The sequence below is a fragment of the Bombina bombina genome, chromosome 10, assembly GCF_027579735.1.
Source record: "Bombina bombina isolate aBomBom1 chromosome 10, aBomBom1.pri, whole genome shotgun sequence".
Classification (NCBI taxonomy): domain Eukaryota; kingdom Metazoa; phylum Chordata; class Amphibia; order Anura; family Bombinatoridae; genus Bombina; species Bombina bombina.
The window spans coordinates 45,052,732-45,196,910 of record NC_069508.1 but is presented as its reverse complement, the minus strand read 5'-3'; the positions used below and the strand labels follow the sequence as shown (position 1 = coordinate 45,196,910).

General features: G+C 42.0%; 2 protein-coding genes across 2 annotated transcripts in view; both read left to right on the top strand.

The window, feature by feature from the left end:
- LOC128641392 (DBIRD complex subunit ZNF326) overlaps positions 1–7,031 on the top strand; it is a 68,956-nt gene extending 61,925 nt beyond the window's left edge. Inside the window, exon 10 of the mRNA XM_053694018.1 lies at positions 6,518–7,031. Within this exon, the coding sequence (XP_053549993.1) occupies positions 6,518–6,640 (123 nt within the window). The 3' untranslated portion in view covers positions 6,641–7,031. The remainder of the gene's footprint in view (positions 1–6,517) is intronic.
- Positions 7,032–43,226: 36,195 nt separating this feature from the next.
- Positions 43,227–134,930, top strand: LOC128640700 (DBIRD complex subunit ZNF326-like). The gene is given in 12 exon segments (XM_053693128.1): positions 43,227–43,478; positions 44,059–44,149; positions 50,007–50,418; positions 65,405–65,555; positions 72,940–73,036; positions 97,785–97,932; positions 98,197–98,287; positions 98,629–98,759; positions 110,776–110,808; positions 110,810–110,873; positions 110,986–111,002; positions 134,808–134,930. Coding segments are annotated over 12 exon segments (1,410 nt in total). The 5' UTR covers positions 43,227–43,426.
- The last annotated feature ends 9,249 nt before the right edge of the window (positions 134,931–144,179 follow it).

Below are 144,179 nucleotides of genomic sequence, written 5' to 3'. Positions count from 1 at the left end.
GACTGTAAAGGGGTTAAAGTTAAAAACGGCTCCGGTTCCGTTATTTTAAGGGTTAAAGCTTCCAAATTTGGTGTGCAATACTTTTAAGGCTTTAAGACACTGTGGTGAAATTTTGGTGAATTTTGAACAATTCCTTCATATTTTTTCGCAATTGCAGTAATAAAGTGTGTTCAGTTTAAAATTTAAAGTGACAGTAACGGTTTTATTTTAAAACGTTTTTTGTACTTTGTTATCAAGTTTAAGCCTGTTTAACATGTCTGAACTACCAGATAGACTGTGTTCTGAATGTGGGGAAGCCAGAGTTCCTTCTCATTTAAATAAATGTGATTTATGTGACAATGATGCCCAAGATGATTCCTCAAGTGAGGGGAGTAAGCATGGTACTGCATCATTCCCTCCTTCGTCTACACGAGTCTTGCCCACTCAGGAGGCCCCTAGTACATCTAGCGCGCCAATACTCCTTACTATGCAACAATTAACGGCTGTAATGGATAATTCTGTCAAAAACATTTTAGCCAAAATGCACACTTATCAGCGTAAGCGCGACTGCTCTGTTTTAGATACTGAAGAGCATGACGACGCTGATAATAATGGTTCTGAAGGGCCCCTAAACCAGTCTGATGGGGCCAGGGAGGTTTTGTCTGAGGGAGAAATTACTGATTCAGGGAACATTTCTCAACAAGCTGAACCTGATGTGATTACGTTTAAATTTAAGTTGGAACATCTCTGCATTCTGCTTAAGGAGGTATTATCCACTCTGGATGATTGTGACAAGTTGGTCATCCCAGAGAAACTATGTAAAATGGACAAGTTCCTAGAGGTCCCGGGGCTCCCAGAAGCTTTTCCTATACCCAAGCGGGTGGCGGACATTGTAAATAAAGAATGGGAAAGGCCCGGTATTCCTTTCGTCCCTCCCCCCATATTTAAAAAATTGTTTCCTATGGTCGACCCCAGAAAGGACTTATGGCAGACAGTCCCCAAGGTCGAGGGAGCGGTTTCCACTTTAAACAAACGCACCACTATACCCATAGAAGATAGTTGTGCTTTCAAAGATCCTATGGATAAAAAATTAGAAGGTTTACTTAAAAAGATGTTTGTTCAGCAGGGTTACCTTCTACAACCAATTTCATGCATTGTCCCTGTCGCTACAGCCGCGTGTTTCTGGTTCGATGAGCTGGTAAAGGCGGTCGATAGTGATTCTCCTCCTTATGAGGAGATTATGGGCAGAATCAATGCTCTCAAATTGGCTAATTCTTTCACCCTAGACGCCACTTTGCAATTGGCTAGGTTAGCGGCTAAGAATTCTGGGTTTGCTATTGTGGCGCGCAGAGCGCTTTGGTTGAAATCTTGGTCAGCTGATGCGTCTTCCAAGAACAAGCTACTTAACATTCCTTTGAAGGGGAAAACGCTGTTTGGCCCTGACTTGAAAGAGATTATCTCTGATATCACTGGGGGTAAGGGCCACGCCCTTCCTCAGGATCGGCCTTTCAAGGCCAAAAATAAACCTAATTTTCGTCCCTTTCGTAGAAACGGACCAGCCCAAAGTGCTACGTCCTCTAAGCAAGAGGGTAATACTTCTCAAGCCAAGCCAGCTTGGAGACCAATGCAAGGCTGGAACAAGGGAAAGCAGGCCAAGAAACCTGCCACTGCTACCAAGACAGCATGAAATGTTGGCCCCCGATCCGGGACCGGATCTGGTGGGGGGCAGACTCTCTCTCTTCGCTCGGGCTTGGGCAAGAGATGTTCTGGATCCTTGGGCGCTAGAAATAGTCTCCCAAGGTTATCTTCTGGATTTCAAGGGGCTTCCCCCAAGGGGGAGGTTCCACAGGTCTCAGTTGTCTTCAGACCACATAAAAAGACAGGCATTCTTACGTTGTGTAGAAGACCTGTTAAAAATGGGAGTGATTCATCCTGTTCCATTAGGAGAACAAGGGATGGGGTTCTACTCCAATCTGTTCATAGTTCCCAAAAAAGAGGGAACGTTCAGACCAATCTTAGATCTCAAGATCTTAAACAAGTTTCTCAAGGTTCCATCGTTCAAAATGGAAACCATTCGAACAATTCTTCCTTCCATCCAGGAAGGTCAATTCATGACCACGGTGGATTTAAAGGATGCGTATCTACATATTCCTATCCACAAGGAACATCATCGGTTCCTAAGGTTCGCATTCCTGGACAAGCATTACCAGTTCGTGGCGCTTCCTTTCGGATTAGCCACTGCTCCAAGGATTTTCACAAAGGTACTAGGGTCCCTTCTAGCTGTGCTAAGACCAAGGGGCATTGCTGTAGTACCTTACTTGGACGACATTCTGATTCAAGCGTCGTCCCTTCCTCAAGCAAAGGCTCACACGGACATTGTCCTGGCCTTTCTCAGATCTCACGGATGGAAAGTGAACGTGGAAAAGAGTTCTCTATCTCCGTCAACAAGGGTTCCCTTCTTGGGGACAATAATAGACTCCTTAGAAATGAGGATTTTTCTGACAGAGGCCAGAAAAACAAAACTTCTAGACTCTTGTCGGATACTTCATTCCGTTCCTCTTCCTTCCATAGCGCAGTGCATGGAAGTGATCGGTTTGATGGTAGCGGCAATGGACATAGTTCCTTTTGCGCGCATTCATCTAAGACCATTACAACTGTGCATGCTCAGTCAGTGGAATGGGGACTATACAAACTTGTCTCCGAGGATACAAGTAAATCAGAGGACCAGAGACTCACTCCGTTGGTGGCTGTCCCTGGACAACCTGTCACAAGGGATGACCTTCCGCAGACCAGAGTGGGTCATTGTCACGACCGACGCCAGTCTGATGGGCTGGGGCGCGGTCTGGGGATCCCTGAAAGCTCAGGGTCTTTGGTCTCGGGAAGAATCTCTTCTACCGATAAATATTCTGGAACTGAGAGCGATATTCAATGCTCTCAAGGCTTGGCCTCAGCTAGCGAGGGCCAAGTTCATACGGTTTCAATCAGACAACATGACAACTGTTGCGTACATCAACCATCAGGGGGGAACAAGGAGTTCCCTGGCGATGGAAGAAGTGACCAAAATCATTCTATGGGCGGAGTCTCACTCCTGCCACCTGTCTGCTATCCACATCCCAGGAGTGGAAAATTGGGAAGCGGATTTTCTGAGTCGTCAGACATTGCATCCGGGGGAGTGGGAACTCCATCCGGAAATCTTTGCCCTAGTCACTCAACTGTGGGGCATTCCAGACATGGATCTGATGGCCTCTCGTCAGAACTTCAAAGTTCCTTGCTACGGGTCCAGATCCAGGGATCCCAAGGCGGCTCTAGTGGATGCACTAGTAGCACCTTGGACCTTCAAACTAGCTTATGTATTCCCGCCGTTTCCTCTCATCCCCAGGCAGGTAGCCAGGATCAATCAGGAAAGGGCGTCGGTGATCTTGATAGATCCTGCGTGGCCACGCAGGACTTGGTATGCAGATCTGGTGAATATGTCATCGGCTCCACCATGGAAGCTACCTTTGAGACGAGACCTTCTTGTTCAAGGTCCGTTCGAACATCCGAATCTGGTCTCACTCCAGCTGACTGCTTGGAGATTGAACGCTTGATCTTATTGAAGCGAATGTTCTCAGATTCTGTTATTGATACTCTTGTTCAGGCCAGAAAGCCTGTAACTAGAAAGATTTACCACAAAATTTGGAAAAAATATATCTGTTGGTGTGAATCTAAAGGATTCCCTTGGGACAAGGTTAAGATTCCTAAGATTCTATCCTTCCTTCAAGAAGGATTGGAAAAAGGATTATCTACAAGTTCCCTGAAGGGACAGATTTCTGCCTTGTCTGTGTTACTTCACAAAAAGCTGGCAGCTGTGCCAGATGTTCAAGCCTTTGTTCAGGCTCTGGTTAGAATCAAGCCTGTTTACAAACCTTTGACTCCTCCTTGGAGTCTCAACTTAGTTCTTTCAGTTCTTCAGGGGGTTCCGTTTGAACCCTTACATTCCGTTGATATTAAGTTATTATCTTGGAAAGTTTTGTTTTTGGTTGCAATTTCTTCTGCTAGAAGAGTTTCAGAATTATCTGCTCTACAGTGTTCTCCTCCTTATCTGGTGTTCCATGCAGATAAGGTGGTTTTACGTACTAAACCTGGTTTTCTTCCAAAAGTTGTTTCTAACAAAAACATTAACCAGGAGATTATCGTACCTTCTCTGTCCGAAACCAGTTTCGAAGAAGGAACGTTTGTTGCACAATTTGGATGTTGTTCGCGCTCTAAAATTCTATTTAGATGCTACAAAGGATTTTAGACAAACATCTTCCTTGTTTGTTGTTTATTCCGGTAAAAGGAGAGGTCAAAAAGCAACTTCTACCTCTCTCTCTTTTTGGATTAAAAGCATCATCAGATTGGCTTACGAGACTGCCGGACGGCAGCCTCCCGAAAGAATCACAGCTCATTCCACTAGGGCTGTGGCTTCCACATGGGCCTTCAAGAACGAGGCTTCTGTTGATCAGATATGTAGGGCAGCGACTTGGTCTTCACTGCACACTTTTACCAAATTTTACAGGTTTGATACTTTTGCTTCTTCTGAGGCTATTTTTGGGAGAAAGGTTTTGCAAGCCGTGGTGCCTTCCATCTAGGTGACCTGATTTGCTCCCTCCCATCATCCGTGTCCTAAAGCTTTGGTATTGGTTCCCACAAGTAAGGATGACGCCGTGGACCGGACACACCTATGTTGGAGAAAACAGAATTTATGTTTACCTGATAAATTACTTTCTCCAACGGTGTCCGGTCCACGGCCCGCCCTGGTTTTTTAATCAGGTCTGATAATTTATTTTCTTTAACTACAGTCACCACGGTATCATATGGTTTCTCCTATGCAAATATTCCTCCTTAACGTCGGTCGAATGACTGGGGTAGGCGGAGCCTAGGAGGGATCATGTGACCAGCTTTGCTGGGCTCTTTGCCATTTCCTGTTGGGGAAGAGAATATCCCACAAGTAAGGATGACGCCGTGGACCGGACACACCGTTGGAGAAAGTAATTTATCAGGTAAACATAAATTCTGTTTTCTTGGTGTCTTTCTCATCATTTTTCTTGGCATTCTTTTAGAATACCGAGAATTTTACAGTTTCTTCAGGACGGTTTAGATAAGGGTTTGTCCGCAAGTTCCTTGAAAGGACAAATCTCTGCTCTTTCTGTTCTTTTTCACAGAAAGATTGCTATTCTTCCTGATATTCATTGTTTTGTACAAGCTTTGGTTCGTATAAAACCTGTCATTAAGTCAATTTCTCCTCCTTTGAGTTTGAATTTGGTTCTGGGGGCTCTTCAAGCTCCTCCTTTGAACCCATGCATTCATTGGACATTAAATTACTTTCTTGGAAAGTTTTGTTCCTTTTGGCGATCTCTTCTGCCAGAAGAGTCTCTGAATTATCTGCTCTTTCTTGTGAATCTCCTTTTCTGATTTTTCATCAGGATAAGGCGGTGTTGCGAACTTCTTTTCAATTTTTACCTAAGGTTGTGAATTCCAACAACATTAGTAGAGAAATTGTGGTTCCTTCATTATGTCCTAATCCTAAGAATTCTAAGGAGAAATCATTGCATTCTTTGGATGTTGTTAGAGCTTTGTAATATTGTGTTGAAGCTACTAAGTCTTTCCGAAAGACTTCTAGTCTATTTGTCATCTTTTCCGGTTCTAGAAAAGGTCAGAAAGCTTCTGCCATTTCTTTGGCATCGTGGTTGAAATCTTTAATTCATCATGCTTATGTCGGGTAAAACTCCGCCTCAAAGGATTACAGCTCATTCTACTAGGTCAGTTTCTACTTCCTGGGCGTTTAGGAATGAAGCTTCGGTTGATCAGATTTGCAAAGCAGCAACTTGGTCCTCTTTGCATTCTTTTACTAAATTCTACCATTTTGATGTGTTTTATTCTTCTGAAGCAGTTTTTGGTAGAAAAGTACTTCAGGCAGTGGTTTCAGTTTGAATCTTCTGCTTATGTTTATTAAACTTTATTTTGGGTGTGGATTATTTTCAGCAGGAATTGGCTCTTTATTTTATCCCTCCCTCTCTAGTGACTCTTGTGTGGAAAGATCCACATCTTGGGTAATCATTATCCCATACGTCACTAGCTCATGGACTCTTGCTAATTACATGAAAGAAAACATAATTTATGTAAGAACTTACCTGATAAATTCATTTCTTTCATATTAGCAAGAGTCCATGAGGCCCACCCTTTTTGTGGTGGTTATGATTTTTTTGTATAAAGCACAATTATTCCAATTCCTTATTTTATATGCTTTCGCACTTTTTTCTTATCACCCCACTTCTTGGCTATTCATTAAACTGATTTGTGGGTGTGGTGAGGGGTGTATTTATAGGCATTTTAAGGTTTGGGAAACTTTGCCCCTCCTGGTAGGAATGTATATCCCATACGTCACTAGCTCATGGACTCTTGCTAATATGAAAGAAAAAATAAAACTTGCAGCCAGATACACTTTGTTTAAGTCTTATAGAGGATCTTTACACCACTATATTGAAAAGTACATTAACCCTTTGTTTCACTCCCTTAGGGTGAAAATCCCTTTGAAAGTCGGGAAACTGATGTAACTGCTGATATGGACACTGGCGCAGAGGGGGATGTGCGTGTAGACACTGAAGATGCAGAAGCAGCAGCTGAACCATTTGACTCCTAAATATTTCATATGGTCATCAGTGACCATTTAAAGATTAAAATGTTATCAAACAATGTTAATCCCACTTTAAAATTTTAGATATTTTATTACATTGTTTCGTAGTTTGCATTCATAATGCATATATTCAATGTCTGTCTGCTGTACATAAAATGTATTTTTTTTTAATAGCTTGTTTCGTTGTTTGATATTTGAACATTTTTAGTTCCATTGCTCCAGTGAAGTTTTCTAGTATACACCTGAAAATACAGAACCCCCTCCTTGCCTGAATTGAAGCTTCTGTGTTTGTACATTTTAATTTCTAGCATGCTTTGTGACCAGATCTGTTTCCACTTCTTGTCGTTAAGATAATGTTGGTCTACCGATTAAAAATAAAGATTTTTTTTGTAAATGTCCTATTTGTTACTGGAGATATGTACTGTGGGTTGTAGTTGTGATTCAACCTAAAGATCACTAAAAAGCAGACAAAGGTGGGAAGAGATGCTTTACTTATCCCTAAATTCCTGTCACCTACTGCAATGTGCAACTTTACAGGTAGTTCAGTAGCGTCCAGATAAATACAGCTAATTATATTTCTGACACGGTGAGTCCATGAATCATCTAATGGGAATATCACTCCTGCCCAGCAGGAGGCGGCAAAGAGCACCACCTCCCTTCACTCCCTACCTAGTCATTCTATTTGCCTACGTTAGTGATAGGAAGTGGTAAAGTGAGGTTATGATTCTTCAAGAGTTTATTTTTAAAGTGGTACGAGATTGTGCTGCTTTGTCCTAGGGTGTAGCCGTAGTCCATCAGTCTCTTCAGTAGGGCAGTGGTGGCTTTAGAGCAATGGGAACTTGTGGGACATAATTCTCACTGCGCCTCCCATGTATTTCATGATGCCCTATAGTCTGAGGTAAAAATTACTCAGCATTTTATTTCTCCACAGGTCGATGTGAGGGAGAGGACCTCTCAAGCCTGTGAGCTGCCTTGCTGTCAGTCAGAAGTTCAAGGTAGGTGCTAACTAATGTTTCTGGGGGCAAAAACACTCAGAAGAAAGTGAGCACTACGTTGTTAGCCCTTGTTATGCGTGTCATTGCTAAGATTAAATAGGGGCTCTTTATTGTGTATGGGACACGTAAACTTTCCTAGATGGAGATGACTATTGGCAGCCATTTTTATGCAGGCACTGGGGCTGGACAGAAGGCAATGTTTTAAGGCTCTGATGGTATCTCAGCGGTTTTAACTTAGAAATATACTGACCGGGAGATGGTTCCGTTTTGGCGTCGCCCACGATGGGCGGATCTTAGTGTTGCGCGTCACTTTCTCTGCACCTGTATTGTGTCACACAATAGCCGCCTGCGCAATCTGCCTATAGGAACAGTGTTAGCGCATAGACAGGCTTTACTAGGACCGGAGGAACACTTGTTTCCTTCTCCTGCTGCGTTCCGGATTGTCGGCTGAATAAAATAAAGGCAAAATAGCCCTGGTTCAGCGTGGCAAATAGGCACCTCAGCAAAGTTGCTGAGGTGTCTAAGTCTTAAAAATTGCGTATGTATAATTGGTCACTCAGTAAAATAGTTGAATGGTTTAAATTTTAAAGAGACAAACTAATGTTTTTCTTAAAATGTTTTTATTAAAGATTAGTGTGTCTCTTTAAAATTTAAACCATGTAACTATTTTACTGAGTGACAAATTATACATACGCAATTTTTAAGACTTATCTAGACACCTCAGCAACTTTGCTGAGGTCTATTTGCCACGCTGAACCAGGGCTATTCTGCCTTTATTTTATTCAGCTGATCCGGAACGTAGCAGGAGAAGGAAACAAGTGTTCCTCCGGGCCTAGCAAAGCCGCCTGTCTATTTGCTAACACTGTTCCTATAGGCAGATTGCGCAGGCGGCTATTGTGTGAAGCAATACAGGTGCAGAGAAAGTGGCGTGCAACACTAAGATCCGCCCATCGTGGGCGACGCCAAAACGGAACCATCACCCGGTCAGTATATTTCTAAGTTAAAAACGCTGAGAGATACCATCAGAGCCTTAAAATAACATTGCCTCCTGTCCAGCCCCAGTGCCTGTATAAAAATGGCTACCAATAGTCGTCTCCATCTAGGAACGTTTACGTGTCCCATACACAAAGAGCCCCTATTTAATCTTAGCCCTTGTTATGCGTGTCATTGCTAACAATGTAGTGCTCTTTCTTCGGAGTGATTTTGCCCCAGAAACATTAGTTGGCACTTACCTTGAACTTCTGACTGACAGCAAGGCAGCTCACAGGCTTGAGGTCCTCTCCATCACATAGACCTGTGGAGAAATAAAATGCTGAGTAATTTTTACCTCAGACTATAGGGCAGCATGAAATACATGGGAGGCGCATTGAGAATTATGTCCCACAAGTTCCCATTAAGCCACCACTGCTCTACTGAAGACTGATATGGACTACGGCTACACCCTAGGACAAAGCAGCACAGTCTTGTACCACTTTAAAAATATGATTCTTCAAGAGTTTATTAACACCTCACTTTACCTCTTCCTATCACTAACACAGTTAAAGAGAATGACGTGGGAGGGAAGGGAGGAGCTATATATACAGCTCTGCTGTGGTGCTCTTTGCCGCCTCCTGCTGACCAGGAGGCGATATCCCATAAGTAAGGATGAAATCTGTGGACTCATTGTATCCTGTAAAATACATTTCCCTATAATTAAGCGTCCTCCATGCTGTTCAATGGTTCTAAATAATAGTAACGTTTTTTTCTTAAAATGTTTTTTATTAAAGATTACAATTTATTATTTAGAACCATTGAACAGCATGGACCAAGAGCCCTTGCAAGAGGCCACTTGCTCCTTGTATTTTGATGCCAATGTGGAACCACCAATCCCTTTCTGTTCCTCATGTATTACGAGGACGCTAAATTATAGGGAAATTTATTTTACAAGATACAAGTCCATGGATTTCATCCTTATGGGATATCGCCTCCTGGTCAGCAGGAGGCAAAGAGCACCACAGCAAAGCTGTGTATATATAGCTCCTCCCTTCCCTCCCACCCCAGTCATTTTCTTTAACTGTGTTAGTGATAGGAAGAGGTAAAGTGAGGTGTTAAGATTCTTCAATCAAGAGTTTATTTTTAAATGGTACCAGTGAGTACTATTTCTCTTGTTAAGTGTGTTCAGTCCACGGGTCATCCATTACTTATGGGATATATTCTCCTTCCCAACAGGAAGTTGCAAGAGGATCATCCAAGCAGAGCTGCTATATAGCTCCTCCCCTCACGTCATATCCAGTCATTCTCTTGCAACCCTCAACAAAGAAGGTCGCGAGAGGAGTTGGAGTTTTTACTTAATTATTCTTCAATCAAAAGTTTATTTTAAAATGACACGCGTGTGCAGTTTTTTGTCTCTCAGGCAGTATTTGGAGAAGAATCTGCCTGCGTTTTTCTATGATCATAGCAGACGTAACTAAGATCCGCTGGCTGTTCTCGACATTCTGAGGAGTAGGGTAACTTCAGAAAGAGGGGAATAGCATGCGGGGTCCTCCGCAAATGAGGTATGTGCAGTACATTATTTTCTGGGAATGGAATTGACTAAGAAAATACTGCTGTTACCCATATGATGTAAGTACAGCCTTAAATGCAGTAGTAGCGACTGGTATCAGGCTGATAAATGTATGCGCAGTTGAGTTATTTTCTAGGGACTAGAATTTGACTGAGAAAATACTGTTAATACTGAAATAATGTTTAAGCCTTATCTGCAGTGGAAGCGACTGGTAGCAGGCTTAGTGATAACTTTGCATGACATTCAAAATGTTGTTTTTAAAATGTTTACTGGCATGTTATTCGTTTTGTGAGGTACTTTGGTGATAAATCTTTTTGGGCATGATTTTTTTTCCCACATGGCTAACGTATTTTCTGCATAGAAACCGTTATATCAGGTCTCCCACTGTTGTAATATGAGTGGGAGGGACCATGTTTTAGCGCCTTGTTGCGCAGTTAAAATTCTAGCACAGTCTTCCTGTTTCTTCCTCCTTGATCCAGGACGTCTCTAGAGAGCTAAGGGGTCTTCAAAATTCGTTTTTGAGGGAGGTAATCAGTCACAGCAGATCTGTGACAGTGTGTTTGACTGTGATAAAAGCGTTAAATCTTAATTTGATATCCGTTTTTGGGTATTGAGGGGTTAATCATCCTTTTGCTAATGGGTGCAATCCTCTGCTAATTAATACATTTCTCGTTAAGAATTGTTGACTAACTGAATTAGTTTTCTTTGTTATTTAACTGTGTTTTTAAAAGCGCTGCAGCGTTTTTTATATTGCTTGTAAACTTATTGAAAGGGATTTCCAAGCTTGCTAGCTTCATTGCTAGTCTGTTTAAACATGTCTGATACAGAGGAATCTGCTTGTTCATTATGTTCAAAAGCTGACGTGGAGCCCAATAGAAATATGTGTACCAATTGTATTGATATTACTTTGAATAAAAGTCAATCTGTACCGATAAAGAAATTATCACCAGACAACGAGGGGAAGTTATGCCGTCTAACTCTCCTCACGTGTCAGTACCTGCGTCTCCCGCTCGGGAGGTGCGTAAGATTGAGGCGCCAAGTACATCAAGGCCCTTACAAATCGCTTTACATGATATGGCTAATGTTATGAAAGAAGTATTATACAATATGCCCGAATTAAGAGGCAAGCGCGATAGCTCTGGGTTAAGGACAGAGCGCGCTGATGACACGAGAGCCATGTCTGATACTGCGTCACAATTTGCAGAACATGAGGACGGTGAGCTTCATTCTGTCGGTGACGGTTCTGATCCGGGGAGACCGGATTCAGAAATTTTAAATTTAAGCTTGAGAACCTCCGCGTGTTACTAGGGGAGGTGTTAGCGGCTCTGAATGATTGCGACAGTGGCAATCCCAGAGAAATTATGTAGGTTGGATAGATACTATGCGGTACCGCTGTGTACTGACTTTTTTCCTATACCAAAAAGGCTTACAGAAATTATTAGTAAGGAGTGGGATAGACCCGGTGTGCCCTTTTCCTCTCCTCTGATATTTAGAAAAATGTTCCCTATAGACGCCACCACACGAGACTTATGGCAGACGGTCCCTAAGGTGGAGGGAGCAGTTTCTACTTTAGCCAAGCGTACCACTATCCCGGTGGAGGATAGCTGTGCTTTCTCAGATCCAATGGATAAAAAATTAGAGGGTTACCTTAAGAAAATGTTTGTTAAACAAGGTTTTATATTGCAGCCTCTTGCATGCATTGCGCATGTCACGGCTGCAGCGGCATTCTGGTTTGAGTCTCTGGAAGAGGCGATTCGCACAGCACCATTGGATGAGACTTTGAGCAAAGTTAGAACGCTTAAACTGGCTAATGCGTTTGTTTCGGATGCCGTAGTGCATTTAACCAAACTTACGGCTAAAAATTCCGGATCCGCCATACAGGCACGCAGGGCGCTATGGCTTAAATCCTGGTCAGCAGATGTAACTTCTAAGTCTAAACTACTTAACATTCCTTTCAAAGGGCAGACCTTATTCGGGCCCGGCTTGAAGGAAATTATTGCTGACATTACGGGAGGTAAGGGCCACACCCTTCCTCAGGACAGGGCCAAATCAAAGGCCAAACAGTCTAATTTTCGTGCCTTTCGTAACTTCAAGGCAGGAGCAGCATCAACTTCCTCCGCTCCAAAACAGGAAGGAACTACTGCTTGTTACAGACAGGGTTGTAAAGGCAACCAGTCATGGAACAAGGGCAAGCAGGCCAGAAAGCCTACTTCCGCCCCTAAGACAGCATGAAGACAGGGCCCCCTCTCCGGAGACGGATCTAGTGGGGGGCAGACTTTCTCTCTTCGCCCAGGCTTGGGCAAGAGATGTACAGGATCCCTGGACGTTGGAGATTATATCTCAGGGATACCTTCTGGATTTCAAAACTTCTCCACAAGGGAGGTTTCATCTGTCAAGGTTATCAACAAACCTAGTAAAGAAAGAGGCATTTCTACAATGTGTACAAGACCTCTTAGTGATGGGAGTGATCCACCCAGTTCCGCGAACGGAACGAGGACAAGGGTTTTACTCAAATCTATTTGTGGTTCCCAAAAAAGAGGGAACCTTCAGACCAATCTTAGACTTAAAAATCTTAATCAAATTCCTAAGGGTTCCATCGTTCAAGATGAAAACCATTCGGACCATCCTGCCCATGATCCAAGAGGGTCAATATATGACCACAGTGGACTTAAAGGATGCCTACCTTCACATACCGATTCACAAAGATCATTATCGGTACCTAAGATTTGCCTTTCTAGGCAGGCATTACCAGTTTGTAGCTCTTCCCTTCGGGTTAGCTACGGCCCCGAGAATTTTTACAAAGGTTCTGGGCTCACTTCTGGCGGTACTAAGACCACGAGGCATAGCGGTGGCTCCGTACCTAGACGACATTCTGATTCAAGCGTCAAGTTTTCAAAATGCAAAGTCTCATACAGAAATAGTTCTAGCATTTCTGAGATCGCATGGGTGGAAAGTGAACGTGGAAAAGAGTTCTCTGTTACCGCTCACAAGGGTTCCTTTTCTAGGGACTCTTATAGATTCTGTAGAGATGAAGATTTACCTGACGGAGTCCAGGTTAGCAAAGATTCTCAATGCTTGCCGTGCCCTTCACTCCATTCCAAGCCCATCAGTAGCTCAGTGTATGGAAGTAATCGGCTTGATGGTTGCGGCAATGGACATAGTGCCATTTGCGCGCCTGCATCTCAGACCGCTGCAACTATGCATGCTAAGTCAGTGGAACGGGGATTACTCAGATCCGTCCCCTTTGCTTAATCTGGACCAGGAGACCAGAGATTCTCTTCTCTGGTGGTTGTCACGGGTTCATCTGTCCGAAGGAATGACCTTTCGCAGACCAGATTGGACGATTGTAACAGATGCCAGCCTTCTAGGCTGGGGAGCAGTCTGGAACTCCCTGAAGGCTCAGGGATCGTGGACTCAGGAGGAGAAACTCCTACCAATCAACATTCTAGAATTAAGAGCAATATTCAATGCTCTTCTAGCTTGGCCTCAGTTAGCAACACTGAGGTTCATCAGGTTTCAGTCGGACAACATCACGACTGTGGCTTACATCAATCATCAAGGGGGAACCAGGAGTTCCCTAGCGATGTTGGAAGTTTCGAAGATAATTCGCTGGGCAGTCTCTCACTCTTGCCACCTGTCAGCGATCTACATCCCAGGTGTGGAGAACTGGGAAGCGGATTTTCTATGTCGCCAGACTTTTCATCCGGGGGAGTGGGAACTACACCCGGAGGTATTTGCTCAACTGATTCGTCGTTGGGGCAAACCGGATCTGGATCTTATGGCATCTCGCCAGAACGCCAAGCTTCCTCGTTATGGATCCAGGTCCAGGGACCCAGGAGCGGTGCTGGTAGATGCACTTGCAGCCCCTTGGGTTTTCAACATAGCTTATGTGTTTCCACCTTTTCCGTTGCTACCTCGACTGATTGCCAGGATCAAACAGGAGAGAGCATCGGTGGTATGCAGACCTAGTGGACATGTCGTCCTGTCCACCATGGTCTCTACCTCTGAGGCAGGACCTTCTAATTCAGGGTCCTTTCAACCATCCAAACCTAATTTCTCTGAGGCTGACTGCTTGGAGATTGAACGCTTGATTCTATCAAAGCGTGGGTTTTCGGATTCGGTTATTGATACATTAATACAGGCTCGGAAACCTGTTACCAGAAAAATTTACCATAAGATATGGCGTAAATATTTATATTGGTGTGAATCCAAGAGTTACTCATGGAGTAAGGTTAGGATTCCTAGGATATTGTCTTTTCTACAAGAGGGTTTAGAAAAGGGCTTATCCGCTAGTTCACTAAAGGGACAGATTTCTGCTCTGTCTATTCTTTTACACAAGCGTCTGGCAGGGAATCCAGACGTCCAGGCTTTTTGTCAGGCTTTGGCTAGGATTAAGCCTGTGTTTAAGGCTGTTGCTCCTCCGTGGAGCTTAAACTTGGTTCTTAAAGTTCTTCAGGGTGTTCCGTTTGAACCCCTTCATTACATTGATATTAAGCTTTTATCTTGGAAAGTTCTGTTTTTGATGGCTATTTCCTCTGCTCGAAGAGTCTGAGTTATCTGCCTTACATTGTGATCTCCTTATCTGATCTTTCATTCAGACAAGGTAGTCCTGCGTACTAAACCTGGGTTTTTGCCTAAGGTTGTTTCTAACAGGAATATCAATCAAGAGATTGTTGTTCCATCATTGTGTCCTAATCCTTCTTCAAAGAAGGAACGTCTTTTGCATAATCTAGACGTGGTCCGTGCCCTGAAGTTCTACTTACAGGCAACTAAAGATTTTCGACAAACTTCTTCCCTGTTTGTCGTTTACTCTGGACAGAGGAGAGGTCAAAAGGCTTCGGCTACCTCTCTCTTTTTGGCTACGTAGCATAATACGTTTAGCCTATGAGACTGCTGGACAGCAGCCTCCTGAAAGAATTACAGCTCATTCCACTAGAGCTGTGGCTTCCACTTGGGCTTTTAAAAATGAGGCCTCTGTTGAACAGATTTGCAAGGCTGCAACTTGGTCTTCACTTCATACTTTTTCCAAATTTTACAAATTTGACACTTTTGCTTCTTTGGGGGCTGTTTTTGGGAGAAAGGTTCTACAGGCAGTGGTTCCTTCTGTTTAATGTTCCTGCCTTGTCCCTCCCTTCATCCGTGTACTTTAGCTTTTGGTATTGGTATCCCATAAGTAATGGATGACCCGTGGACTGAACACACTTAACAACAGAAAACATAATTTATGCTTACCTGATAAATTTATTTCTCTTGTAGTGTGTTCAGTCCATGGCCCGTCCTGTCTTTTTGAGGCAGGTTCTAAATTTTAAATTATAACTCCAGTCACCACTGCACCCTATAGTTTCTCCTTTCTCGTCTTGTTTCGGTCGAATTACTGGATATGACATGTGAGGGGAGGAGCTATATAGCAGCTCTGCTTGGGTGATCCTCTTGCAACTTCCTGTTGGGAAGGAGAATATATCCCATAAGTAATGGATGACCCGTGGACTGAACACACTACAAGAGAAATAAATTTATCAGGTAAGCATAAATTATGTTTTTTCTCAGTGAGAGCTGCAGGCTTTTCAGCAATGAGGACTGGGGAGATCTTACATTTGCGACTCCCATACTATTTGCTGCCCTGATGTTGATGGTCTTAGCAAATATTATCTAAGACCCTGTTTGTTCCCACAGATCTGCTGGAGGTGACGAAAAGAACATCTTCATTGTGTGGGACAACTTCATGCTGCATGTGTCTCCCCTCTTTATTAGGTGAAGTGCTATCAGTGCCCTAATAAGTGATTATTAGTGGTTATCCGGATCCTGACTATAGGCAGCAGGTCTCTAGGCTCCGGTGTGGCCTAAGTCAGTTTGGTGTCTCTAACTCTCGCAAGCGGTCTTAGGAGTGCCGTTAACGGAGTGTTAAGTGACTTGTCCGATTCCTAGGAGGAGGTAGGTGCCGCAGCAGAGCTGTGGCGAGGTGCAAGTGATTGTCACTAAAGCGTTATGCATTGTTAGACTGTACAGATAAAGGAAAATTATACTAAGTCTTATTGTGCTTCCCTGTTATTGCATGGTTTATTGCGGGGCAGTAAAAACTATACGGCTTTGATTTTTAAAGACACAGTACACTCGTTTTTCAGCAAAATTTTCTCTAAAGTGTTTGCTTTAATTTTTAATTACATTAAAAAGACCAATATTGCTGGTTTGTTTCATGGCTGAACTTCAGGAAATTACATGTTCTGTGTTTACATGCCAATGTGGAACCCCCTATTCCTTTTTGTCCCTCATGTACTGAGGGCTTTACAGTTTAAAGAACAAATTTTCTTTAATGCAAGTATAAGGATGTTTCTCAGACTGATGAGACACGGGGTATGCCACAACTTTCTCCCCAAGTGTCACAACCTTTAACGCCTGCTCAGGCGACACCATTTTCAACTGCGTCCGCTTCATTCACCCTGCAAGATATGGCTGCAGTTATGTCATCCACTCTTTCAGAAATTTTATCTAAGTTGCCAGCCTTACAAGGCAAACGCAGTAGGACAGAGACCCATGTGATCCCTGCAACTTCTGATGCTTTGGCAATCTCCGATGTACCTTCCCAGGGCTCTGAATTGGGGGGTAGGGAGGCCCTGTCTGAGGGGGAACTGTCTGACTCAGGAAGTGCATTGCCCCCAACAGATTTGGACGTCATGTCCTTCAGGTTTAAGCTTGAACACCTCCGCCTTTTGCTACGAGAGGTTTTGGTGATTCTGGACAACTGACTCTATTGTGGTCCCACCAGAGAAATTGCGTAAGATGGACAGATACTTAGAGGTTCCTTCTTCCGATGTTTTTCCGGTTCCTACGAGAATTTCGGAAATTATTGCAAGGGAATGGGAAAGACCGGTATCCTGTTCTCCCCTTCCCTTATTTTTAAGAAAATGTACCCTATAGCTTACACCGTTCGGGATTCTTGGCAGACGGTCCCTAAGGTGGAGGGAGCTATCTCGACCCTGGCTAAGCATACGACTATCCCTATAAAGGACAGTTGTGCTTTCAAAGACCCCATGGATAAGAAGTTGGAGGGTCTTCTCAAAAAACTGTTCATCAAGGGTTCTTATTGCAACCGGTGGCTTGCATTGTAACAGTCACGGCTGCTTTTTGGTTTGACACTCTAGAATAGTCTCTTAGGACTGAGACTATTTTAGAGGAAATACAGGATAGAATTAAGGCCCTTAAAGGGACATTAAACCCAAAAAAATTTCTTTCATGATTCAGATAGAGAATACCATTTCTCCAACATAGGTGTGTCCGGTCCACGGCGTCATCCTTACTTGTGGGATATTCTCTTCCCCAACAGGAAATGGCAAAGAGCCCAGCAAAGCTGGTCACATGATCCCTCCTAGGCTCCGCCTACCCCAGTCATTCTCTTTGCCGTTGTACAGGCAACATCTCCACGGAGATGGCTTAGAGTTTTTTAGTGTTTAACTGTAGTTTTTCATTATTCAATCAAGAGTTTGTTATTTTCAAATAGTGCTGGTACGTACTATTTACTCAGAAACAGAAAAGAGATGAAGAATTCTGTTTGTATGAGGAAAATGATTTTAGCAACCGTAACTAAAATCCATGGCTGTTCCACACAGGACTGTTGAGAGCATTAACTTCAGTTGGGGGAACAGTTTGCAGTCCTTGCTGCTTGAGGTATGACACATTCTAACAAGACGATGTAATGCTGGAAGCTGTCATTTTCCCTATGGGATCCGGTAAGCCATGTTTATTACGATTGTAAATAAGGGCTTCACAAGGGCTTATTTAGACTGTAGACTTTTTTTGGGCTAAATCGATTGATATTAACACTTATTTAGCCTTGAGGAATCATTTATTCTGGGTATTTTGATATAATAATATCGGCAGGCACTGTTTTAGACACCTTATTCTTTAGGGGCTTTCCCAAAGCATAGGCAGAGTCTCATTTTCGCGCCGGTGTTGCGCACTTGTTTTTGAGAGGCATGGCATGCAGTCGCATGTGAGAGGAGCTCTGATACTTATAAAAGACTTCTGAAGGCATCATTTGGTATCGTATTCCCCTTGGGTTTGGTTGGGTCTCAGCAAAGCAGATACCAGGGACTGTAAAGGGGTTAAAGCTTAAAACGGCTCCGGTTCCGTTATTTTAAGGGTTAAAGCTTCCAAAATTGGTGTGCAATATTTTCAAGGCTTTAAGACACTGTGGTGAAAGTTTGGTGAATTTTGAACAATTCCTTCATGTTTTTTCGCAATTGCAGTAATAAAGTGTGTTCAGTTTAAAATTTAAAGTGACAGTAACGGTTTTATTTCAAAACGTTTTTTGTACTTTCTTATCAAGTTTATGCCTGTTTAACATGTCTGAACTACCAGATAGACTGTGTTCTGAATGTGGGGAAGCCAGAATTCCTATTCATTTAAATAAATGTGATTTATGTGATAATGACAATGATGCCCAAGATGATTCCTCAAGTGAGGGGAGTAAGCATGGTACTGCATCATTCCCTCCTTCGTCTACACGAGTCTTGCCCACTCAGGAGGCCCCTAGTACATCTAGCGCGCCAATACTCCTTACTATGCAACAATTAACGGCTGTAATGGATAATTCTGTCAAAAACATTTTAGCCAAAATGAACCCTTGTCAGCGTAAGCGTGGATGCTCTGTTTTAGTTACTGAAGAGCATGACGACGCTGATATTAATATCTCTGAAGGGCCCCTAACCCAATCTGAGGGGGCCAGGGAGGTTTTGTCTGAGGGAGAAATTACTGATTTAGGGAATATTTCTCAGCAGGCTGAATCTGATGTGATTACTTTTAAATTTAAATTGGAACATCTCCGCATTTTGCTTAAGGAGGTATTATCCACTCTGGATGATTGTGAAAATTTGGTCATCCCAGAGAAACTATGTAAAATGGACAAGTTCCTAGAGGTGCCGGGGCTCCCAGAAGCTTTTCCTATACCCAAGCGGGTGGCGGACATTGTTAATAAAGAATGGGAAAGGCCCGGTATTCCTTTCGTCCCTCCCCCCATATTTAAAAAATTGTTTCCTATGGTCGACCCCAGAAAGGACTTATGGCAGTCAGTCCCCAAGGTCGAGGGAGCGGTTTCTACTTTAAACAAATGCACCACTATTCCCATAGAGGATAGTTGTGCTTTCAAGATCCTATGGATAAAAAATTAGAAGGTTTGCTTAAAAAGATGTTTGTTCAGCAGGGTTACCTTCTACAACCCATTTCATGCATTGTCCCTGTCACTACAGCCGCATATTTCTGGTTTGATGAACTGATTAAGGTGCTCGATAGTGACTCTCCTCCTTATGAGGAGATTATGGACAGAGTCAATGCTCTCAAATTGGCTAATTCTTTCACTCTAGACGCCTCTTTGCAATTGGCTAAGTTAGCGGCTAAGAATTCTGGGTTTGCTATTGTGGCGCGCAGAGCGCTTTGGTTGAAATCTTGGTCGGCTGATGCGTCTTCCAAGAACAAGCTACTAAACATTCCTTTCAAGGGGAAAACGCTGTTTGGTCCTGACTTGAAAGAGATTATCTCTGATATCACTGGGGGTAAGGGCCATGCCCTTCCTCAGGATCGGCCTTTCAAGGCAAAAAATAGACCTAATTTTCGTCCCTTTCGTAAAAACGGACCAGCCCAAGGTGCTACGTCCTCTAAGCAAGAAGGTAATACTTCTCAGGCCAAGCCAGCTTGGAGACCAATGCAAGGCTGGAACAAGGGAAAGCAGGCAAAGAAACCTGCCACTGCTACCAAGACAGCATGAAATATCGGCCCCCGATCCGGGACCGGATCTGGTGGGGGGCAGACTCTCTCTCTTCGCTCAGGCTTGGGCAAGAGATGTTCTGGATCCCTGGGCGCTAGAAATAGTCTCCCAGGGTTATCTTCTGGAATTCAAGGGACTTCCCCCAAGGGGAAGGTTCCACAGGTCTCAGTTGTCTTCAGACCACATAAAAAGACAGGCGTTCTTACATTGCGTAGAAGACCTGTTAAAAATGGGAGTGATTCATCCTGTTCCATTGAGAGAACAAGGGATGGGGTTCTACTCCAATCTGTTCATAGTTCCCAAAAAAGAGGGAACATTCAGACCAATCCTAGATCTCAAGATCTTAAACAAATTTCTCAAGGTCCCATCTTTCAAGATGGAAACCATTCGAACTATCCTTCCTTCCATCCAGGAAGGTCAATTCATGACCACGGTGGATTTAAAGGATGCGTATCTACATATTCCTATCCACAAGGAACATCATCGGTTCCTAAGGTTTGCATTCCTGGACAAACATTACCAGTTCGTGGCGCTTCCTTTCGGATTAGCCACTGCTCCAAGGATTTTCACAAAGGTACTAGGGTCCCTTCTAGCTGTGCTAAGACCAAGGGGCATTGCAGTAGTACCTTACCTGGACGACATTCTGATTCAAGCGTCGTCCCTCCCTCGAGCAAAGGCTCACACGGACATCGTCCTGGCCTTTCTCAGATCGCACGGCTGGAAAGTGAACGTGGAAAAGAGTTCTCTATCCCCGTCAACAAGGGTTCCCTTCTTGGGAACAATTATAGACTCCTCAGAAATGAGGATTTTTCTAACAGAGGCCAGAAAGACAAAGCTTCTGGACTCTTGTCGAATACTTCATTCCGTCCCTCTTCCTTCCGTAGCTCAGTGCATGGAAGTGATCGGGTTGATGGTAGCGGCAATGGACATAGTTCCTTTTGCGCGCATTCATCTAAGACCATTACAACTGTGCATGCTCAGTCAGTGGAATGGGGACTATACAGACTTGTCTCCAAAGATACAAGTAAATCAGAGGACCAGAGACTCACTCCGTTGGTGGCTGTCCCTGGACAACCTGTCACGAGGGATGACATTCCACAGACCAGAGTGGGTCATTGTCACGACCGACGCCAGTCTGATGGGCTGGGGCGCGGTCTGGGGATCCCTGAAAGCTCAGGGTCTTTGGTCTCGGGAAGAATCTCTTCTACCGATAAATATTCTGGAACTGAGAGCGATATTCAATGCTCTCAAGGCTTGGCCTCAGCTAGCGAGGACCAAGTTCATACGGTTTCAATCAGACAACATGACGACTGTTGCGTACATCAACCATCAGGGGGGAACAAGGAGTTCCCTAGCGATGGAAGAAGTGACCAAGATCATTCTATGGGCGGAGTTTCACTCCTGCCACCTGTCTGCTATCCACATCCCGGGAGTGGAAAATTGGGAAGCGGATTTTCTGAGTCGTCAGACATTGCATCCGGGGGAGTGGGAACTCCATCCGGAAATCTTTGCCCAAGTCACTCAACTTTGGGGCATTCCAGACATGGATCTGATGGCCTCTCGTCAGAACTTCAAAGTTCCTTGCTACGGGTCCAGATCCAGGGATCCCAAGGCGGCTCTAGTGGATGCACTAGTAGCACCTTGGACCTTCAAACTAGCTTATGTGTTCCCGCCGTTTCCTCTCATCCCCAGGCTGGTAGCCAGGATCAATCAGGAGAGGGCGTCGGTGATCTTGATAGCTCCTGCGTGGCCACGCAGGACTTGGTATGCAGATCTGGTGAATATGTCATCGGCTCCACCTTGGAAGCTACCTTTGAGACGAGACCTTCTTGTTCAGGGTCCGTTCGAACATCCGAATCTGGTTTCACTCCAGCTGACTGCTTGGAGATTGAACGCTTGATTTTATCGAAGCGAGGTTTCTCAGATTCTGTTATCGATACTCTTGTTCAGGCCAGAAAGCCTGTAACTAGAAAGATTTACCACAAAATTTGGAAAAAATATATCTGTTGGTGTGAATCTAAAGGATTCCCTTGGGACAAGGTTAAGATTCCTAGGATTCTATCCTTCCTTCAAGAAGGATTGGAAAAAGGATTATCGGCAAGTTCCCTGAAGGGACAGATTTCTGCCTTGTCGGTGTTACTTCACAAAAAACTGGCAGCTGTGCCAGATGTTCAAGCCTTTGTTCAGGCTCTGGTTAGAATCAAGCCTGTTTACAAACCTTTGACTCCTCCTTGGAGTCTCAATTTAGTTCTTTCAGTTCTTCAGGGGGTTCCGTTTGAACCCTTACATTCCGTTGATATTAAGTTATTATCTTGGAAAGTTTTGTTTTTAGTTGCAATTTCTTCTGCTAGAAGAGTTTCAGAATTATCTGCTCTGCAGTGTTCTCCTCCTTATCTGGTGTTCCATGCAGATAAGGTGGTTTTACGTACTAAACCTGGTTTTCTTCCAAAAGTTGTTTCTAACAAAAACATTAACCAGGAGATTATCGTACCTTCTCTGTGTCCGAAACCAGTTTCAAAGAAGGAACGTTTGTTGCACAATTTGGATGTTGTTCGCGCTCTAAAATTCTATTTAGATGCTACAAAGGATTTTAGACAAACATCTTCCCTGTTTGTTGTTTATTCAGGTAAAAGGAGAGGTCAAAAAGCAACTTCTACCTCTCTCTCTTTTTGGATTAAAAGCATCATCTGATTGGCTTACGAGACTGCCGGACGGCAGCCTCCCGAAAGAATCACGGCTCATTCCACTAGGGCTGTGGCTTCCACATGGGCCTTCAAGAACGAGGCTTCTGTTGATCAGATATGTAGGGCAGCGACTTGGTCTTCACTGCACACTTTTACCAAATTTTACAAGTTTGATACTTTTGCTTCTTCTGAGGCTATTTTTGGGAGAAAGGTTTTGCAAGCCGTGGTGCCTTCCATTTAGGTGACCTGATTTGCTCCCTCCCTTCATCCGTGTCCTAAAGCTTTGGTATTGGTTCCCACAAGTAAGGATGACGCCGTGGACCGGACACACCTATGTTGGAGAAAACAGAATTTATGTTTACCTGATAAATTACTTTCTCCAACGGTGTGTCCGGTCCACGGCCCGCCCTGGTTTTTTAATCAGGTCTGATAATTTATTTTCTTTAACTACAGTCACCACGGTACCATATGGTTTCTCCTATGCTATTATTCCTCCTTAACGTCGGTCGAATGACTGGGGTAGGCGGAGCCTAGGAGGGATCATGTGACCAGCTTTGCTGGGCTCTTTGCCATTTCCTGTTGGGGAAGAGAATATCCCACAAGTAAGGATGACGCCGTGGACCGGACACACCGTTGGAGAAAGTAATTTATCAGGTAAACATAAATTCTGTTTTTAAACATTCTAATTTACTTCTATTATCTAATTTACTTAATTCTCTTTATCCTTTCCTGAAAAGCATATCTAGTCTAGATAGGCTCAGTAACTTCTGATTGGTGGCTGCACATATTTGCCTCATGTGATTGGCTTACCCATATGCATTGCTATTTCATTAACAAAGGATATCTAAAGAATGAAGTACATTAATTAGAAGTAAATTGGAATGTTAAAATTGTATTCTGTCTGAATCATGAAAGAAAAAATGTAGGTTTATTGTCCCTTTAAACTGGCTAATTCTTTTATTACGGATGCTTCCTTTCAGATCACCAAATTGGCGGCTAAGAGTTTGGGATTCTCCATCTTAGCACGAAGAGCCTTATGGTTAAAATCTTGGTCTGCGGATGTATCCTCTAAATCCAAGCTTTTGGCTATTCCTTTCAAGGGAAAGACCCTTTTTGGGCCTGACTTGAAAGAAATCATTTGACATTACGGGAGGTAAAGGCCACCTCCTCCCTCAAGATAAATCATCTAAGCAAAGGGGACGACAGAGTAATTTTCTTTCTTTTCGAAATTTCAAGGGAGTCCTCTTCCACTTAACAGGAAGGGAATTCACAAGCCAAGCCCACCTGGAGACCCAACCAGGCTTGGAACAAGGGTAAACAACCCAATAAACCTGCTGCTGCTACCAAGACAGCATGAAGGGGCGGCCCTCGATCCGGGACCAGATCTAGTAGGGGGCAAACTTTCTTTGTCCAGGCTTGGATAAGACGTTCAGGATTCCTGGACACTAGAAATCATGTCTCATGGGTATCAGTTGGAGCTTAAAAATTCCTTCCCCAGAGGAAGATTTCTTCTTTCACAATCGTCTGTAGACCAGATAAAGAGGCGTTCTTATGTTGTCAAAGACCTCTCCTCCATGGGAGTAATTTGTCCCATTCCAATACAGCGGCAGGGGTTTTATTCAAATCTTTTTGTAGTTACCAAAAAAGAGGGAAGAACGTTACGACCCATTTTATATCTCAAAAGTCTAAACCAGTTTCTCAGAGTTCCATCCTTCAAGATGGAGACTATTCGGACAATTCTTCCATTGATCCAGGAGGGTCAATATATGACTACCATGGACTTAAAGGATGCATATCTTCATATTCCTATCCACAGAGATCATCACAAATTCCTGAGGTTTGCCTTTCTGGACAAACATTTTCAGTTTGTGGCCCTTCCTTTCGGTCTGGCTACGGCACCCAGAATTTTCACTAAGGTTCTAGGGTCTCTGCTTGCAGTTCTCAGGCCGCGGGGAATTGCAGTGGCGCCTTATCTGGACGATATTCTGATCCAGGTGTCATATCAGCTGACAGTCTCATGCCGACACTGTTCTGTCTATTCTAAGGACTCACGGGTGGAAGGTGAAGCTAGAAAAGAGTTCACTAATTCCACAGACAAGGGTTCCTTTCCTGGGAACTCTAATAGACTCTCTTTCCATGAAAATCTTTGACGGAAGTCAGAAAGTTAAATATTCTGAATACATGCCGATCTCTTCAGTCCAATCCTCGGCCGTCAGGGGCTCAGTGCATGGAGACAACTGGATTGATGGTGGCTGCAATGGTCATTACGTTTGCTCGTTTTCATCTCAGACCTCTACAACTGAGCATGCTCGGACAATGGAATGGAGCTTATGCAAATTTGTCTCCTCAAATAGATCTGGATCAGGAGAGAAGGGACTCTCTTCTTTGGTGGTTGTCGCCGGATCATCTGTCCCAAGGGACGTGCTTCCGCAGACCCTCATGGGTGATAGTGACAACGGACGCCAGCCTAATAGGATGTGGTGCAGTCTGGCATTCCCTGAAGGCTCAGGGTGTGTGGACTCGTAGTCTCTACTTCCCATCAATATTCTGGAGTTGAGAGCAATATTCAATGCGCTTCAAGCTTGGCCTCAGTTAGCTTCGGACAAATTAATCAGATTCCAGTAGGACAACAGCACGACTGTGGCTTACATCAATCATCAGGGAGGAACAAGGAGTTACTTAGCGATGACAGAAGTATCCAAGATAATTCAGTGGGCAGAAGCTCACTTTTGTTGTCTGTCAGCAATCTACATCCCAGGAGTGGACAACTGGGAAGCAGATTTTTTGAGCAGACAGACGTTTCATCTGGGGTATTGGGAACTCCATCCGGAGGTCTTTGCCAACCTGATTCTCAGATGGGGCAGGCCGGAGCTGGATCTTATGGCGTCTCGTGACAGTGACAGTTTTCTGCTCTATTTTGCTACACAAACGTCTGGCAGATGTTCCGGATGTTCAATCTTTTTGTCAGTCTCTGACTAGAATCAGGCCTGTGTTTAGACCTATTGCTCCTCCTTGGAGCTTGAATTTAGTTCTCAGTGTTCTTCAAGAAGTTACGTTTGAATGTATGCATTCCATAGATATTAAGTTATCTTGGAAAGTTTTATTTTTGGTTGCTATTTCTTCTGCTCGCAGAGTTTCTGAGCTTTCGGCATTACAATTTGATTCTCCTTATCTTATTTTTCATTCTGATAAGGTGGTGTTTTTTTTTACCAAACCTTGTTTTCTTCCTAAGGTTGTTTCTAACAAATATTAATCAGGAAATTATTGTTCCTTCATTGTGTCCTAATCCTCCTAAGGAGTGTCTGTTACATAATTTGGACGTAGTCCGTGCCCTGAAGTTTTACTTGCAGGCGACTAAGGAATTTCGTCAATCACCTTCATTATTTGTTTTTCTGGGAAACGTAGGGGTTAGAAAGCTACGGCTACCTCTTTCTTTTTGGCTGAAGAGTATCATCCGTTTTGCATATGAGACTGCTGGACAGCAGCCTCCTGAACGAATTACGGCTCATTCTATTAGGGCTGTGGCTTCCTCATGGGCATTTAAAAATGAAGCTTCTGTTGAACAGATTTGCAAGGCTGCAACTTGGTCGTCTCCTCAAACTTTTTACAAATTTGATACTTTTGCCTAGTCCAAGGCTGTTTTTGGGAGAAAAGTTCTTCAAGCAGTGGTGCCTTCAGTTTAAGTTCCTGTCTTGTCTCTCTCTTTCATCAGTGTTCTATAGCTTTGGTATTGTATCCCATAACTAAGGATGAAATCTGTGGACTCGTCGTATCTTGTAAAAGAAAAGGAAATTTATGCTTACCTGATTTATTTATTTTAGGATACGACGAGTCCACGGCCCACCCTGTCATTTCCTAAGACAGGACTTTATTTTTTTTAAACTTCAGTCACCTCTGCACCATGGCTTTTCCTTTCTCTTCCTAACTTCGGTCGAATGACTGGAGTGGGAGGGAAGGGAGGAGCTATATATACAGCTCTGCTGTGGTGCTCTTTGCCTCCTCCTGCTGACCAGGAGGTGATATCCTATAAGTAAGGATGAAATCCATGGACTTGTCGTATCGTAAAATAAATTTATCAGGTAAGCATTAATTTTCTTTTTTAAGACACGAGTCCACTGATCTTCATTTGTTAAATAGCTCCTCCCTTCCCTCCCACCCCAGTCATTCTCTTTGCCTACGTTAGTGATAGGAAGAGGTAAAGTGAGGAGTTAGAAAAGATTCTTCAATCGAGAGTTTATTATTTTTAACCCCTTAATGACCACAATGTACCCTGTATGTCACTGGTCGTTAAGTGTTTTTTCAGGACATAATAGCACAAGTCTAGCAAGAACACGCTATTAATGCCCTCCCTCCAGAAGGCTTTGTGGAATAGAGCAGTCTCAACGCTGGTGGCAAGACTGCGCTATAAAACAATTAAGTCCCAAAAAAAGGCCAGCGACATACAGGGTACGTCGCTGGTCCTTAAGGGGTTAAAGTAGTGCAAGATTGTGCTGCTTTGTTCTAGGGTGTAGCCGTAGTCCATATCAGTCTCTTCAGTAGAGCTTTTGGTGACTTTATAGCAATGTGAACTGGTGGGAAATAATTCTCACTGCGCCTCCCATACACTTATGCTGCCCTTATCCTTTTCCTGATCGCTTAAGTAAGTCTAACTCAGGCCTTCTCATTTTCCACAGGGCCATAGGAGGGAGAGGACCTCTTAAACCTGTTGTGCTGTCCTGCTGTTGGACAGCATTAAAGGGACAGTCTAGTCAAAATTAAACTTTCATTATTCAGATAGGACGGGTCATTTTAATCACATTTCCAATTTACTTTAATCAAATTTGCTTTTTTCTTTTAAAAGATAAGATGAGTCCATGGATTTCATCTTTACTTTTGGGATATTGCCTCCTGCTCAGCAGGAGGAGGCAAAGAGCACCACAGCAGATATATATATATATATATATATATATATATCCTCCCTTCCCTCCCACCCCAGTCATTCTTTGCCTCTGTTAGTGATAGGAAGAGGTAAAGGGAGGTGTTAGTTTAGATTCTTCAATCAAGAGTTTATTTTTTAAAATGTTACCAGTATTTTACTATAGGGTGTAGCCGTATTCCTTGTCAGCCTCTAGAGTAGAGCTACAGGTGGCTTCAAAGCAATGGGAGCTGGTGAGATTAACTCTCACTGCGCCTCCCATACTAGTGCTGCCCTTCTGATGATGGTCTTAGCAGATATTAACTAAGGCCCTTTCTGTGTTCACAGAGCTGCAGGAGGGAGAAGACCTCTTGATACTGTGAGACTTGTCATGCTGTCGCTCAGCATAGAGGTAAGTGCTGTCTTATTTTCTGGGGATTTTGGCATATCTCAGAATTGGCTGTACACTTTTAATCTGTTGGGGACTATGGGCTCTTTGGAAAGGGCTTCCCTATTTAACAGTGTGTGGGTTCTCATGGGACTGTTAACCTTCACGATGATATGATTTATCAGATAGTACTGGTCTTTACTAAAGTAGACCTAGAAACACTGGTAATGGTTCTCTATGTACTTTTACTGGATAGGGCTTCCCTGCAGGTCACTGAAGTGTACTTGGGGCAGATGCTGGGAGTATGTTGCCAGAGTTTTGTTAATGGACTCCGGTTTATGGCTTGTGTTTGTGCATTTTTCTCCGATGGTTTCGGATCACTTTAGGTGCGACACCCACGATGAGCGGGGTTTTTGCTTTGGTGCGCTTTGTCAGTAGCCGCGCAGCGTTCTCTTCCGGAAGTCACCGGCTGTTCATGGAGACATCGCGAGTGACGCCTCGACCGCATGGTTTGCAAATTAAAGCAAGCGGTCTTAGGTGCTGTTGGCTAAGTTCCGGATTGTGCCTAGGAGTGGTCGGTGGACCGTGGGGGCAGGTAGGCGCCTCAGCAGAGCTGTTGAGGCGAGGTGCTGTTGGTTAAATTGTTTTGAGAAGTTCTTTTAACGGATTTCTGTGCATCAGAAAAATTGTTAGTCATTTTACTCTTTAAAGAGACAGTGTCTTATCAGTGTCAACATTGTACTGATAAGCCTTTAGCTAAATTGATATTTTTTTGTACATTTTGGCCATAAATTGGGAATTAATATAATTTAAGAGTCAAGACCAAAAATGTTTTCCTGCTTCTGTTAGTATGAATTCAGATGATATCCAGACTGTAACATGCTCTGTGTTTGGATGCCACTGTGGAACCTCCGGTTCCTTTTTGTCCCTCATGTTGTGTGAGGGCTTTACATTATAGAGACCAATTTTTTTTTGATAAACGTTTGCCTAAGGCGGATGCTTCTCATGAGTCTACAGATGAGATGCAAAGTATGCCGCAGCTTTCTCCCCAAGCGTCACAGCCCTTAACGCCCCCTCAAGCGGTGCCATGTATTTCACCATTTTCTGCAGCAATTACATTAAGACATTGCTGCAGTGAGGTTCTCTACACTTTCTGATGCGTTATCCAGTTTTCCCATATCGCACGGCAAGCGTACAAGAAAAGACAACTATGTAGTCAATGCTGCCTCTGATACTATGATGGCGATTGCGGAAGTACCCTCCCGGGGTTCTGAGTTGGAGAGTACGGAGGTCCTCTCTGAAGGTGAACTTTCTGAATCAGGGAGTTCTTTGCCCTTGACTGATTCTGATGTGGTTTCCTTTATGTTTAAGCTTGAACACCTCAGTTTATTACTGAGGGAGGGGTTGGTTACTCTGGATGACTGTGACTCAATAGTGGTTCCACCAGAGAAATTGAGTAAGTTAGACAGATACTTGGAAGTTCCTTCTTACTCAGATGTCTTTCCTGTTCCTAAGAGGACTTCAGAGATTATTGCGAAAGAATGGGAGAGACCAGGCATTCCCTTCTCTCCTTCGCCCATATTTAAAAAGATATATCCTATAGCCGACGCTATTAGGGATTCTTGGCAGACGGTCCCTAAAGTAGAGGGAGCCATTTCTACCCTGGCCAAACTGACTACTAATCCTATTGAGGATAGTTGTGCTTTTAAGGACCCTATGGATAAGAAGTTGGAGGGTCTCAAGAAGATTATTATTCACCAGGGATTCCTTTTGCAACTGGCGGCCTGCATTGTTAGTTACCAGTGCGGCCGCCTATTGGTTTGATGCTCTGGAAGAGTCTCTTAAGACAGACTCCTTTGGAAGAGATACAGGATCGGATTAAAGCTGTTAAGTTAGCTAATTTGTTTATTACAGATGCTTCTCTGCAGATTACTAAATTGGCGGCTAAGAGTTTGAGCTTTATGGTTGAAGTTGTGGTCTGAGGATGTGTCATCCAAGTCTAAGCTTTTGGCTATTCCTTACAAGGGGAAGACCCTGTTCGGGCCTGACTTGAAGGAAATTATTTCTGACATCACGGGAGGCAAGGGTCATCTCCTCCCTCAGGATAAAAAGTCCAAACAGAGAGGGCGACAGAGTAATTTTCGTTCCTTTCGAAATTTCAAGGGAGTCCCCTCTTCCGCTAAACAGGAAGGGAATTATTCGCAAACCAAGTCCACTTGGAGACTCAATCAGTCTTGGAACAAGGATAAACAGTCCAAGAAGCCAGCTGCTGCTACCAAGTCAGCATGAAGGGTCGGCCCCCAATCCGGGACTGGATCTAGTAGGGGGCAGACTTTCTCTTTGTCCAGGCTTGGATAAGAGATGTTCAGGATCCCTGGACCCTAGAAATTGTGTCTCAGGGGTATCAGTTGGAATTCAGAAATTACTCCCCCAGAGGAAGGTTTCTTCTTTCTCGATTATCTGCAGACCAGATAAAAAGAGAGGCGTTCTTACGTTGTGTAGGAGACCTCTCCTCCATGGGAGTAATATGTCCCGTTCCGATACTGGAACAGGGACAGGGGTTTTATATAAATCTGTTTGTAGTTCCCAATCTGTTTGAACGTTCCGACCTATTTTAGACCTCAAAAGTCTGAACAAGATTCTCAGAGTTTTATCCTTCAAGATGGAAACTATTCATACCATTCTTCTATTGATCCAGGAGGGTCAATTTGACTACCGTGGATCTAAAGGATGCATATCTTCATGTTCCTATCCACAGAGATCATCACAAGTTCCTGAGGTTTGCCTTTCTGGACAAACATTTTCAGTTTGTGGCTCTTCCTTTCGGTCTGGCCACGGCACCCAGAATTTTCACAAAGGTTCTGGGATCTCTGCTGGCGGTTCTAGGACCGCGGGGCATTGCAGTGGCGCCTTATCTGGACGATATTCTGATCCAGGCGTCTTATCGGCTAGCAAAGTCTCCTACCGACATTGTTCTATCCTTCCTGAGGACTCATGGGTGGAAGGTGAATCTGGAAAAGAGTTCGCTAGCTTCACAGACAAGGGTTCCTTTCTTGGGAACTCTAATCAACTCTCTATCCATGAAAATCTTATTGACACAGGTCAGAAAGTTAAAGATTCTGAATACATGCCGAGCCCTTCAGACCAATCCTCGGCCGTCAGTGGCTCAGTGCATGGAGGCGATTGGATTGATGGTAGCGGCAATGGACATTCCGTTTGCTCGTTTTCATCTCAGACCTCTGCAACTGAGCATGCTCAGACAGTGGAATGGAGATTATACAAATTTGTCTCCTCAGATAAATCTAGACCAGGAGACAAGGAAATCTCTTCTATGGTGGTTGTCGCTGGATCATCTATCCCAGGGGACATGCTTCCGCAGACCCTCATGGGTGATAGTGACAACGGACGCCAGCTTGATAGGATGGGGAGCAGTCTGGAACTCCCTGAGGGCTCAGGGTGTTTGGACTCGAGCAGAGTCTCTACTTCCCATCAATATCCTAGAGTTGAGAGCAATATTCAATGCGCTTCGGGCTTGGCCTCAGTTGGCTTCGGCCCAATTAATCAGATTCCAGTCGGACAACATTACGACTTTGGCTTACATCAGTCATCAGGGAGGAACAAGGAGTTCCTTAGCGATGACAGAAGTAGCCAAGATAATACAGTGGGCGGAGTCTCACTCTTGCTCTCTGTCAGCGATCCACATCCCAGGTGTGGAAAACTGGGAAGCGGATTTTCTGAGCAGACAGACTTTTCATCCGGGAGAATGGGAACCCCATCCGGAGGTATTTTCCAACCTGATTCTCAGATGGGGCAGGCCGGAGTTGGATCTCATGGCATCTCGTCAGAATGCCAAGCTTCCGAGATACGGGTCCAGGGATCCTCAGGCCGAGCTGATAGATGCCTTGGTCTTTCAGCCTAGCTTATGTGTTTCCTCCGTTTGCTCTCCTTCCCCAGGTGATTGCTCGAGTCAAACAGGAGAGGGCATCGGTGATCGTCATTGCTCCTGCGTGGCTTCGCAGGACTTGGTATGCCGATCTGGTGGACATGTCATCTCAGCCACCGTGGAAGCTTCCATTGAGGAAAGACCTTCTCATTCAGGGACCCTTCCATCATCTGAATCTAGTTTCTCTGCAGCTAACTACTTGGAGATTGAACAATTTTATCTAAGCGAGGGTTTTCTGATTCGGTCAGAGATACTTTGATCCAGGCATGTAAGCCTGTTACTAGGAACATTTACCATTAGATATGGCGTAAATATCTTTATTGGTGTGAATCCAAGGGCTACTCGTGGAGTAGGGTTAGGATTCCCAGGATTTTGTCTTTTCTCCAAGAAGGATTGGAGAAAGGGTTGTCAGCAAGTTCCTTAAAAGGACAGATTTCTGCTTTGTCTATTTTGTTACACAAGCGTCTGGCTGATGTTCCAGATGTCCAATCTTTTTGTCAGGCTCTGACTAGAATCAGGCCTGTATCTAGACCAATTGCTCCTCTTTGGAGTTTGAATTTAGTTCTTAAAGTTCGATCGGGGGTTCCATTTGAACCTATGCATTCCATAGATATTAAGTTATTATCTTGGAAAGTTTTATTTTTGGTTGCTATTTCTTCTGCTCGAAGAGTATCTGAGCTTTCGGCATTAAAATGTGATTCTCCTTATCTTATTTTCCATTCGGATAAGGTGGTGTTACGAACCAAACCCGGTTTTCTTCCTCAGGTTATAGCGACTAGAAGCCCCAATTTAACTAGATTAATAGCAACTAAAAAGAAAGAATTAGATAAGCTACTTGATGAAGAAGCGTTAGCTTCTCTAAGGATCATTGATGCACAATACTTTATTTACGCCAATAAGCCTGACCGCATGCTAGCTAGGAAGATCAGGAATATTACTAGATCCTCCTCTATACCCCAGATTCAGACTTCATCGGGTTTCACTACTAATGACCCCCTGCAGATTGCTAATTCTTTTGCTGATTTTTATCAGTCCCTATACTGCTTGTCCAAAAACCAGATAGATTCTAGAAAAACTAAAATACAGGAGTTTTTAAAAGATTGCCATTTACCTAAACTAGAACAAACAGCGTTAGACCAATTAAATGCCCCAATTACGGCCCAAGAAATAATCATTGCAATTAAACAACTTAAAAGCAATAAAGCACCTGGACCTGATGGGTATTCGGGCAGCTTCTACAAAAAATTCTCAGTGGATTTGGTTCCCCATTTGGTGGAGTCATTTAATTATATAATGGAGGGAGGTAGTATTCCAACAGAATGGTTAATGGCTCGAATATGTGTGGTCCCTAAACCAGGTAGGGATAAGTTTCACTGTAAAAACTATAGGCCAATCTCACTTATAAACTTAGATCTTAAGCTTCTTACTAAAATAATGGCCACTAGACTAAACAGAGATATATCTAAACTAATTTTGAATGATCAGGTGGGGTTCATTACTGGAAGAGAGGCCCCGGATAATATCCGCAGGATAATAGATTTGGTAGACTTTGCAGCAAGAGAAAAGGTGCCTTCTCTGTTCCTATCACTGGACGCAGAGAAGGCATTCGATCGTATTCATTGGGACTACATGTTAGAAACCTTGTCGCAGTTTGGGATTTCAGGGGCCTTTACCAAAGCAATACAAGCCATTTACAGTAATCCGTCAGCCTATCTTAGAATAGCGGGGTATCAATCCAAAAGAATATTTATACACAACGGTACCAGACAGGGGTTCCCATTGTCGCCCCTCCTATTCGCCATATTCATTGAGCCCTTAGCAGCTAGTATAAGAAACCAAAGCGACATCACTGGTATAAATGTAGGTAATACGGAACACAAACTCTCCTTATTTGCCGATGACACCATACTCATGATTAGCAAGCCACTATTATCTTTACCAGCCCTATATGAGCTTCTGTCAAAGTTTAGCACCCTGTCGGGTTATAAACTAAATAACGATAAGTGTGAAGCGATTGAGGTTCACCTCCCCAGCCATACCAAAAAACTGTTGGAAATCAACTTTAATTTTAAGTGGGCCACCCAAGCGATTAAATACCTTGGAGTACTAATTCCATATAACCTAAAAGAGTTCTATAAACTTAATTATCCCCCGCTATATAAATATCTACATAATGAAATGAAAATCTGGAGCACTTATAAAATCTCATTTTATGGGAAAATGGTTGTCAGTAAAATGGTAATACTGCCAAAACTGCTATATTTATTTAGATCATTGCCTATAGATATACCTCCCAGAGACCTTAAAATGGTCCAAAAGACTATCTTTGAATTTATTTGGGCTAACAAAAAAGCAAGAATAAACAGAAGTACTCTTTTGAAACCCAAATCAGAAGGGGGTTTGGGAGTTCCTGATCTCCAAGTTTATTTTAACGCGGCTAGATTAGCCCAGATGGCGCTCCTACATAACTCAGCCAGCGATTTAGCATGGGTTCAGCTAGAAATATGTCAGATTTGTTGGACACCTAAAAAGGACAGACCAGGTCTCTGGACTAAATACACCTCATTAGCACACACTTTGGGTACATGGGACAAATTGCAAAAGAGATATAAGCTAATTCCAGAAGGGTCACTTCTTACACCATTGTGGATGTTCTCAGACAGCCGTAATAACCAAGTTAATGTGATATGGGCCAATAAAAGTTTATACAGAATCGCTGATGCACTCCGAAACTCTGAGGTCATCACGTTTCAACAACATAACGATATATTGCCTTCCACACCACACTCATGGTTTCATTATCTCCAATTAAAAGCTAAGGTAAACGAAGTCCGCAAACTCAGAGCACCAAACAGCCCTACGATATTTGAGAAAGTCTGTAACTCCACCTCTAGAATTAGGGGTACAATTTCTAACCTATATAAATTTCTGTACTCGAAACAAAGTTCGGAGAAGCTATACTTTATTAAAAAATGGGAAAATGAAACCAACCTTATCAGAGACACAGGAGAATGGGCTACCATAATCCAAAAGGGTATGGCCTGCTCTATTAGCGCAAACTTAAAAGAAAATTACATCAAAGCAGCTTACAGGTGGTATAATTATCCAAGCAGATTTAAGAATTATCAATCAGACATAAATGCAGTAAGGCCAGCTCAATGTTATCGGGGATGCCAAGCTGAGGGTACGTACGTTCATATGTGGTGGGTGTCACGATCCTCCCGTTCATCGCCGTGTCGCTGCGGCTCCCGGATCTTCTCTGCGTGAATAACGTCACGTTGCCTAGCAACGTGACGTGTCCTCTGACACTCCCTCTGATGACGTCGCCGCTCCTGTCTTTAAACCACGGCGGGAGATATTACTCGGGGCCCATTTGTTGGATTAACTCCGGCATTGTGAGTACTTTATCCTGAACCTGCCTGACCTTGCTTATCCCTATTCTGATTCCTGGATACCGACTATTGCCTGCCTGACCTAGCTTTTGCCTTATCCCTTCTACTGACGCCTGGATACCGACTATTGCCTGCCTGACCTTGCTTTTGCCTTGTCCCTCAAACTAACTTCTGGATATAATTGCCTTTGCCTGTCTGAGTCTGCTTCAATCTCTTGTCTTGCTACAGTCCTGCCTAAAGTAAGCAATTATCTTTGTTTGTTGCAAACCTGCTTAAAGGGACATTTACTTTTACAAGCTGCTAAAAAGAACATTATCTTTTGTTTGTTGCAAACCTGCTTAAAGGGACATTTACTTTTACAAGCTGCTAAAAAGAACATTATCTTTTGTTTGTTGCAAACCTGCTTAAAGGGACATTTACTTTTACAAGCTGCTAAAGAGAACATTGTCTTTTGTTTGTTGCAAACCTGCTTAAAGGGACATTTACTTTTACAAGCTGCTCAAGAGAACATAATCTTTTGTTTATTGCAAACCTGCTTAAAGGGACATTTACTTTTACAAGCTGCTAAAAAGAACTTTATCTTTTGTTTGTTGCAAACCCGCTTAAAGGGACATTTACTTTTACAAGTTGCTAAAGAGAACTTTATCATTTGTTTGATTCAAATCTACTAAAAGGGACGCTAACTCTTTTGTGGCTATCCTGCTTAACCCCTTAACGACCAAGGACGTACGCCACACGTCCTCAAAAAAAAAGTCAGTTAATGACCGAGGACGTGTGGCGTACGTCCTTGGTCTGGAAAGCAGCTGGAAGCGATCCTGCTCGCTTCCAGCTGCTTTCCGGTTATTGCAGTGATGCCTCGATATGGAGGCATCCTGCAATAACCCCCCTTGGCCATCCGATGCAGAGAGAGCCACTCTGTGGCCCTCTCTGCACCGGACATCGATGGCCGGTATCGTTGGTGGGTGGGAGCTTACGTGGGAGGCGGGTGGCGGCCATCGGTGCGCTATGTGGAGTGGAGGGGGGCGGGAGCTACGGGGGCGCGCACGTGCACGGGGGTGGTGGGCGGGCGCGTGCACGGGGCGGGAGCGGGTGGGAACCGCTACACTACAGAAAAAAAAAAGTTAAAAAGTTGAAAAAAAAACAACTTAAATGCAATCTAAGGGTCCTGGAAGGGGTTGGGGGTTGGTCTCGGTGGGGGGGGAAAGCTACACTACAGAAAAGGGAATTAAAAAAAAAAAAAGGCACATTTTGTTACAAAACTGGGTACTGGCAGACAGCTGCCAGTACCCAAGATGGCGCCCATTATTGCAGAGGGGAAGGGTTAGAGAGCAGTATGGTGGGGGATCAGTGAGGTTGGGGTCTAAGGGGGGATCCTACACATCAGCATATGTAAATATGCTTTTTTTTTTTAAAAAAAAAAGGGCCAAATACCTTTTATTTTAGTACTGGCAGAGTTTCTGCCAGTACTTAAGATGGCGGGGACAATTGTGGGGTGGGGGAGGGAAGAGAGCTGTTTGGGAGGGATCAGGGGGTCTGATGTTTCAGGTGGGAGGCTGAGCTCTACACTAATGCTAAAATTAACCCTGCAAGCTCCCTACAAGCTACATAATTAACCCCTTCACTGCTAGCCATAATACACGTGTGATGCGCAGCGGCATTTAGAGGCCTTCTAATTACCAAAAAGCAATGCCAAAGCCATATATGTCTGCTATTTCTGAACAAAGGGGATCCCAGAGAAGCATTTACAACCATTTGTGCCATAATTGCAGAAGGTGTTTGTAAATAATTTCAGTGAGAAACCTAAAATTGAGAAAAAATTAACGTTTCTTTTAATTTGATCGCATTTAGCGGTGAAATGGTGGCATGAAATATACCAAAATTGGCCTAGATCAATACTTGGGGTTGTCTACTACACTACACTAAAGCTAAAACTACCCCAAAAAGCTCCCTACATGCTCCCTAATTAACCCCTTCACTGCTGGGCATAATACACGTGTGGTGCGCAGTGGCATTTAGCGGCCTTCTAATTACCAAAAAGCAACACCAAAGTCATATATGTCTGCTATTTCTGAACAAAGGGGATCCCAGAGAAGAATTTACAACCATTTATGCCATAATTGCACAAGCTGTTTGTAAATAATTTAAGTTAGAAACCAAAAGTTTGTGAAAAAATTTGTGAAAAGTGAACAATTTTTTCTATTTGATTGCATTTGGCGGTGAAATGGTGGCATGAAATATACCAAAATGGGCCTAGATCAATACTTTGGGTTGTCTACTAAAAAAAAATATATACATGTCAATGGATATTCAGAGATTCCTGAAAGATATCAGTGCTCTAATGTAACTATCGCTAATTTTGAAAAGAAATGGTTTGGAAATAGCAAAGTGCTACTTGTATTTATGGCCCTATAGTTTACAAAAAAAGCAAAGAACATGTAAACATTGGGTATTTCTAAACTCAGGACAACATTTAGAAACTATTTAGCATGGGTGTTTTTTGGTGGTTGTAGATGTGTAACAGATTTTGGGGGTCAAAGTTAGAAAAAGTGTGTTTTTTTCCATTTTTTGCTCATATTTTATAATTTTTTTTATAGTAAATTATAAGATATGATGAAAATAATGGTATCTTTAGAAAGTCCATTTAATGGCGAGAAAAACGGTATATAATATGTGTGGGTACAGTAAATGAGTAAGAGGAAAATTACAGCTAAACACAAACACCTCAAAAATGTAAAAATAGCCTTGGTCCCAAACGGACAGAAAATGGAAAAGTGATGTGGTCATTAAGGGGTTAAAGGAACATTTATTATTTTTGTAACCTACCTTATTTGTTTCCTGAGTGGGTCACGTCCTGGTTATTTCTCAGTGTGCTAGCGTGTTTTTTACTTTTCACACTAACAGTTGGGTTAAACCCCGGACTGATTCCTAACGGCTGACAGTGGGAGTGCCACGACAGCAATAAAGTATGGGAGTCCACCTCCGAGCTACTTAGTAAGATCTTTAATAGACGAATCGCACTAACTATTGAACAAGCCCTTCTACATTTCCCTATTGAAGGCCTTAGTAGGCAATCATTACAACTAGTGGGTATAATATGCACTGCTGTCAGAACAGTGATAGCAAAATTTTGGAAAACTACAGTGCCCCACTATGATATTATAATAAACAAAATTAGATATTATTATCAAATGGAGACTATAGCATCTTCTCTGTTAGACAAAAGACAGGAATTTCTTAAAGTATGGGAGGATTGGATAGTCTGGGAAGACTCAATGAGAATGCAAACAAGAAGGGCGCTTAGAGATAGGGCAGGTTTGGAAAACGGACTAGATAGATAGAAATACCCATGAGTGCTTTAATTACACTTCTCTTTACCTCTCTTCTTTCTTCCTTCTTCTCTTCTTTCTTCCTTCTTCTCTTCTTTTTCAAATGGAATATCCTTTTATTCCTTCTTTTCTATTACTACTTTAAGAGTTCTACTCGTTATAACGGATGTCTTTCTTTAAGCCAACTTGTGGAGACTGTATGGATAAACTGTGTAGTCTCTATACGAGGACAAAATAGGCTGAATGTAATTTATATCTTTTGCACTGTTCTACAATGCTAATGTTGTTACTATCTATGTGTTGATTTGGAAGAATTCAATAAAAAACTATTTTCATTTAAAGTATTCAAGAGCCTGTGATTTCAAATTCGACAAGCCTGCATACACTATGCCAGGAGAGAAATTGTATCTTAATTAACTCTGGAGCTCCGAGTATTTGTAATCCAGATTGGCGGTTATACCGCCTGCACAAATAGCTCCGGGAACCCACTTGAATGAAGAGAAGAAAGCCACGCAGCTCCTCTCCCCTACACGTCCTGGAATTCCACCCTCCGCTGTAACGTTTTTTCGTGTAACTTCTGTGTTTCCTGGAGTACGGTGTCTCTTGGTAGCCACAAGTGTGAAGAGAGAGAATTTCCAGCAACGCGTTTCAGCTCTTAACAGAGCCTTTGTCAAGCCTGTTCTTTCCTTCTAATGGTATTCCTTTTATAGTTCTTTTTAGAATTGTAATGATAGGGGCAGTCTTTCATTGGTAATGCAGCCTCTATTTGCTGAACCACCAATTTGTATATTACTCAAAAAACGGATTGGTTTTTAAATAGATATTATTTGATGATGTTTTAAAAATATATAAGGTATAAGAACGCTATAAACTTTATTTGCTAAAAAGACATTCCATGTTATCTAGTTATTGCCTAATACTTGAAATAAATAAATGGGAAAACATCTTTAATTCATTAGATATATAACATATTGAGAAATTAAATGTTAAAAAATATATACTTCAGCAACTCAAGTATTATCGCAGCGTGTACTTTAAGAGATTATAATGTGGAATTATTATATACTTTCGTACATACATATTGGCTGATTTTTAAAGTTTATACATATTTTAAATTATGAAAATGTATAAAAATTTATTAAAAAAATATAAAATTATGAATATTCTTTTAAATATTTTTTATATTTTAAAAAATCTCTTTAAAAATCTTTAAAAAAGCTTACAGAATTTAAAAAAAAACTTAAAAAACTTAAAGGGACAGTAAACACCAGAATTTTTGTTGTTTAAAAAGGTAGATAATCCCTTTATTACCTTTCCCCAATTTTGCATAACCAACACAGTTATAATAATATACTTTTTACCTCTGTGATTACCTTGTATCTATGCCTCTGCAAATTGCCCCCTTATTTCAGTTCTTTTGACAGACATGCATTTTTAGCCAATCAGTGCTTGCTCCTCTAGTGGTGAAAAACTGTCAAAATGCTTTCCGATTAGAGGCAGTCTTCAAGGTCTAAGAAATTTGCACATGAACCTCCTAGATTTAGCTTTCAACTAAGAATACCAAGAGAACAAAGCAAAATTGATAATAAAAGTAAATTTCAAAGTTGTTTAAAATTACATGCCCTATCTAAATCATGAAAGTTCCGATCAGCCAATAGAATGCGAGCTCAATCTGATTGGCTGATTGGATCAGCCAATCGGATTAAACTTGAATCTGATTGGCTGATTCCATCAGCCATTTAGAATATTCCTACCTTAATTCCGATTGGCTGATAGAATCCTATCAGCCAATCGGAATTCGAGGGACGCCATCTTGGATGACGTCATTTAAAGGAACCGTCATTCGACGAGTAGGCGTCGGTTGAAGAGGATGGATCCGCGTCGGCTGGGAAGAAGATGGCCCCGCTGCGCTCCGGAAGAAAGAAGATTGAAGATGCCGCTTGATAGAAGACTTCATCCCGATGATGGACTTCTTCAGCGCCCGCTTGGATCAAGACTTCAGCCCGATGATGGAGTTCTTCAGCCGCCGCTTGGATCAAGACTTCAGCCGCAGGATGGACGTCACTCTTCAGCCCCCGCTTGGGCTTGGATCAAGACTTCGGACCCTCTTCTGGACCGATCGCTGAACCTGGTGAGGTGAAGACAAGGTAGGGAGATCTTCAGGGGCTTAGTGTTAGGTTTATTTAAGGGGGGTTTGGGTTAGATTAGGGGTATGTGGGTGGTGGGTTGTAATGTTGGGGGGGGGGTTTGTATGTTTTTTTTTTACAGGCAAAAGAGCTGAATTCTTTGGGGCATGCCCGGCAAAGGGCCCTTTTCAGGGCTGGTAAGGTAAAAGAGCTTTTCTATTTTAATTTTAGAATAGGATAGGGCATTTTTTTTATTTTGGGGGTCTTTGTTATTTTATTAGGGGGCTTAGAGTAGGTGTAATTAGTTTAAAATTGTTGTAATATTTTTCTAATGTTTGTAAATATTTTTTTATTTTTTGTAACTTAGTTCTTTTTTATTTTTTGTACTTTAGTTAGTTTATTTCATTGTATTTATTTGTAGGTATTGTATTTAATTAATTTATTGATAGTGTAGTGTTAGGTTTAATTGTAGATAATTGTAGGTATTTAATTTAATTTATTTATTGATAGTGTAGTGTTAGGTTTAATTGTAACTTAGGTTAGGATTTATTTTACAGGTAATTTTGTAATTATTTTAACTAGGTAGCTATTAAATAGTTATTAACTATTTCATAGCTATTGTACCTGGTTAAAATAAATACAAAGTTGCCTGTAAAATAAATATTAATCCTAAAATAGCTACAATATAATTATTATTTATATTGTAGCTATATTAGGGTTTATTTTACAGGTAAGTATTTAGCTTTAAATAGGAATAATTTATTTAATAAGAGTTAATTTATTTTGTTAGATAAAAATTATATTTAACTTAGGGGGGTGTTAGGGTTAGGGTTAGAATTAGCTTTAGGGGTTAAAAAATTTATTAGAGTAGCGGTGAGCTCCGGTCGGCAGATTAGGGGTTAATGCTTGAAGTTAGGTTTCGGCGATGTTAGGGAGGGCAGATTAGGGGTTAATACTATTTATTATAGGGTTATTGAGGCGGGAGTGAGGCGGATTAGGGGTTAATACATTTATTATAGTAGTGGTGCGGTCCGGTCGGCAGATTAGGGGTTAATAAGTGTAGGTAGGTAGCGGCGACGTTGGGGGCCGCAGATTAGGGGTTAATAAATATTATGTAGGTGTCGGCGATGTTAGGGGCAGCAGATTAGGGGTACATAGGGATAACGTAGGTGGCGGCGGTGTGCGGTCGGCAGATTAGGGGTTAAAATTTTTAATAGAGTGGCGGCGATGTGGGGGGGCCTCGGTTTAGGGGTACATAGGTAGTTTATGGGTGTTAGTGTACTTTAGAGCACAGTAGTTAAGAGCTTTATAAACCGGCGTTAGCCCAGAAAGCTCTTAACTACTGACTTTTTTCTGCGGCTGGAGTTTTGTCGTTAGATTTCTAAAGCTCACTTCAGCCACGACTCTAAATACCGGCGTTAGAAAGATCCCATTGAAAAGATAGGATACGCAAATGGCGTAGGGGGATCTGCGGTATGGAAAAGTCGCGGCTGGAAAGTGAGCGTTAGACCCTTTCCTGACTGACTCTAAATACCAGCGGGCGGTAAAAACCAGCGTTAGGAGCCTCTAACGCTGGTTTTGACGGCTACCGCCCAACTCTAAATCTAGGCCTCAGTTTTTGCTGAATTTAAGAACATGTAAACATTGGGTAATTCTAAACTCAGGACAAAACTTAGAAACTATTTAGCATGGGTGTTTTTTTGGTGTTTTTTTTTAAATCATATTTTATAGTAAATTATAAGATATGATGAAAATAATGGTATCTTTAGAAAGTCCATTTAATGGCGAGAAAAACGTTCTATAATATGTGTGGGTACAGTAAATGAGTAAGGAAAGCTAAACACAAACACCGCAGAAATGTGAAAATAGCCCTGGTCCTTAACGGTAAGAACATCTTTGGTCACTAAGGGGTTAAAGGGACATGAAATCCTATTTTTTTTCTCCATCATGATTCAAATAGAGCAGGCAATTTTAAGCAACTTTCCAATTTACTATTATCAGATTTTCTTTGTTCTCTTTGTATTGTTCTTTTGAAAAGCAGGACCATAAGCTCAGGAGCATGCGCATGTCTGGAGCACTATATGGCAGAAGTTTAGCAACAATGTTATCCATTTATAAGAGCACAAGCTGGCAGCGCCTATTTCCTGTCAAATAGTGCTCCTGACACCTACCTAGGTATCTCTTCAACAAAGAATACAATGGGAATGGTGCAAATTTGATAATAGAAGTAAATTGGAAACTGGTTTAAAATTGTATGCTCTGTTTGAATCACAAAATAAAAAGATAAGGTTTAATTTGTTGTGTGTGAAAACGAGTACTATATATATTTGTTGTAAATAACTCATTGTTACAATCTATTGCTGAAACTATTAGAGACATAACAATCCTGGTTATATACAAGTTTTATAAACCACTGTTGTTAGCAATTGCTATCCTGGCTGTAACAGGTTAATTATTGGCCGTCATTAACGTAATAGTACGCAACCCTTTTATATCACGTGACAAGCATCCGTCTAGCCAGCCAATCGCGTACGAGTTAATTTAACGTAACGCCACAGCTTGCGTTTTCCTGTCATGATTCGCGTGCTGTGTGTCAGTAGCTTCCTGGTTAGGTAGTGAGTGCGGCTGTCGGTTTCTTTCGTCTACTCTAGACTACCGGCTCTGTACGATTTTAGGAAGGCTCCGGTCGACGTTACTCTGCTGTGTACAATTTGTGAGGTGAAAACCAGGCCCTGAGTTGCAGTAATGGCGTCCGGATTGCCCGCTGCAGTGGAAGCCCTTGGTCGCATAACTGACGGTATAATTTATTCATCTTACATTAACTTTGACTATATATATTCAATTATGCACTAGTTTTCCGTGTTATGAAATATGGTAGCACAAAGCTAGCGAGGCCTTGATCAGACAAAGCACAGGGCCTGAGGCATTTGTCATGCATGCTACTCGGGCTTTTTAAAACTTTTTCCTGTAGATCCTTATGGGTTAAAATCCACTTTTTTTTTTTAAGTTAATATATTTGCAGGCAAATCGTGTATTGGGGCCGATAAATCTTCTCTGCCTTTGTAGGCCTGAGATCAGTCACTTTCTGTATTGATTTTATAGGAATTCTTGCTCCTTTTAAACGGGTTTTAAGATTGTAATCCTAAATATTAGCTTTATATAACTACATTACTTTTGCCCGCTTTCCTGCAATTTTTCTGAATGGACAATGGAGCTTAGGAAAGCAAAATAGCTGAGGCCAACTCTGTGTACTTCTGTAACAAGTTTAGATTGGTTGTTCTAAAGACCAGTGTTGTGTGCAGTTTGCCCAAGTAAACAAAACATATACAGGATAAAAAATACTTATTTTATATTTAATTTAACTTCTTTCTCTCCAGCTTTTATAGATTATAAAAGTAGTTTATATGCTTCAAGAGAACTAGACAACTTTGGTGGCCCATCCTACGCAAGGGAAAGCTCAAGTGACAGGTAATGCAGACTATAGAGGAACCTGCTTCATTAGGGGTTGACATCTAAAATGTTACCCCTTATTTCTTGATGTGGTATGGCTCAGGGTTGAGTTCGCCTATACTTTTCTTCTATGGCTAGACAAACATCTAGAGCCAATGAGCGTTTCTAAATATGGGAAAGTTTAACTTTCCCCGTTACCCATATCTAGGAATATGCAAACTAACCAATTTTTTTGCATGGTTTGTAAAACCAGTCTCCCTTTGACATAAAATTATTAGATTTGATATAAAATTATTTGCCTTTTTTTTTTTTTATGCTTTCTGTTTCAGTGACCAGACTGTTAGATGTGTACCATTTAAAGGGACACTCAATCAAAATTAAACTTTCATTATTTAGATAGAGCATGCCATTTTAAACAACTTTCCAATTTACTTCCATTAACTAAATGTGCAGTCTTTTTATATTTAAACTTTGAGTCACCAGCTCCTACTGAGCATGTGCAAGAATAAGCGTGTATGCATTTGTGAATGGCTGATGGCTGTCACATGGTATGTGTATGCATTTGTGATTGGCTGATGGCTGTCACATGGTACAGGGGGAGTGGAAAAATGCTTAACTTTTAAAATTGTCAGGAAAAAATCTACTAAGTTGAAGTTCAGACAAAGTGCTATTGCATTGTCTCGTTATCTTGCATTTGTTTATGCAAATCTACTGTGTTGACTGGTCCTTTAAGTGTTTGGTTTGCTGCCACATATGCTTTTCCTCGCTATGAATTTGTATTTCAACTTTCTCACTTTCCATATCTGCATTTTTGCAGAAAATGGGTAAATGAAAATACTGAAGTTTTTGGCATACAATTCTCATTCAAACACTATCATTGAGCATATAGTTTATTTTTTCTGCTTGTCATACCTTTAGGGGCAGTGTGCTTTTGAAGTTAAAGGTACATAAGCTTTTTGCATGTTATAGCCTATTTGCTCCACAGTACATAGCAGCTTTAAATAATAAATTGACATTGGCAGATGTATAAAGCAGTGCCGGTGTTCTGGGATAATGGCGAACTTGGGGAAAACTGCGAATTACGTCACTTCCTGTGACGTGGCATCAGCTGTCTCACAAATTTTGGTTGTAATGCGTGCTAGCGTCATTACATACCTGGCTGCATACGTCACTGCTACAATTTTGAGCGCCGCAAAATTCCTGGACCCTTTCAGGAGCGCATGCGTGGGTTTTTGAAACCAGTCAATACTGCCGCTCACGCCACTGCTACAATTTCGGGACTTGTGTACTGTAATTCCAGAACCCTTTGTTGTACAGCGCCCCGCTTTGCCATTTGCCATACAGTTATTTAGTTTTGTAGGCTGCGCAGCCCGACAGGCTTAACATGCTTATTCCTGTAGCAGGGGCAGTCCTACATTGCGCACCACATGACTGGGTGTGCTCACACTGATTTCCTCTTTCCTGACCGTGCGGTTTACTGTAGAAGAAGCGGCTACTTACTGTGGTTTCTCTGTATGGCCTGGGTCATAGGAGGTGGTGAGTGCCCCAGCCATTGGGGGTATAAAGGTGCCATTTTAGCTTATTTCTCTATAGTGTGCTTTATAGGCGCAAGCTATGGAGGATTCTGATGTGTTAGAGGGTACTCCCTCTTTACCCAAATCTAGTACCTGTCTATTGTGAGGAGGCCACGGTATTCCTGCTTTCTCAATTATGTTCCACATGCCTTGACAATGATAATTTCAAAGAAAGTTAATGTTTAGTAACTCTGAGCTGTCCACCTCCGAGGAGTCTCCGTCCCGTGAGGTGTGCACCCTAGTCATCTCCCAATACACATGCAGCTTCCCGTAGCACTCCTAATTCTCCATCTGAAGGTGCCCTTTTTCCGCCAGACTTTACTGAGCAGTTGCAAACGGCAGGGTCTGCGGCCTTTAGTGCTTTACCTCGCCCTGCTAAGCGCAAGCGAAAGGTCAAATATTGCTATCCTTCTTGTTGGGGTAATAATATTTAGACTCTGGCCAGAGTGACTCCCTGACTGAAAGTAGCTGATACCAATTTCCACAGAATTCTGGAGTTATCACCAAGTAACTGACAGACAATATGGATGCTTTGCAATACTGATTTTATTCACCACAAATGCAAACAGTTATAATCTTTTACAGTTTTACAGAAAGCAGAAGTGACTTTGCCATATATGGGTGTATCACATTACTTTATATCCTGTGCGATTAACAGTACATTGTCAGCAGTAATTATGCCCATCACCCCTGTCATTTTAGTAGCAATGTGGTTTGTCAGAACAAATTATGTAGCAATACATATGCAAAGCAAATACAGAAGTTTATGATATTGGGAAGTTAATGTATAAATGAAAAATACATTTTGGAGTCTGCAAAAATATTAACCCCATAATAGCATACAGTGATATAGTAATAAGGCACATTATAAGGCCTATGATATATATATATCTATCTATCCTTCTCAAGGGTATTCTGCTAGCTTATTGATATCATGATACAAGATTATCCATTGACTAAGATGCCTCTGATACGCTTTCTGGGTCAGAATCTATTATCTCTAAGCCTCCAGCTGCAGAGGAACCAGACTTTAGATTCAGAATTGAATACTTACTCTTTCTGCTCAAGGAAGTTTTGGCTACTTTAGAGGTTTTAGAGCCTAAGTTGCCTGAGGAACCTTTGATTCCTAAATTAGATGAGGCCTATGAGGACAGGGTTGTTCCAGACTTTCCCGGTTCCCATAAAGATGGCGAACATAATTAAGAATGAATGGGAAAGACTGGGTTCTCCATTTTCCCCTTCCTTTAACCCCTTGAGTGCTAATGACGGCTCTGAGCCGTCGGTTTCCCACTCTGGTGCTAATGACGGCTCAGAGCCGTCACTAGCACTCTCCCAACTTGAGGGAGATCTGGGGGTTTCCACCCCGGCGATCGGTGCTGCATAATGATAGGCATTGCCGGGGCTTCCCGTTTTGCATGGTGACGTCACCACGTAACTTTATTTAACATTAACAATGTTAACTATAGGAGCAGGGGGCATGCTGCTTAGAAGCCTGTATCTGACATCTAAGCAGCTACAGACCCCCAAGTAATCGCCTAACCTTTCCAACAGTGTAAGTCTTGGGGATCTGAAATAAAAAAAAAAAAAAAGAGATTATCAGCATGAATGCTTCTTGTAAAAGGTAATTTTTCAGTGGTATATGCACATATGCTGCATGTGACTAAAGCATCAGGATTCAAACACCATGTCTGCTCATTCTGAGATTTAGGGTTAGCAATACACAATGCAAAGGTATAAGTTACAAGAAATCAGCTTAGCTTAGAAAAATTCCAATGTTTTAAAAGCCATCATGGAATATGCTTCAGTTTTGTAAGATACAAATTTAAAGCGACACTGAACCCAAATTCTTTCGTGATTCAGATAGAGCAGCAATTTTAATCAACTTTCTAATTTACTCCTATTAAATTTTCTAAATTCTGTTTTTTTTTTTTATTTGAAATGCAAGATTGTAGGTTTAAATGCCGGTCCATTTTTGGGAAACAACCTGGCTGGTTCTTGCTGATTGGTGGATAAAATCACCCACCAATAAACCAATTTGTATCACATTAGTTTCTCATAAGCAGATGTGATTCATGTCCATAGCTGTTTAAATTTCAAGCACTGTATAGCTAATAAGAAACCATGCACAATTGCGCAAAAAAGAACAGAAACTGGTACTGTTTACTTAAAGGGACATAAAACAAGTTGGGATAGACAAAATATATGTACTTTAAAGGATACCTAAACCCATTTTTTCTTTCATGATTTAGATAGAGCAACTTTCTAATTTACTCCTGCTATCAATATTTTTTCACTCTTGCTATCTTTATTTAAAAAGCAGGAATTTAAAACGTTAAAGCCAGCCCATTTTATGTTCAGCACCCTGGATAGCCCTTGCTTTATTGGTGGCTGCATTTAGCAAGCCAATAAGCAAGCAATAACCCAGGTTCTAAACCAAAAATGGACCTGCTCCTAAGCTTTACATTCCTGTTTTTTTTTTTTTTTTATATAAAAATAGCAAGAGAACAAAGAAAAATGAATAGGAGTAAAGTTGCTTAAAATTACATGCTGTCTGAATCCTTAAAGAATATTTGGGTTTAGGCGGCGTCCTTTTAATTACTTTACCTGCAAATTTATAATGCAGTGCCTCACCATAAACCCTTTCTTTTAAGTTTCTGAATTGTAAAGCTTGACCCCCCCCCCCCACACACACACATTTATTTCTAGGCTATATCTATTGGTAGAATGAAAAAGTGAACAGGTATTATCTGCTGGAGCATGCTTAGAAGCTGAACTTGGCTAAAATACAATGGGGGGATTCTTATTTAATAAATTAAAGACTAGAGATGCTTAAAGGGGCTTGATGCCCAAATGCTTAAACATATCACTTGAACATCTCTATGTAAAAGATTTAAGCTAAAAATTACCTCTGTAGCCACATCCTATGTTAAAGGTACTTTAAACCGCCAATCAGGATGCTATTCCTCGGACTTGCGAGTGAGTGTGCATATGGCATGTGTAGACATAGCTTTTATTTTCCATATTAGTTGAAGTTTACTATGAAATCTTGTGAAATTTCATAACAGTAAAGCAGTGTAACAGGCAGCACTGATGAAGCTGGCTTTTTTTCTCAACATGTAGCTGAAGGATTACTGTTCACAGAACACTTACTATTGTGAGCTGAAGTATTTTTGTGGTAAAATAGCTCCCTTTTTACATAGATTCAGGTGATATTTTGTCTGCTTAATTATGCTGAATCAATTTAAAGTGATTTAGAATATGGATATTATGTCCTTTTCATATGTTTTTTTTTAAATAGGCTATTTCAAAATAACCTTAATCCCTTTTAACTTGTATGCATGCAACCTTTTTAAACACTTTTTTTGCTTTTGTCGTGATAACTTGAGTAACTGACCTTTTCATAAACCTAAATTTGATTTAGTTGACACCTGTATTAGCTACATAAACTGCTTGATGCTTTTGAACCATCAGCATAAAAAACAGAATTTTCCTGTTCACAAATGCACTTGCTAATACGTGGCTTTTAATGCTAAAGTTCACAAAGTACAAAATGTGCATACATGTATCCCAGACATGTATTTTATTTTTTCTTTAAAGGGACATTAAACTGTAGTTATAAAATACTTCAAGTAATTACTAAAAATGTTTTATAGAAATGCAGAATCAATGGAAACCCACCGAAAGTGAAGAAATTGAATGGGTTCTGTATGAACACAAGCTTATGAGTGCACTGCTATGCACTAATTTACTGTACATGGTCAAGAATACTAATGTGTCCATTTGTATCCTTTGATTGGTCTGCAAAGGGTGGTGGAGCTATGTGGAAAATGGCACTCAAAAGCATAAAAATACCTTTTAGAACAGAGAATCTGCACAGTATGTTGCAAAATGTTTCTCTTTTGTGAGGCTATTTTTATGCAGCTTCAAATCTTTGTTTAATGTCCCTTTTTTTTAAATTGCATATCACAATCTTCAATTCATGTGGTATGTTAATTTTATAATTGTATTGATCCAGATAAAGCTGTTGGGAATTCTAAAATGTATCATTAAGATACTAGAAGTGAATCTTGGTAACCCAGTAGATCTTTGCCTCCTAATTAACTTAAGTGCCATACTGCAGACTTGAAGCACAATATTGTTTCAGACTGGTTATGGTATGCCTACAACTATTTTGTTTGCTTATGTAAGCAGTCAAGAAAAATATTTAACAAAATACAAAAACTTTAAAAAGTTGATAAATGTCAACTAATGCTTATACTATGCCTTTGCATTATGCTCATACACTATTTTTCTCCTCACAGCAAATTTTCCAGGTTTGAACCTTATGAGTCTTATGACTTGAGGTCTTCTCTGGTTGGGCAAGATCTGTACAGATCTGGCTATGGTAATAGTGATCTCAAACGCAACAGCTTCGGAGATGGTTTTGGTGATCGCTATGAAAACTACTGGACTCGCCTTCATGCTTTTAAAGGTAGAAACCAGGGCAGGTCTACCTGGGAATCACCTTACTCACGTGAAGCATTGAGGAATGATTATATGGATGGAAGAGGAAGAGACGATTACTCTTCCTATGGCAGATTTTCTTCACCCTACAATAAGCCTGCAGCTGTAGGCTCTCTGGGGATAGGAATGCCTGGTTTTCCTGGCAGTGCATTTGGCAGCAGAAGTGTTGCTTTTGGAGGACCATCACCAAGCAGAGGTCGTGGCAAAGGAGTAAGTACAGAATCTTTCCGTTTTTTCTGATAAGTCACTTTGCACCATTACAAGACCAGAACTTTAAAATGGCATATACTGTCTATGCTGTAGTAGAAACTAAACCTTTTTGCAAACCATGGTTTACCCTTGGTTTAAATAGCTAAAAACATGTTTGTGTAATGGAAATTCTTTCTATTAAAAAAAGGGCGACACTGTGTTAAGGATATATAATTTTCCTTCTCACGTCCTTGCTAGTGTAAGATAACAATACTTAATTTTAAAAGGTTGAGACCTTTTTTTGAAGTTCTGAGTAGATTAAAGGTGCAATTTATTAAATTATTTAAATATAAAATATATGCAACTGTTCTGTTTTATCAGAATTTACTAATGGTTAAAGGTACATAACACACAATTTTTTTTTCTTTCATGATTTAGAAAGAGCATGCAATTTTAACCCCTTAAGGACCAGCGACGTACCCTGTATGTCATTGGCCTTTTTTTGGGACTTGATTGTTTTATAGCACGGTCTTGCCACCAGCGTTGAGACTGCTCTATTCCACAAAGCCTGCAGGAGGGAGGGCATTAATAGTGTGTTCTTGCTAGACTTGTGCTATTATGTCCTGGAAAAAAAACCTTAACGACCAGTGACATACAGGGTACATTGTGGTCATTAAGGGGTTAAACAACTTTCTAATTTACTTCTATTTATTTTGCTCCATTCTCTTGATATCCTTTGCTGAAAAGCATATCTAGATAGGCGTAGTAGCTGCTAATTGGTAGCTGCACATAGATGCATCGTGTGATTGGCTCAAGAATTAAGCAAATTAGATAATAGAAGTAAATTGGAAAGTTGTTTAAAATTGTATTTTCTATCTGAATCTTGAAATAAAAAATTTGGGTTTAGTGCCCCTTTAAGGTTAATTGGAACCTTAGTTGTGAGTGCATGTGTTTATCAACTCTGGAGATATATCCATATTTGTATTTGGTAAATGCTATGCTGCTATTGCCACTGCCTTCTTATACAGAGCATTAGATTTTTTCCTATATACTGCTCTTGCTGCCACTGTCTTTTGTGTTACCTTAAGTGTTATTGAGGTTTGGAAATGATTGTCAATTGTATGAAATTGAACTTGGTAGTTTCTAACCCTTAGTGTACTATGATTTTTTTTTTTTTTTTTTAAATTCATAGAACCTTTATTGGGTTTATTTTACAATAATATTCTGAACAAGTTTCCCTTTTAGAAAATGCTAATCCATAGTTCTAAGTTTAAACTACGGATAACTTAACGTCTGTCTCAGGTCCAGTCATGTGTAAAATACTTAACCGATTCTAGCTTTTTGAATACTTGACACCTCAGAGGTGGCCGTTTTTATAACTCCACATCCTCATGCTCCAATTATTCATAATTTTGTGTTTGGTAGCTGAACAGTTGTCATTTTTATAAAAACTATACCTCTGATTTGCCTTTCAGACTTGAGACTTGATTCAGATAGAGCATGCTATTTTAAGCAACTTTCTAATTTACTCCTATTTCTCCTGTTAAGTGTAGTCAGTCCACGGGTCATCCATTACTTATGGGATTATAACTCCTCCCTAACAGGAAGTGCAAGAGGATCACCCAAGCAGAGCTGCTATATAGCTCCTCCCCTCTACGTCATACCCAGTCATTCTCTTGCACCTAACTAATAGATAGGATGTGTGAGAGGACTGTGGTTATTAAACTTAGTTTTTATTTCTTCAATCAAAAGTTTGTTATTTTAAACGGCACCGGAGTGTGTTGTTCTCAGGCAGTATTAGAAGAAGAATCTACCTGAGTTTGTGTATGATCTTAGCGGACATAACTAAGATCCATTTGCTGTTCTCAGCCATTCTGAGGAGCGAGGTAACTTCAGAACAGGGGACAGCGGGCAGGGTTCACCTGCAAAAAGGTATGTTGCAGTATATTATTTTCTAAGGAATGGAATTGACTGAGAAAATACTGCTAATACCGATATAATGTAAGTATAGCCTTAAATGCAGTAGTAGCAACTGGTATCAGGCTGATATGTATGTATGTTGGCACTGAAGTATTTCTGGGGAATGGCACTTCACTAAGAAAATACTGTATACATATAACTTATAGCCTTTTGGCAGTGAAAGCGACTAGCAACAGGCTTTTTAATATTTCATATATTTATATTTAAAACGTTTACTGGCATGTTAATCGTTTTTCTCTCTGAGGTACTTGGTGAAAAATTTTATGGCCATTATTTTCCACTTGGCTGTCGTTTGTTTTGAATAAAATCAGTTTACTGAGCTTCCCCACTGTTGTATTATGAGTGGGAGAGGCCTATTTTGGCGCTTTACTGCACAGTAGAAATTCAGTCACAAGTCTTCCTTGTTCTCCCTGCATGATCCAGGACGTCTCTACAGAGCTCAGGGGTCTCCAAAACTAGTTTGAGGGAGGTAATCACTCACAGCAGACCTGTGAGACTGTGCTTTGACTGTGATAAAAACGTATATATATTTTTATTTGTTATCCGTTTTTTGATATTAAGGGGTTAATCATCCATTTGCTAGTGGGTGCAATCCTTTGCTAAATTAATGCATTTCATGTGAAAATTTGGTTGCTATAACTAATCCGGTTCATTGTTATCTCAACTGTGACAGTTTTTGTGTGCTTCTTAAAGGCACAGTAACGTTTTTTTATATTGCTTGTAAATTCATTTGAAAAGTATTTTCCAAGCTTGCTAGTCTAATTGCTAGTTTGTTTAAACATGTCTGACACAGAGGAATCTCTTTGTGCAATATGTTCAAAGGCCAATGTGGAGCCCAATAGAAATGTATGTACTAATTGTATTGATGCTACTTTAAATAAAAGCCAATCTGTACATGTTAAGAAAAATTCACCAGACAACGAGGGGGAAGTTATGCCGACTAACTTTCCTCACGTGTCAGTACCTGCATCTCCCGCTCAGGAGGTGCGTGATATTGTGGCGCCAAGTACATCAGGGCGGCCATTACAAATCACTTTGCAAGACATGGCTAATGTTATGACTGAAGTTTTATCTAAATTGCCATAAAAGACTTACAGAAATTGTTAACAAGGAGTGGGATAGACCCGGTGTGCCTTTCTCACCCCCTCCTATATTTAGAAAAATGTTTCCAATAGACGCCACCACACGGGACTTATGGCAGACGGTCCCTAAGGTGGAGGGAGCAGTTTCTACTTTAGCTAAGCGTACCACTATCCCGGTGGAGGATAGCTGTGCCTTTTCAGATCCAATGGCTAAAAAGTTAGAGGGTTACCTTAAGAAAATGTTTGTTCAACAAGGTTTTATATTGCAACCCCTTGCATGCATTGCGCCTGTCACGGCTGCGGCGGCATTCTGGTTTGAGTCTCTGGAAGAGACCATTAGCTCAGCTACGCTGGATGAGATTACAGACAAGCTTAGAGTCCTTAAGCTAGCTAATTCATTTATTTCGGATGCCGTAGTACATTTAACTAAACTTACGGCTAAGAACTCCGGATTCGCCATTCAGGCGCGCAGAGCGCTGTGGCTTAAATCATGGTCAGCTGATGTGACTTCTAAATCTAAATTGCTTAACATACCTTTCAAGGGGCAGACACTATTCGGGCCCGGTTTGAAAGAAATTATCGCTGACATTACTGGAGGTAAGGGCCATGCCCTACCTCAAGACAGAGCCAAACCAAGGGCTAGACAGTCTAATTTTCGTGCCTTTCGTAACTTCAAGGCAGGAGCAGCATCAACTTCCTCCGCTCCAAAACAGAAAGGAACCGTTGCTCGCTACAGACAGGGCTGGAAGCCTAACCAGACCTGGAACAAGGGCAAGCAGGCCAGAAAGCCTGCTGCTGCCCCTAAGACAGCATGAAGTAAGGGCCCCCTATCCGGAAGCGGATCTAGTGGGGGGCAGACTTTCTCTCTTCGCCCAGGCTTGGGCAAGAGATGTCCAGGATCCCTGGGCGTTAGAGATCATATCTCAGGGATATCTTCTGGACTTCAAAGCTTCTCCCCCAAAAGGGAGATTTCATCTTTCAAGGTTGTCAACAAACCAGATAAAGAAAGAGGCGTTTCTACGCTGTGTACAAGATCTTTTACTAATGGGAGTGATCCACCCGGTTCCGCGGTCGGAACACGGACAAGGGTTTTACTAAAATCTGTTTGTGGTTCCCAAGAAAGAAGGAACCTTCAGACCAATCTTGGATTTAAAGATCCTAAACAAATTCCTAAGAGTTCCATCGTTCAAAATGGAAACTATTCGGACAATATTACCCATGATCCAAAAGGGTCAGTACATGACCACAGTGGATTTAAAGGATGCCTACCTTCACATACCGATTCACAAAGATCATTACCGGTACCTAAGGTTTGCCTTCCTGGACAGGCATTACCAGTTTGTAGCTCTTCCCTTCGGGTTAGCTACTGCTCCAAGAATCTTCACAAAGGTTCTGGGTTCTCTTCTGGCGGTACTAAGACCGCAAGGAATATCGGTAGCTCCGTACCTAGACGACATTCTGATACAAGCGTCAAGTCTCCAAACTGCCAAGTCTCATACAGAATTAGTACTGGCATTTCTAAGGTCACATGGGTGGAAGGTGAACAAAGAAAAGAGTTCTCTTTTGCCACTCACAAGAGTTCCCTTAGGGACTCTTATAGATTCTGTAGAAATGAAAATTTACCTGACAGAGGACAGGTTAACAAAACTCCTAAATGCTTGCCGTGTCCTTCATTCCATTCCACACCCGTCAGTGGCTCAATGCATGGAGGTAATCGGCCTAATGGTAGCGGCAATGGACATAGTACCCTTTTCACGCCTGCATCTCAGACCACTGCAATTGTGCATGCTAAGTCAGTGGAATGGGGATTACTCAGATTTGTCCCCTATGCTAAATCTGGATCAAGAGACCAGAAATTCTCTTCTATGGTGGCTCTCTCGGCCACATCTGTCCAAGGGGATGCCCTTCAGCAGACCAGATTGGACGATTGTAACAACAGACGCCAGCCTGATAGGTTGGGGCGCTGTCTGGAATTCCCTGAAGACTCAGGGATCATGGACTCAGGAGGAGAGTCTCCTTCCCATAAACATTCTGGAATTAAGAGCAGTTTTCAATGCCCTTCTGGCTTGGCCTCAGTTAGCAACTCTGAGGTTCATCAGGTTTCAGTCGGACAACATCACGACTGTGGCTTACATCAACCATCAGGGAGGGACAAGGAGTTCCCTAGCGATGATGGAAGTCTCAAAGATAATTCACTGGGCAGAGTCTCACTCTTGCCACCTATCAGCGATCCAGATTCCCAGGCGTGGAGAATTGGGAGGCGGATTTTCTAAGTCACCAGACTTTTCATCCGGGGGAGTGGGAACTTCATCCGGAGGTCTTTGCCCAAATACTTCGGCGTTGGGGCAAACCAGATCTGGATCTCATGGCGTCTCGCCAGAACGCCAAGCTTCCTTGTTACGGGTCCAGGTCCAGGGACCCGGGAGCGGTTCTGATAGATGCTCTGACAGCACCTTGGGCCTTCAACATGGCTTATGTGTTTCCACCCTTCCCGATGCTTCCTCGATTGATTGCCAGGATCAAACAGGAGAGAGCATCAGTGATTCTAATAGCGCCTGCGTGGCCACGCAGGACCTGGTATGCAGATCTAGTGGACATGTCATCCTGTCCACCTTGGTCTCTGCCTCTGAGACAGGACCTTCTGATTCAGGGTCCTTTCAAACATCAAAATCTAATTTCTCTGAAGCTGACTGCATGGAGATTGAACGCTTGATTTTATCAAAGCGTGGATTTTCGGAGTCAGTAATTGATACCTTAATACAGGCTAGGAAACCTGTTACCAGGAGAATTTACCATAAGATATTGCGTAAATACTTACATTGGTGCGAATCCAAGAGTTACTCATGGAGTAAGGGTAGGATTCCTAGGATATTGTCTTTTCTACAAGAAGGTTTAGAAAAGGGTTTATCTGCTAGTTCCTTAAAGGGACAGATCTCAGCTCTGTCCATCCTTTTACACAAGCGTCTGTCAGAGGTTCCAGACGTTCAGGCTTTTTGTCAGGACTTGGCCAGGATTAAGCCTGTGTTTAAAACTGTTGCTCCGCCATGGAGCTTAAACTTAGTTCTTAACGTTTTACAGGGTGTTCCGTTTGAACCCCTTCATTCCATTAATATCAAATTGTTATCTTGGAAAGTTCTGTTTTTAATGGCTATTTCCTCGGCTCGAAGAGTCTCTGAGTTATCGGCCTTACATTGTGATTCTCCTTATCTGATTTTTCATTCAGACAAGGTAGTTCTGCGTACTAAACCTGGGTTCTTACCTAAGGTAGTCACCAATAGGAATATCAATCAAGAGATTGTTGTTCCATCTTTGTGTCCTAACCCTTCAAAGAAGGAACGACTTCTTCACAATCTGGATGTAGTCCGTGCCCTGAAATTTTATTTACAGGCAACTAAAGATTTTCGCCAAACTACTTCCCTGTTTGTCGTTTATTCTGGACAGAGGAGAGGTCAAAAAGCTTCTGCTACCTCTCTCTCTTTCTGGCTTCGTAGCATAATATGTTTAGCCTATGAGACTGCTGGACAGCAGCCTCCTGAAAGAATTACAGCTCATTCTACTAGAGCTGTGGCTTCTACTTGGGCCTTTAAGAATGAGGCCTCTGTTGAACAGATTTGCAAGGCTGCAACTTGGTCTTCACTTCACACTTTTTCCAAATTTTACAAATTTGACACTTTTGCTTCTTCGGAGGCTGTTTTTTGGGAGAAAGGTTCTTCAGGCAGTGGTTCCTTCCGTGTAAAGAGCCTGCCTGTCCCTCCCGTCATCCGTGTACTTTTAGCTTTGGTATTGGTATCCCATAAGTAATGGATGACCCGTGGACTGACTACACTTAACAGGAGAAAACATAATTTATGCTTACCTGATAAATTCCTTTCTCCTGTAGTGTAGTCGGTCCACGGCCCGCCCTGTTTTTTATGGCAAGTCTAAATTTTAAATTAAACTCCAGTCACCACTGCACCCTATAGTTTCTCCTTTCTCGTTTGGTTTCGGTCGAATGACTGGGTATGACGTAGAGGGGAGGAGCTATATAGCAGCTCTGCTTGGGTGATCCTCTTGCACTTCCTGTTAGGGAGGAGTTATAATCCCATAAGTAATGGATGACCCGTGGACTGACTACACTACAGGAGAAAGGAATTTATCAGGTAAGCATAAATTTTGTTTTTTCTTTGCTCGCTTGGCTGATGGCTGTCATAGTACAGGGAGAGTGGAAAAAGACAACTTTTTTTAAATTTGTCAGGAAAAAAAATCTACTCATTTGAAGTTCAGACTAAGTGCTATTGCATTGTCTTATCTTGCATTTGTTGATTATGCAAATCTACTGTGTTGACTGGTCCTTTAACTACAGCTTAAACCTAGAACATTAACCCCTTAATGACCGGACCATTTTTCAGTTTTCTTACCCTTAATGACAATGGCTGTTTTTACATTTCTGCAGTGTTAGTGTTTAGCTGTAATTTTCCTCTTACTTATTTACTGTACCCACACATTATATACCGTTTTTCTCGCCATTAAATGGACTTTCTAAAGATACCATTTTTTTCATCATATCTTATAATTTAATATAAAAAAAATATAAAATATGAGGAAAAAATGGAAAACACACTTTTTCTAACTTTGACCTCCAAAATCTGTTACACATCTACAATCACCAAAAAACACCCATGCTAAATAGTTTCTACATTTTGTCCAGAGTTTAGAAATACCCAACATGTTTGCTTTTTTTGCAAGTTATAGGGCAATAAGTACAAGTAGAACTTTGCTATTTCCAAACCACTTTTTTTTCAAAATTAGCGCTAGTTACATTGGAACACTGATATCTGTCCGGAATCTCTGAATATCCCTTGACATGTATATATTTTTTTTTTAGAAGACAACCCAAAGTATTGATTTATGCCCATTTTGGTATATTTCATGCCACCATTTCACTGCCAAATGCGAGCAAATAAAAAAAATTGTTCACTTTTTTACACAAATTTTGTCACAAACTTTAGGTTTCTCACTGAAATTATTTACAAACAGTTTGTGCAATTATGGCACAAATGGTTGTAAATGCTTCTCTGGGATCCCCTTTGTTCAGAAATAGCAGACATATATGGCTTTGGCATTGTTTTTTGGTAATTAGAAGGCCACTAAATGCCGCTGTGCACCACACATGTATTATGCCCAGCAGTGAAGGGGTTAATTAGGGATCTTGTAGGGACCTTGAAGGGTTAATTTTAGCTTTAGTGTAGTAGACAACCCAAAGTATTGATCTAGGCCCGTTTTGGTATATTTCATGCCACCATTTCACCGCCAAATGCGAGCAAATAAAAAAAGTGACTTTTCACAATTTTAGGTTTCTCACTTAAATTATTTACAAACAGCTTGTGCAATTATGGCACAAATGGTTGTAAATGCTTCTCTGGGATCTCCTTTGTTCAGAAATAGCAGACATATATGGCTTTGGCGTTGCTTTTTGGCAATTTGGAGGCCGCTAAATGCTGCTGCGCACCACACTTGTATTATGCCCAGCAGTGAAGGGGTTAATTAGGTAGCTTGTAGAGAGCTTGCAGGGTTAATTTTAGCTTTAGTGTAGAGATTAGCCTCCCACCTGACACATCCCACCCCCTGATCCCTCCCAGACAGCTCTCTTCTCCCCCCCCCCCCACAATTTTCCCCGCCATCTTAACTACTGGCAGAAAGTCTGCCAGTACTAAAATAAAAGGTGTGTGTGTTTTTTTTTTTTTTTTTTTTTTTTAATTAGCTGTGATGGACCCCTGCCTTAACCCCCAACCTCCCTGATCCCTCCCCACCTACCTATTTGCCACCATCTTGGGTACTGGCAGCCGTCTGCCAGTACCCAGTTTTCCCCAAATTTTTTTTTTTTTTTTTTTTTTTTGTCGTTTTTTTTGTTTTTTCTGTAGTGTAGCTGCCCCCCCAATACCCCCACCCCCCTAACCCTACCAGATCCTATTTTTTTTAAAAAAAAAAGTTTTCTGCCCCCCCCCCTCCCTCTTAACAGAACTCATTGGTGGCAGTGTTTGCGGCGCACACGCAGGCCCCCCCTCCGCACGCTCCCAGCATCCGGCGTGCACAATGCACTTGTAGGAACCGGATGCCGGGTAGCGATGGGCCGCCCACCCTCCTCCCTTGTAAGCTCCCACCCACCAACGAACGGACCCATCGCTACCGGTGCAGAGAGGGCCACAGAGTGGCTCTCTCTGCACCAAATGCTTTTTAAAGGGTATTGCAGGATGCCTCAATATCGAGGCATCACTGCAATACCCTGAGAGCTGCTGGAAGCGATTGCGATCGCTTCCAGCACTCTCTTAGACAACTGACGTACCAGGTACGTCCATTGTCACTAACTGAGTTTTTGCAGGATGTACCTGGTACGTCAGTTGTCATTAAGGGGTTAAGGCCCACTAAACACAATCGAAAAGCATGATCAGTAAATGCCTAAAAGATGCAAAAGCACCTTAGTTTGTTTCAAATGAGTATTAGATTTTTTTTTTTTTTTTTTTGTTCCTGATCCATCATGTGACAGTAGTTAGCCAATCACAAAATGCATATATTTCTTTCTAATAGCACGGTGAGTCCATGGATCAATTGCTGTTGGGAATATCACTCCTGGCCAGCAGGAGGCAAAGAGCACCACAGCAGAGCTGTTAAGTATCACTTCCCTTCCCACAAACCTCAGTCATTCTCTTTGCCTCTAGTGTGAGGAGGTTAAGTAATTAGGTGTCCTGATTAAGATTCTTCTATCAAGGTTTTTTTTTTTTTTTTTTTTTTAAACCCAGGGCAGGTTTGCTCTGATCTATCACAATTTGGGTATAACTGTACTCCATGTTAGTCTCTTCAGCAGGGCTTGTAGTAGCTTTAAAGCAGTTAGGAACTTGTAAAGTGTGCTTTGCTGCGTTTTTCCTAACATGTTGCTGCCCTGGTATAAAAAGCCTGAGTAGGTTTGCTCTCTTTTTACACAGGTCTCTGGAGCGGCATCCTCTCATACTTGAGGAGTCTGACTGCCGGACAGCTAGACTGCCGGTAAGTGCCTTTGTTCTTCTGGGGCTAGAAGGCTGGCACTGAAGGGGTCAAGGACCCTCTGCTTTTAGTTGGACAAATCCTTATGGATGATTCGGGCAGTGTGCAGGCACATTAGTCATGAGACTTGGAGACTTAGGGGTTAATCTCCATAGAGAGGAAGGGGTTAACCACCTTGGGGCTCAGATCTAATTTTAGTACTTTTTTTTTTTTTTTTTTTTTTTAATTCTGTATTTGGGCAGCCTCCTTTTTTACTTACTGAGTGTTCTGAAGGGACTAGGTCAGAGCGTGTATGGCGCCATTTCTAAGGAACTGCATAGCTGGATGGGGTCTTAGAAGGGACTGAGCACACATTGTGGTTCTCTTTGATTTTCCTACGAGAGGCACAATATACACGGTTTGGGGTATTTCTCTTGTGTTTTTAGGAAGCGAAGCAATGCTCTATGTACTCTTTATTTGTAAGCTTGTAGCTCAGTGTTTAGTGCGGCAGGATGAAGCGCAATGTTTGCGCGCTTCATCTCCATGCCGTCTTCGTGTCCCTGCCTCCTCAGGTACGGAGAAGCGCCATCTTGGATTTTGATTTTGTTTCGATGGCCTGTCGTTTGCTGATTCATCTGTGTAAAAAAAAAAAAAAAAAAAAAATTCCTGTTCTCCTATACCTGAGAACTAGCACAGTTGAATTCAAGGAGCCCTTTTTCTCTATCTCCTGTCTGTAATAAGCTGTCTCCTTTAAAATATGGCGCACAGTGCTTAAAGTAGTGGTGGCCATTGCTATTCTGGTTAAGAGATTTTCAATCCATCTAAAGGATAAATCTCTTTAAGGCTGGAGGCCTTTTTGGACAAGTGCAGCATCTTTTTGGCGCAACGCCTTGTCTGAATACATTTGAGGACTCCATGAGGAGATCCAGTATAAAAAGGCTGTTGGGCCAATCTTTTATTTGTTGCTACTTTTCGTAACTTCAGGAAAGTCTTCCGCTTTGTCTTCCAAGCAGGAGCAGTTAAAGTCCTCTTGGATACCCAGTCAGTCTTGGATCTGGGGGAAGTAATTTAAAGAAACACACAGCTAACTCCGATTCAGTATGTAGGTTTTGCCCCCGAGATGGGATTGGATCCTATGGGTGGCAGTCTCTCAGTTTTTCTCATGCCTGGATAAGAGATGTCCTAGATCCCTAAAGGGCTGTAGATATAGTATTCCAGGGTTACAAATTGGAATTAAACTCCTTCCTCACAGGAGATTATCTGTAGCCCAGATAAGAGGCATTCTTGAAATGTGTTCAGGATCTTCCTCCCTGGGAGTGATTGTTCCAGTTTAGGAACAGGGTTTAGTTTCGTCCCCCCCCCCCCATATGAAATGTCAAGTTTCTCAGAATTACCGCCCTTCAAGATGGAGACTATTCACTCAATTCTTCCTTGGTGCAAGAGGGTCAGTTTTTAACAACCTTAGACATAAAGGATGCGTACCCTCAGGTTCCCATTCAAAGGGATCATCTCAGATTTCTGAGTTTTGCTTTTCAGTTTGTGGTTAAATGGCTTTGTCACAGCTCCCAGAGTTTTCTCAGTTGGATTGGGTTCCAGGATTTGCAGTTTGGTCCCACCTGGACGTCCTATTGGTTCAGACGCTGTCTTTCTACAAGCAATCTCATTCAGAGGTTTTTGCCTTCATTCCACGAATGGAAATGGAGCTGGAAAAGAGCTCCCTTGTCCCTGCTACAGGGACTAAAATTGTTTCCCTATCAATGCAAATCTTTCTGACTAAGGTCAGGAAAGCCAAAATCCTTCCTCTTGCCTCTCTACAGTCTACTGTTCAGCATCAGTGGCTCAATGTATGGAGGTAATTGGTTTGATGGTGACTTCCATGGGCATCATTCTCTTGCTCAATTCCGTTTGAGAACTCTGCAGTTGGGGATGCTCAGACAGTAATGGAGTTTATCCAAATTGTCTCAGAATATAGATAAGCAGCTTCCTGAGAGTCGTCTTTTTTCCATGGTGGTTTTATCAGGAACTTCGGTCTCAGGACACATGCTTTGGAGACCTTCATGGACGTTTGTGACCGTGGGCACCATCAGCCTGCCGGACTGGGGAGGAGTCAGGGGCTAGTTAAAGGTGCAGGGACTTTGGTCCAGGGAGAAGTCTGCTCTCCCCTTCATTTGTGGTTGAGTGATTTACAATGCTCTGATGGTTTGGTCTCAGTTGTCTTTAGCCCAGTTTATTGGGTTCTAGTCAGTCAGCATAGCCTCTGTGGAACTGAGTTCCCTAGTCATGTAGGTGTCAGATTTTTTTTCTGTGGGCGTGTGCTCAGTTACTCTATCTTCCATCCACATTTCTGGAGTTGACAACTGGGAAGCGTATCTGAGCAGACTGACTTCCCATGCTGGGGGGGAGTGTTCTCCAGGTTAACAACTAAATGGGGGTTACCAGAATTGGTTCTGATGGCATCTCGTCAGAACACAAAGTTCCCAAGTACGGTTCGAGGTCATGAGATCCTCAAGCCTTTCTAATAGATGCTCTGACAGTTCCTTGGAACTTCAGGTTGGCATATCCTTTCCTCTGTTCTCTTTCTGCAAGACATTGTTCAGAGCTAGTAGGAGAGAGTATTGGTTTTTCTAATAGTTCCTGTGTGGCCTCGCAGGAGCTGGTAGGCGGATCTACTAGAGATGTTGTGTCTACCTTCGTGGAAACTTACGCTGTTGAAGGATCTTCAGGGGCCCTTCATCCAGATATTGTTTCTCTGAAGATGACTGCTTGGAGGTTGAACGCTTGATTTTATCGAAGCGTGGGCTTTCCAAATCTATCATTGAGACGATGATTCAGGCTCCTAAGCTTATCACTAGAAAGGTTTCTATAAGAAAGGATCCCAAGGATCTTTTTTTTTTCTCCAGGAAGGCCTTGAGAAGGGGTTATCTGTTAGTACCCTCAAGGGTCAGATTTCTGCTCTATCCATTCTGCTACACAAGCGTCTGGTGGATGTGCCTGATGTACAATCCTTTAATCAGGCCCTGGTCAGATTCAGACCTGTGTTTAAGTCAGTTGCTCCTCCTTGGAGCCTTAACCTCGTTCTTAAAGTTTTACTACAGGCTCCGTTTGAGCCTATGCATTCCATAGATATTAAGTTATCTTGGAAAGTTGTTTCTTTCTGCCATGTCTTCTGTTCGGAGGGTTTCCGAACTCTCAGCTTTGCAGTGTGATTCTCCTTCTCGTATTTCAGACAGATAAGGCAGTTCTTCGTACCCAGTTTTTGTTTTCTTCCTAAGGTGGTTACGGACAGAAATATTAATCGGGAAATTGTTATTCCTTCTCTGTTCTGGGCAGCAGCTTCCCGAGAGCATTACAGCTCACTCCACTAGGGAGGTGTCTTCTTCTTAGGCCTTCAAGAATGAGGCCTCTGTAGAACACTTCTATAAATTTGATACTTTTGCCTCAACTGAGGTTTCTTTTGGGAGACAGGTTCTGCAAGCAGTGGTGCCTTCTGTTTAGGTTACCTGTCTTGCCCTCCCATATCGTGTCCTCCTAGACTGGGTATTGATTCCCAACAGTAATTGATGATCTGTGGACTCACCGTGTCATTAGAAAGAAAACAAAATTTATGCTTACCTGATAAATGTATTTCTTGACAGGGCGAGTCCATGGCCCTCCCTGTTTTTCAGACAGGTGTTTTTATTATTTTTTTTATGTAAACCTCAGACACCTCTGCATCTTATTTCCTTTCTCTCCTTTTCCTTCGGTCGAATGACTGGGGTTGGTGGGAAGGGAAGTGCCTCCTGCTGGCCAGGAGTAATATTCCCAACAGTAATTGATGATCCATGGACTCACTGTGTCAAAGAAAAATACATTTATCAGGTAAACATAAATTTTGTTATCCTGTGTCTTGCACATGCTCAGTAGGAGCTGGTGTCAAACTGCATATAAAGATTGTTTACATTTGGATAATGGAAGTGTATTCGAAAGTTGTTTGAGTTTTTTACCTGACCCTTTAAGCCTTCCCATTTGATCTCTTTATGACAAATCAAACAGATTATAATCACAAAAGTTTAGCCTTCAAATGCAATAGACAAATTAAGTTGTGAAAAACTGCTACGAATGAGCAATGAAGAAAAATTACCACAAGATGAGTTTTGCTAGATACAAATCCCCCAAACTTATTCTGCAATTCAGACTTTTTATAAATAAAATGTTCAAAAAGTTTTTCACCTGTAGATTTTTTTTTTTTTGGTATTTGCTGAGTAGAAACAATTTTCATTGTCCCCACTTAAAGGAACACTCAATTGAAAATTAAACTCATGATTTAGGTAGAGCATGTAATTTAAAACTACTTTCCAATTCTCCAATTATCAAAAGGTTCACTTTTTATATGCATACTTTGATTAACCAGCTCCTGAGCATGTGAGAATTTGGTGTATATGCATTTTGTGATTGGCTGATTTCTGTTACGTGACTTAGGTAAAGGCTAATTAAACTAACTGAAATTTGTCAGGAAAGAAGTTATCATTCGAAATTTTTATTGTCACTTTATTATACATTTGATTATGCAATTCTGCTGTATGTAATGATCATTTAAGAGGAGAGTACATTCTCCTGTAAGCTTTTTTTTTTTTACTGTACTGATGGAATAATCGAGGGTCATTATCTTGACAGGTGAGTAATTTTATAATCTACCAATGGGACAGTGCCCTCTTAACCTTTTTTGTATAGGTGCATTGAGCTGGAGCATGAGGATAGAGTTCCTGTAGAAGGCAAAGTGCCTTTAGTACTGTTCCGTAGTGGCATCAAGCTAAAATCCCATTTATTAATAGTATTTCACACAAATTCAGCAAGATTTGTTGAAGTGTTGTCATTTTGACATTTTTCTATTCCCAAATATTGGTTTATTGTGTAGGGATTAGTAAAAAGTAAGCCATATCATCTTATAACGCATTGCTCTATAATTACAGCAAAGGGGAGGATATGCTATAAAAGCTGGAGCTGAAAGAGGTGCAAAACGGAAGAATGTGCAGCCTTCCAAGCCTGCTGGAAATCCTGTAAAGAAACAAAAGGTGGTAAAATCTGGACTGGCTAAAACAACAAAAAAAAATTCTCCACAAGGTAATGAAATACTTTTTTGCATTTTATAGTATAATATTTTAAAACTAAAATAATTTTACTATTTATAACTTGCATTAAGTGACCTTCCCATATTTACATATATTGTCGGGTTGGAATAGTAGTGGTATAAAATGTAGTAATGACTAAATCATATTTGTGATTTGCTGTAAAATCGGTCAGCCAGCAACAACTCCAATGTTCAATTATAAATTTAGAGGGTTTCCCGAACATGGTGTCAAGCATTTCATACAGCCTGGGATTTCATGCTTGCTACCTATTGCTTAATTAAGTTTAACTTTATCTGGTTAACCCATTTAGGACCATAATTGAGCTTTCTGAAGTGGTTGCCAAACTGGAATATTTTAATTCATTCACTGTAGCAGCCATTTTCTCACACATAACAAACATAGATGAAACCATGGTAAATGTATCTGGATTCCGAATTCATCTGCTAATGAGCTTGGTGTCCTGTATGCGGTGGCAGTCACTAGAATATGGCCTCAGCATGCAGTTTTATGCAAATATGTAATGCATTAATTTTAAATTGCTTTTTAGGGCTTAAAGGGACAGTCTACACCAGAGTTTTTTTAGAAAGATAGATAATCCCTTTATTACCCATTCCCCAGTTTTGCATAATAAACAGTTATATTAATATATAACAAATGGTAAGAGCACTAACAAATTGTGCAAAACAACCTGGTAGTTTCAATACTAATGTTTATTTAAATATATAAAACACAATGTGCAAAAAATTAGTGATGCACCGATATGGAAATTCTGGACCGAATCCGAAAATCCGGGATGCACTTGACCGAAAACTGAAACGGATACCGAAAATGTATTTTTTCAAATTTTTTTTTTTTTAGTTTTTTTTTTTTGCATAATTAGAGCCAATAAAAAAATCCCACACTTTTATTGAAAGTAACACACTAAAATTGGTCAAAAATATCTTAAAACAATAATATGCTACACAATAATTTTACCAAGAAAAAAAAAACCAGGCAAACAATGCCATTTTCGGCCAAAATGTTTCTGCGACCAAAATTTTGGTTCATCCTTGCTTAAAACAATTATAAATATCAATATACTGTATTATTCTTCATTTAGTTCTATGTAACAGAATCATATTTAACATGTTTTTTTTTTTACTAATTATCCAAATAAAGTATAGTCCTAGAAAACTCATTATATGCAGAACAGTAAGTCAAGTAATAAACTTAAACAGCAGCTCTAGGCTAGCATCAAATTTGAAACATGCTACAGAATAATTTTACTGAAAATAACAGGCTAAAAATCCGAAAACCGAAATAGCCAAAAATGCCATTTTCGGCCGAAACTTTCTGCGGCCGAAATTTCGGTGCATCCCTACAAAAAATGCAAACATAGTTGTAACCTCTATACATAGTGATTAATCACAGCTTGATTAGCGTTACAAACGCTTGAGAATGTGTTGCAAGTGAATTGTATCCGAATACATCAATGCCTACTTGCAAACTTATGATGTAGCAATACAGTGCAAAGGAACTAGACATGTTATAATGTATCACAATAAAAACAAATACATACAAAATAAAAATGAGCAAATGTTAACAGCAAGTCACAACTTACTGGTCTGGCCAGACAACTCAAACAATATACTCACTACGCGTTTCTGGGTCACACCCCTTTATCTTATTCTTAGTTACATTAATATACTATTTACCTGTGATAACCTTGTATCTAAGACTCTGCAGACTGCCCCTTATCTCTGTGCTTTTGACCGACATGCAGTTTAGCCAATCGGTGCAGACTCCTAAATAACTCCACAGGAGTGAGCACAATGTTACCTATATGCTACATATGAACTAGTACTGTCTAACTGAAGAACTGTCAATTATCTGAGCTTAAGAGGTGGTTTTCAACTATTTAGAATTCAGTTTGTGCCTACCTAGGTTTAGCTTTTCCAAAATACCACCAAGGGAACTAAGCAAATTTGATAAAAGAAAATTGGAATGTTTTAAAATTGCATGCCCTATCCGAATCATGAAAGTTTAATTTTGACTAGTCTGTCCCTTTTTAAAGTGATTCACAGATTCATCAAAGTTTACCTTCACTTCAAGAGCAAACCACAATACTGACCCAAGACAAGTTTAGTGGTTGGCAAGTGTGTTATCTTCTGCCTGGCTAATTTTAGCACTGGCAACCCTGCAAATCAGGTCATCACTATTGTCAATACCCAGAGGAAGTCTCTAAAAGCCAACACTTGCATTTTGCAATCATTTATACATGCAGCTTGACTAATGCTATTGATGAATGAAACTGGTGAATAGAATAGACTTTGCTGTAATAAGTTTGGAAAAATAGTGCCTAGTCACGGACACCTGTTTTTAAACCTGTCCTCAGACCTGATTTTGAGGTTTTCTGTAAACATGGTTATTTTACCTGCTCACCGAAGGCAATCCTTTAAAATCTGGTCTGTTAGGGAGGCATGAGGACAGGTTTGAAACCCATTGGTCTAAGATGAATGGAGCAAAGGCACCTAATACCTGTCAGACTTTAGGCCCTCTAATGAAATAAAGTATCATACAGCTGCTTGAAAACCTAAATTTTCTTAAACGGGGAGTCCACGGATCATCAATTACTGTTGGGAATATCACTCCTGGCCAGCAGGAGGAGGCAAAGAGCACCACAGCAAAGCTGTTAAGTATCACTTCCTTTCCCACAAACCCCAGTCATTCTCTTTGCCTGCGGTGCAAGGAGGAGGTGAAGTTTTCGGTGTCTGGAAAGTTTACTTCAATCAGGATTTTATTATTTTTAATCTGATCTTTGATCTTTGGGTCTAGCCGTACCCCACATCAGTCTCTTCAGTAGGGCAGTGGTGGCTTTTAAGCAATTTGGAACTTGTGAGGTACAATCCTCACTGTTTTCTCAAGTTTTGCTGCCCTATTTAGAAAGCCTGACTAAGGTTACTCGGATTTTTCTCCACAGGTCCATGTGAGGAATGGCATCCTCTCAAACCAGGTGAGCTGACCGTCTGCCGGACAGACTGACATGCAGGTAAGTGGCAAGAAAATATTTTCTTTATTAAAGTGGAAAAATACTGGCACTTCAGCAGTCTGAGGCTGCATGGGGACGTTTTTATTCATTGACCCTATTGAGGGTTAATATGGCAGAATAGTGGGCACTGTGGACAATGAGGAGGTGATTATTTTTATTGGTGGCTCAGTCAGTGCCCTTAGCTCCGGTATAAACCCCAGTCAAGGACAGTGTAAGAAAGTGACGCTATTTTCTTCAACGGGGAAAGTCCACAGCTGCATTCATTACTTTTGGGAATTCAGAACCTGACCACCAGGAGGCGGCAAAGACACCCCAGCCAAAGGCTTTAATATGTCCCCCACTTCCATCATCCCCCAGTCATTCTTTGCCTTTCGTCACAGGTTGGCAGAGAAGTGTCAGATTAAAGATGGTCTCTTATGGAGGGGTAGTACTCTTCGAAATGGGAATGGAGTTTTAAGTAATCCTGTCAGCCTCTCAGTGAGAGCATGGATGAATGTTAGTCCGGGAATGCAGGGAGAATCTTTCTGCGAAACCATCCCAACTGATATTAACAGCTCCATAAGCAATCAGTGTTGACAAGTTTCACTGCCTGCTTTCTTCACTCAAGTCCGTGTCAGAAGCGATGCTACTATCTCACACTTGAAGGGCCGTGTTCCAGTGTAGATTCCAGTAAGAGTTTCATTTTCCTTTCCTAATGTGAATGAAGAATCAAGGTCTCAGTGGGACTCATTAAACCTTGATTCCATAAAGATAAAGATTTCCTGAAGGGGGTTATTGAACACGGGACTTTAATCAGGTTATGTGATTGTCTTTGTAGGGATGCCTGGGCTCATGGCTATTTCTGGATAACAGCTTTTTTTTTTATTTTTTTTGTCAGGCTGCGCGGTCCTTGTGGACTGGCGTGCTTTTCTTTGGCATGCATGGTGCACTTTGTGACCGGGCGCGGTCACATTTCTGTTCTCCATGTCTTATTCCTGACCGAATGGCGACAGTCTGTTTTGCTAGTTGTCTGGGTCATAGGAGGTGGTATGTGCCCCAGCCATTGTGGGGTGTAAGGTGCCGTGTTAAATTTTTTAACGAAAATATGAAATGGCCCAGGTAATCCATGCCCATCAGTTATGTTCCGAATGCTGCTTTAGAGTTGTGTGGTTTTTTTTTTTCTTTTTTCTCCCGAATCAAAGAACTTAGTCCGCCGAGCCATTCGTACCTGAGGTTCCCATATCCCTTGAGGTGCGGGCCCTAGAACCTTTTGCTACACATGCAGGTGTCTGAAATGCTGTTACCCCTTCTCCGGAAGGCAGCTTGTTCAAGGTTACGGCACGGTTCCACATGGCCATATCTATGGCGTCGGCGCATTTACATCTTCCATGTAGATACTGTATGTTCTGTTAACCAGGGTTCATCAGGTGTGGGATCGTCTGGATCAGATGAGCCCTCTGGCGAAGCGAATTCCTCTGAGGCTTCAGGGGTCCAACCCTCGGGATGGGGTCGTCAGTTGCCCCGGCGGAGGTAAGTCTTGCCTTTAGTTAGACTGGCGCACCTTTGTGTCCTGCTGCTGCATGTTTTGGCAGTACTGGAGTATCCCAGTCCTTATGGCTCAATGGATCCTCAGTCTTCTGTTCCAGACGGAAAGCTGGGGTAGACAAATGGGGATGTCAATCTCCTTGTCTTCATTTTTCTCTTTTTGGGGTTTCTTATTCCAGTTCTGAGCTTTGGGAGAATTGGGTCTCTGACCGGCTGGTCCTGTTAGTGTGCCCATTCTTCTTGGGTGTTCACCTGCGGGTGCTGCCCTAATTTTCTTTGATCTGGTTAGGATGTATTTTATTTCATTTTAAGAGCTCATGTCTTTTTCCTTTGGGAAATCATTTCTTTGGAATTTGATACTAGTGATTTTGTGGTTGCTGTGGCACTTCCTCGTAAGTTAAATGAATGTTAGGACATTATGTCTTGATTTTTAATTTTTTTTTGTCTATCCCTAGCTTCAATTTTTCTGTAGCCTTGGAAAGTTCTGGGGTGCCCTATGGCCTTATGAAAGTCCTGGTCGGGCGCTAGTTTTCTGTTCCTTAAAGTGAAGGTAAAGTTAACTCTACCTTTTTAACACTTGTCCTCCTAATTGAGTGAGTTTCATTCATCAGTTTGTAAAATTTTAGAGATTCAGACAGGATTAAGGCTCTTAAGTTAGCCTATTCCTTTATCACGGATGCTGCCTTACAAGCCATTAAGTTGGGAGCACAAAATGTCTGGTTTTGCTGTATTAGCTCACAGAGCCTTATGGTTGAAATCCTGGTCCGCGGATGTTTCATCTAAGTCCAAGCTTTTGGTCATCCCCTACAAGGGTAAGGCCTTGTTTGGCCCTGGCTTGGCTGAAATCATTGAAGATATTACAGGTGGAAAGGGATACCATAAGATAAGAGGAATAAGCAGAAAGGATGTCAGAGTAATTTTTGTTTATTTTGTAACTTCAGAGTGAGCCCTTCCCCCTCCCAAGCAGGAAGTCCAAGTCCTCTTGGAAGCCCAATCAGTCTTGGAACAAGGGGAAGCAATCTAAGAAACCAGCAGCTGATTCAAAGTCGGCATGAAGGGTCTGCCCCCGATCCGGAATCGGATCCAGTAGGGGACAGACTTTCTCAATTCGCTCAAGCTTGGATACGGGATGTCCTGGATCCCTGGGCATTGGACATTGTATCCCAGGGTTACAAGGTAGACTTTCCTCCTAGGGGCAGGTTCCTTCTCAAGATTATCTGTAGACTAGATAGAGGCGTTCTTAAAATGTGTTCAGGATCTTTCCATCCTGAGAATAATAGTTTGGTTCCAATGCAGGAAAAGGGTCTGGGATTCTACTCCAATCAGTTTGTGGTTCCCAAAAAAGAGGGAGCTTTAAGACCAATTTTAGACCAGAAATGTCTAAACAAGTTCCTCAGAGTACCGTCCTTCAAGATGTAAACTATACGTTCCGTTCTTCCCCTGGTCCAAGAAGGGTCCGTTCATGACAACCATTGATCTAAAGGATGTGTGCCTTCATATTCCCTTTCACAAGGATCATCACAGATTTCTGAGATTAGCCTTCTTGGACAATCACTTTCAGTTTGTAGCTCTTCTGTTTTGGCCTTGCCATAGCTCCCAGAATTTTCTCAAAGGTTCTGGGGGCTCTATCGGCAGTGATCAGTCTCGGGGCATTGCAGTGGCACCCTATCTGGGTGGCATTCTTGTTCAGGCTGTCTTTTCAACAAGCAAACTCTCATACGGAGATCTTGGTTTTTTCTTTTTATTCACTCCCATGGATGGAAGGTGAATCTGAAAAAGTTCTTAGGGACCATAATAGATTCTCTATCAATGAAGATATTTCTGACAGAGGTCAGAAAATCCAGGATTTTCGCGCCTTGCCCTTCAGTCCTCTCTTCAGCCGTCAGTGGCTCAATGTATGGAGGTAAATTGTCTGATGGTAGCTTCCATGGACGACATCCCATTCGCTTGGTTCCATCTAAGAGCTCTGCAGTTATGCATGCTAAGGCAATGGATCTGGATCAGGTGACAAGACTTCTGTTTAGGTTACCTGTCTTTTCCCTCCCTTATCTGTGTCCTCTAGCTTGGGTATTGATTCCCAACAGTAATTGATGATCTGTGGACTCAGTGTCTTAAAGAAAACAATTTGTTTACCTGATTTCTTTCTTTCTTTCTTGACATGGTGAGTCCACAGCCCTCCCTGTTATTAGACTATTTTTATCTAATCCTCGGGCACCTCTGCACCTTGTGTTGCTTCCTTTCTCTCCTTTTCCTTCGGTGGAATTTATGGGGTTTGTAAGAAGGGAAGTGATACTTGACAGCTTTGCTGTGGTGCGCTTTGCCTCCTGCTGGCCAGGAGTGATATTCCCAACAGTAATTAATGATCTGTGGACTCAGTGTCAAGAAAGAAATACATTTATTAGGTAAACATTGTTTTTTTTTTTGTTTGTTTTTTTTTTTATACAAAAACTCTGCAATGTACTCCCCCCCCCCCCCCCCCCCTCTTTTTCTTGTTTGTCTGAAAACTGTGGGTTTACAGATTAGGCTTGTGAAGACTGCTTTTTGTACTTCCAAATAAGACCATAGAATGTTTAAATGCAAATCAATGAGTTGCTAGCTTTGTCATCTCCAGTAACAAGTCTGAATTGGATTCTTTAAGTAGATGTCAAATGTCCTTTCAACACAGTGGTCGTCAAATCTGTTTAAAATTTAGGGGCCAGGCATACTTTTAGAGGATTGGAGGATAAGTTAGGAGCCAGTGGCTCAGTGGGTTTGCTGAGCCCTGTTGTATCATTTCAAATGAGAGCTCTGCTTCTGTATATCAATGCTTCTTTTTATAATCTAGTGAAAGATGAAGAGGAAGTTAGCCGCCTTGAAGCACGGAAAGAGCAGCAGAGGCGCAGGAGGGAGAAGTACATTGAGAAATATGGCGTTGGATACTGGTAAAAAAGCCTTTTTCTTTTGACTTAAAAGGATTGTTTTTTTTGCTAGTTGCAGTGTACTTGAAAATTAACATTGTTAACTATTATGTTTATATAATGGAAATAAAGTGGGTCAGAAATTTCCAAAAGATTTGTTACTAAACAATTTTTCTTTCCTAAGATATGGTGAGTCCACGGCAGATCAATCACTCCTGGCCAGCAGGGGGAGGCAAAGAGCAGCACAGCTAAGTATCACTTCCTTTCCCACAACCCCCAGTCATTCTCTTTGCCTGCGGTGCAAGGTGAAGTTTGGTGTCTGAATTTTTTTTTTTTTCTTCAAGATTTTATTTTAAAGCCAGAGTAAGTTTACTCTGATCTTTCCTCAAGACTGGGTATAGCTGTACTCCACGTTAGTCTCTTCAGTAGGGCATTGGTGGCTTTCAAACAGTTGGGAACTTGTGGGCTGTGCTGTGTGTGGAACAGTTTGGAACTTGTGGGCTGTGCCTCGCTGCATTTCCTAGCATTTTGCTGCCCCTGTATAGAAAACCAGAGTAGGCTTACTCTGTTTCTAATTTCCACCATCCCCTATGAGGAGTGTCTTCCTCTCACGCTGAGTGAGCTGTCATTCTGTCAGACAGCTGGAAGTGCCGGTAAGTGCATTTTTTTTTTTTTTGTCTTTTATACTAAAAGTCTCTGAGGCACAGAAACAGTAAGTTGCACTAACTGGGACTTCGTCCTGTCATACAGGACTTTATTTGGCAGTAGCAAGACACTAATCTGTGAGTGGGTGGCTCAGTTTTTATTCAAGGGCAAGATATTGTGTTGGCAATCTGATTTGGGAGTGTTTATCACAATTGTTTTAGTCAATGGGTTTTCCGGAGCTGCTGAGGATTCTTAAGTTCCTATCAGCTCGCAAGGTACCAGACATGTTCATTGCGACTCTTGGGATTGCCTCAGACATTTTAATGTGGAGGCGGACCCTTCCTGAGACGGCAAAACAGGGAAATTGCATGCGCTTTCACTTTAGAGTGCAGCTTAGTGCTGACCATGTGACTTCCTGAAGACAGTCTCTGTTTGGAGAGTTTGTAGGTGTCAGGATTTGTTCCAGAGCTAGTCGCATTACTGTGGGGATCTGGAGTCTTAAGGGAGGCGGCAGGTAGGCACTTCAGCTATACGGCTGAGGTGTAGAGGTGGTTTCTATGATTTTGTTTAGCGGTTACGGATTAACCCCATAGTTCCTTTTTGCCACAAGTTTGTTTTTATGGTGTATATATACCATTAATTTTTGGAACATTTGATATAAGGTCAAATTAGTGGAATCCGGTGGGGATACTTTTCTTTTTTTTTTTTTTTTTTTTTTTTTCCCCCTCAAATTTGAAGACAGTATTTTTTTTATTTTTTTTAAATGGATTCAGAATGTATTCATGCAGAGTGCAAACTGTTTATATAGCCTTGTAGAACACCCCTTGCCTTCTTGTTCCTCATGTGTTAAGACATTAATGAACAAAGAAATTTGTTTTCTTCTGAGCCACCATTTTCTCAGGATGCTGTTCATGCTATGCCACAGCTTTCTCTTCAGATGTCTCAAGCTGTGACTGCAACACAGGCAGTGCCCTGCAGTTCCCCTCAATTTCCTGGAGGCGTGTTTTTGGAAACAGAAATTGCTGCCCAGATATCTGCGGCATTAGCTGCTATTCCCAAGTTACAGAGAACCCAAGAGGAAATTTAGAAATTCAGATTAAGGTTTCTGATCCAGTTCGACTAACCAAGTTGCTCTTTCTCATAAATCTGAAGAGGTTACAATGGCAACCTCTGAGGGTGAAATCTCAGATTCAGACAGTATGTCCTTCATCTGATGCTGAAGTTGTATCCTTCAGGTTTAAGCTTGAACACCTCTGTTTTGTTAAAGGAGGTTCTGGCTACCCTGTTTGACTCAGATATTCCTATCGTTGTCAACCCTAAGAAATTAAGTAAACGTAATAAGTATTTCTCTAACAAAATACGATGAGTCCACGGATTTCACCCTTGTGGGATATCTCCTCCTGGTCAGCAGGAGGAGGCAAAGAGCAGCAGAGCTGTGTATATATAGCTCCTCCCTTCCCTCCCACCCCAGTCATTCTCTTTGCCTGTGTTCGTGATAGGAAGAGGCAGAGTGAGGTGTTATAGTTTTCCTCAATCAAGAGTTTATTATTTTTAAAGTAGTGCCACAGTGTGCTACTTTGTTCTGGGGTGTAGCCTAGACCAGATCAGTCTCCATTAAAAAGAGAAGCATTTGGTGGCTTTAAAGCAATGGGAACTTGTGGGACATTTTTATCACTGCACCTCCCATAGTTGTCTGCTGCCCTGCTTGTAAAAGTCTGAGGGAGTAAGTGCTCAGTACTTTTTATTTCCACAGGCCGATGTGAAGGTGAGGAAAGAACTTCACAAGCCGGGTGAGATGCCTTACTGCCGGGCAGACATCTAAGGTAAGTGCTAATCTTTATTTTCTGGAGTTATACAGGTTTGGTGTGCACACAGAAAAGACTTAGCACTCTGTTTATGGAATATCCCTGGAGATGGGGGTAGGTTTTAAACAGCAGTTCTGTGACTCAGAAGCAACACATCTCTTCCTTCTGTTTGCCTCCCAGCGGCTTATAACTACTTTAACAGCCGGCACGGAGGGTTATCCTATTTCACTACTTAAGTGTTATATAGGATTCTTGTGAGGGTACATGAGGTGTTGCATAAAGCTGAGTCACTGAGATGATCCTGCTTGCTGATACTGCACCATACTGGTACATTGCTGCTTATCCCTGTCTTACGCTTGCTATTGCTGAAACGCCGACAGGCAGGGTGCTCCTATTTAGTCATCATGGGCTCTAACATACTGTTGGCTATTAATGTTCTAATGTTTTTATTTGGATAACATTGGGAACTGACTGGGATGTTTGTTCTGTTTTAGAAATATACTGGACTTTTGCATTTTTAACGATGCCCCTGCTCACTTCGGTTTATGTTTCTCAGCCGACAGGGAAATTTGTGTTTCACTTAGTTTTCACTTAGTGTTTCACTTAGGAATTTTCTGAGATGGCACCAGGCAGGGGATTTGTGCCTTTCAGCGTGTATTACTTGAGTGCTGACTAGGGCTCCCGGCGGCTCCATTTTGTTTTGCAAAGTTTGCTGCGCACAGGAGATTGAGCTCGATATGCCCACGATGGGCGGAGCTTGGTTACGCGCCATTTGTCTCCTTATTGATCTTCCGGCGGCTCCATTTTTTTTTTTCCTTAGCACTAATTGATCGCATATGCCCACGATGGGCGGAGCGTTGGTGCCATTTTGTGCACGCTTTATTTGGCTCTTTTACACTAACGGATCACACGGTGCCTCCTCGGCTGTGTTTCACAACATACAGCTGAGAGGTCTTTCGCGCCGTGTAGAGTTTTTTTGAGAGGTGACATCTCCTCTGTTACGTTAGGCAGTGGCGCGTCACAAGTAACAAAGTTAGACATGCTGGTCCTTCCTGAATGAATTAATCGGAGGTGCAGCTGCTAAATTGATACGGTGAAAGGTTGATCTGTATTACTAATTACACAACTGTCCTATACGTTTTGACCCTTATATGAAATGAACATTCTCAGATGGTACTGTTCCCCATATGTTATGAGAAATACTTTTCAGAATTGGTTGCTATAAGCAGCATTCTGACTCTTGGCAATATTTTATGCAGGTCTTGCCTCTAATACTTTTAAATAAATTAAACATGCTGTTGCAAAGTTTATTTACATAAAGGACGCTGCTCAGGGGATTATCTAGTTCCTGTTTAAGATCAAGGTGACAGTAACAGTTTTAATAGATGCCTTTTTTTCCCTGAGAAGTAGCTTATCGCTTCGCCTAGATTTTGATTGGCAGGCGATCAAATTTGCATGTTGCTTTTTGAGGTGTCACTTCGTTATGCAATATTGCACGCGAATATACGCACAGTTTTATTACCATATTACTGTTTGTGTGTCTCAATCCTTTGTGACTTAGAATGGCACGAAAGCACGCAACAATACAGTTTCCTTTAAGATTTAAAGAGATACAGGACAGAATTTGAGCTCTTAATTAGCTAATGCATTTATTACAGCTGCTCCTTTGCAGATTACCAACCAAGGAGCTAAGGTAGCTTAGTGGTTTGCTTTGTGGCTTTGCAGCTCAAAGGTTGTTGGTTTGATTCCAGGTGCTAGATGACCATTTAAATTGGCGGCTAAGAGTCCGGGGTTTTCCATCTTAGCACGCAGAGCATTGTGATTGAGATCCTAGTCTGCGGCTGTGTCCTCCAAATCTACGCTTTTGGCTTTTCCCTATAAGGGGAAAGTCCTGTTCGGGCCTGACTTGAAGGAAATTTGTTTCTGACATCATGGGGGGTTATCTTCTCCCTCTGTTAAGAAGCCCAAACAGAGTAATTTTTGCATCTTTTGAAATTTCAAGGGAAACCCCCCTTCCTCTCCTTTATGACAGGAAAAGAAATATTCACAATCCAAGTCTACCCTTGATCCAAGATTGGTGGAGTCTCCAGGCAAACGATTCGAGAAGCCTGCTGGGGCTCCCAAATGACATGTAAGGTTGGCCTCTGATCCGGTACCGGATCTAATAGGGGGCAGACTGTCCTCCTTCATCCAAGCTTTGATACGAGAGATCCCTGGACATTAATGTGTCTCGGGGGTACAAGCTGGAATTCTGATGTTCTTCGCCAGAGGAAGTTTTCTTCTTTCTTGATTGTCCGTAGACCAGATAAAGAGAAAGGCGTTCTTACACTGTGTGAGACCTATCCTCCATGGGAGTGATTTTGTCCTTCAGGAACAGGTGTTTTATTCAAATCTGTAGTTTCCAGAAAAATGAGGGAACTTTAAGACCTATCTTGGATTTCAAGACTCTACACAAGTTTCTTTGAGTTTCCATCTTTCAAGATGGAAACTATTCGTACCTTTCTTCCATTGATCCAGGAGGGTCAATTTATGTCTACCGTGGATCTAAAGGATGCATATCTTCATGTTCCTATCCACAGAGATCATCACAAGTTCCTGAGGTTTGCCTTCTGGACTAACATTTTCAGTTTGTGGCCCTTTCGGTATGGCCACAGCACCCTGAATGTTCACAAAGGTTCTGGGGTCTCTGTTGGCTGTTCTAAGACCGCGGGGCATTGCGTCTTATCAACTGGCAACGTCTCTTACCGACATTGTTCTATCCTTCATGAGAACTCATGGACGGTAAATCTGGAAGAGTTCTCTAGTTTCGCAGACAAGGGTTCCCTTATTGGGTACTTTAATCGACTCTTTATCTATGAAAATCTTTTTGACGGAGATCAAAAGATTAAAGATTCTGAACACATGCCGTGCAGTCCAATTCTCGGCAGTCAGTGGCTCAGTACGCGAAGCCAGGTTTGGTAGCATTAAGGCTAGCTGAACTGCCTTGCAAGCAGAAGATTTGTGGGTGGAATCCAGCTACTGCTCCTTGAATGTGCACTCGCAAGTTGTTTTTGGACATCTTTCCGTTTGCTCGGTTTCATCTCAGACCCCTGCAATTTAACATGCTCCGACAATGGAATGTAGATTATACAAATCTGTCTCCTCAATTAGAGCTAGCTCAGGAGACAAGGGTCTCTTCTATGGTGGTTGTCGCAGGATCTTCTATCCCAGGAGACATGCTTCCTCAGACCCTCATGGGTGATGGATAGTGATGTCGCGAATTGTTCGCCGGCGAATAGTTCCCGGCGAACATAGCATGTTCGCGTTCGCTACGGCGGGCGAACATATGCGATGTTCGATTCGCCCCTTATTCGTCATTGAGTAATAATTTGACCCTGTACCTCAGTCAGCAGGCACATTCCATCCAATCAGCAGCAGACCCTCCCTCCCAGACCCTCCTACCTCCTGGACAGCATCCATTTTAGATTCATTCGGAAGCTACAGTGTAGCTTCTGATTTAGTAGGGAAATCTATAGCTAGGCTAGTATATTCAGTGTCCACTACAGTCCTGAAGGACTCATCTGTCCTCTGCTGTAAGGACAGCACCCCAAAAAGCCCTTTTTAGGGCTGCTTTTTTTTTTTTTTTTCTATGTAATCTAATTGTAGTTGCCTGCCTGCCAGCGTGTGTGTCAGGCTACTCTGCCCACTTGCCCAGTGCCTCCACTAATATCTGGTGTAACAGTAGTGTAGATTTAAAAACAAACTTTTTTGACTGTTAAATAATAGCAGTCGGTTTCCTTCACACGTGTGAGTTTCAGTGCCTGCCTGCCAGGGCACAGTGTCACCCCAATGCAACTCATATCTGGTGTAACAGTAGTGTACATTTAAAAAAAAAAAAAAAAAATACAATTTTGACTGTAATAGATTATATAGCAGTTAGTTGTCTACAAGCGTGTGTCAGGCCTACAGCGTCTACTCTGCCAACTTCTGCCAGTGCACAGTGCCACTCATATCTGTCACAGTAGCTTGCATGCATGCATGGTACCACTAATCGAAAAAAGACAGGCAGTGGCAGGCCACCCCGCAGGGGCCGTCGTGTTCGTGGTGCTGTGATTCCCTTTGGCCCTAGAATAATGCCCAGTGTTCAGAGGCCACGTACCCCGAACTCGAACATTTCTGAGGAAATAGTTGACTGGCTAGCACAGGACACCCAATCTTCTACAGCTTCCGCTCGGAACCTTGACGCACCATCCTCCTCCAGCTTAGCTTCGGGCACCTCAAGTTACCACTCGCCCGCCTGCCACCAACACTAGCACCACAGCCACTTCACTTGATCTGTCAGGAGTTTACACATCACTTGGAAGAAATGAGTGATAGTGATGTGCAACCATTATTACCAGAGGATGTAGATAACAGGGATATGTCTTTCAGGCAGCATTACACACATGGACGTACGATGTGATGATGTTGTACCCGCTGCTGCTTCCTTTGTTGACTTGTCAGATACAAGTGAATCGGTTGACGATGCGTCCGTGGGTGCCCGCTAGAAGAGAAGAAGAGGGGGAAAGTTCAGATGGGGAGACGAGGAGGAGGAGACGACGAGTTGGAAGGAGGGGGAGGTCGTCGCAAGGAGCAAGTGGCACAGTCGGACAGCATGCATCGGCACCCGGGGTCATCCGGACAGCACGCCAATCAACGCATGCTGTTGCCACCACCAGAATGCCGTCATTACAGAGCTCAGCAGTGTGGCATTTTTTTTTGTCTGCCTCTGACAACAGCGATGCCATTTGCAACCTGTGCCAAAAGAAACTGAGTCGTGGGAAGTCCAACACCCACCTAGGTACAACTGCTTTGCGAAGGCACATGATCGCACATCACAAACGCCTATGGGATCAACACATGAGTTCAAACAGCGCACAAACTCAAAGCCGCCATCCTCCTCCTGGTCCAGCATCTTCAGCCACGTCAACCACTGCTGTCCTCCTTGCCCCCTCTCAACCAATCCGCCACTCCGTATCTCGCCTTGAGCAGTTCCTGCTCATCTGCCCACAGTCAGGTGTCTGTCAAGGACATGTTTGATCGTAAGAAGCCAATGTCACAAAGTCACCCCCTTGCCCGGCATCTGACAGCTGGCTTGACTGAACTCTTTGCCCACCAGCTTTTACCATACAAGCTGGTGGAGTCTGAGGCGTTCAAAAAATTTGTAGCTATTGGGATACCGCAGTGGAAGGTACCCGGCCGAAATTTCTTTGTACAAAAGGCAATCCCCAACCTGTACTCGATTGTGAGAAAGGAAGTAATGGCATGTCTGGCACACAGTGTTGGGGCAAGGGTCCAAATGACCACTGATACCTGGTCTGCAAAGCATTGTCAGGGCAGGTATATCACCTACACTGCGCATTGGGTAAACCTGCTGACGGCTGCCAAGCATGGAATGCGTGGCTCTGCAGAGGAGTTGGTGACACCGCCACGACTTGCAGGCAGGCCTGCTGCCACCTCCTCTACTCCTCCTACTCCATCCTCTTCCATAACCTCCTCGGCGAGTCCTCTTCTGCTGCTGCGTCTTGCTCCCCAGGTACTATTCCACATCCCGGATACGGCAGTGTCACGTCGTCTTGGGGTTGACTTGCCTGAAAGTCACACGGACCAGCACTCCTGTCCGCCCTGAATGCACAGGTGGATCAGTGGCTGACTCTGCACCAACTGGAGATCGGCAAAGTGGTTAGTGACAACGGAAGAAATTTGGTGGCGGCATTTAATTTGGGCAAGTTGACACATGTGCCGTGCATGGCACATGTGTAATCTGATCGTACAACGCTTGGAGCATAAGTACCCATGCTTACACGACGTCCTGAAGCAGGCCAGGAAGGTGTGTGGCCATTTCAGGCGTTCCTACACGGCCATGGCGCACTTTTCAGATATCCAGAGGCGAAACATGCCAGTGAAGCGCTTGATTTGTGACAGCCCGACACGTTGGAATTCAACACTCCTAATGTTCGACCGCCTGATCCAACAAGAAAAAGCCGTTGACTATTTGTATGACCGGGGTGCTAGGACAGCCTCTGCGGAGCTGTGAAATTTTTTGCCACATTACTGGACGCTCATGCGCAATGCTTGTAGGCTCATGCGTCCTTTTGAGGAGGTGACAAACCTAGTCAGTCGCACCGAAGGCACCATCAGCGACATCATACCATCTGTTTTCTTCCTGGAGCGTGCCCTGCGAAGTGCTGGATCAGGCCGTAGATGAGCAGGAAGAGTTGTGGTCACCATCACCACCAGAAACGGCCTTATCAGCATCGCTTGCTGGACCTGCGGCAACGCTGGAAGAGGATTGAGGAAGAGTAGTCAGAGGAGGAATGTGGCTTTGAGGAGGAAGACCAACCACAACAGGCATCCCTGGGTGCTTGTTGTCACCTATCTGGTACCCGTGGTGGTGTTTGTGGCTGGGGGGAAGAAGATACCTTCAGTGCGATCACTGAGGACAAGGAACGGGACATGAGTAGCTCGGCATCCAACCTTGTGCGAATGGGGTCTTTCGTGCTGTCGTGCCTGTTGAGGGACCCTCGTATAAAAAGGCTAAAGAACGACCTGTACTGGGTGTCCACGCTACTAGACCCCCGGTATAAGCATAAAGTGCCTGAAATGTTACCAAATTACCACAAGTTGGAAAGGATGCAGCAGTTCCAAAATAAATTAAAAAGTATGCTTTACACAGCGTATAAGGGTGATGTCACAGCACAACAAGAATCTAACAGGGGAAGAGGTGAAAGTAATCCTCCCACGCCAGCAAGGACAGGATGCTTTACAGACGTTTTGTTGATGGAGGACATGCAGAGCTTTTTAACTCCTACGCATCGCCACAGCCCTTTGGGGTCCACCCTCAGAACGACTCGACCAACAGGTAGTAGACTACCTCGCCTTAACTGCAGATCTCGACACTCTGAGGAGCAATGAACCCCTTGACTACTGGGTGTGCAGGCTTGACCTTTGGCCTGAGCTATCCCAATTTGCGATAGAACTTCTGGCCTGCCCCGCTTCAACTGTCCTGTCAGAAAGGACCTTCAGTGCAATAGGAGGTATTGTCACTGAGAAGAGAAGTCGCCTAGGTCAAAAAAGTCTACCTCACCTTTATTAAGATGAATGAGGGATGGATCCCGAAGGGACTGACAGTGGGCGATACATTTGACTAAAAAAAAGGCCTGATGAGATGAGCTGCCTTGGGCTAAAAATCGTCCACACGCTGCTGTATTTGATCTCTGAATGCCGGATGACTTGCGCAACTTATCCGCCTCCAACTAGGGTTCAAGCCGCAATGTTTTAGGGCACTTTCTGCCTGGGAAACAAACATCAATTTTTCTGGCCGCTGCAACAATACCTGATTTTTCAGGCTTGTGTACATGCCTCATTTTTTCTGGCCTCTTGGTGCTGCACTGTGGCTTCAAAACCAAACCAAAAAAGGCACATAACAGGGATTAAACTGATAGGAGTGGTGTGTAAAGTAGTACTAATCCTATCTGGTGGCACAGTAGATTGCATGCGCAGTGCCCCAAATTTTAAGTAGGAGGACCGACCAAGCATCTTTTGTCATCTCCCGGTTCCTAAAATCGATGCCATATACACGTCCCCTGATAGGGGACGTAACAGGGATTAAACTGATAGGAATAGTACTACTTAACACACCTTATAATAGCGCAGAGAGAGGAGTCTGAAGAAGAGGAGGGAGGTGGAAGACCAAACACAGCAGGCGTCCCAGGGGGCTTGTTGTCACCTTTCGGGGACCCTTGGTGTTGTACGTTGCTGGGTGGAGGAAGAGACCTTCAATGACATCAGTGAGGACAAGGAACAGGACATGGCTAGCTTGGTATCCAACCTTGTGCAAACGGGGAGTTTGCGGTTGTTTGCAGTGTTAAAGGGACAGTCTAGGCCAAAATAAACTTTCATGATTCAGATAAAGCATGTAATTTTAAACAATTTTCCAATTTACTTTTATCACCAATTTTGCTTTGTTCTCTAGGTATACTTAGTTGAAAGCTTAACCTAGGAGGTTCATATGCTAATTTCTTAGACCTTGAAGCCCACCTCTTTCAGATTGCATTTTAACAGTTTTTCACCACTAGAGGGTGTTGGTTCATGTATTTCATATAGATAACACTGTGCTCGTGCACGAGAAGTTATCTGGGAGCAGGCACTGATTGGCTAGACTGCAAGTCTGTCAAAAGAACTGAAAAAAGGGGCAGTTTGCAGAGGCTTAGATACAAGATAATCACAGAGGTTAAAAGTATATTATAAATGTTAGTTATGCAAAACTGGGAAATGGGTAATAAAGGGGAAATATATTTATTTTATACTTTTAAGTTAAACCTTTTATTAAGAATGTGTGAGAATCTCATTCAGTGTACAGCTTGCCACATGTTTGCATCACTGGAGCAGCCGCTTCTGGGATTATATGTTTGTGGCAAGTGCCAGCATATTGTCTCTTTAGAAACTCGTATTGGGGATCTGGAGGAACGAATTGCAACACTACATGAAATTCAGACACTTGAAAGGGAAATGGATAGGACTGAGCTGGTTGTTAATGGTTCCAGCAGTGGGAATGGGGAGGATTCAGATGAGGAGACTCCAGGATGTAGCTGGGTCACAGTTAGAGGGCGAAGTAAGCGGAAGAGACAGGCCAGTTCTGAGCTGGTACACCCCAATAGATTTGCAAGATTAAGTGAAGATGTTGGGGATATCAGTTCAGGGGTGGCAGTGTCAGAGAGGGCCGTGTTGCCTAGTATAGTGAACAGTCCTTTAGCTGTGGAAGAGGAGCATACTATGGTGGGCAGTCCCTTCAGTCATGGAAGAGGGGCATACAAGTCAGGGCCAGAGGCAGATGTTGGTGGTAGGAGACTCTATTATAAGGAAGGTTGATAGGGTAATTTGTCATCCAGACCCTTTACATAGAACAGTTTGCTGTCTTCCAGGGGCTCGTGTTAGGCATATTGTGGAGCGTATTGATAGATTGTTAGAGGGATGCGGGTCTGATCCTGCAGTCATGGTGCATATTGGTACTAATGAAGAAATCAGTGGGAGATGGAGAGTCCTAAAAAATGACTTCAGGGAGTTAGGTAGCAAGCTTAAAGCAAGGACATCCAAAGTAATATTTTCTGAGATATTACCAGTGCCGTGTGTTACTCAGTAAGGCAGAAGGAGCTAAGGTCTGTTAATTCATGGCTAAAAACATGGTGTAAAAATGAGGGGTTTGGCTTTTTAGAACACTGGGCTGATTTTTCCACTAGGGTACAAATTGTACAGTAAGGATGGATTGCACCTGAATGACATGGGTGCAGGTGTGTTGGGGGAAAGGATGGTAGCACGTTTAGAGAACCTTTTAAACTAGGCAAAGGGGGGGAGGGTCAATTTGAACAAAATAGAACAGAGAGATCAGTGTCTGAATATGTCACTCCATTAATATCTCGAGGAAGGGATGATTTAAGAAATGTCACATTAGAAAGTATAGAGGAAAGTACACCAAGTAGCAGCAGAAAGCACATGAAAATTAAATGTATGACAACAAATGCAAGAAGCATGACAGGTAAAATGGGGGAGCTGACGCTCTTAGTTGCAGAAGAGGACTATGATGTTATCAGTATAACTGAAACTTGGTGGGATGATTCACATGACTGGGCAGTTAACTTAGAGGGGTATACATTATTTAGGAGGGACAGGAATAATAAAAGGGGTGGAGGAATCTGCATGTATATTAAACCTGACCTTAAACCTACAATAAGGGAAGATATTTATGATACAAGTGACAATGTAGAGACCCTGTGGGTTGAAATAAAGAGTGGGGGGAAAAATCCTAAAAAAATATTACTAGGAACATGCTACAAGCCTCCCAACATTAGTGACCCGGAGGAAACTCAACTACTTATCCAAATAGGTAAGGCTGCTAATAACAGTGCTGTAATTAATGGGAGATTTTAACTACCCTGATATAAACTGGGGCCAATGAAACTAGTAATTCAGCTAAGGGGGATAGATTTTTAAATGTTCTCAGGGATAACTTCTTGTCACAATTAATAGAGGAGCCAACTAGGAGTAAAGCTAATATTGGATTTAGTGCTATCAAACAATACAGATATAATATCAAACATAGAAGTTAAAGAACATTTGGGTAACAGTGATCATATACATGGTCACATTTGAAATCTCTTTTCATATGCAGTGTTTTTAAAGGCTTAACTAAGACTTTTAATTTCAAGAAAGCAAAATTCAACGATTTAAAGGAAATCATTAAATAATATAAATTGGGACAATGGTATTTTCTAATAAAAATACAGAGGATAAATGGATAATATTTAAAAATTTGTTAAAATAAATATACATATCAATACATACCATATGGTTATAAAAATAAAAATAAAAAAAATAAGCCGTTATGGCTAAATAAAAATGTGTTAAAAGAAATTAGGAAAAAACGTAGGGGCATTTAAATTATTAAAAGAAAATAGTACAGACTCAGCATACAATATTTATAAGGAATGTAACAAAGCATGCAAAAAAGCAATCAATTAGCCAAAATTGAAAATGAAAAATTAATTGCCAAGGATTCTAAGTCTAACCCTAAAAGGTTCTTTAAGTACATAAATAGCAAAAAATCTAAGAAGGATAATATAGGTACATTAAAATGTGTGGAGGGTAGCATGATAAATAATGACAGGGAAAAGGCTGAGGTACTAAACCAGTTTTTTTTCTTCAGTATACACAAGAGAGGAACCATTGAATGATACTTTTGGAACAGAATAGAACATGCCAGTCCATTACCACTAACTGGTTTTTTTTTAGAGTATATCAGTAAAAAACTAAAAAATATTAAGGTAAATAAAACTCCAGGCCCAGATGGAATACACCCAAGGGTGTTAAGTGAACTTAGCACTGTTATAGACAAACCTTTACTCTTAATTTTTCAAGACTCATTATCCTCCAGGCATGGGTACCCCAGGATTGGCGTAAAGCTGATGTGGATGCCACTCTTCAAAAAGGGAAGCAGGGATGATCCAGGAAGCTATAGACCAGTTAGTCTGACATCAATAGTGGGGAAGATATTTGAAGGGATTATAAGGGGATTATATTGATGAGCATATTCGTGTAAACAAGATTATGAGTTCTAATCAGCATGGCTTTAGGAGAAATAGATCATGTCAAAACTAATCTAATTAGATTCTACGAGAAGTAAGTAAAAAATATAGATAAAGGGGAATCAGTTGATGTGATATACTTAGATTTTGCAAAGGCATTTGATACAGTGCCACATGAGAGATTAATGCACAAAATTAAGGGACTGGGAATAGCTGAAAATGTTAGCTCATGGATAAATAACTGGATAAAAGATAGGGAGCAACGAGTAGCAGTAAATGGATCATACTCAGATTGGACAAAGGTAATCAGTGGGCGTCCCCAGGGATCAGTACTGGGCCCTGTTCTTTTTAATATTTTATAAATGACTTGGAGCAAGGATTAAATAGCGACATCTCTATTTTTGCAGATGATACTAAGTTAAGTAAGGTCATTAGGTCAGAGCAGGATGAGCTCTCTTTGCAAAGGGATTTGCTAAAATTAGAACTATGGGCAAGTGAATGGAAAATGAGATTTAATACGGAAAAATGTAAGGTTCCTACATTTTGGAAGTAAAAATAAGCAGGCTATGTATTTTTTAAATGGGACAAGACTTAGCCAAACACAGGAGGAAAGGGATTTGGGAGTAGTAATAGATAACAAGCTAAAGATGAGTGCACAATGCAGAGCAGCGGCTTCAAAGGCTAATAAGATACTAGCTGTATTAAAAGAGGCATTGATTCAAGGAGGAAAGCATAATTCTGTCATTATATAAAGCCCTGGTAAGACCTCACCTTGAGTTTGGAGTGCAGTTCTGGGGAGCCGATTGCTAAAAAAGATATTGCAGAACTAGAAAAAGTTCAGAGAAGCGGCCACAAAGCTAATAAGGGGATTGGAGAAATTAACCTATGAGGAGAGGCTAGCCAAACTGGGTCTGTTCTCTTTAGAAAAATGGGCGCTTGAGAGGTGACATGATTACTTTATATAAATATATTCAAGGCCCATATACAGAGATGGCAGAAGCTCTTTTTATTCCAAGAAAATTGGTTCTGACAAGAGGTCATAATTTAAGGTTGGAGGAAAGGTGATTTAATCTCCTGCAACGGAAACGTTTTTTTCACTGTAAGAGCAATAAAATTGTGGAACTCATTACCAAAGGAGGTAGTGAATGCAATACCATAGATACATTTAAAAATAGTCTGGATAAATTTCTGTAAATAAACAAAATTCATGGATATGATTGCTAGTATTAAATGGGGTCACATTTTAATGGGGTTATTTAAGCTATACTGGAGCTTTTTGTAAGTATTTTAGATTTGTATAGGTTGAAACTCGATGGCACTTCAGTCTTTTTTCAACCTTATCTACTATGTTACTATGTTATGTTCTTTAAAACCATAAAAATTCTTGGTGTAGACCTGTCCCTTTAAACGGGGAGTTTGGTCTGTCACTGAAGCGGGGCGTAACCCTTACACTACCTATCGATACAACATCATACCTGATGTTTTAAAGCACGTTATTCCAAACAATTTAGGATGTTAGGCGATTTATGCCCTTCATGGCTTAAAACCAGACTCTGCATCAAACTATGTAATTTTCCATGGAGTTTTGCCATGGATCCCTCTCCGGCATGCCACAGTCCAGGTGTTAGGTCCCCTTGAAACAACTTTTCCATCACTATTGTGGCCCAGAAAGAGTCCCTGTGGGTTTTAAAATTCGCGCTGCCTATAGAAGTCTATGGCAGTTCACCCGTTCGCGAACAGTTGTGGAAGTTCACCGTTCGCGAACCGAAATTTTTAAGGGTTCGTGACATCAACTAGTGATGGTGACAAGCGGGTGCCAGCCCTGAGGGCCCAGGATGTATGGACTCCGAGTGGAGTCTCTACGTCCCATTACTTTCCTGGAGTTGAGATCAATATTCAATGCGCTTCAGATTTGGCATCAGTTGACTTTGGCCCAGCTCATCGGATTCCGGTCGGACAACTTTCCGACTGTAGCTTACATCAATCAGGGAGGAACAAGGAGTTACTTAGGAATGACAGAAGTATCCAAGGTTATTCAGTGGGCGGAGACTCATTTTTGTTCTCTGTCAGCGATTTACATCCCAGGTGTGTGTAACTGGGAGGCGGATTTTCTGAGCAGACAGTCTTTTCATCCGGAGGTATTTGTCGACCTGATTCTCAGATGGGGCAGGCCGGAGTTGGATCTTATGCCGTCTCGTCTGAATGTCAAGTTTCCGAGATCTGGGTTCAGGGATCTTTGGGCCGTGCTGCTAGATACCTTGGCAGTACCTTGATCTTTCAGCCTAGCTTATGTGTTCCCTCCATTTGCCTTCCCAGGGTGATTGCTCGAGTCAGACGGAAGGGGACATCGGAGATCCTCATCGCTCCTGCGGGCCTCGCAGGATTTGGTATGCCGACCTGGTGGACATGTCATCTCACCACCGGCGGGAAGCTTCCATTGTGGAAAGACCTCATTCAGGGGCTTTTTTTCCTTAATCCGAATCTAGTTTCTCTACAGCTTACTGCTTGGAGATTGAACGCTTGATTTTATCTAAGCGGGGTTTTTATGATTTGGTAATACTTTGATTCTGGCACGTAAGCCTGTTAGTAGAAGGATTTCCCATAAGATATGGTGTAAATATTTTTATTGATGAGTTCAAGGGCTACTCATGGAAGTAGGATTTAGATTCCCAGGATTTTATCTTTTCTCAAGAAGGATTAGAGAAAAGGTTTGTTAGCATAGTCCCTAAAGGGACCAGATTTCTGTTTTATCTATATTACTCTAACGCTGAAACCGATGTTCCAGATGTTCAATCTTTTTGTCAGGCTCTGACTATATTCAGACCTGTGTGTTTAGGACCAATTGCTCCTCCTTGGAGTTTGAATTTAGTTCTTAATGCATTCCATAGATATTAAGTTATTATCTTGGAAGTTTTATTTTTGGTTTACTCTTTGAGCAGAAGAAATAGCATCTGAGCTTCGGCCTTACAATGTGATTCTCCTTATCTTATTTTCCATTCTGATAAGGTGGTGTTACATACCAAACCTGGTTTTCTTCCTCAGGTTGTTTCTAGCAAAATATTAATCAGGAAATTGGTTGGACCTTCCTTGTTTCCTATTCCTTCTAAGAGAGGAGCGGGGGGGCTGTTACATAATTTGGACGTGGTCCATGCTTTTGAAGTTTTACTTACAGGCCACTAGGTTTTTCGTCAATCATCTTCCCTGTTGTGTTTTCTGGGAAGCGTAGGGGTCAGAAGGCTACGGCTACCTCTTTCGTTTTGGCTAAAGAGTATCATCTGGTTTGCATATGGCAGCCTCCTGAACGAATTACGGCTCATTCCACTAGGGCTGTGGCTTCCTCATGGGCATTCAAAAATGATGCTTGTTGAACAGATTTGCAAAGCTGCAACTGGTCGTCTCTTCACACTTTTTTCCAAATTTGATACTTTTGTCTCGTCTGAGGCTGTTTTTTGGGAGGAAGAGTTCTTCAAGCAGTGGTTCCTTCCGTTTAGGTTCCCTGTCTTGTCTCTCCCGTTTCAGCCTGTACTATAGCTTTGGTATTGTAATCCCACAAGTAAGGGATGAAATCTGTGGACTCATCGTATATTGTAAAAGAAAATTACATTTATTCTTACCTGAATAAATTTTGTTTTTTACGATACGATGAGTCCACGGCCCACCCTGTTTTTAAGGACAGGTCGTTATTTTTAATAAACTTCAGTCACCTGCTGAACCTTGGCTTTTCCTTTCTCTTCCTAACTTTGGTCGAATGACTGGAGTGAGTGGGAAGAGGGGATTTATAGATATAGACACACACACACACACACACACTGCTGTGGTGCTCTTTGCCGCCTCCTGCTGACCAGGAGGCAATATCCCACAAGTAAGGATGAAATCCGTGGACGTATCGTAAAAGAAATAAATTTATCAGGTAAGAATACATTTCATTTTCGATGTTCCTTCCGCTGTGGAGTGTTTCTTGTCCCTGACCGTGCTACGGAAGAAATGAGAGGCCCAGGATTCTCTTTTCTCAGTCACCAGTGTTTAAAAAGATGTCTCTGGTTGTTGACTCCATTAAGGAGTCCTGGAAGGGGAAATTTCTACTTTAGCTAAGAGAACTACTATTCCTATTGAGGATAGCTGCATTTTTTTTTTCTTGAGCTTAATTACAAGATAAAACACACATGCGATATCCCAAAAGATATGTAACTACAGAATAAAAAATATTTAAGACAGGTATATTGTATCACAAAAATATACAAGCATGTATAGAACAATCTTAACCTCACACTTTCAAAAAAATGTTTCTCTTGCTTTGAAGTATACTGAAATCATAATATTGAGGAGAAAGGAAATACAAATATACATAGCAAATATTCAAGGCATAACGTATAAATTATAAGATTCAATATTTTAAACTCAACTTGTAAGTGATGCTAATCAATTTTGTTAAACTGGGTAAGGAACCTAAGATTAACACTATTATAATGGGAGAGTTACTGTTAAGAGAATAGTGAAGGGTGCGGTATAGGCGAGAGAAACCGCATAGTTAGTCCTCAACTAGGAGGCATATTATATGGGGGGAGTTTAAGTGTGGTAGATAGCATACAAAGTCATGCCTCCATAAAAAAAAAGAAAAAACTGAATGATTAATTGCAATGTTGTAGCTTGTTTTTTTTGAGTCATGATGCAAAGTGACCTATCCTTATAGAACTTCTCATAAACATATGAATTGCTAGAGGAAGCATTCAGCGCTGCAGAATCTGTTGGCGCTCTACAAATAATGGAAAACCGCTCTCTGTAAATCTGAGTAAAATTTGTAAATACTCAGATACATATATAGATGAGTGGGGGTTAATGTCCGGAGCCTTGGCCCGCTAAAATTACTTTAATAAAACTAAATGGAGCATTAAAACTAAAGTATAAAGAGGGAACTATCTGAAAACAAGTCACTTAACCTTTAATAGAGAGAGAGCTAAGAGAGAGCTAAGAGGGACATAGTCGATAGACATTGACTATTAAAGGGACAGTAAACACCAGAATTTTTGTTTAAAAAGGAGCTTCACATGCCTGAGCTCAATGTTATCTATATGAAACACATGAACTACCGCCCTCTAGTGGTGAAAAACTGTCGTAATGCTTTCAGATTAGAGGTGGCCTTCAAGGTCTAAGACATTAGCATGCATACTTCCTAAATTTAGACTAAGAATACCAAGAGAACAAAGCAAAATTGGAAATAAAAGTAAATTGGAAAGTTTAGATTTACATGCCCTATTTAAATCATGAAGGGTTTTTTTTTTTTTTTTTTTCTTTATAGTCCCTTGTATGTATGTCCTGGCGGGTGCTTATCTGTTGCACCCCGGGCATGTGACTCAGGATTTCTGGAGTGCTTGTCTACTTTGAACTTTATGTGTGTGTATATGTATGTGCACTCGCCAGGACTTTCTAAAGTTTTCCAAATATGTATATATTTATTTGGAATAAAACTTTAAAAAGTCCTGGCGAGTGCACTCTTCCTTATATTCTATTTGCCTATCTGTTGCACACCTGTGTGTGTGTGTGTGTGTATATATGTGTATATGTATACATATACAAACTGGTCTTTAAAGACCAGACGTACCCTGTATGTCGTTAAGGGTTTCAAGCAGCTGGAAGTGATCCTGATTGCTTCCAACCGCTTTCAAGGTATTGTAGTGATGCCTCGATATTGAGGCATCACTGCAATACCTTTTTAGGCACACTGATGCAGAGAGCGCCACACTCTTGCCCTCCCTGCATTGGCCAGCGATGGTGCCAATCGTTGGTGGGTGGGAGCTATTGAAGAGAGGTGGGTGGACGGCCCATCACTTGAGAAGTTCCTTCCGGCTATTCTCTATGCCGGGTATGCGCGGGAGCGCGCGCTGACGGTGAGGGGCGTGCGTGAACCCGCAATCTAAGACAGTTGCTGGGGGTTTTTTTTGTTGGTGGGAGAGGGTGGTGGGTGCAGAGGAGCAGTGATCTGGGGGTGATCTGAAAATGATCTGGGAGGGTGTAGGGTATGGAGGGGGGCAGCTACACTACAGAAAAAGTTAAGTTTATAAAAATAAAAAAAAGTTATTATGCAAAGTGGGTACTGGCAGACAGCTGCCAGTACCCAAAATGGTGGCTAATAGTGGGGGGAGGGTTAGAGCTCATTGGGGGGGAATCAGGCAGGTTGAGGGCTAAGGGGGGGGATCCTACACAGCAGAATATGAGAGAGAGAGAGAGAGAGAGAGAGAGAGATTTATTTTTTTTTTAATAAAAACAAAACTTATTTTAGTACTGGCAGACTTTCTGCCACTACTTAAGATGGCGGGGACAATTGTGGGGTGGGGGAGGGAAGAGCTGTTTGGGAGGGATCAGGGGGTGGGATGTGTCAGGTGGGAGACTGATTTCTACACTAAAGCTAAAATTAACCCTACAAGCTACCTAATTAACCCCGTCACTGCTGGGCATAATAAAAGTTTGGTGCGCAGCGGCGTTTAGCGGCCTAATTACCAAAAAGCAATGCCAAAGCCATATATGTCTGCTATTTCTGAACAAAGGGGATCCCAGAGAAGCATTTACAACCATTTTTGCCATAATTGCACAAGCTGTTTGTAAATTTCAGTGAGAAACCCAAAGTTAGTGAAAAAGTGAACACTTTTTTTTTTTTTTATTATTTGATCGCATTTGGCAGTGAAATGGTGGCATGAAATATATCAAAATTGGCCTAGATAAATACTTTGGGTTGTCTACTACACTAAAGCTAAAATTAACCCTACAAGCTACCTAATTAACCCCTTCACTGCTGGGCCTAATACAAATGTGGTGCGCATCGGCATTTAGCGGCCTTCTAATTACCAAAAAGCAAAGCCATATGTCTATTTCTGAACAAAGGGGATCCCAGAGAAGCATGTACAACCATTTGTGCCATTATTGCACAAGTTGTTTGTAAATTTCAGTGAGAAACCTAATATTTGTGAAAAAGTGAACTATTTTTTTTTTTTTATTTGATCGCATTTGGCAGTGAAATGGTGGCATGAACTATACCAAAATGGGCCGAGATCAATACTTAGGGATGTCTAATAAAAAAATATATATACATGTCAAGGGATAATCAGGGATTCCAGACGGATATCAGTGTTCCAATGTAACTAGCGCTAATTTTGAAAAAAAAAAAAAATGGTTTGGAAATAGCGAAGTGCTACTTGTACTTATTGCCCTATAACTTGCATAAAAAGCAAAGAACATGTAAACATTGGGTATTTCTAAACTCAGGACAAAATTTAGAAACTATTTAGCATGGGTGTTTTTTTGGGGGTTGTAGATGTGCAACAGATTTTGGGGTTCAAAGTTAGAAAATTTGTGTTTTTCCATTATATTTTATAATTTTTTTTTATGATAAATTATAAGATATGATGAAAATAATGGTATCTTTAGAAAGTCCATTTAATGGCGAGAAAAACGGTATATAATGTGTGTACAGTAAATGAGTAAGAGGAAAATTGCAGCTAAACACAAACACAGCAGAAATGTAAAAATAGCCCTGGTCCTTAAGGGGAAGAAATTGAAAAATGGCCTTGATCCTTAAGGGGTTAAGAATTGTATCTAGCGATGATAGCTAACATTAGTTACTTAATACCAATAGTATGAGTAACTCTAATGAAGTAAAGTAACAGTGAGTAAAACAGGTCCGTAGCCTCAGCGGGAATGGACTCCAACATATCCCACGGTAGACAAGGACTATAATGCAAGCTTATCAGTTCTATCATAAAGATTTACGTTCCTTTAACTTAACTGTTTTAGATCCTATCACCAGGGTATGGGCCCCATACCCAGCTAGGATTCAGATGGGTCTTAGTGGTAGATTACTAGTTGTCCTCACTCTGCGTATGCTAGTTTTAACCTTTTTAACATCATAATACAGTTTCTCTTACAACAAAGATATGCTTATGAAACTATTAATCAGAAAAGGCTGACTAGGATATTAGGAAAGACTATAGCAGCATCTTAATTTTATCTGAATAGAAGTAACTTAAATAGTGCAGTAGTTTATTAAACTAGGCATCCTTAGTCTTATTATACTACAATTTTAATCCTGTAACGTAGGAGTTCAGTAACTTGTTAAGCTAGGTATGGGAACTCATGAGGATGGAGACTCTCACAGTATCAATACTAGACACATGATATAAAATTTACTATATATCAAACACTTATTAAACAAGCATTGAATATAAAAATGGAAGGTAATAAGACAAAGTTCCTAGAGCAAAGTTGTAAAGAACTAGGTTGGTAAAATCATAACCTAAAACAAGCATTAACCTTTAAATATCATGTATCGGAAACAGCTGCCTCATAGACCTATTTGACTAGGTATAACCATTTATCCTTAAAGAAATTAGCGTGTCCATGTCCAGGTGTGGATTGCCATAGAGACAAAAACTTAGCAGGAGATTAGCCAGAAAGGCGTCAGTAGAATTGTCAAGTTCACACATCTTCCATATTGCAAAAAGAAGAGGAGACAGATGCACCACATGGCCCAATATTGTTTGATCCAAAGCAGATTGATATGCATATAAGGAGTAAACTCACATTTGTGAAAACACCTCAGTCAGTGCTGTAGAGACAGTCTGGGATCTATTAGTCACCCAGAAGACCAACCTCCCGCAAAGATGTAGTATCTGTATCTAAACGATAAGAAAAACACAGGTGCCTATATAGCTGGGACAATGGTGAATCAATACCAAAGATAAGAGTGGTACTCACAATAGTTGTAGCATCTCCCTTGATGCTATAGGAGCAGGATGGGGTCAATAGTCACCCATGCGTTTCTCAGCCAAGGGCTGTTTCATCAGGCTTCATGAAGCCTGATGAAACGGCCCTTGGCTGAGAAACACGTCGCCTTTTGTTTTTAATATTTTAATAAAGTAACTTTTTACTTTGAACACTTGCTACCTTCTTTTTGGGACTTGTCCCTTTTGCTGAGAGTTTTTTGCGATTTTCCGGATTACTGCTGACTTCTGGATCTCCATATTGTCCTGAGTGCCTAATACCAAGTCTGGTGGGTGACTGTATTGACCCCATCCTGCTCCTATAGCATCAAGGGAGATGCTACAACTGTTGAGTACCACTCTCATCTTTGGTATTGATTCACCATTGTTCCAGCTATACTAGGCCATATAGGCACCTGTCTTTTTCTTATCGTTTAGATACAGATACTACATCTTTGCGGGAGGTTGGTCTTCTGGGTGACTGTAATAGATCCCAGACTGTCTCTACAGCACTGACTGAGGTGCTTTCACAAATGTGAGTTTACTCCTTATATGCATATCAATCTGCTTTGGATCAAACAATATTGGGCCATGTGGCGCATCTGTCTCCTTGTTTTTGTAGATTGCTGTTTTTTTATCCTGGCCTGGATCCCCACAGATAGCTGCCTCTATCAGACTTTCTCCTTATCTATATACATATCTTATTTGATGTATCATGGTGCTATTTAGCTTCAAATGACACTATTGTAATATCAATTTTACTATTTCATTTGGGGTCACTTGTGTATTTTATTTATCTCCTATTGTTAGATCAACAATTTAACATATATATTGCTATCTATAATATTGGGGGTATTATACACTCATTTGCTGCTACTATTTACTCACGAGACCACCTTAGTAGTAACAACTACTTAGTTTTCTTACACATTTTACCTACATTGCTATCATTTATCCCTAGTAGAGTATACTAGGTTATTGATCTCCAAAGATTTCCTTGTCCTGTTGGACTCCAGCTATTATCCTTGACTATTTTAGGGCGCCCCCTCTCTGTTTGTTGATCTTCCATATTGAGTGTCCATTATTTTACTTAAGACCTGACTAAAATACTAGGCAGATTTGAGTCTCCATGGTTTTAACCTACACCTTTTTGTCGTATCTGGGAAGTAAGGGACTGCACTGTCAGGCATGATAGATTTTCTCTACTGCTCGCAAGGTGATTGATACCCGCTTCTGAAAAATATTAAGTGGACGCTTTGTGGCAGGGAGAAACTAGATAATATACAAGTCTCAAAGGGAAAGTTTCTGGCCATGAAGGCTTTCTTCCATCGCTGTTGCCTGGTATGGTTAGTAAACAGATCACCAGTCTCTATTCCAATAGGCATATTATAAACACAGATCTGCTCACATGTTACAGCGGGCAGCTCTGCCAGCCCCACAGTGATCGGCCGCCTCACCGCAGATGCCGGCTTCTACTCTCTCCCCTATCACTTGAGGCAGACTGTGCGATAAAAGCATCCTGAAAGTAGTGTTCTCCGGTGACTACCAGATCATTGAATGTTGAATTAGTCTCCCACTGTCTGTATACAGCTGTGCTGTGGTGCTCTTTGCCGCCTCCTGCTGACCAAGAGTGATATTCCCAACAGTAATTGATCTGCCCTGGACTCACCATATCCAGAAATAAATTTATCAGGTAAGCATAATTTTTTTTTTTTTGGTACTCTTGTATGTTTATTAGGCATGTCCATTCAGTATCCAGAGGCAAACTAATGCTGAATATGGTGGCAGCCAGCAGCATTTGGTTATTACTTAATTGCAACACACTTCGTTGTGCAAATCCAGATCTTAGTGTTGCCGTTTCACAAGAAGAAATCTGGCCCTGGATTTTTAAACTGATATATGAAGGTGGCCTTTTTTTGTGATGGTAAATCCTAGCTTTTTGAATCTCTAGGATTTGCCGTCACTTTAAGCAAATATTAAGCTATAATCAACTAATTACACAATTTAACAAGTTGATTTAATTATTTGTAAAACAAATGTTGCCAAAAATGTAACTTGCTTTGGATAGCTTAACTTTCATAAATAACAGAACTCAATGTTATTGCACTGTTTCCACCCTGCTACTTCATGCCACCAGCTGGCAAAATGTTCTGTTGAGAACATTGTAGTGCATTGCTTGTGTTTAACCTCAATTTGGACTAATCGGTTAGTAAGACTAGTTATCTGAGTAGTAAAATATATTGCTAATCTGTTTTTTTATACAGATACCTTTTTTATTTTACCGTTGGAATTTATAACTAATACTAAGATATGTAAAGGAAATTCCTAAATTTGTCCTAGGATCACTAAAATAAGGCTGAGGCTCTGTGGTGATGACTTAATCAATAAGATTACAAGGAACTTCTGGCATATTGGTATGTTTCTTTGGTGTCATTGTGCAAGACCATGTTTGTAATTCAAAATCTCTCTATAGGATGGCATTCAGATGTTCGTTTTGCAAATTTCGATCTTTTGATGAGAAAGGCATTGAAGAACATTTAAATAGTGATTACCACAAGGAAATGCTAAATCATATTCAGAAGCAAACAAAGATTGACCAGACTGCTGTTGACTTTCTTCATGTAAGTAGGATTTTTCTTTCAGTATGCTGTTGTGGCCAAACAATCCATAGAAATATTTAACCCAAACTTTGGACAATGTACTGATATATATATATATATATATATATATATATATATATATATATATATATATATATATATATATATATATATATATATATATATATATATATATATATATATATATATATATATATATATATTATTTAACAGGGAACTAACAATAATATAGAACATACTATCTTTTTTTTTTATTATTCAAAGGAGAGTATTGTAAATAAGTACAAGAAAACAGCAGCTCGCCAAGCTTCTCAAAGTGGCTCTGCAAGCCAAGTGGAAAAAGATGTGATGGAAGGTATGTACACCTAGTGCTGGGCAGGCTTTTGTGTTAAAATGCATGAGTCACATACTAACCATATACTGTTTTGAAAGGACATGGGAGAAAGTTAGTGTATTAAAGCAGCAGTTTAACATTAACCTTTGGCAAGCAAGAGTCTGAAATGGATGTGTATACACAATTTATACTGCAGTATTTCATGCTGCTCTGGCTGCTGGGTAAGTCCCTCATTTGTATTGATATGCAAGAACAAACTTTAAAATTTAGCACAGGGTAATCTTTGGTGGAAAAATATACCATATTTGGCAAATGCATCAGTTCCATGGTTAAATTCATGGTCCCCATTCTTTACTTTTTAGGTATTACGATTGAGGATCACATGCTCAGAGTTGAGACGGTGCATTGCAGTGCCTGCAATATTTATGTTCCTGCTTTACGCATTTCTGTACAGTTGCATCTGAAATCTTCTGAACATTTAAAGAAAAAAGCGGTAAGACTATATAACTGTTCCTAACCTGTAGGTAAACTGAACTTTAATATCCATTATCCATCATCACAGCAGTGCTTATTAGTTTGAGTGACATTTCTTTTACAAGAGATGACGAGTCCACGGATTTCATCCTTATGGGATATCGCCTCCTGGTCAGCAGGAGGAGGCAAAGAGCACCACAGCAGAGCTGTATATATAGCTCCTCCCTTCCCTCCCACCCCAGTCATTCTCTTTGCCTGTGTTAGTGATAGGAAGAGGTAAAGTGAGGTGTTAGTTTAGATTCTTCAATCAAGAGTTTATTATTTTTTAAATGGTGCCAGTGTGTACTATTTTACTCAGGGTAAAGCTATGGGGTCTGTGCAGTTCAAATCCGTTCCTCTGACTCCCAGTCTGTGCTGCCCTGCTGAATATGGTTTTAGCAGATTTTATCTAAGACCCAGTTTGTTCCCACATATTCCTGGAGGAGAAGGACCTCTGGCAGTGTGGGAAAAGTCATGCTGTTACTCAGCATGGAGGTATGTGCAGTCTTTCTGTGACACCTAGTACCTCAGAAAGGACTGTCTTTCCCTCTGTAAGCTGGCCTATGTCTGTGTCCTACTATACACGGGTCTGGAGGGCTGCTATCATTATTGGGCATATTCATTGACATAATGAAATTATGGGGTGCTTTAGTCAGAAGGTTTTCACACTATTTAACCCTTTTTATGTTTGGGCAGACGCTGGGGACTTATTAGCAGTATTGCACTCAGTATAACATTACTTTAATACTCTTCCGGCAGGGATTGTCTCAGGGACTGGGAGTGGTTAAATTGACTGGGGAACTGGCTTTTGGAAATTTGGGCACTTTTATGTGGTGTAACATTTGTCCCGGCGGCTCCATTTTCGTTTTTCTTATCACTGTTCTAAGCTGCCCGCAAGTTTCGCTATGGTATGCCACGATGGGCGGGGCATTCTTCGTTCGCTGAGAGAAGCCGCACAGTGTCTTCCTGCGAGTCGGATCTGTATACTAGGCTCCAGTGTTTGTCTGGACCGCGTAGGTGCTTAGGAGTCAGGCGGTTGAGAGACACTGCTGTTCGGGTTGGCATTTGTCTCAGGAGGGGGAGGTAGGCGCCGTAGCAGAGCTGTGGCGAGCTGTGCAGTTAATAACAATTAGTTATCTTTTCTGGGGATACTTATAAACACGTTTTATTTCTACAAAGCCACAATTATATAAAGTTGTGTGCTGAGCAAAAGATTTATATTTTTCTTAAAGGCACAGTTGTCTTATTTTTATTTTTCAACTGTTTTGTACAAAAAAAGTGTATTACAGAACTGAATACCGTTTTGTTTTTACTATGGATGATCTTAATGCCAGTACTTGTTCCATGTGTTTAAATGCCAATGTGGAACCCCCGCTTACTTTTTGTCCCTCATGCACTGAGGGCATTGCTATGTAGAGAACAGATTTTCTTTAATAAAGATATATCTAAGGATGTTTCTCAGGGTATGCCGCAACTTTCTCCCCAAGCGTCACAGCCTTTAACGCCCACTCAAGCGACGCCATGTTCTTAAACTGCGTCCACCTCATTCACTCTGCAAGATATGGCTGAAGTTATATCATCCACTCTTACAGAAGTTTTATCTAAGTTGCCAGTGTTACAAGGCAAACGCAGCAGGACAGAAACCAATGTGGTCCCGGCAACTTCTGATGCTTTGACTATCTCCGATGTACCTTCCCAGGGCTCTGAATTGGGGGGGGGTAGGGAGAATCTGTCTGAAGGGGAACTGTGACTCAGGGAGTGCATTTCCCCAGACAGATTTGGACGTCATGGCTTAGGTTTAAACTTGAACACCTCTGTCTGTTGCTGCTGGAGGTTTTGATGACTCTGGATGATTGTGACTATTATGGTTCCACCAGAGATTGTTTAAGATGGACAAATATTTAGAAGTTCCCTCTTATTCTGATGTCTTTCCGGTTCCTAAGAGAATTTCGGAAATTGTTATGCGGGAATGGGAAAGACCGGGTATCCTGTTCTCCCCTTCCCCTATTTATAAGAAAATGTACCCTATAGCGGACACCATTCGGGACTCTTGGCAATCGATCCCTAAGGTGGAGGGAGCTATCTCTACCCTGGCTAAGTGTACGACTATCCCTATTTAGGTCAGTTGTGCTTTCAAGGACCCTATGGATAAGAAGTTGGAGGGTCTTCTAAAGAAGCTATTTGTTCATCAAGGGTATCTATTACAACAAACTGCCTGCATTGTACCAGTCACAACTGCGGCGGCCTTTTGGTTTGACGCCTTAGAAGAGTCTCTTAAGACTGAGACTTCCTTAGAGGAAATAATGGATAGAATTAAGCCTCTTAAGCTGGCTAATTCCTTAGTTATGGATGCCGCCTTTCAGATCGCCAAATTAGCGGCTAAGAATGCTGGTTTTTCCATTTTAGCACGCAGAGCCTTATGGTTAAAATCTTGGTCTGCGGATGTGTCCTCTAAATCCAAACTTGACTATTCCTTTCAAGGGAAAGACCCTGTTCGGGCCTGACTTGAAAGAGATAATTTCTGACATTACAGGAGGTAAGGGTCACTTCCCTCAAGATGAGGCATCTAAGCAAAGGGGACGACAAAGTTTTGTTTCGTAATTTCAAAGGAGTTCCCCCTTTCTCTTCCACTAAACAGGAAGGGAATTTTTCTCAAGCCAAGTTCACCTGGAGACCCAACCAGGCTTGGAACAAGGGTAAAAAACCCAAGAAGCCCGCCGCTGCTCCCAAGACAGCATGAAGGGGCGGCCCCCGATCCGGGACCGGGTCTAGTAGAGGGCAGACTTTCTTTGTCCAGGCTTGGATAAGACGTTCAGGATCCCTGTTCACTAGAAATCGTGTCTCAAGGGTATCAGTTGGAGTTCAAAAATTCCTTCCCAAGGGGAAGGTTTCTTCTTTCACGATTGTCTGTAGACCAGATAAAGAGGCGCTCTTACGTTGTGTAAAAGACCTCTCCACTATGGGAGTAATTTGTCCCGTTCCGATACAGGGGCAGGGATTTTACTCAAATCTTTTTGTGGTTCCCAAAAAAGAGGGAATGTTCAGAGTCAAGTTTCTCAGAGTTCCATCCTTCAAGATGGAGACTATCCGGACAATTCCATTGATCCAGGAGGGTCAATATATGACTACCGTGGACTTAAAGGATGCATATCTTCATATTCCTATCCACAGAGATCATCACCAGTTCCTGAGGTTTGCCTTTCTGGACAAACATTTTCTGTCCGTGGCCCTTCCTTTCGGCTGGCCACAGCACCCAGGATCTTCATGAAGGTTCTAGGGTCTCTGCTGGCGGTTCTCAGACCGTGGGGCATTGCAGTGGCACCTTATCTGGACGATATTCTGATCCAGGCGTCATATCAGCTGACAAAGTCTCATACCGACATTGTTCTTTCCTTTCTAATGACTCACGGGTGGAAGGTGATTCTAGAAAAAAGCTAGCTGAATCCACAGACAAGGGTTCCTTTCCTGCGAACTCTAATAGACTCTATCCATGAAAATTTTCTTGACGGAAATAAAAGTTAGATTCTGAATACATGCCAATCCCTTCAGTCCAATCCTCGGCCATCAGTGGCTCAGTGCATGGAGGTAATTGGATTGATGGTGGCGACAGTGGACATTCTGTTTGCTCGTTTTCATCTCAGACCTCTACAACTGAGCATGCTCAGACAGTGGAATGGAGATTATGCAAATTTGTCTCCTCAGATAGATCTGGATCAGGAGACAGACTTTTTTTTTTTTTTTTGGTGGTTGTCGCAGGATCTGTCCCAAGGGACGTGCTTCCGTAGACCCACATGGGTGAAAGTGACACCAGACGCCAGTCTACTAGAATGGGGTGCAGTCTGGAATTCCCTGAAGGCTCAGGGTGTGTGGACTCGGTTGGAGTCTCTACTTCCAATCAATATTCTAGAGTTGAGAGCAATATTCAATGCGCTTCAAGCTTAGCTTCGGCAAAATTCATCAGATTTCAGTTTGGCAACATTACGACTGTGGCTTACACCAATCGGGAAGGAACAAGGAGTTCCTTAGCGATGACAGAAGTATCCAAGATAATTTGGTGGGCGGAGGCTCACTCTTATCTGTAAGCAATTTACATCCTAGGAGTGGACAACTGGGAAGCGGATTTTTTGAGCAGACGTTTCATCCGGGGGAATGGGAACTCCATCAGGAGGTATTTGCCTCCGATTTTCAGATGGAGCAGACTAGAGCTGGATGTTATGGCGTCTCGTCAGAATGCCAAGCTCCTGAGATACGGATCCAGGTCCAGGGATCCTCAGGCCGAACTGATAGATGCCTTGGCAGTGCCTTGGTCGTTAAACCTAGCTTATGTGTTAACACCATTTGCTCTCCTTCCCCGGGTGATTGCTCGGATCAAACGGGAGAGGGATTTGGTGATTCTTATCGCTCCTGCGTGGCCTCGCAGGACTTGGTATGCCGATCTGGTGGACATGTCCTCTCTGCCACCGTCGAAGCTTCCATTGAGGCAGGACCTTCTCATTCAGGGACCCTTCCATCATCCAAATCTAGTTTCTCTGCAGCTGACTGCTTGGAGATTGGAACGCTTGATTTTATCTAAGCGAGGGTTCTCTGATTTGGTCATTGATACCTTGATCCAGGCACGTAAGCCTTTTACTAGAAAGATTTACCATAAGATATGGCGTAAATATCTTTCTTGGTGCGAATCCAAGGGTTACTCATGGAGTAAGGTTAGGATTCCTAGGATTTTATCTTTTCTCCAAGAAGGATTGGAGAGTGGGTTAACGGCAAGTTCCTTAAAGGGACAGATTTCTGCTTTGTCTATCTTGCTACACAAGCGTCTGGCAAATGTTCAATCTTTTTGTCAGGCTCTGACTAGAATCAGGCCTGTGTTTAGACCTATTGCTCCTCCTTGGAGTTTGAATTAAGTTCTTAATGTTCGTCAAGGGGTTCAGTTTGAACCTATGCATTCCATAGATATTAAGTTATTATCTTGGAATTTTTTTTATTTTTGGTTATTTCTTCTGCTCGCAGAGTTTCTGAGCTTTTGGCATTACAATGTGTTTCTCCTTATCTTATTTTCCATTCAGATAAGGTAGTGTTGCGTACCAAACCTGGGTTTCTTCCTAAGGTTGTTTCCAATAAAAATATTAATCAGGAAATTGTTGTTCCTTCATTATGTCCTAATCCTTCTAAGAAGGAGCGTCTGTTACATAATTTGGACGTTGTCCGTGCCCTGAAATTTTACTTGCAGGTGACTAAAGAATTTCGTCAATCATCATTATTTGTTGTCTTTTCCGGGAAACGTAGGGGTCAGAAAGCTACGGCTCTCTTTCTGGCTGAAGGGTATCATCCGTCTTGCATTTGAGACTGCTGGACAGCAGCCTCCTGAAAGAATTGCGGCTCATTCCACTAGGGCTGTGGCTTCCTCATGCGCATTTAAAAATGATGCTTTTGTTGAACAGATTTGCAAGGCTGCAACTTGGTCGTCTCTACACACTTTTTTCCAAATTTTACAAATTTGATACTTTTGCCTCGCCCGAGGCTGTGTTTGGGAGACAGGTTCTTAAAGCAGTGGTGCCTTCTATTTAGGTTCCTGTTTTGTCCCTCCCTTTCATCCGTGTCCTATAGCTTTGGTATTGTATCCCATAAGTAAGGATGAAATCTGGACTCGTCATATCTTGTAAAAGGAAATTTATGCTTACTTGATAAATTTGGTTCTTTTACGATATGACGAGTCCATGGCCCACCCTCTCAATTTCTAAGACAGGTCTTTTTATTTTTGTTAAACTTCAGTCACCTCTGCTCCTTGGCTTTTCCTTTCTCTTCCTAACTTCGGTCGAATGACTGGAGTGGGAGGGAAGGGAGGAGATATATATACAGCTCTGCTGTGGTGCTCTCTGCCGCCTCCTGCTGACCAGGAGGCGATATCCCATAAGTAAGGATGAAATCCGTAGACTCGTCATATCGTAAAAGAAACAAATTTATCAGGTAAGCATAAATTTCCTTTTTTTTTCTTTGCATTTGATTAAAGGGACATGAAACCCAAAATTTCCAATTTACTTTTCTTTTTTTAAGACACGAGTCCACAGATCATCTTAATTACTAATGGGATATTCACCGCCTGGTAAGCAGGATGAGGCAAAGAGCACCACAGCAGAGCTGTTAAATAGCTCCTCCGTTCCCTCCCACCCCAGTCATTTTCTTTGCCTACATTAGTGATAGGAAGAGGTAAAGTGAGGTGTTAGATTAGATTCTTCTATCAAGAGTTTATTTTTAAAAGTAGTGCCAGTGTGTGCTGCTTTGTCCTAGGGTGTAGCTGTAGTCCCCATCAGTCTCTACAGGAGAGCTTGGTGGCTTTAGAGCATGGGTACTTGTGGGACATAATTCTCACTGCGCCTCCCATGATTTAGCTTTCTGCCCTTATCTTTCAGGTCTGAGATATGCATTGACTCAGCATTTTTGATATCCTCAGGTCGATGTGAGGTCCAGGGGCCTCTCAAACCTGAGAGCTGCCAGGCAGAAGTTAAGGTAAGTGCTACCTTAAGTTTATGGGGAAAAGGACTCTAATTTTTCAACAAGCACACCATTACATCCTAAGGGGCTTTTTGAGTGAATAAGTTCTTTGTGGGGACATAATACCTTTAATGTGGGAAAGGTTTTTGGCAGTAGTGTAATGGACCAGGGCACTGGGGCTGGAGGAAGCTAAATGATTTAACAGTATAGGAGATGGCTCCGGTGGTTTCACAGGACTTAGTTTTTAGTCGGCTAGGTCACCGCCCACGATGGGGGGTCCACTTCCGTTTTTTTGTGTATTCCGTAGCGCAACTCAAGGATAGTGCGCTCAGTGGATTGACAGGTCTGTTCTATAGTCGCATGAGGAATTCATGCATGGCTAGTGCAAACAGTGTTTTGCTGGAATAACAGTTGCGTCAATTGGTAGTCATAACAGCTGAGTGAACAAAGACAGTTTTTGGACATTAAACTATCTTTGGTCAGGTAGGAGCACTTCAGCAGAGTGCTGAGGTGCAGAGGATATTTGATTATTTGGAAATTTAATTTTTTATCTGTAAAAGGGAAAACATCAACTGACACTTTTCAACAAGAGTTAAAATAACAGTTTTAAATTTAGAGACGGTAATGTTTTTTTATAATATTTTTCTCAAATTTGACACTTTATTTGTTTTGTAAATTAGTGTAAACATGGACCAAGATGTCACCTGTGCTTTATGTTTTGATGCTAATGTGGAACCGTCTATCCCTTTCTGTCCTTCATGTATTCAAAGGACGTTAAGTTATAGGGATAAGATTTTTGTCTGAGCCAGTCTCCTATAAGGCAGATGTCCAAGAGTCCAATGTTGAAGGTCAATTTATGCCGCAGCTTTCTCCACAAACGTCCCAAATTTTACCACCCTCACAAGCAGTGCCCTGTGCTTCCGCTATAGTCCCTTTGGGGATTTTATTACAAGACATAGCTTCTCTTATGTCTTCAACTATTTCTGATGCCCTGTCTGCTTTTCCAATGTTGCAGGGCAATTGTAAGAGAAGCCAGACATTTAGTAAGCAAGGTTTCGGATGCAATTGTTGCAATTTCAGAGGTATCCTCCCAACATCCTGAAGAAGTGAGGGGTACTGCAGTAGCTTCTGAAGGAGTAATTTCAGATTTAGAGGGTTTATTACCTCTGACGGACTCGGAGGTGGTATCTTTCAGATTTGAACTAGATCACCTTTGTCTGTTACTCAGGGAGGTTTTGATTACCTAAGAGTCTAGACGATAGTGACTCCACAGTTGGTGGTTGTCCCTCAGAAGTCTAGTAAACTGGTCAGATAAGGGTTCCTTCCTATACATATGCATTTCCAGTCCTAAAAGAGCTACTGAAATCATTGCTAAGGAGTGGGAGAGGGCCGACATCCCTTTTTTTTTTCTCCCTACTTGCCTATTTTTTAAGCAAATGTTTCTATAGCCGATTCGTAAGGAGGCTTGGCAAACTGTTCTAAGGTAGAAGGAGCCGTTTCTACATTGGCTAAAGAACTACTATTCCCAAGGATAAGAAGTTAGAGGGGTTACCCGAGAAGATTTATGTACACCAGGGCAGTGGCAACCGGCTGTGTGCATTGCTACTGTCACTAGTGCGGCGGCATATTGGCTTGATGCTCTGAGGCCCTCAGACTGACTTCGTGGATGAGATCCAAGATAGGATAAAAGCTCTTAAGCTAGCTAATGCTTTATTTCAGGCGCTTCCCTTCAAGTTATCAAATTGGGAGCTAAGATATCAAGTTTATTTTAGCCCGCAGAGCCTTATGGTTAAAGCTTGGTATGGCGGATGGGTCTTCCAAGTCTAACTTCTAGCTATTCCTTACAATGGGAAGACTTTGTTTGGACCTGATCTAAAGGAGATTATCTCCAATATTATGGGAGGTAAGGGTCATCTTCTCCTGCAAGACAAGAGAAATCAACAAAAAGGACAAAGCAATTTTCTTTCCTTTCGAAATTTCAAAGGAAACTTCCCCCCCCTCCTCCAGGAACAGTCTAAACCTACATGGAGACCCAGCCAGTCTTGGAACAAGGGAAAAGCAGTCCAAGAAGCCGGTTAGTGATTCAAAGACGGCATGAAGGGCCTTATCTTCGTCAAGCCCTGGGTTTGGGATGTCATGGATCCCTGGGCAATAGAAATAGTGGTTTCAGGGATGCAAAACTGGAGTTCAAGGTTTTTCCTCCCAGAGGCAGATTTCTAATTTCAAGATTTATCTGCAGACCAGACAAATAGAGTTCTTTCTCTTTGTAGGAGACCTATCCTCTCTTGGAGTTTTATTCCAATCTGTTCGTGGTTCCAAAAAAGAGTGAACTTTCAGACCAATTCTGGACCTCAAGAGTCTAAACAAGTTTCTCAGAGTTCCGTCCTTCAAGATGGAAACAATCGTTCCATCCCTCCCATTGATCCAGGAGGATCAATTTATGACAACAGTGGATTTAAAGGTTGCGTACCCTACATGTTCCCATTCACAGGTATCATCACAAGTTCTTAAGGTTTGCTTTCTGGACAAACACTACCAGTTTGTGGCTCTTCCTTTTGGTCTGGCCACACCCCCCCAGAATCTTCACAAAGGTTCTGGGATCTCTGTTGGCGGTACTTCGATCAAAGGGCATTGCAGTAGCGCCTTATCTGGACGACTGTCCTAGTCCAGGCGCCATCCTTTAAGCTAGCAAGTTCATCATACGGACTTGGTGGGTGTCCTTCCTAAGATCCCATTGTGAATTTAGAAAAGAGTTCCTTAGATCCTAACTCAAGGGTAACTTCCTAGGAACCATTATAGACATTGTCTATGAAGATTTGTCTGACAGAAGTCAGGAAATTAAAGATTATCAATACTTGCCTAGCCCCTTCAGTCCACTCAATCAGTGGCTCCAGTGCATGGAGTTAATAGGGCTGATGGTGGCAAGAATGGACTTTATCCCGTTTTGCTCGCTTCATCTCAGAGCTCTGCATTTGAACATGCTGAGACTATGGAATGGAGATTATTCTGACTTGTCCCCATCGACTTCTTCTGAACAGAAGACGAGGGACTCAATGATGGTGGTTGTCTCTGAATGATCTCTCCAAGGGAACATGCTTTCGCAGACCATCTTGGGTGATTGTGACAACAGATGCCAGCCTTCTAGGGTGGGGAGCAGTCTGGGGCTCTCTAAATGCCCAGGGAATATGGACTCAAGCAGAGTGTTTAAACCTTGGCCTCGGTCCGGTTTATCAGGTTCCAGTCGGACAACATAACCGTCATGTGGCATACATCAATCAGGGAGGAACAAGTAGTTCCTTGGCGATGAGAGGTATCCAAAATAATTCAGTGGGTGGAGGCCCATTCTTGCTGTCTGGTTGGCGATCCACATCCCAGGGTTGGACAACTGGGAGGCGATTTTCTGAGCAGGCAGACCTTTCATTTGGGGAGTGGAGCTCCATCCGGAAGTATTTTCCAGCCTGATTCTCAAGTGGGGGTGACCGGTATTTGGATCTTATGGCATTGCGTCAGAATGCCAAGCTCCCGAGATACGTGTTAAGATCCAGGGACCCCCAGGCGGATTGATAGATGTGCTGGCGGCCCCTTGGAATTTCTATCTAGCATACCCTTTTTCCTCCATTTTCTCTTCTTCCTCGAGTAATTGCTTGAATCAAACATGAGAGGGACTCAGTGATCCTCATAGCACACGACCTGGCCTTGCATAATTTGGTATGCAGACTTAGTGGAGATGACATCTCTACCACCTTGGAGACTTCCGTTGAGGATGGACCTTCTAATTCAAGGGCCCTATCCTACACCCAATCTAGTTTCTCTTAAACTGACTGCTAGAGATTGAACACTTAATTTTATCCAAGCGGAGCTTTTCAGAATTGGTCATAGAGACCATGATTCCAGGCTCGAAAGCCTAACTAGAAAAATTTACCATAAGATATGGCGTAAATATCTATTGGTGTGACTCCAAGGGCTACTCAAGATTCCTAGAATTTTTGTTCAAGAGGGTTTGGAAAAGGTTTATAGACTAGTTCCCTAATGGGTCAAATCTTGGCCTTATCTATTTTGTTACAAACGTCTGGCGATGTCCCAGATGTACAATCTTTATGTCAGGATCGGGCCTGTGTTTAAACCAGTTACTCCTCCATGGAGTCTTAATTTAGTTCTCAATGTTTTTCAAGGGGCTCCGTTTGAGCCTATGCATTCCTTACATATTAAGTTGTTATCTTGGAAAGTTTTTTACTTCTCATGGCTATTTCTTCTGCTCGGAGATTGTCATAACTCTCGGCATTACAGTATGAGTCTTCTCTTATTTTCCATGCTGATAAGGTAGTTTTTGCGTACCAAATTAGGATATCATCGTAAGGATGTCTCTGATCGGAACATTAATCAGGAGATTTGTTGTGCCTTCGCTTGTGTTTCTAATCCTTCTAAGAAGGAAAGACTTTTGCACAATTTGGAGGTGGTCCGTGCTTTAAAGTTTTTACCTGCAAGGCGACTAAGGACTTACGTCAGTCTTTGTCGTTTTCTCAGGAAAACGCAAGGGACAGAAAGCTACGGCTACATCTTTCTTTTGGCTGAAGAATATCATACGTTTTGCATATGAGACTGCTGCATCAGCAGCCTCCTCAGAGTTGCGGCTCATTCCACGAGGGCTGTTGCTCTCCTCATGGGCATTCAAAAATGAAGCTTCTGTTGAACAGATTTGCAAAGGCTGCAACTTGGTCCTCTCCACACTTTTTCAAAGTTTTACAAATTTGACACTTTTACCTCGCTGAGGCAGTTTTTTGGGGGAGAGGTTCTTCAAGCAGTGGTGCCTTCGGTATCATCTGTGTACTCTAGCTTGGGTATGAATCCCATTAGTAATTAAGATAATCCGTGGATTCATCGTGTCTTAAAGAATTTATGCTTACTTGATAAATGTATTTCTTTTTTTTAACTTCGGTCGAATGACTGGAGTGGGAGGGAAGGGAGGAGCTTTTTAACAGATCTGCTGTGGTGCTCTTTGCCTCCTCCTGCGGACCAGGAGGTGAATATCCCATTAGTAATTATGATGATCCGTGGACTCATTGTGTAAAAAAAAAAAATACATTTATCAGGTAAAGCATAATTTTTCTTTATCAAATTTGCTTATGTTTTTGTTGAAAGAGTATCTAGATAGGTAGCTTGCACATGTATGGATTAGTACGAGACAGGAAATAGTGCTGCTATCTAGTGCTCTTGCGAGTGTATAACATTGTTGCAGGACTGCTGCTATATAGTGTTGCAGATTTACGCAAACTCCTGAGCTTACTTTCCTGCTTTTTAACAAAGGACAAAAAGAAAATAAAAAGATTTTGATATTAGAAGTAAATTTTAAACTTATTTTAAATTCTGTTTTCCTCTCAAATGTGATTTTTTTTTGGTTTTATGACCCTTAGAAACTGATGTTAAACATTAAAATTGTTTTAATCATAGCAAATTAATAAATACTATGTGAAGCACCTACACAACTAAATGTAAACTTTCTTTTACAGACCTACAGGGAACAAATAAAACGATCAAGCATTTTTGACCGCTACTAGTATCTTTAACAATCCATTTGTGAAGACACGATATGAAATGTTCTATGAAGGTAAGGCGATCATAGCTTTCAGGTGTAATATTGCCATGTCGGCACAAATTGAGTGAGACTATAGATGTCCATTAAATGCTTGCATACACCTAAAACTCTTTTTTCACCAAAGTATACCTAGAGGAGTCGGTAAATTTCAGTGTTTTCCACAGAATGGTGACATTATAAACTTGCCAGGTTGGAGCAGTGTAATTTCTATTTAAATGTTATCCAAAGCATAAAATGCCTAATTTTAAAATAATTTAATTTGCTTACTAGAAATTGAAAATATTTGGCTTATTTTAGCTTAAAGGGACACTGAACCCAAATGTTTTCTTTTGTGATTCAGAGCATGCAATTTCTTTACAAGATATGACGAGTCCACGGATTTCATCCTTTTGGAATATCGCCTCCTGGTCAGTAGGAGGCGGCAAAGAGCACCACAGCAGAGCTGTATATATATAGCTCCTCCCTTCCCTCCCACCCCAGTCATTCTCTTTGCCTGTGTTAGTAAAGTGAGGTGTTATGTTTAGATTCTTCAATCAAGAGTTTATTATTTTGAAATGGTACCAAAAGGTGTGTACTATTTTACTCAGGGTAAAGCAAGGGGAGCTGTACAGATTCAAATACTCGTTTTTTGTGACTTCAGACTGTGTGCTGCCCTGCTGAATATGGTCTTAGCTAATTTTATCTAAGGCACAATTTTGTTCCCACAGATTCCTGGAGAATGGACCTCTAGCAGTGTGGACAAGTCATGCTGTTACTCAGCATGGAGGTATGTGCAGTCTATTACTTTCTATGACACCTAGTACCTCAGAAAAGACGGTCATTTTCCTCTGAACTGAATATATTCACCTATGGCTGGTGCTTTACTACAACGTTCTGTGCGGGTTTATTGGCCTGTTTATGGGGCTTGCATGAGGTACAGTGGGGTGGTTTTTAACAAGTTAACCCCTTCAGGATTTGGGCTGACGCTGGGGATTTTTACTAGTGTATTCCGGTTTACTGCTCTTGTTTACTCCGGACTCAGGAGTTGTTTCAACGGGACCGGGAGTTATTAGATTTATTTGGGGGACTGGCTCCTATTAGATATGCGTGTGGATCACATTTGTCCACGTGACTCAATTTTTACTACTGTACAGAGCTGCCCAGGAGTTTCGTTGGGTACGTCCCACGATGTGGCGGGGCACTCGTTCACATCGCGCTGAGAGAATCTGTGCTGTGTTTTTCTGGAGTCGGAAGAGTAAATGACTCCGATGTTTTGTCTGGACCCGTGTGGGGTATGCACAGGCGGTGTAGTTTTGTCCCAGGGTTCATAGGTAGCAGGTAGTCGCTGTGGCGAGGTGCTATTATATTTAAAGTGTAAGTAACTGCCCCAAAATAGTTGACAGTTTCTGGGATACGTTAAATACACTTTGTTTTTTGTCTCCAAAGCCGCAAATATTAAAACGTTATAACAGTGTGCTAAGCAAAACATTCTTATATTTTATTCTTAAAAGCACAGTGCTTTTTAGTTTTCTATATAGAAAGTTTATTATATATTTAATTTTTTTTTTTTTTTCATAATGGATGATCTTAATGCCCATTACTTGTTCCATGTGTTTAGATGCCAATGTGGAACCCCTGGTTTACTTTTGCCCCTCATGCACTGAGAGGGCATTGCATGTAGAGAGATTTTCTTTAACAAATATATAGCTAAGGATGTTTCTCAGACTGATGGAGACTCAGGGTATTCAATTCTTTCTCCCCAAGCGTCACAGCCCTTAACGCCCACTTCAAGCGACGCCATGTTCTTCACTGACGTCCTCTTCATTTACTCTGCAGGATATGGGCTGCATTTGCCGGTGTTACAAGGCAAATTTTAGTAGGACAGAAGCCCTTTTTGGTTCCAGTGACTTCTGATGCTTTGATGACTATCTCCGATGTGCCCTCCCAGGGATCTGATTTGAGGGGTAGGGAGCTTCTGTCTGAGGGGGGAACTTTCTGACTCAGGGAGTGCGTTACCTCAGACAGACTCTGACGTCATGTTCCTTCAGATTAAGCTTGAACATCTCGGTATGTTACTCCGTGAGGTTTTAGCGACTCTGGACGACTGACTCTATTGTGGTACCGCCAGAGAAAAATTGTGTAAGATGAACAAATACTTGGAGGTTCCTTCTCAGCATGTTTTTCCGGTTCCTAAGAGAATTTTCGGAAATTGTTGCGCGTGAATGAAAGACCCGGTATCCCTTTCTCACCTTCTCCTAATTTTAAGAAAATGTACCCTGTAGCTGACTCTTTTCGGGATTCTTGGCAAATGATCCCTAAGGGTGGGGGGAGCTATCTCTACCCTGGCTAAGCGTACGACTATCCCTATTGAGGGACAGTTGTGCTTTACCTATGGAAAAAAAGTTAGAGAGTCTTCTGAAAAAGCTATTTGTACATCAAGGGTTTCTATTACAGCAGATGGCCTGCATTGTACCAGTCACAACTGCGGTTGTCTTTTGTTTGATGGCCTTAGAAGAGTCTTAAGACAGACTTCTTTAGAGGGAAATAATGGATAGAATAAAAGGCCCTTAAAGGGACATTATACACTTTTTCTTTGCATAATGTTTGTAGATCTATTTATATAGCCCATGAAGTTTAAAAAAAAAAAAAAAAAATAGTTTTGCTTATTTTTAATTAACATTGCTCTAATTTTCAGACTCCTAACCAAGCCCCAAAGTTTTATGTGAATACCAACAGCTACCTTCTCCAGCTTGCTTATGCTTGTGTAAAGGGTCTTTTCATATGCAAAAGAAGGGGGAGGGTGTGTCTTATTTCCCTCTTGCAGTGGGCTTTCCAGCTACCTTTTCAACAAAGCTAAACTGAGCTTCTAAATAAGTTTTTAAACTGTTTTATACTGGATTTTTTATATCCGTATCTGTGCATCTTATTCTTTATAGTAGTGTCTATTACATGCAGTTATATGAAAATGAGTGTATACTGTCCCTTTAAGTTGGCGAATTCTTCTGTTACGGATGCCGCTTTTCAGATCGCCAAGTTGGTGGCTAAGAATGCAATATTTTCCATTTTAGCACGCAGAGCCTTATGGTTAAAATCTTAGTCTGCGGATGTTGTCCTCTAAATCCAAACTTTTGGCTATCCCTTTCAAGGGTAAGACCCTATTCGGAGCCTGACTTGAAAGAGGTCATTTCTGACATTACGGGGAGGTAAGGGTCCACCTCCTACCTCAGGGATAAAACATCTAAACAGAGGGGGCAGACAGAGTAATTTTCGTTCCTTTCGAAATTTCAAGGGAGTTTCCTCTTTCTGTTAACAGGAGTGGATCTTTGCACAAACTGAGCCCGTCTGGAGACCCAACCAGGCTTGGAACAAGGGTTAACAACCCAAGAAGCCCGTTGCTGCCCCCAAGACAGCATGAAGGGGTGGCCCTCGATCCGGGGACCGGATTCTAGTAAGGCGGCAGACTTTCTCTTTATTCAGGCTTGGATAAGAGACGTTCATGATTCCTGGACACTGGAAAGTGTCTCAAGGGTATCAGCTAGAGTTCAAAAATGCCTTCCCAAGGGAAGGTTCCTCCTTTCACTATTGTCTGTAGACCAATAAAGAGCATTCTTACGTTGTGTAAAAGACCTCTCCACTATGGGAGTAATTTGTCCCGTTCCAATTCCGGAACATGGGCAGGGGGTTTTACTCAAAGCTTTCCTGGTTCCCAAAAAAAGAGGGAACTGTTCCGACCCATTTTAGATCTCTAGAGTCTATAACAAGTTTTCTCAGAGTTCGCATCCTTCAAGATGGGAGTCTATTCAGACAATTCTGCCATTGATCCGAGGAGGGTCAATATAGACTATCGTGGACTTAAAGGTTGCATATTTCTATCCACAAAGATCATCACCAGTTCCTAAGGTTGCCTTGCCTGGACAAACATTTCAATTTGTGGCTCTACCTTTTGGGCTTGCCACGGCACCCAGGAACTTCACGAAGGTTCTAGGGTCTCTGCTAGGCGGTTCAGACGCGGGGCATTTGCAGTGGCACCTTATCTGGACGATTATTCTGATCCAGGCATCTTAACTGACAGTCTCATACAGACATAGTTCTGGTCCTTTCTAAGGGTTTCACGGGTGGAAGGTGAATCTAGAGAAGAGTTCACTAATTCCACAGACAAGGTTCCTTTTCCTGGGAACTCTAATAGATTCTATATCCATGAAAATCTTCTTGACGGATGTCAGAAAGTTAAAGATTCTGAATACATGTCGAGCCCTTCAGGCCTATCCTCGGCCATCAGTGGCTCAGTGCATGGAGGTAATTGGATTAATGGTGGCGGCAATGGATATCATTCAGTTTGATCATTTTCATCTCAGACCTCTACAACTGAGCATGCTCAGACGGTGGAATGGAGATTATGCAAATTTGTCTCCTCAGATCTGGATCAAGAGACTCTTCTTTGGTGGTTGTTGCAGGATCATCTGTCCCAAGGGACGTGCTTCCGCAGAACCTCATGGGTGATAGTGACAACAGATGCCTGTCTACTAGGATGGGGTGCAGTCTGGAATTCCCTGAAGGCTCAGGGTGTGTGGACTCGGTCGGAGTCTCTGCTCTCAATTACAGAATATTGATTGGAAGTAATCTTCAATGCGCTCCAGACTTGGTCTCAGTTGGCTTCGGCCAAATTCATCCGGTTTCAGTCGGACAACATTACGACTGTGGCTTACATCAATCATCAGGGAGGAACAAGGCGTTCCTTAGCGATGACAGAAGTGTCCAAGATAATTTGGTGGGCGGAGGCTAACGCTTATCTGGCGGCAATCTTCATCCCAGGAGTGGACAACTGGGAAGCGGATTTTTTGAGCAGACATGAGTTTCATCCGGGGGAATGTCTCAGATGGGGCAGACCGGAATTGGATCTGATGGCGTCTCATCAGAATGCCAAAATCCCAAGATACGGATCCAGGTCCAGGGATCCTCAGGCCGAACTGATAGATGCCTTGGCAGTGCCTTGGCCGTTCAACCTAGCTTATGTGTTTCCTCGCAGGACTTGGTATGCCGATCTGGTGGCCATGTCCCCTCTGCCGCCGTGGAAACTTCCACTGAGGTAGGACCTTCTCATTCAGGGACCCTTCCATCATCCAAATCTAACTTCTCAGCAGCTGACTACTTGGAGATGAACGCTTGATTTTATCTAAGCGAGGGTTCTCTGAATCAGTCATTGATACCTTTTTTCATTCACACAAGCCTGTTACTAGAAAAATTTACCAGAAGAGATGGAGTAAATATCTTTCATGTAATTGGCAAGAGTCCATGAGCTAGTGACATATGGGATATACAATTCTACCAGGAGGGGCAAAGTTTCCCAAACCTCAAAATGCCTATAAATACACCCTTCACCACACTCACAATTCAGTTTTACAAACTTTGCCTCCTATGGAGGTGGTGAAGTAAGTTTGTGCTAAGATTTCTACGTTGATATGCGCTTCTCAGCATTGTTGAAGCCAGATGCCTCTCGGAGTACAGCGAATGTCAGAGGGATGTGAAGGGAGTATCACTTATTGAATATGATGATTTCCCTAAGGGGGGGGTCCTATTTCATGGGTTCTCTGTTATCGGTCGTAGAGATTCATCTCCTACCTCCCTTTTTCAGATCGACGATATACTCTCAATTTACCATTACCTCTACTGATAACGGTTTCTGTACTGGTTTGGCTATCTGCTATATGTGGCTGGGTGTCTTTTGGTAAGTATGTTTTTTTTATTACTTAAGATACCTCGGCTATGGTTTGGCACTTTATGCATTTATATAAAGTTCTAAATATATGTATTGTACTTATATTTGCCATGAGTCAGGTCATGTATTTCCTTCTGCAGACTGTCCGTTTCTATTTGGGTAATATAAACATCTTTTATAGAAAAAAAAATTCTTACCTGGGGTTTAGTCTTTTTTCAATTGACTACTTCTTGCAAATTGCGGGTGGCATTAGGCCTGCGGGTGTGTCAAATGCTAAACTTTGTGTCATTCTTGGCGCGGAAAAATATGTCTGACGCAACTTCGTCATTTCCGGCGTCATACTTGACGCCGAGACCTTTCACACGGTTGCGTTATTAGTGATGCGAGTGTCATTTCCGGTTATTTTTGGCGCCAAAAAAGTTTACGTTACGTTGTGCGTGAAACTTGGCGCCATACTTTTTCATTATTTCAATACCCCATTGATGTTTGCCTCTTGATTTTTTTTTTTTTTTCTCTCTATCAGAGGTCTATGCTATTTGCTTTTTTTCCCATTCCTGAAACTGTCATATAAGGAAATAGATCATTTTGCTTTTTATGGGTTTTTTTCTCTTAAATTTTGCAAGATGTCTTTATCTGATCCTGCCTCAGAAGTTTCTGCTGGAACATTGCTGCCTGACATTGGTCCTACCAAAGCTAGGTGCATTTGTTGTAAAATTGTTGAAATTATTTCACTGAATGTCATTTGTAATAGTGGTCATGATAAACTTTTACATGCAGTTAGTGTATCCATCAGTAATGGCACATTGCCAGTTTAGTTCCTTCAACTTCTAATGTTATGATATATCTGTAAATTTTAAAGAATTTGTTTCTGATTCTATTTTGAAGGCTGTGTCTGCATTTCCACCTTCTAATAAACGTAAAGGTCTTTTAAAATTTCTCATTTAGTTGATGAAATTTCAAATGACCAACAACATAAAAATTTATCCTCTTCTGATGAGGAGCTATCTGATTCAGAGATCCTTCCTCAGATATTGACACTGACAAATCTACTTATTTATTTAAAATAGAGTATATGCGTTCTTTATTAAAAGTGTTAATTACTTTGGATATTGAGGTAACCAGTCCCATTGACGTTCAGTCTAATAAACGTTTAAATTCTGTTTTTAAACCTCCTGTGGTTTCTCCAGGGTTTTTTTCCTATTCCTGAGGCTATTTCTGATATGATTTCTAGGGAATGGGAATAGGCCAGGTACTACTTCTATTCCTTCTTCAAGGTTTAAAAAATTGTGTCCTTTACCAGCAAAATCTATAGAGTTTTGGGAAAAAAATCCCCAAAGTTGATGGGGCTATTTCTACTCCTGCTAAACGTACCACTATTCCTATGAAGATAGTACTTCCTTTTTAAGGATCCTTTAGATAGGAAGCTTGAATCTTATCTAAGGAAGGCCTATTTATATTCAGGTCATCTCTCAGACCTGCAATTTCTTTGGCTGATGTTGCGGCTGCATCAACCTTGTGGTTGGAGAATTTAGCGCAAACAGGAATATGATTCTGACTTATCTAGCATTATTCGCCTATTGCAATATGCTAAAGGTGCGGCCCTCATTCCAGCTCAGCTGGTAGGGGGCAGATTAATTGGCCTAGCAACAGCTCCAAGAATCTTTTCAAAGTTCTGTGTGCCCTACTCTCTGTAATCAGAGAACAGGGTATTGCGGTGTTTCCTTATTTTGGACGATATCTTGGTACTAGCTCAGTCTTTGTGTACTGCAGAATCTCACACAAATCAACTAGTGTTTCTTTGGAAACATGGTTGGAGGATCAATTTACCAAAAGTTTCTTGATTCCTCAGACAAGGGTAACCTTTTTAGGCTTCCAGATTGTGTCCATGACTCTGAATCAATGTACGACACTCTCTGACATGGTGGTTAGATCACAATCGTTAAGTTTAAGGGGCTTCTTTTGTTCGACCAACCCTGGACTGTGATCACAACAGATGCGAGTCTTTCAGGTTGGCGAGCTGTTTAGGGATCTCTGAAAGCACAAGGAGTTTGGAAATCTCAAGATTACTAAAATATTTTAGAACTCCTTGCAATTTTCAAGAGCTCTTCAGTTTTGGCCTCTGCTAAAGAGAGAAACCGTTCATTTGTTTTCAGACAGACAATATCACAACAGTGGCATATGTCAATCATCAGGGTGGGACTCAGTCCCCAAGCTATGAAAAAGTTTCTCGGATCCAGCGGAATACAGCTCTTGTCTAATCTCTGCAGTGCTTATCCCAGGTGTAGACAATTGGGAGGCGGATTATCTCAGCCGCCAGACTTTACATCCAGAGGGAGTGGTCTCTCCATCCAGATGTGTTTTTCTCAGATTGTTCAGTTGTGGGTTCTTCCAGAGAGATCTCATGGCCTCTCATCTAAACAAGAAACTTCCCAGATACCTGTCCAGGTCCAGGGATGTTCAGGCGGAAGCAGGGGATAGGCTGACACTTCCTTGGTGTATGCATCCTGCTTACATTTCCCACCTCTAGTTCACCTTCCAAGAGTGATCTCCAAAATCATCATGGAGCAATCATTTGTGTTGCTGGTGGCACCAGCATGGCCACACAGGTTTTGGTATGCGGATCTGGTTTGGATGTCCAGTTGCCGCTTTGGCCACTTCTGTTCGGCCAGACCTACTATCTCAAGGTCCGTTTTTCCATCAGGATCTCAAATCATTAAATTTGAAGGTATGGAAATTGAACGCTTAGTGCTAAGTCATAGAGGTTTCTCTGACTCGGTGATTAATACTATGTTACAAGCTCGTAAATCTGTTTCTAGAAAGATTTATTATAGAGTTTGGAAGACTTACATTTCATGGTGTTCTTCTCATAAATTCTCCTGGCATTCTTTTAGAATTTTAGTTTCTTCAGGACGATTTGGATAAGGGTTTGTCTGCAAGTTCCTTGAAAGGACAAATCTCTGCTCTTTCTGTTTTTCACAGAAAGATTGCTATACTTCCTGATATACACTGTTTTGTACAGGCTTTAGTTCTTTTTAAGCCTCTTATTTAATCAATTTCTCCTCCTTGGTGTCTTAATTTGGTTCTGATGGCTTTTCGGGTTCTTCCATTTGAACCTATGCATTTTTTGGACATTAAACTACTTTCTTGGAAAGTGTTGTTCCTTTTGGCCATCTTCTGCTAGAAGAGTTTCTGAGTTATCTGCTTTCTTGTGAGTCTCCTTTTCTAATTTTTTTCATCAGGATAATGCAGTTTGCGGACTTTTTGCTTTTTACCTAAGGTTGTGAAGTCTAACATTAGTAGAGAAATTGTTGTCCCTTCCTTGTGTCCTAATCCTAAGAATTCTTTGGAAAGTTCCTTACATTCTTTGGATGTGGTAAGAGCTTTGAAATATTATGTGGAAGCTACTAAAGATTTTAGGAAGACTTCCAGTCTATTTGTTTTATTTTCTGGTCCTAGGAAAGGTCAGGAGGCTTCTGCTATTTCCTTGGCTTCTTGGTTGAAACTTTTGATTCATCAAGTTTATTTGGAGTCGGGTCAGGCCCCGCCTCAGAGATTTACAGCTCATTATACTAGATCAGTCTCCACTTCGTGGGCTTTTTAAGAATGAATCTTCAGTTGATCAGATTTGCAAAGCGGCAACTTGGTCCTCTTTGCATCCATTTACTAAATTCTACCGTTTTGATGTATTTGCTTCTTCGGAAGCAGTTTTTGGTAGAAAAGTTCTTCAGGCAGCTGTTTCAATTTGATTCTTCTGCTTTTGATTTAAGTTTTTTTCTTTCAAATGAAAAACTTATGTTTGAGTTGTGGATTAATTTTTTTCAGCAGATTATGGCTGTTTTTATTTTTCCCTCCCTCTCTAGTGACTCTTGAGTGGAGATCCACATCTTGGGTATTGATATCCCATATGTCACTAGCTCATGGACTCTTGCCAATTACATGAAAAAAACATAATTTATGTAAGAACTTACCTGATAAATTCATTTCTTTCATATTGGCAAGAGTCCATGAGGCCCACCCTTTTTATGGTGGTTATGATTTTTTGTATAAAGCACAATTATTTCCAAATTTCCTTTGATGCTTTCTACTCCTTTCTTTATCACCCCACTGCTTGGCTATTCGTTAAACTGAATTGTGGGTGTGGTGAGGGGTGTATTTATAGGCATTTTGAGGTTTGGAAAACTTTTCCCCTCCTGGTAGGATTGTATATCCCATATGTCACTAGCTCATGGACTCTTGCCAATAGGAAAGATTAATTTAATTTATCAGGTAAGTTCTTACATAAATTGTTTTATTGGTGCGAATCCAAGGGCTACTCATGGGGTAGGGTTAGGATTCCCAGGATTTTCTTTTCTCCAAGGACTGGAGAAAGGGTTGTCAGCAAGTTCCTTAAAGGGACAGATTTCTTCTTTATTTTGTTACACAAGCGTCTGGCAGATGTTCCAGATGTTCAATCTTTTTGTCAGGCCCTGACTAGAATCCGGCCTGTGTTTAGACCAATTGCTCCTCCTTGGAACCCCTTGAAGAACATTAAGAACTAAATTCAAACTCTGTTTGAACCCATGCATTCCATAGATATTGTTATTATCTTGGAAAGTTTTATTTTTAGTTGCCATTTCTTCTGCTCGCAGAGTTTGAGCTTTCGGCATTACAATGTGATTCTCCTTATCTTATTTTCCATTCTGATAAGGTGGTGTTACGTACCAAACCTGGTTTTCTTCCTAAGGTTGTTTCTAACAAAAATTTTAATCAGGAAATTGTTGTTCCTTACTTGTGTCCTAATCCTAAGGAGGAGCGTCTGTTACATAATTTGGATGTAGTCTGTGCCTTTAAGTTCTACTTGCAGGCGACTAAGGATTTTCGTCAAACATCTTCATTATTCGTTGTTTCTTTTACCAGATATACAGAGTCCACGGTTTCATCCTTTACTTGTGGGATATATTCCTCCTGCTAACAGGAAGTGGCAAAGAGCACCACAGCAGAGCTGCTATATAGCTCCTCCCCTAACTCCTCCCCCCAGTCATTCTCTTTGCTTATGCATAGCAATAGGAAGGGTAAAGTTTTATGTGGTGATAAAAAGATAGCTTTAGTTTTTCTTCAATCAAGAATTTTTTCATTTTAAATGGTACCACGGTGTGTACGGTTTCCCTCTGGCATGATAGGGATGAAGAATCATGCCTTGAGTCTGATCTTAGCAGTAGTAACTAAGATGATGTTCGTTCCCACTAGTGATGCTGAGGAATTACAGGAGAAGTCTTCAGTATGGGGGAACGTTTTCTTGCTGCAAGCAGTTTCAAGGTATGTGCAGTCATTTATATTCTGAGGAAATATGATATATCAGAATCTGGCTGACATATTCCCCATGAGGGGCAAGGGTAAGCAGTTGTCCTTATTATGGGGTGATACTGTGGTAGCCTATACATTTTTATCCCAGTCTAAATTGCTGGGGATACTTAAGGGCTATGTGGCTAGACACTGGGGCAGCCTAGACAAACCTTCGGTTAACGATATATGAGTTTTTTTGAGGCTGAGTTGTATAATTTCTGTGGGGTTCACATGGCATATTTTACAAGCAGTGTGTACATGTTAGTTGAAAACGCTTCCCATGCGGTTTTCTTTATTTTTGGCTCATCAGACAGGATGGGCGGGGCATATTTTCGCGCTTCAGTGCGCAGTTAGTTTTTCTGGAGAGGTAGCAGCTAGCTATTAGCTCCGGTTGGACCCATACTGTGAGGCTGTACTTTAGAGTGAGACCGGATCGTTTTGACAGGTCTTGGGGGCAGGTAGGCGCCACAGCAGAGCAGTGGCGAGGTGCAGAAGTCATTTAGTGAAAAATTGTCTGCAGATTGTTAGTTTACTGCCTAATTTGCTAAAATTTAAATTTCTCTCCTTTTACTTGTGGTGCATCCAATGCCACACTAGGCTCTAAAAATCACAAAATTGGTCATTTTTGTTATCATTTAACGACTTTGCAAAACAGTGTACACTTTTTTTTATCTTAAAGGCGCAGTAACCTTTTTTTGTGCGGTCTGTTTTTTTCACATATAAGGTTGGGAAAGACTTGTGCTGTTATTACTAGTCTGTACAACATGTCTGACAAGGGAAGTCAGTGTTCTATGTGTTTAGAAACCATGGTGGAACCCCCTCTTACATTGTGCCCTTTGTGCACTAAAAGATCATATTTTAAATAGAGAAAGTGGGCCTCAGGAGGATTCTCAGTTTGCAGAGAGTCGGCATATGCCATCTAATTCTCCCCAAGTGTCACAACCTTTAACCCCCCACGCAAGCGACGCAGAGTACTTCTAGTGAGTCTACTTTTACTTTGCAAGATATTGCTGCAGTCATGTCTACTTCCCTTACAGAGGTATTGTCTAAGCTGCCAGGTTTGCAGGGTAAACGCCATAGGTCAGATATTAATGCAAATACTGAACCCTCTGACGCCTTAGTGGCCATAACTCCCAATGCTCTGATTTGGGGGTTAGGGATTTTATGTCTGAGGGAGAACTTTCAGAGTCAGGAAATTTATTACCTCAGACAGATTCGGACTTTGTGTCCTTTAAATTCAAATTAGAACACCTCCACTTATTTCTCATTGAGGTTCTAGCGACTCTGGATAATTGTGACCCAATCGCGGATCCTCCAGAGAAGTTGTGTAAAATGGACAAATATTTGGAAGTACCTACTTACACGGATGTTTTTCCGGTTCCTAAGAGAATTTCAGAAATTGTTAAGAAGGAATGGGATAGACCAGGTATACAGTTTTCTCCCCCTCCTAGTTTTATAAAGATGTTTCCCATATCTGACACCATGAGGGTTTTTTGGCAATTGATTCCCAAGGTGGAGGGAGCTATTTCTACTTTAGCTAAACGTACAACTATACCCATTGAGGACAGTTGTGCGTTTAAAGACCCTATGGATAAAAATTGGAGGGTCTTCTAAAGAGTTTTTGTTCACCAGGGTTTTCTCTTACAGCCTATAGCTTGCATGGTTCCAGTAACTACTGCAGCTGCCTTTTGGTTTGACGCCCTGGAAGAGTCTCTGAAGGTTGAGACACCTATAGAGGACATTTTAGACAGAACTAAGGCTCTTAAGCTAGCTAATTCTTTTGACGGATGCTGCTTTTCAACTTGCAAAATTAGCAGCGAAAAATGCAGGCTTTGCCATTGTAGCACGTAGAGCGTTATGGCTAAAGTCATGGTCGGCTGACGTATCGTCTAAATCTAAGCTTTTGACTATTCCCTTCAAGGGTAAGACCCTATTCGGGCCTGAACTGAAGGAAATAATCTGACATTACTGGAGGTAAGGGTCACGCCCTACCTCAGGACAAGCCCCTCAAGATGAGTAAACAAAATAATTTTCTTTCCTTTCGAAATATTAAAGGAACATCCTCTGCTTCCCCTTCCTCCACTAAGCAGGAAGGGAACTTTGCGCAATCCAAGGTGGTCTGGAGACCTAATCAGGCCTGGAATATAGGCAAACCGGTCAAAAAGCCTGCTGCTGCTACCAAGACAGCATGAAGGGGCAGCCCCCGATCCGGGACCGGATCTAGTAGGGGGCAGACTTTCTTTGCTCAGGCTTGGCCAAGGGATGTACAGGATCCATTGGAAATTGTGGCCCAGGGGGGTATCAGTTAGAATTCAAAGACTCCCCCCCCCCCCCCAAGGGGGAGATTTCATCTTTCATGATTGTCTGTAGACCAGACAAAAAGAGGCGTTCTTACGCCGTGTAAAAGACCTCTACACCATGGGTGTAATTTGCCCAGATCGGGAACTAGGGCAGGGGTTCTATTCAAACCTTTTTGTGGTTCCCAAGAAAGAGGGAACCTTCAGACCGATTTTTAGATCTCAAGTGTCCTAAACCAGTTTCTCAGAGTTCCATCGTTCAAGATGGAGACTATTCGTACAATTCTGCCTATGATCCAGGAGGGTCAATACATGACCATGGTGGACCTGAAGGATGCGTATCTTCACATCCCTATCCACAAGGATCACCATCCGTTCCTGCAATTTGCATTTCAGGACAAACATTATCAGTTTGTGGCCATGTCCTTTGGGTTGGCCACGGCTCCCAAGATCTTCACAAAGGTTCTAGGGTCTCTTCTAGCGGTCCTCAGGCCGTGAGGCATAGCAGTGGCGCCCTATCTGGACGATATCCTGATTCAGGCGTCAACATTTCATCTGTCCAAATATCACACGGACATAGTGTCATTTCTGAGAACTCACGGTTGGAAAGTAAATGTAGAAAAGAGTTCACTAGTTCCACAGACCAGAGTTCCATTCCTGGGAACTCTGATAGACTCAGAAAACATGAAAATATTTCTGACAGAAGTCAGAAAATCAAAGATTCTAAATACTTGCAGGGCTCTGCAGTCCATTCAGCGGCTCAGTGTATGGAAGTCATCGGACTAATGGTAGCGGCAGTGGATATCATCCCGTTTGCTCGCTTTCATCTAAGACCACTACAACTGTGCATGCTCAGTCAGTGGAATGGAGATTAGGTGAATTTATCTCAGATAAATCTGGACCAAGAGACCAGAGACGCTCTTCGGTGTGGTGGTTGTCGCAGGACAATCTGTCCCAAGGTATGTGCTTCCGTAGGCCATCTTGGGTAATAACGGACGCCTGTTTTCTGGGCTGGGGTGCCGTCTGGAATTCCCTGAAGGCTCAGGGTGTGTGGACTCGGGCGGAGTCTCAATTACCAATCGATATTCTGGAACTGAGAGCGATATTAAACGCGCTGCTGGTATGGCCCAGTTGGCTTCGGCCAAATTCATAAGATTCCAGTCGGACAATATCACGACTGTGGCATATATCAATCATCAAGGGGGAACAAGGAGTTCTCTAGCGATGATAGAAGTATGAAAGATAATCCGATGGGCGGAGGCTCACTCATGCCATCTGTCTGCGATCTATATCCCAGGAGTAGAGAACTGGGAAGCAGATTTTCCAAGTCGTCAGACTTGACTCGTCAATGGGGCGCACCAGAATTGGATTTATGGCATCTCGATAGAATGCCAAACTTCCATGTTACGGGTCCAGGTCAAGGGATCCCCAGGCAGTACTGAGATGCTCTAGCAAGTACCTTGGTCGTTCAACCTGGCTTATGTGTTTCCATCTTTTCCTCTCCTTCCTCGGTGATTTCCAGAATCAAACAGGAGAGGGCTTCTGTAATTCTAATAGTGCCTGTGTGGCCACGCAGGACCTGGTATGCAGATCTAGTGGACATGTCGTCTCTGCCACCATGGAGACTGCCATTGAGAAAGGACCTTCTCATTCAAGGTCAGTTCCAACATCCAAATCTAACTTCTCTGCAGCTGACTGCTTGTAGATTGAACGGTTGATTTTATCTAAGCGGGGTTCCTCTGAGCCGGTTATTGATACCCTGATTCAGGCTCGCAAGCCGGTCACTAGAAAAATTTACCATAAGATATGGCGTAAATATCTATTGGTGTGAATCCAAGGGTTACTCATGGAGTAAGATCAGGATTCCTAGGATTTTGTATTTTCTCCAAGAATGATTGGAGAAGGGTTTATCAGCTAGTTCCTTGAAGGGACAAATATCTGCTTTTGTCAATTTTGCTTCACAAGCAGCTGGCTGACATCCCAGATGTTCAGGCATTTTGTCAGGCTTTAATCAGAATCGAGCCTGTGTTCAAGCCAATTGCTCCGCCATGGAGCTTGAATCTAGTTCTTAATGTTCTTCAAGGGGTTCCGTTTGAACCCATGCATTCCATAGATATTAAGCTGTTATCTTGGAAAGTTTGGTTTCTAGTCGCTATCTTTTCTGCTCGAAGAGTTTCTGAGCTTTTTGCATTACAATGTGATTCCCCTTATCTTCCATTCTGATAAGGTGGTTTTGCGGACTAAACCTGGATTTCTTCCTAAGGTTGTTTCAAATAAGATTATTAATCAGGAAATTGTTGTTCCTTCTTTGTCCTAATCCTTCTAATAAGGATCGTCTGTTACATAACTTAGACGTGGTTCGTGCTTTGAAGTTTTACTTGCAAGCAACCAAGGATTTCCATCAAACATCCTCTCTGTGGTTTATTCTGGAAAGGGTAGAGGTCAAGAAGCTACAGCTACATCTTTCTTTTTGGCTGAAAAGCATCATACGTTTGGCATACGAGACTGCTGGACAGCAGCCTCCTGAGAAGATTACGGCTCATTCCACTAGAGCTGTGGCTTCCACATTGGCCTTCATACTTTTTCCAAATTTTACAAATTTGATACTTTTTGCTTCTTCTGAGGCTATTTTTGGGAGAAAGGGGTTTCAAGCAGTGGTGCCTTCCGTTTAGGATCCTGTCTTGTCCCTCCCTTTAATCCGTGTCCTAAAGCTTTGGTATTGGTATCCCACAAGTAAAGGATGAAACCGTGGACTCTATATATCTTGTAAAAGAAAACGAAATTTATGCTTACCTGATAAATTGATTTCTTTTACGATATACCGAGTCCACGGTCCACCCTGTCATTTTGAGACAGGATTTGTTTTTATATAAACTTCAGTCACCTCTGCACCTTTATGGTTCTTTCCCTTTCTCTTCCTATAACTTCGGTCGAATGACTGGGGGGAGGAGTTAGGGGAGGAGCTATATAGCAGCTCTGCTGTGGTGCTCTTTGCCACTTCCTGTTAGCAGGAGGAATATATCCCACAAGTAAAGGATGAAACCATGGACTCGGTATATCGTAAAAGAAAATCAAGTAAGCATAAATTTCCTTTTTTGCTGGGAAACGTATGGGTCAGAAAGCTACGGCTACCTCTCTCATTTTGGCTGAAGAGTATCATCCGTGTTGCATATGAAACTGCTGGCCAGCAGCCTCCAGAACAAATTACGGCCCATTCTACTAGGGCTGTGGCTTCCTCATGATGCTTCTGTTGAACAGATTTGCAAGCCTGCAACTTGGTTCTTTTTTCACACTTTTTCTAAATTTTACAAATTTTATATTTTTGCCTCGTCCAAGGCTGTTTTTGGGAGAAAGGTTCTTCAAGCAGTGGTGCCTTCCGTTTAGGTTCCTGTCTTGTCCCTCCCTTTTATCCGTGTCCTATTGCTTTGAGTCCACGGCCCACCCTCTCAATTTCTAAGACAAGTCTTTTATTTTTGTTAAACTTCAGTCACCTCTGCACCTTGGCTTTTCCTTTCTCTTCCTTCGCTCGATTGACTGGAGTGGGAGGGAAGGGAGGAGCTATATATACAACTCTGCTGTGGTGCTCTTTGCCTCCTCCGGCTGACCAGGAGGCGATATCCCATAAGTAAGGATGAAATCCGTGGACTCGTCATATCGTAAAAGAAACAAATTTATCAGATAAGCATAAATTTCCTTTTTTAAGCAACTCTAATTTACTCATTAAATTTTCTTCATTCTCTTGGTATCTTTATTTGAAAACCAAGAATGTAAGTTTAGATGCCGGCCCATTTTTGATGAACAACCTTGGGTGATGGTTGCTGATTGGTGGATAAATTCACCCACCAGTAAACAAGCTGTCCAGGGTCTGAACCAAAAATTGTCTGGCTCCTTAGCTTAGATGCCTTTTTTCAAATGATGGCAAGAGAACAAAAAACATAGGAGTAAATTAGAAAGTGGTTTAAAATGGCATGCTCTATCTGAATCACAAAAAAAAATTTTTTTTTTGGGTTCGGCGTCTCTAATATTGGCTAAAATTCTAGGGGTTCGGTAAAATCAGCTGGTTGGTGTGACCATTAAAACATTGTCCTTAAGAGCCTTACTTAGGCAAGATATTCATTATATTAGCTAGAGCACAGGTGAAATCAGCTGAGTGAGCTGATTTTCACCTGTGCTCTAGTTAAGATAATGAATATCCCCTGAGGACTGGGTTTGGGAAACAGTTTGTATATTCATGTTTTACCTGCCTATTTATAGGGACACTAAAGCTCAAAATAACCCCTTAAAAAAGAAAACCCTTGACGGCCGGCGATGTACATGGTACATTGTGCTCATTAGGGGTTAAACATAATTTGGAGCGTGCTGTTTTAGGACTCAAATTTGTACACATTTTGATGATGGATGTCATTTATATGCACGCTTCTTGAGGTGCAAACTACTACTGATCATGTGCAAGCGTTCAGTTTTTATACATGTCTTTGATTTGCTGATAGCTGTCATGTAATACAGGTGGGATGCAAATTGAATTTTAAACAAGCAGTAGAATTTGATTAAGCTATTGCATTTTCTCTTGTAAGGTGTATCCAGTCCACAGGTTTTCTCCTTCCCAACAGGAAGTTGCAAGAGGACACCCACAGCAGAGCTGTCTATATAGCTCCTCCCCTAACCCCCACCCCCAGTCATTCTCTTGCAACTCTCAACAAGATGGGAAGTCTCAAGAGATATGTGGTGACTTAGTGTAGTTTTACCTTCAATCAAGAGTTTGTTATTTTTAAACGGTACCGGCGTTGTACTGTTTTACACTCAGGCAGAAATTAGAAGAAGAATTCTGCCTGGAGGTTGATGATCTTAGCGGTTTGTAACTAAGGTCCATTGCTGTTCTCACACAACTGAAGAGTATGGGAAAACTTCTGTTGGGGGAACGGTCTGTGGATTACCTGCTTTGAGGTATGTTTAGTATTTTTATTTCTAGAGAGATGAATAAGTTCTAGAAAATGCTGACAGAGCCTTGTATATTTGAGGTAAGCTAGATGGAGTGATTTAACGACTGGGATCATGCTTACAAAACGGGGTAATACTCATGTTAATACTCATATTACTTGGTAAAAAAAAAAAGTTTGCATGTTTTCATAAATAGAACGTTTTTTCTCTGAGGGAGATAAGTCTTTATTTGGGGCCTAGTTTTCCACATGGCTAGTCAGATACTCCTAGAGTACTTTCTTAAGGCCCCTCTGACATCCAGCACATGGTGGGAGGGGCCTATTTTCGCGCTCTAGATGCGCAGTTTCCTGCAGACTGAGACATCCAGCTTCCCTAGAGGAGTACTCTGGCATCTGAGGACAATCATAAAGGGTTTATTTCTTCACTAAAGGGCAGGTAGGAGCCTCAGCAGAGCTGTGGCAAGGTGCTCAACTGTTTTTTTACCCGTGGTTGACGTTTTTTAAATCCGGTTTGGGGGCTAAGGGGTTAATCATCCATTTGCAAGTGGGTGCAATGTTGCTTTAGTCCCTTACACATACTGTAAATATTTTGAAGACTTTACTGTATTTTTACACTGTTTTGCAGTTTAAGTGCTAGTTTTTTTCTCTTAAAGGCACAGTAACGTTTTTGTTTAATTGCTTTTTCACCTTTATTAAAGTGTTTTTTCCAAGCTTGCTTGTCTCATTACTAGTCTGTTAAACATGTCTGACATAGAGGAAACTCCTTGTTCAATATGTTTGGAAGCAATGGTGGAACCCCCTCTTAGAATGTGTACCAAATGTACTGAAATTTCTATTAACTATAAAGAACATATTATGGTGTTTAAAGATTTATCTCCAGAGGATTCTGGCTGAAAAAAGGAGATTATGCCATCTAGCTCTCCCCACGTGTCAGAACCTAAAACTCCCGCTCAAGTGACGCCAAGTACATCTAGCGCGTCTAATTCTTTTATCTTACAGGACATGGCGGCAGTTATGAATGCTACCCTCTCAGAGGTATTGTCCAAACTGCCAGGGTTACAAGGAAAGCGAGACAGCTCTGGGGCTAGAACAAATACAGAGCTTTCTGACGCTTTAATACCTGTGTCCGATATACCCTCACAATACTCAGAAGCCGAGGCAATGAGCTTCTATCTGTGGGTGACATTTCAGATTCAGGGAAGGCGTTGCTTCAGTCTGATTCTGAAATGACAGCGTTTAAATTTAAGCTTGTACACCTCCGCTTATTGCTTAGGGAGGTTTTAGCGACTCTGGATGACTGTGAACCCATTGCAGTTCCAGAGAAATTGTGTAAGATGGACAAATACTTTGCAGTGCCTGTTTACACTGTTTTTCCAGTCCCTAAGAGATATTCGGAAATTATTACTAAGGAATGGGATAGACTAGGTGTGCCGTTCTCTCCCCCTCCTGCTTTTAAAAAGATGTTTCCCATAGATGCCACCATACGGGACTCGTGGCAGACAGTCCCTAAGGTGGAGGGAGCAGTCTCTACCCTAGCTAAGAATTCAGGTTTTGCCATTCTGGCGCGTAGGGCGCTATGGCTTAAGTCCTGGTCAGCAGACGTTACTTCAAGGTCTAAGCTTCTTAACATCCCCTTCAAAGGACAGACCCTATTCGGGCCCGGCCTGAAGGAGATCATCTCTGATATTACCGGAGGAAAAGGTCACGCCCTTCCTCAGGATAGGTCCAATAAATTGAGGACCAAACAGAATAATTTTCGTTCCTTTCGAAACTTCAAGAGTGGCACAGCCTCAGTTTCCTATAATGCAAAACAAGAGGGAAATTTCGCCCAGTCCAAACCAGTCTGGAGACCTAACCAGGCTTGGAACAAGGGGAAGCAGGCCAAAGAACCTGCTGCTGCTTCTAAGACAGCATGAAGGAGTAGCCCCCGATCCGGGACCTGATCTAGTCGGGGGCAGACTCTCTCTTCACCCAGATTTGGGCAAGAGACGTCCAGGATCCCTGGGCACTAGAGATTGTTTCCCAGGGATATCTTCTGGAATTCAAAGGTTCATCTCCAAAGGGGAGATTTAATCTCTCACAATTATCTGCAAACCAGATAAAGAGAGGCATTCTTACTTTCTGTTCAAAACCTACTGGTTATGGGAGTGATCCACCCAGTTCCAAGGGAGGAACAGGGGCAGGGTTTCTATTCAAACCTGTTTATAGTTCCCAAAAAAGAGTGAACTTGCAGACCAATCTTGGATCTCAAGATCCTAAACAAATTTCTCAGGGTCCCATCCTTCAAGATGGAGACAATCCGAACCATCTTCCCTATGATCCAGGAGGGTCAATATGACTAACGTGGACTTAAAGGATGCTTATTTCCACATTCCGATTCACAGAGGGCATCATCAGTTCCTCAGGTTCGCCTTCCTAGACAGGCATTACCAGTTTGTGGCTCTTCCTTTCGGGTTAGCCACGGCGCCAAGAATCTTTATGAAGGTTCTAGGGTCCCTTCTGGCGGTTCTAAGGCCGCTGGGCATAGCGGTGGCGCCTTAGATGACATTCTAATCCAGGCGTCGACTTTTCAGCTTGCCAAGTCCCATACGGACATTGTTCTGGCCTTTCTGAGGTCTCACGGGTGGAAAGTGAACAGAGAAAAGAGTTCTTTCTCCTCTCACAAGTTTCCTACCTAGGAACTCTGATAGATTCAGTAGAAATGAAAAATTTTATGACAGAGGTCAGGATATCACTTCTCGGCCGTCAGTGGCTCAGTGTATGGAAATGATCGGCCTAATGGTAGCGGCAATGGACATAGTGCCGTTTGCCCGCCTACATCTCAGACCACTGCAACTTTGCATGCTCAATCAGTGGAATGGGGACTACACAGATTTGTCTCTTCTGCTAAATCTGGATCAAGATACCAGGTATTCTCTTCTCTGGTGGTTGTCTCGGGTCCATCTGTCCAGGGGAATGTGTTTCCGCAGGCCGGAGTGGACTATAGTGACGACAGATGCCAGCCTTCTGGGCTGGGGCGCAGTCTGGAATTCCCTGAAGGCTCAGGGTTCGTGGACTCAGGAGGAAGCCCTCCTTCCGATAAACATTCTGGAGCTAAGAGCAATATTCAATGCTCTTCAGGCTTGGCCTCAACTAACTGCAGTCAGATTCATCAGATTTCAGTTGGACAATATCACGACTGTAGCCTATATCAACCATCGGGGGGAACAAGGAGTCCCCTGGCAATGATGGAGGTTTCCAAGATAATTCTATGAGCAGAGGTTCACTCTTGCCATCTCTCAGCTATCCATATCCCAGGAGTAGAGAACTGGGAGGCGGACTTTTCATCCAGGGGAGTGGGCGCTCCACCCGGAGGTATTTGCCCAGCTGATTCAACTATGGGGCAAACCAGAACTGGATCTGATGGCGTCTCGTCAGAACACCAAGCTTCCTTGTTACGGGTCCAGGTCAAGGGATCCCCAGGCAACGCTGATAGATTCTCTAGCAGTGCCCTGGTCCTTCAGCCTGGCTCATGTGTTTCCACCATTTCCTCTCCTCCCTCGTCTGATTGCCAAGATCAAGCAGGAGAGAGCTTCTGTGATTTTGATAGCACCTGCGTGGCCACGCAGGACTTGGTATGCAGATCTGGTGGATATGTCATCCTTTCCACCATTGACTCTGCCGCTGAGGCAGGACCTTCTACTCCAAGGTCCATTCAAACATCCAAATCTAATTTCTCTGTGTCTGACTGCTTGGAGATTGAACGCTTGATTATGTCAAAACGTGGTTTTTCAGAGTCGGTCATTGATACCTTGATTCAGGCTCGAAAGCCTGTCACTAGGAAAATCTATTATAAGATATGGTGTAAATATCTTCATTGGTGTGAATCCAAGGGTTACTCGTGGAGTAAGGTCAGGATTCCTAGGATATTATCCTTTCTCCAAGAAGGATTGGAAAAGGGATTATCGGCTAGTTCCTTAAAGGGACAGATTTCTGCTCTGTCCTTTTGCATAAGCGTCTGGCTGATGTTCCAGATGTTCAGGCGTTTTGTCAGGCTTTAGTTAGAATCAAGCCTGTGTTTAAACCTATTGCTCCGCCATGGAGTTTAAATTTAGTTCTTAAAGTTCAAGGGGTTCCGTTTGAACCTTTGCATTCCATAGATATCAAGCTTTTATCTTGGAAAGTTCTGTTCCTAGTAGCTATCTCTTCGGCTCGAAGAGTTTCAGAGTTATCTGCCTTGCAGTGTGATTCCCCTCATCTGATCTTCCATGCAGATAAGGTAGTTTTGCGTACCAAACCTGGGTTTCTTCCTAAGGTGGTATCTAATAATAATATCAATCAGGAAATTGTTGTTCCGTCTGTGTCCTAATCCTTCAAAGAAGGAACGTCTATTACACAATCTTGACGTGGTTTGTGCTTTAAAGTTTTATTTGCAAGCTACTAAGGATTTTCGTCAAACATCTGCATTGTTGTCTATTCTGGAAAGAGGAGAGGCCAAAAGGCTTCGGCAACTTCTTTCTTTTTGGCTGAGAAGCATAATCCGTTTAGCTTATGAGACTGCTGGCCAGCAGCTTCCTGAAGGAATTACAGCTCATTCTACTAGAGCGGTAGCTTCCACATGGGCTTTTAAACATGAGGCCTCTGTTGAACAGATTTGTAAGGCGGCGACTTGGCCTTCGCTTCATACCTTTTTCTAAATTCTACAAATTTGATACTTTTGCTTCCTCGGAGGCTATTTTTGGGAGAAAGGTCTTACAGGCAGTGGTGCCTTCCGTTTAAGTTCCTGCCTTGTCCCTCCCTTCATCAGTGTCCTAAAGCTTTGGTATTGGTATCCCACAAGTAATGGATGAACCCGTGGACTGGATACACCTTACAAGAGAAAACAAAATTTATGCTTACCTGATAAATTTCTTTCTCTTGTGGTGTATCCAGTCCATGGCCCGCCCTGTCACTTTAAGGCAGGTGTTTTTATTTTTAAAACTAGTCACCACTGCACCCTATAGTTTCTCCTTTTTCTTACTTGTCTTCGGTCTAATGACTGGAGGTGGGGGTTAGGGGAGGAGCTATATAGACAGCTCTGCTGTGGGTGTCCTCTTGCAACTTCCTGTTGGGAAGGAGAATATCCCACAAGTAATGGATGAACCCGTGGACTGGATACCCCACAAGAGAGAAATTTATCAGGTAAGCATAATTTTTTTATTTGATTATGAAACTCTACTGTATTAATGGTCCTCAAATCTTTCTTGCTTGGGGTTTTTATCCTGATGTGGTTACATTTTTAAAGTGGAACTTTAATGATTCAAACAAAACATGAAGCAACTTTCCAATTTACGTTTGGTTATCAAATTTGCTTCATTCACTTTGTATCCTTTGTTGAAAAGTTGGCTTGGCATCACCAATACATTACTGGGACCTAGCTAAACGCATCCTGTCTGCAGAGCATTCCTGAGCCTACCTACTTTAGTATCCACAAAGGAAATCAAATTAACCTCTTTTTACTGCTGTTAGCTGAAGTTCACCAACTATTTGCAAAACAGTCATAATAGTAAAAATTCAGTGTCCACCTTTATTTAAAGGGGCAGTCATTTTGTTTCCACACCTTTTTAGATTTCTTAAAAATAAAGCTTGCAGCTAGATACTTTTAATGTTTAATTCTTCTAGAGGATCTTTACACCACTATATTTAGGTACATTAACCCTTTGTTTCACTCCCTTAGGGTGAAAATCCCTTTGAGAGTCAGGAAACAGATGTGACTGCTGATATGGACGCTGGCGCAGAGGGGGATGTGTGTGTAGACACTGAAGATGCAGAAGTAGCAGCTGAACCATTGGAGTCATAAATGTCATATGGTCATCAGTGACTGTTTAATATGATTAAAATGTTATCAAAACAATGTTAATCCAATTTTTAATAGTTTTTAGATTTTGTTTTATTACTTTTTTATTTCGCAGTTTGCATTTATAATGCATATTATATTTAACGTCTTTCTGCTGTAAATAAAATGTTTTTTAGCTTGTTTCATTGTTTGATATTTGAAAATTTTTAGTTCCATTGCTCCAGTGGTTTCTAGTATACACCTGAAAAACCATAACCCTCTTTACCTAAATTGAAGCTGCTGTGTTTTTGTACACTTTAATTTCTAGCATGCTCTGTGACCAAAAGCTGTGATGTGATCTGTTTTTGTTTCCACTTCTTGCAGTTTAGATAATGCTGGTCTACTGATTAAAAATAAAGATTTTGTTGATGTAAATATGGTCAGTGTCATATTTTTGTCATATTTTTGTCCTATTTGTTACTGGAGATATGTACTGTGGGTTGTAGTTCTGGTTCAACCTAAAAATAACTAAAAAGCAGACAAAGGTGGGAAGAGATGCTTCTCTTATCCATAAATTCCTGTATCACTGAGTGCAATGAGGAACTTTCAGGTAGTTTCCGGATAAAAACAGCTAATTTCTCCTACATTGATGTATCCGTTCCACGGCTTCATCCTTACTTGTGGGATATTCTCAATCCCTACAGGAAGTGGCAAAGAGAGCACACAGCAAAGCTGTCCATATAGCTCCCCTCAGGCTCCGCCCCCCCAGTCATTCTCTTTGCAGCTCTAACTAGTAGCATCTCCCCGGGGGTGGTAAAGAGTGTGTTAGTTGTAGTTTTTTATTTCTTCTATCAAGAGTTTGTTATTTTAAAATAGTGCCGGCTTGTACTATTTACTCTGCAGCAGAAAGTGAAGATTTCTGCTAAGAGGACTATGATTTTAGCACCAGTAACTAAAATCCATTGCTGTTCCCACGCAGGACTGTTGAAACCAGATAACATCAGTTGGGGGAACAGTTTGCAGGCTTAACTGCTTCAGGTATGATCAGTCATTTTTCTAACGAGACCCAGTAATGCTAGAAGACTGTCAGAAATTCCCTCTGGGATAGGTAAGCCATTGTTATTAGATTCAGCAATAAAAGGATGGCTTATTTTAAGGGCTTATGCTGGTTGACACTATTGTGGGCTAATCGATTGCTTTTTAGCAAGTTTTCAACTTAAAAAGGTGTTTTTTTTTATCAACTTAAAACACTTTTGGGGATTAATTTGCACCTGGCACTTAGTTGGACACCTGATCTAGTCAGAAAGGCCCCTCCACTCTGGTATGCAGAGGAAGGAAGCCTCATTTTCGCACCTCAATTGCGAATTGGTTTTGACTAGCCAGTTAATGCAGCTTCACGTGGGGAGTCCGGAGGCATCAGAAAGGGCTCCAGGGAGGCTTATATTCTTACCAAAATAACCCTAAGGAAGGTAAAAGCCACAGGGCAAGCTGTGGCAGAGTACTGTAGTGTGTTAACCGGTAAACTGCTGTTATTAGCTCCGGTTTGGGCATTAAGGGGTTAATTGGTCTGAAAATTAGTGTGCAACCTTTTCAAAGCATTATGACACTGGTGAAAAATTCATAAAAATCGGATGTGTTTTTGATGGTTTTTTGATGGTTCAGTAATAAAGTATGCACTTTTATTAGTTAAAGAGAAAGTAACGTTTTTGTCAAAAATAAATTTTATTGCATTGAAGTTATTTTTAAGTCTATTAAACATGTCTGAACCTTCAGATAGCCTATGTTCTGTATGTTCAAAGGCCAAGGTGGTTCCCCCATTAAATTTGTGTGAAATGTGCTATAGCGTCCAAACAGCTTAAGGACCGTACAATTACACTTAAAGATATAGCCCAAGATGATTCTTTAGATGAAGGGTGTGAAGATGGCTCGCTATCCTCCCCTTCTGTGTCAACACCAGCTATGCCCGCGCAAGCGATGCCCAGTACATCTAACGCACCAATTGTGATTACTATGCAACTGCGGCAGTAATGGATAATTCTCTCAGCATTTTTTCCAAACTGCCTGCTTTTCCTAGGAAGCGTGATTGCTCAGTTTTAAACACAGGATGAGCAAGCAGACGCAGAGGATAAGTTATCTGTAGTTCCCTCACACCAATCTGACTTAGCGGTGAGGGAAGGCCTGTCTGAGGGAGAAATTTCTGACACAGGAAAAGTTTCTCAGCAGGCAGAGCCTGATACTATAGCATTTAAATTTAAGCTAGAACACCTCCGCGCCCTACTTAAGGAGGTACTAGCTACACTTGATGATTGTGATCCTTTGGTGATCCCAGAAAAATTATGTAAAATGGACAAATTCTTAGAGGTCCCAGTACACACTGATGCGTTTCCTATAGCCAAGAGGGTGGCGGATATCGTTAATAAGGAGTGGGAGAAGCCAGGAGTACCTTTTGTTCCCCCTCCTATATTTAAGAAAATGTTCCCAATTGTTGATCCCAGAAGGGACGCGTGGCAGACGGTCCCTAAGGTAGAGGGGGCAGTTTCAACGCTAGCTAAGCGTACGACTATACCAATAGAAGACGGTTGCGCTTTCAAAGATCCTATGGATAAAAAATTAGGTTTACTTAAGAAAATCTTTGTTCAACAGGGTTTTCTTCTTCAACCAATTTCTTGCATTATTCCTGTAGCCACTGCAGCGACTTTTTGGTTTGAGGAACTAGAAAACTCGCTCCAAAAGGAGACTTCTTATGATGAAGTCATGGACAGAATTCACGCCCTGAAGTTGGCTAATTCTTTCATTACAGACGCTGGTTTTGCAATTGTGGTGCGCAGAGCGCTTTGGTTAAAGTCTTGGTCGGCGGATGTGTCGTCCAAAACAAAATTACTTAATATTCCTTTCAAGGGTAAGACCCTATTTGGGCCAGAGTTGAAGGAAATTATTTCAGATATCACTGGGGGAAAGGGCCATGCCCTTCCACAGGATAGACCTTTCAAGGCTAAAAATAACTAATTTTCGTTCCTTTCGCAATTTCAGGAACGGACCGACTTCCATCTCTACAGCCACTAGGCAAGAGGGTAACGCATCCCAGCCCAAACCAGCATGGAAGCCTTTGCAAGGCTGGAACAAGGGCAAACAGGCCAAGAAGCCTGCTGCTGCTACCAAGACAGCATGAAGGGGTAGCCCCCGATCCGGGACCGGATCTAGTAGGGGGCAGACTTTCTCTCTTTGCTCAGGCTTGGGCAAGAGATGTTCCGGACCCCTGGGCACTAGAAATTGTTTCTCAGGGGTATCTTCTAGAGTTCAAGGACCTTCCTCCAAGGGGAAAGTTCCACATGTCTCGTTTATCTTTAGACCAGATAAAGAGACAGGCATTCTTACGTTGCGTAGAAGACCTATTAAAGATGGGAGTGATACACCCAGTTCCAACAGTGGAACAAGGACTGGGTTTTTACTCAAACCTGTTTGTAGTTCCCAAAAAAGAAGGAACTTTCAGGCCAATTCTGGACTTAAAAATTCTAAACAAATTCCTCAGAGTTCCATCATTCAAAAGGGAAACCATTCGGACAATTTTACCAACGATCCAGGAGGGTCAATACATGACTACCGTGGACTTAAAGGATGCGTACCTGCATATTCCTATCCACAAAGATCACCATCAGTTCCTGAGGTTCGCCTTTCTGGACAAACATTACCAGTTTGTGGCTCTTCCGTTCGGATTAGCCACTGCTCCCAGAATTTTCACAAAGGTGCTAGGGTCCCTTCTAGCGGTGCTAAGGCCGAGGGGCATTGCAGTAGCACCTTACCTAGACTACATTCTAATACAAGCGTCGTCCCTTCCCAAAGCAAGGGCTCATACAGACATTGTTCTAGCCTTTCTCAGATCTCACCGGTGGAAGGTGAACATAGAAAAAAGTTCCCTGTCCCCGTCCACAAGGGTTCCCTTTCTGGGAACAATAATAGACTCCGTAGAAATGAAGATCTTTCTGACAGAGGTCATGAAGTTAAAGTTTCTGAACGCTTGTCGAGTTCTTCAATCCATTCCTCAGCCCTCCATAGCTCAGTGCATGGAGGTAATAGGACTAATGGTTGCGGCAATGGACGTGGTTCCTTTTGCTCAAATTCATTTAAGACCATTGCAACTGTGCATGCTCAAACAGTGGAATGGGGATTATGCAGACTTGTCTCCCCAGATTCAAATGGACCAGAAAACCAGAGACTCACTCCTCTGGTGGCTGTCTCTAGATCACCTTTCTCAGGGAATGAGTTTCCGCAGACCGGAGTGGATCATCGTCACGACCGACGCCAGTCTTTTGGGCTGGGGCGCGGTCTGGGAGTCCCTGAAGGCTCAGGGTCTATGGTCTCGGGAAGAATCTCTTCTCCCGATAAACATATTGGAATTGAGAGCGATATTCAATGCGCTCCAGGCATGGCCTCAAATAGCGGAGGCCAGATTCATCAGATTTCAGTCGGACAACATGACGACTGTCGCGTACATCAATCATCAGGGGGTACGAAGAGTTCCCTGGCGATGAGAGAGGTATCCAAGATCATCAAATGGGCAGAGGATCGCTTCTGCCATCTATCAGCAATTCACATCCCAGGAGTGGACAACTGGGAAGTGGATTATCTGAGTCGTCAGACTTTCCATCCGGGGGAGTGGGAACTTCACCCGGAGGTTTTTGCCCAGTTAACTCAACTATGGGGCATTCCGGATCCTCGATCTGATGGCGTCACGTCGGAACTCAAAAGTTCCATGTTACGGGTCCAGGGATCCCAAGGCGACACTGGTAGATGCCTTAGCAGCGCCTTGGTCGTTCAATCTAGCTTATGTCTTTCCACCGTTTCCTCTTCTCCCACGGCTAGTAGCCAGGATCAAACAGGAGAAGGCATCGGTAATTCTGATAGCTCCTGCATGGCCACGCAGGACCTGGTATGCAGACCTGGTGAATGTCATCGGTTCCACCATGGAAGCTACCTTTGAAGCAGGACCTTCTAATTCAAGGTCCATTCGTACATCCAAACCTAGTCTCTCTGCAACTTACTGCTTGGAGATTGAACGCTTGATTCTAGCTAAGCGTGGGTTTTCGGATTCAGTTATAGATACCCTGATTCAGGCTAGAAAGCCTGTCACTAGGAAAATTTACCATAAGATATGGCGGAAATATCTTTGTTGGTGCGAATCCAAGGGTTACTCATGGAGTAAGATTAGGATTCCAAGGATTTTAGCTTTTCTCCAAGAAGGATTGGAGAAAGGTTTGTCAGCTAGTTCCTTGAAAGGACAGATATCAGCTCTGTCTGTTTTGTTACACAAACGTCTGGCAGCAATGCCAGATGTTCAGGAGTCTGTGCAGGCTTTAGTCAGAATCAAGCCTGTCTACAGACCTGTGGCTCCTCCATGGAGTCTAAATCTAGTTCTTTCAGTTCTTCAGGGGGTTCCGTTTGAACCTCTACATTCCATAGATATTAAGTTACTATCTTGGAAAGTTTTGTTTTTGGTTGCTATCTCTTCCGCTAGAAGAGTTTCTGAATTGTCTGCTTTGCAGTGTAATTCACCCTACCTGGTGTTTCATACAGATAAGGTCGTTTTACGTACCAAACCTGGTTTTCTTCCAAAAGTGGTTTCCAGTAAGAATATTAACCAGGAAATAGTTGTTCCTTCTCTGTGTCCTAACCCAGCTTCTAACAAGGAACGTCTGTTACACAATCTCGATGTGGTTCGTGCTTTGAAGTTTTACCTAAAAGCAACTAAAGATTTCAGACAAACATCGTCCTTGTTTGTCGTCTATTCTGGTAAGAGGAGAGGTCAAAAGGCGACTGCGACCTCTCTGTCTTTCTGGCTGAAAAGCATCATCCGGTTGGCTTATGAGACTGCTGGAAGGCAGCCTCCTGAACGAATTACAGCTCACTCTACTAGAGCTGTGGCTTCCACTTGGGCTTTCAAGAATGAGGCTTCTGTTGAACAGATCTGTAAGGCAGCGACTTGGTCTTCACTGCATACATTTGCCAAATTTTACAAATTCAATACTTTTGCTTCTTCGGAGGCTATTTTTGGGAGAAAGGTTTTGCAAGCAGTGGTGCCTTCCGTTTAGGTTACCTGACTTGTTCCCTCCCTTCATCCGTGTCCTAAAGCTTTGGTATTGGTTCCCAGAAGTAAGGATGAAGCCGTGGACCGGATACACCAATGTAGGAGAAAACGGAATTTATGTTTACCTGATAAATTTCTTTCTCCTACGGTGTATCCGGTACACGGCCCACCCTGGCATTTTAGTCGGGTTTCAATTTATTTTTTATAAACTAGTCACCACTGCACCCTATGGTTCTCCTTTTTCTCCTAACCGTCGGTCGAATGACTGGGGGGGCGGAGCCTGAGGGGAGCTATATGGACAGCTTTGCTGTGTGCTCTCTTTGCCACTTCCTGTAGGGATTGAGAATATCCCACAAGTAAGGATGAAGCCGTGGACCGGATACACTGTAGGAGAAAGAAATTTATCAGGTAAAAATAAATTCTGTTTTTTTTTCCCAATGACGAGTCCACAGATCATCTAATCGGAATATCACTCCTGCCCAGCAGGAGGCGGCAAAGAGCACCCAGAAAAGCTGTTAAATATCACCTCCCTTCCCTCCAACCCCAGTCATTCTCTTTGCCTACGTTCGAGCAAGGAAGTGGTAAAGTTTGTGTTGGAAAGAAGATTCTTCAAGCAAGATTTTATTTTCGGCAGTGCATTGTTCTGCTTTGTCTTAGGTTGTAGCCGTAGTCCATATCGGTCTCTTCAGTAGAGCAGTGGTGGTGGCTTTCAAGCAATGGGAACATGCCCCTCCCATGTAGTTAAAGCGGCCCTAATACGGAGTCTGAGTAATATTACTTGGTCTTTATCTTTTTCCACAGGTCCATGTGAGGGAGAAGACCTCTCAAACCTAGTGTGCTGCCTGGCAGATCTGAGGTAAGTGCTGACTTTCTTTTTTAAGACACAATGAGTCCACTGATTATCTTAATTACTAATGGGATAATCACCTCCTGGCCAGCAGGAGGAGGCAACGAGCACCACGGTAGAGCTGTTAAATGGCTCCCCCTCCCTTACCTCCCACTCCAGTCATTCTCTTTGCCATCATTTGTGATAGGAAGAGGTAAAGCAAGGTATTAGATTCTTCCATCAAGAGTTTATTATTTTTAAAGTAGTGCAAGATTGTGCTGCTTTGTTCTAGGGTGTAGCCGTATTCCATATCAGTCTCTACAGTAGAGCTTTGGTGGCTTTAGAGCAATGGGAACTGGTGGGACATAATTCTCACTGCGCCTCCCCATAATTTCTTGCTGCCCTTATCCTTCAATCTGAGTTACTCATTGACTCAGCATGTTTTCCTCAGGTCGATGTGAGGGAGAGGACCTCTCAAACCTGAGAGCTGCCAGGCAGAAATCAAGGTAAGTGTTGCCTTAAGTGTTTTTCTTTTTCAAGATACGATGAGTCCACGGATTTCATCCTTGTGGGATATCGCCTCCTGGTCAGCAGGAGGAGGTAAAGAGCACCACAGCAGAGCTGTATAAATAGCTCCTCCCAACTCAGTCATTTTCTTTGCCTGTGTTAGTGATAGGAAGAGGCAAAGTGAGGTGTTATAGATTCTTCAATCAAGAGTTTATTATTTTTTAAGTAGTGCCAGAGTGTGCTACTTTGTCCTAGGGTGTAGCCTAGACCAGATCAGTCTCTTCAGTAAAATGAGAAGCATTTGGTGGCGTTAAAGCAATGGTAACTTGTGGGAAATAATTCTCACTGCACCACCCATACTTGGTTTGCTGCCCTGCTTGTAAAAGTCTGAGGGAAGAGAATATACTCGGTACTTTTCTTTTTTGTTCCACAAGCCAATGTGAGGTGAACAGAGGACCTCGCATGCCAGGTGGGCTGCCCTCCTGCCGGGCAGCATTCTGAGGTAAGTGCTAAATTTTATATTTGATCCAGAAGAAGAAGGTACACATAAAATTTGGCACATTTTACACTTCATTAGGACACTAATATAACATTATTCCTCCGGAGTGAGGATATGTTTTTGGGCAGTGAATGCAGGCACTGGAGGATGAGAATGGCCGTTTCTCCTGTTAAGTGTAGTCAGTCCACGGGTCATCCATTACTTATGGGATTATAACTCCTCCCTAACAGGAAGTGCAAGAGGATCACCCAAGCAGAGCTGCTATATAGCTCCTCCCCTCTACGTCATACCCAGTCATTCTCTTGCACCTAACTAATAGATAGGATGTGTGAGAGGAGTGTGGTTATTAAATTTAGTTTTTATTTCTTCAATCAAAAGTTTGTTGTTTTAAACGGCACCGGAGTGTGTTTTTTCTTCTGTTAAGTGTGATCAGTCCACGGGTCATCATTACTTCTGGGATATTACTCCTCCCCAACAGGAAGTGCAAGAGGATTCACCCAGCAGAGCTGCATATAGCTCCTCCCCTCTACGTCACTCCCAGTCATTCTCTTGCACCCAACGACTAGATAGGATGTGTGAGAGGACTATGGTGATTATACTTAGTTTTTATCTTCAATCAAGAGTTTGTTATTTTAAAATAGCACCGGAGTGTGTTATTATCTCTCTGGCAGAGTTTGAAGAAGAATCTACCAGAGTTTTTGTTATGATTTTAGCCGGAGTAGTTAAGATCATATTGCTGTTTCTCGGCCATCTGAGGAGAGGTAAACTTCAGATCAGGGGACAGCGGGCAGATGAATCTGCATAGAGGTATGTAGCAGTTTTTATTTTCTGATAATGGAATTGATGAGAAAATCCTGCCATACCGATATAATGTCATGTATGTATACTTTACACTTCAGTATTCTGGGGAATGGTACTTCTCTAGAATTACACTGTAAGAAATACATAAAGCTGTTTAATAACTAGAGATTATGTTTAACGTTTTTGCTGGAATGTAAAATAGTTTTCATTTACTGAGGTACTGAGTGAATAAATGTTTGGGCACTTTTTTTCCACTTGGCAGTTGCTTAATCTGTTTTCTGACAGTTTCTGTTCTCCCTCACTGCTGTGTGTGAGGGGGAGGGGCCGTTTTTTTGGCGCTTTTACTACGCATCAAATATTTCAGTCAGCAACTCATTGTATTCCCTGCATGATCCGGTTCATCTCTACAGAGCTCAGGGGTCTTCAAAACTTATTTTGAGGGAGGTAATTTCTCTCAGCAGAGCTGTGAGAATTGTAGTTTGACTGAGATAAAAAACGTTTATTCTGTAATTTGTTTCCTGCTTTCAGAATTTGTTATCTTTGCTAATGGGATTAAAC